At 45.8% G+C, this 144179-nt stretch overlaps 2 protein-coding genes and 1 long non-coding RNA gene across 8 annotated transcripts; 2 read left to right on the top strand and 1 right to left on the bottom strand.

Annotated features, from left to right (window-relative positions):
* The first annotated feature begins 1545 nt into the window (after positions 1 to 1545).
* On the top strand, positions 1546 to 2516 carry LOC102390404 (vesicle transport through interaction with t-SNAREs homolog 1B). The gene has a single exon (XM_044936362.2). It carries the CDS (start codon positions 1596 to 1598, stop codon positions 2292 to 2294), a length of 699 nt encoding a protein of 232 aa, XP_044792297.1. The 5' UTR covers positions 1546 to 1595; the 3' UTR covers positions 2295 to 2516.
* Positions 2517 to 28942: 26426 nt separating this feature from the next.
* On the top strand, positions 28943 to 35193 carry LOC123331649. The gene is made up of 2 exons (XR_006548404.1): positions 28943 to 29664; positions 34081 to 35193. It is a non-coding gene; the product is annotated as an uncharacterized LOC123331649 (long non-coding RNA).
* STEAP3 (STEAP3 metalloreductase) lies at positions 34942 to 87248 on the bottom strand. Of its 6 annotated transcripts, none has more exons than XM_025277365.2 (6): positions 81270 to 81372; positions 77266 to 77364; positions 56539 to 57038; positions 54402 to 54929; positions 45908 to 46072; positions 34942 to 37754 (listed from the first exon to the last, which is right to left on the bottom strand). In XM_025277365.2, the coding sequence occupies exons 3-6, from the start codon at positions 57016 to 57018 to the stop codon at positions 37473 to 37475; spliced, it is 1455 nt and encodes a 484-aa protein (XP_025133150.1). In that variant the 5' UTR covers positions 57019 to 57038; positions 77266 to 77364; positions 81270 to 81372; the 3' UTR covers positions 34942 to 37472. The 6 variants fall into 6 exon arrangements, with proteins under 6 accessions (XP_025133150.1, XP_044792278.1, XP_025133133.1 ...); XM_044936343.1 differs by having other exon boundaries at positions 77266 to 77389; positions 81270 to 81342; XM_025277348.2 differs by lacking the exons at positions 77266 to 77364; positions 81270 to 81372 and adding an exon at positions 87114 to 87248.
* Between the last annotated feature and the right edge of the window lie 56931 nt (positions 87249 to 144179).

The raw sequence follows: 144179 nt of genomic DNA, 5'->3' as shown, positions 1-144179 counted from the left end.
CAAGAATACTAAAGTGGTTTGCCATTCCCTTCTCCAGTGGACCACATTCTGTCAGACCTCTCCACCATGACCTGTCCATCTTGGGTGGCCCCACACGGCTTGGCCTAGTTTCATTGAGTTAAACAAGGCTGTGGTCCATGTGATCAGATTGGCTAGTTTTCTGTGATCATGGTTTCAGTTTGTCTGCCCTCTGATGCCCTCTCTCAGCGCCTGCCATCTTACTTGGGTTTCCCTTACCTTGGACGTGGGGTGTCTCCTCACAGCCACCACTCTTGACCTTGGACCTGGGGTATCTCCTCTCTGCCGCTTGCCTCCCCTGCACCGCATAGCCCCTGCTCACCACCCTGACTACCACACAATTGCACTCATTTCACACGCTGGCAAAGTAATGCTCAAAATTCTCCAAGCCAGGCTTCAACAATATGTGAACCGTGAACTTCCAGATGTTCAAGCTGGATTTAGAAAAGGCAGAGGAACCAGAGATCAAATTGCCAACATCCGTTGGATCCTTGATAAAGCAAAGAGTTCCAGAAAAACATCTCCTTCTGCTTTATTGACTATGCCAAAGCCTTTGATTGTGTGGATCACAACAAACTGTGGAAAATTCTTGAAGAGTTGGAAATACCAGACCACCTGACCTGCCTCCTGAGAAATCTGTATGCAGGTCAAGAAGCAACAGTTAGAACTGGACATGGAGCAACAGACTGGTTCCAAATCAGGAAAGGAGTTCGTCAAGACTGTATATTGTCACCCTGCTTATTTAACTTATATGCAGAGTACATCATGAGAAATGCTGGACTGGATGAAGCATAAGCTGGAATCAAGATTTCCAGGAAAAATATCAATAACGTCAGATATGCAGATGGTACCACACTTATGTCAGAAAGTGAAGAACTAAAGAGCGTCTTGATGAAAGTGAAAGAGGAGAGTGAAAAAGTTGGCTTAAAGCTCAACATTCAGAAAACTAAAAGATCATGGCATCTGGTCCCATCACTTTATGACAAATAGATGGGTAAACAATGGAAACAGTGACAGACTTTTTTGGGGGGCTCCAAAAATAGTGCAGATGGTGACTGCAGCCATGAAATTAAAAGGTGCTTGCTCGTTGGAAGAAAAGTGATGACCAACCTAGACAGCATATTAAAAAGCAGAGACATTACTTTGCAAACAAAGGTCCGTCTAGTCAAAGCTATGGTTTTCCAGTAGTCCGGTATGGATGTGAGAGTTGGACTATAAAGAAAGCTAAGCGATGAAGAATTGATGCTTTTGCACTGTGGTGTTGGAGAAGACTCTTGAGAGTCCCTTGGACAGCAAGGAGAGTCAACCAGTCCATCCTAAAGGAAATGAGTCCTGAATATTCACTGGAAGGACTGATGCTGAAGCTGAAGCTCCAATACTTTGGCCACGTGATGCAAAGAACTGACTCATTTGAAAAGACTCTGGGAGGACCCCGCCGCGGCCCCGGAAGCGCCTCGTCTTGGGCGACTGTGGTGGCGGTGGCCTTGATGCCTGCGGGGCTAGGCGGCTGACGGCGGAATAGGAGCGGGCCCTGGGCCCACAATCTAGGCGCCCGCTGCTCGAGAGCGGCCTGCGCCATGGCCACCTCCGCCGCCTCCTCGGAGCATTTCGAGAAACTGCACGAGATCTTCTGCGGCCTCCATGAAGACCTACGAGGGGTGCCGGAGCGGCTCCTGGGGATGGCAGGGACAGAAGAGAAGAAGAAGTTGATCAGAGATTTCGATGAAAAGCAACAGGAAGCAAATGAAACGCTGGCAGAGATGGAAGAGGAACTGCGTTATGCACCCCTGTCTTTTCGTAACCCTATGATGTCTAAGCTGCGAACCTACCGGAAGGACCTTGCCAAACTCCATCGGGAAGTGAGAAGTACACCTTTGACAGCCACTCCTGGGGCCCGAGGAGACATGAAATATGGCACATACGCTGGGGAGAACGAGCATATGAATCGGCTACAGTCTCAAAGGGCATTGCTTCTGCAAGGCACTGACAGCCTGAATCGGGCCACCCAGAGTATTGAGCGTTCTCATCGTATTGCTGCAGAGACTGACCAGATTGGCTCAGAAATCATAGAAGAGCTGGGGGAGCAACGTGACCAGTTGGAACGTACCAAGAGTAGACTGGTAAATACAAGTGAAAACTTGAGCAAAAGTCGGAAGATTCTCCGCTCAATGTCCAGAAAAGTGACAACCAACAAGCTGCTGCTTTCCATCGTCATCTTACTGGAGCTAGCCATTCTGGGAGGCCTGGTTTATTACAAATTCTTTCGCAGGCATTAAACCTCCTATAGGGAAGGGTTTGTGGACCAGAACTGTGACTCTGTGAATGAATGGCGTTAGAGGTGTGGAAAAAAACTTATTGCTGCTGTGAACTAGCAGTTCAAGAAGGCACTGTGTAGCCAGACTGTGGGTGGAGGGAGGAAGACAGAAGACCACTGAAATGTGAAGGAACAGCAATAAGACCAGTATGATATACCAAGGTAATAAATGTCGTTTATTTGACTTAAGTTTAAAAAAAAAAAAATGAAAAGACTCTGATGTTAGGAAAGAGTGAAGGTAGGAGGAGAAGGGGACGACAGAGGATGAGATGGTTGGATGGCAGCACTGACTCAATGGACATGAGCTTGAGTGAGCTCTGGATGTTGGTGATGGACAGGGAGGCCTGCATGCTGCAGTCCATGGGGTCACAAAGAATCGGACACAACTCAGCGACCGAACTGAACTGAACTGAACACAGTATACCAGATTCATATAATCTAATGTTTAAGGAGGAGCAATGTAACCTCTTGGTTACCAACCAAAATGATAGTTTAATAAAAATAGAGAACAGAATTAAATTCTCCTGCCAAATTATCAAAAGAAACACCTATTTTGGGGGGGAGAATTAAAAAATATATGTTTATTCTTACCAAGTTAAAAAAAATAATGTCCTACAGTAGTAATGCCTTATACTAGCTTCCATCTCCTCTCTCTGGTCTCAAGTCCCCAAAGCAACTACTTTAAACTCGTGATTAGTTCCTTCTGCTATTTTTCTCCATGTTTCATCTTATCTGCTCCTGTTCCTTTCCTTGATCTGCCCATTTGGGGAACAATCTATTGACTTTCTACTGTAGAAGGGAATTGACTCACCTATTCTAAATAGATGAGGATTTAACTCTCTTATGCTCCTTTCACATTTCTTTTCTTTATTTTCATGATTGTATACCATGATTATGCCTTTTCTTGGGAATTTGTAAATGCTTTCCCCCTTCACATGTATAGCGTTTCCCCATCAGAGTGGTCTAAGGCTTTTGTTAGTTTTTTCCCAACTGCTGAAGCATATCAGATAACCTCTTCTCCTTGGCTTGCTGAATCTTAAGACCTCTGTCCTGCTGTGACCAGATGGGCTGTTCCTTGGGTCTGCTGTAAAAATATTACAGGGGGCTATCATCTGGGGCTCCCTTCCTTGTTTTCCTGTCTTCTTGGTTCCTGAATGATTTATTGTTTTTTGTCTCACTTCTTGCACTGTATCACAGCTTCTATTAGGTTGGTGCAAAAGTAGCTGCAGTTTTGCATTGTTGATCTTTGCATTTTGATATTGGAATACATTCTTAAATAAATGTGATTATGTTATACATCATTTCAGTGCTCATTTTTTGCTTTATGTTTTTTGCTAATGACTTATTACTTGCTATTTATGTTTATTTTAGACTATGGAAATGATGTTAGATAAAAAGCAAATTTGAGCAGTTTTCTTATTTGAGTTCAAAATGGGTCATAAAGCATCAGAGACAACTTGCAACATCAACAACACATGTGGCCCAGGAACTGCTAACAAACATATAGTGCAGGGGTGGTTCAAGAAGTTTTGCAAAGGAGATGAGAGCCTTGAAGATGAGGAGTGTAGTGGCTGACCATTGGAAGTTGACAGTGACCAACTGAGAGGATCATCGAAGCTGATCCTCTTGCAACTACATGAAAAGTTGCCCAAGAACTTAATGTTGACCATTCTACAGTCATTTGGCATTTGAAGCAAATAGGAAAACTGAAGAGGCTTGATAAGTGGGTGCCTCATGAGGTGACTGCAATTTAAAAAAATTGTCATTTTGAAGTGTTGTCTTCTCTTGTTCTACACAACAACAACGAACCATTTATTGATTGGATTGTGACATATATGACAACCAGCGATGGTCAAATTTGTACCAAAAAAATGGGTCATGGTCACTGGTGGTCTGCTGCTAGTCTGATCCACTACAGCATTCTGAATCCCGGCAAAACCATTACATCTGAGAAGAAAGCTCAGAAAATCAATGAGATGCACTGAAAACTGCAATGCCTGCAGCCAACATTAGTCAACAGAAAGGGCCCAATTCTCCACGACAGCACCTGCCCACACAGCACACAACTGACACTCCAAAAGTTGAACAAATTGGGCTACAAAGTTTTGTCTCATCTGCCATATTCACCTAACTTCTCATCAACTGAGTACCACTTCTTCAAGCGTGTTGACAATTTTTGCAGGGAAAATGCTTCCAAAACCAGCAGAACATGGAAAACGCCTTCCAAGAGTTCGTTGAATCTTGAAGCGTGGACTCTTATGCTACAGGAATAAACAAACTTATTTCTTGTTGGCAAAATGTGTTGATAGTAAAGATTCCTATTTTGATTAATAAGCATGTGTTTAAGCCTAGTTGTAATCATTTAAAATTCAGGATCTGAAACCTCAATTACTTTTGCACCAACCCATTTTGCTTCCCCCAAATGGGCTTGCCTGGTAGCTCAGCTGGTAGCTCAGCTGGTAAAAACCTGCAATGCAGGAGACCCCAGTTTGATTCCTGGGTCAGGAAGATCCACTGGAGAAGGGATAGGCTACCCATTCCAGTCTTCTTGGGCTTCCCTGGTGGCTCAGCTGGCAAAGAATCTGCCTACAATGCAGGAGACCTGGGCTGGATCCCTGGGTTGGGAAGATCCGCTGGAGAAGGGTATGGTTACCCACTCCAGTATTCTGACCTGGAGAATTCCATGGACTGTATAGTCCATGGGGTTGCAGAGAGTCGGACATGGCTGAATAACTTTCACTTTCACTTTCTTTCAAAAATGGGCACATAGAAGGTCTGTGTTCTGAAATGTTTGAAAATGGCTGGTTTTTTTTTTTTCTTCAGACACTGGTAGGTATTAAAGTCTAGACTGAAACACTGATGCTTAGAATTCTGAAGGTGCCATCTGCTTTTAGCTTATAGGAAGCTGTTGAGAGGACTAGTGCCTTATTTTTTGTTGTTCAGTGGCTCAGTCATGTACGACTCTTTGTGACCCCATGGACTGCAGCATGCCAGGCTTCCCTGTCCTTCACCATCTCCCAGAGCTTGCTCTAACTCATGTCCTTTGAATCGGTAATGCTATCCAACCATCTTGTTCTCTGTTGTTCCCTTCTCCTACCTTCAATCTTTCCCAGCATCAGGGTCTTTTCTAATGAGTCAGCTCTTCGCCTCAAGTGGCCAAAGTATTGGAGCTTCAGCTTCAGCATCAGTCCTTCCAATGAATATTCAGGGTTGATTTCCTTTAGGATTAACTGGTTTGATCTTCCTGTTGTCCAAGGGACTCTCAAGAGTCTTCTTCAACACCACAGTGCAAAAGCATCAATTCTTCAGTGCTCAGCCTTCTTTATGGTCCAGCTCTCACATCCATACATGACTACTGGAAAAGCCATAGCTTTGACTATATAGACCTTTGTTTGCAAAGTAATGTCTCTGCTTTTTAATATGCTGTCTAGGTTTGTCATAGCTTTTCTTCCAGGGAGCAGGTGTCTTTGAATTTCATGACTGTCATCACCATCTGCAGTGATTTTGGAGCCCAAGAAAATAAAGTCTGTCACTGTTTTCATTGTTTCTCCATCTATTTGCCATGAAGTGATGGGACCCGATGCCATGATCTTCATTTTTTGAATGTTGAGGTTTTTTTTTTTTTTTTTTTTAATTATTATTGACATTGCTTTATTTTCATTGACTTTTTAAAAAAAATTATTTATTTTTAAATTGAAGGATAACTTCCTTACAGAATTTTGTTGTTTTCTGTCAAACCTCAACATGAATCAGCTATAGGTATATCTATATCTATATCTATATCTACCCCTCCCTTTTGAAATTTCCTCCCATCTCCTTCCCCATCCTACCCCCCTAGGTTGATACAGAGCCCCTGTTTGAGTTTCCTGAGTCATACAGCAAATTCTCGTTGGCTGTAATGCAAATTTCTGTGTTACGCTTTCCATACTTCTCACCCTCTCCTCCCTCTCCCCGTGTCCATAAGTCTATTCTCTATGTCTGCTTCTCCATTGCTGCCCTGTAAATAGATTCTTCAGTACCATTTTTCTACATTCTGTATATATGCGTTAGAATATGATATTTGAATACAAATGTTGAGTTTTAAGCCAGCTTTTTCACTCTCCTCTTTCACCTTCATCAAGAGGCTCTTTAGTTCCTCTTCCCTTTCTGCCATAAGGGTGGTGTCATCTGCATATCTGAGATTATTGATATTTCTCCCAGCAATCTTAATTCCAGCTTGTGATCTAAAGATGTTGCTTGTAGTTTTATTGAAATGTCTTATTCTGTTCCTTACATTGTTTCTGTTTCCTCTGGGTTCTTTTTCTCAGTTTCTTGTGTGGTAGAGGTATTTATCACAATGTCTGTCCTTTTACATTAAGCTTGAAGTTTGAAGCTTATATGCTTGAAGTTACAAACAACTTCTTCAAAGTGCTCTGTGGATGGGTGGGACCTTCTGAATGGTGCTCCAGGGCCCAGGGTCTGGAGGATAAATCTCGTCTCCTGTCTGGGAATGGCCTGAGGTTCTGAGGATGCAGAAAGGTGAATTAAGCCAGCTTCTTATCACTTTTTGAGGGCACTTTACTAGGAGCATCTTAACTCTGGCAGTTCCTACTCCTCTATAAACTTTCCATCTTCAAAAATGGGATGAACTATCTTAATCTCTTTGTCTTTATGGGCTTATACCTATCCTGTCACTTTATCCTCATTTTAGTGAAGTTTTCAGAGGAGATGATATAATGAATATGTTCAGTCTATCATGTTTAACTGGAAGTCTGCATGCATGCTTCTTTCCCTGTTTCCTTTTTAAAAATTGAAGTATAATTTACATACAGTAAAATGCAAAGACCTTAAGTGGACAGTTCCATGAGTTGTGACAAATGTACAACTTACATCCCTATCTGTATCTTTACAGACTGTGCCCATGCCCCCAGATATTTCCTTCATGCCCCTTTTCAGGTCCCTCCCCTCTTTTCCACCATTAAAAGCCACTGTTGTGATTTCTGTCAATGAATTTGGGATCCTAATTTTTGAATATTTGATGGAAGTATTTATATGGTACAAATCATCCTCCCAGCTTACCTAACTGAAGAACAGCTCTATTATTATAAGAAATTGAATTTTAAGTGAGAGCAATTCTGTTTTATTAAAAAAAAAACACACACCAAATTTTGTCCAATCTAATGTCCTTCTTCAGGAGTGAAGAGAGGTTTATTGTTACCTCGAAAAGCTTTTAAGGAAATCAGTTTCCTCCATAACCACCAGAATGTCATATCACATGTTTAGTTAAAAACTCAAGTAGTCCAAAATGATCCTTAATATCTTTGAACAGACATCATGTCCTCTTTCCATGTCTTCAAGGTCACACTCCCCAGGTTCTTCTGAACAAAAACTGAGATCCCCCTTGTTTTTAGACGGATATGTGATTAGCCGTCCTTTCAAATACCTTCTGATGTCTGTGTACTTGTGGGCACAAGGCTCTCCTGGCAGGGGTGGCGGGGAGGGTGGATCTTGACTGGCACTGTGTATATAGGGGGATCTCTGATACTGACATGATAAGGACTGGGGTGTGCTAATTGCCTGGCTTCTGCCTGGTGGTTGCTTCCTTCATATAGACCTTCCACGAATGACAAAAGTCATATTTTTAAAATGCTAAGTCGGAGTGTTTTTTCCACAACAAGAGTTAGCAACCTCTGCAGGACAAGCTAGGCCATCAGAAGAGAGACCCAGCCAGGTTCAAGAGCAGCTAGCATTTACTGAGTGCAGCTTCTAGTATTAATAGATTTATGCACTTGGTTACCCTGCTAGTAAGTGATGGAGCTAGGATTTAGAGTCTGCTCAGGACCAGCTGTCACACTGTCTTTGTATGGAAGGCAGGAGGGACTCTAAGGTTAAGAGGGAGGATCCTTAGAATCACCAGCTGCACTGCAGAATATTTGCTAATTGTAACTGGAGCAAATGATATCCTTCTTTGCCTTTCACTGCTTTCTGATACCTCCTCAAGATGAGACAGCTCAAAATTTTTGGAATTGACATCTTACAAGACTGCCTTCCCTTTCTCTTTCCACTTCCTTTGCCTTCCTTTGGGCCTTCATTATTTTTCATCTTGATCATTGAGACACCATTCTGTCTGCAGGAGACTGTCCTGCAGACTCTCATCCAGTGTGTCCATCTGTCATGCGTATTACCTGAATAATCACTTAAAAATGTAAGTCAGAAAGAGAAAAACAAATATCATATATTAATGCCTATATATGGAATGTAGAAAAATGATACTGATGAGCCTATTTTCAGGGCAGAAATAGAGATGCAGATATAAAGAACAGACTTGTAGATATGGTGGGGGTAAGGAGAGGGAAGGAGGAATTGAGAGAGTAGCACTGTCATATATACACTGCTGCTAAGTCGCATCAGTCGTGTTTGATTCTGTGCGACCCCATAGATGGCAGCCCACCAGGCTCCCCCATCCCTGGGATTCTCCAGGCAAGAACACTGGAGTGGGTTGCAATTTCCTTCTCCAATGCATGAAAGTGAAAAGTGAAAGTGAAGTCTCTCAGTCGTGTCCGACTCTTCGCGACCCCGTGGACTGCAGCCTACCAGGCTCCTCCATCCATGGGATTGTCCAGGCAAGAGTACTGGAGTGGGGTGCCATCGCCTTCTCCGATATATACACTACCATGTGTAAAATAGCTAGTGGGAAGCTGCTGTATAGCACAGGGAGCCCCGCCCCATGCTCTGTGATGACCTAGCGAGGCGGAGTGGGGGTGGGTGTGGGAGGGATGCTCAAGGGGGAGGAGATTTGCTGTTTAGTAGCTAAGTCCTGTCCAACTCTTTGCAACCCCATGGACTATAGCCCTCCAGCCTCCTCTGTCTATGGGATTTCCCAGGCAAGAATACTGGAATGGGTTGCCATGCCCTCCTCCAGGGGATCTTCCTGACTCAGGGATTGAACTCTTGTCTCCTACATCTCCTGCACTGCAGGCAGATTCTTTACTGCTGAGCCACCAGGGAAGCCCCTGAGGGAGGGGATATATGTATACATATAGCTAATTTGTCAGTAGAAACTAACACAACATGGTAAAGCAATTGTCTTCCAATTAAAAGTAATTTAAAAAATTCAAGTCTGACTATGTTCCTGTCTGCTTAAAACCAGCTGATGATGGGTTCCTGTTTCCTTCAGCATGAAGTACACATTCTAGTGTGGTGCTGGGGAGTTTTTGGTTTAATCTCGAGGCATATCTCCAACCTTTACTCTTGCTATGTGAAATGGCATGCCCCTCCTCTCGGCTACAGCCCTCCTTCGTCCCCAGCGTCTGTTTCTCTGCACATGCCATGCTGCCATGGCTTCTCTGGAATGCTCCACCCCTCCTCCACCAGACAAGCATTCACCTTGGGAGACACTGCCAAGGCCAAGGATCACCTCATCTCTGAGATCTTTTCTGACCCACCCCTCCCACCACCTCATGGCCAGTAGCCTAGATTGTGCTCTTCTTTGGGTCCTCACCAGGTCCTGGCCAGTTTTTATAGAGCTTATAACAACACACCATGGTCTTGCTTTTTTATATGTTCATCTTCCTAACAAGACAGGGCTCTCCCCAAGTTTGAGGATTGAGTCTAATTCACTGTTGGGGTTCCCTTGCCTGGCACATATCAGGACTTAATAAAGCTATAGTTCTATTTATTTATATATGAATGGATGGATTTGCTTTCCCTATTGCATCATATACTTTTCTAAAAGTTACTTGGCTTTCTGGAACTTATATTAAGAAATTTAGATACCAGCAATAATATCTGGTTAGCTCAGCCAGTGCCAAAATTGCCTGTTGAGATTATCTGTGCCTCTCAGCTAGGACCACAATTTCTGCTGTTTTTCTATGTGCTCCCCATGGACACAGTGTTGGACATGCATTACCTGTTTACATGTATCTGTTGATTTGAGTTGGGGAGGTGTTGGGGGTGGGAGACAAAAGAGAAAAAATAGGGTCCCTACTGTTGAGGACCTGACGCATAAAAGGGGAGACGGGACACATCCTGTAGGGGGAAAGCCAATTACTAATGACGTCCCTGGTGCTCCAGTGGTTTAGAATCCACCCGCCATTGCAGGGGACATGGGTTCAGTTCGTGGTCCTGGAAGATTCCACCTGCTTCGGGGCAGTTAGGCCCGTGCACCGTAGCTACTGAGTCTGCACTCTAGAGCCTAAGTTATACAATGAGAAGCCGCCGCCACGAGAAGGACATGCACCACAACTGGAGAATAGTCCCTACTTGCCGCAACTAGAGGAAGCCCGTGTCCAGTGAGGAAGACCCAGCACAGCCAAAAAAACTGTTCTAAATCCCTTATATAGGACAGTCCTTCGAAAAATAAACAAATAAATAAAAACATATTCTCTTGAAAAATAATGACCAAGACTTTCCTCCCAAGTTCCCAAAGGTGCCTGCACGTATCCCCAAAGAAGCCATTCTGAGTTGCATGACCCTGATGAAGGTCTTCCTTCACCATATGATTTGTTGCAGTAAAAATAAGGAAGGAATTTTTAAGCAGTTAAGGTCACTTTGTACCGAGACTATGGCACTCTATCATGTAAAATAAAATGTCAGTTGATAGTTATTGTGTCATTCTTTTCAAATGATTTTATGCACAGTACATGGTTTTATTATAGATGAATTGGATTTGACTGTTGGTTTTTAAGAATTTACTAAGAATATGCAAACAAATGTGTGTATCTTATTTAAAGAATCCTAATAAGGAAATTGCAACAGTACTAATGTTGAGTGAGAGCTGTGTTGGGTGTTTTGGATATGAATGCCCTTGTCTGATCTTCTCTACAATCCTGGGACAATGATTTAAAATCGCCTATTCACAGAAGGAAAAACCAAAGCTAATTAACTGGCTGGAGATCTCTACAGCCACTATCATGTACCATCTATAAATAGTTAAATCTAAATTCATTCATGTGAAAAATTCTGGGTTAAATCTTTTAGAAAATTGACAACTATAAGACTCTGTTGGCTATATTCATGTGTATTTATTTATTTATATTTTTATCCATGTATACTTTTTTAAAATTTAATTAAAATTTTTAAAAATAATTTTTATAGGTTACTTTCCATTTACAGTTATTACAAAGTGTCGGCTATATTCCCTGTGTTGTAAAGTACATTCTTTCCATGCATATGTTTTTAAGTTTCAAACATGAAAACTATTTTAGCCACTAGGCTGCAAAAGTAAATGCATAGTATACAAAACGAATGTGGGCTGCTGTATATCAGTATTTCCATATAAATATATTTTCTCAGGTAAAAGCCTGAGGAAACCTGGAGCAGTATTTTGGGGTGGAGATAATTTGACAGTATATAACTAAATCAACAGTACACAAATCCAGTGACCCACTGAGGCCTCTTTGGGGATTCTATATGATACAGTAACATGATAGTTAAGAGCAGAGGCCCTGGGGTCCACATGACTCTGGGAAATTTACTTTGAGCCCCATATTCCTCATCTGTAGCATTAGGCTAATGGTGCCTACCAAGTGAGGTGTCATTAGGATTAAATGTCAGATGTCTGTCTGGTGCTTGTTCGTGGTGTGGCATAGCAAGGGGTTGTTGTTATTCAGTTGCTCAGTCATGTACCACTCTTGTGACCCCATGGGCTGCAGCATGCCAGGCTTCCCTGTCCTTTACTATCTCCGAGAGCTTGCTCAAACTCATGTCCATTGATTCAGTGATGCCATCCACCCATTTCATCCTCTGTTGTCCCCTTCTCCTCCTGCCCTCAGTCTTTCCCAGTGTCAATTACACTGGCACTTATCACGAGCATTGCCGGTGACTGAACAACAAAGGCATTTGCCATCTGCCTCTACAGAGACTGAACCCCATGCTGCTATAGCTGTTGACCTTCAACAACCCCTGAGAGAGTTCAGAGTGGAGTGAGGCTCTCTGTGCTCCAGGGAATCTGGTGGGACAGGTCTTTAGATAGTTGGATGTTTTTAGGAACAGGTTTTATGATCCCAATCCTTGAATCTCCTCATATCTAGAGAAGCACTAAATCCTTTCATGGTGACATCAGATCCTCCTGACTTACAAAAACCTTTTGTAAATCGAGTGCTTCATGGTATTGAACTCCCCCTTCACTGAAACCTTATATATTGACTTTCCCCCACTGCTACTTTGGAACTATCTGAGATCCTGCCTCCCGGGCTCCAGTCCTCATTTTGCCCCAAATAAAACTTAACTTGAAACTCTCAATTGTACATCTTTTTTTAGTCAACACCAGCATCAGGATCTTTTACAGTGTCCGCTCTTCACATCAGGTGGCCAAAGTGTTGGAGCTTCAGCTTCAGCATTAGTCCTTCCAATGAATATTCAGGATTGATTTCCTTTAGGATTGACTGGTTTGATCTCCTTGCTGTCCAAGTTGCTCTCAAGAGTCTTCTTCAGCATCACAGTTTGACAGCATCAATTCTTCAGGGCTCTGCCTTCTTTATGATCCAACTCTCACATCTGTACAAGACTGCTAGAAAAACCATAGCTTTAACTATATGGACCTTTGTTGGTAAAGTGATGTCTATGCTTTTTAACATGCCATCTAGGTTTGTAATAGCTTTTCTTTTGATTTCATGGCTGCAAGTCACTGTCTGCAGTGATTTTGAGCCCAAGAAAATTAAATCTGCCACTGTTTCCATTGTTTTCCCATCTACTTGCCATGAAGTGATTGGACTGGATGCCATGAGCTTAGTTTTTTTAATGTTGAGTTCTAAGCCACCTTTTTTACTCTCCTCTTTCAAAGAGTACATAGCTCTTGTCATTGGCTAGAAGTGCACTCTCCTTCTCACTGGTTAATGAGGTGCTCTCCTGATTATGCAGACTGAGAGGGCATGGAGAAACAGGTTGGCTGCTGGGCGATTATGGAAGGCTTCTAGGAGCTCCAGGAGGGAGAAAAGATGTCACTTAGAAGAGAAGTGAGCTTGATGTTTGAAGCCATTTTCATATCATCGGTGAGCAGAAAGCCCAGATTCTATCAAGAAACCACCCCTGGATGTCTTAGTTGTGCTCCCAAATGTCTGTAGTCACTTCATTGTGCAAATAGGACTTGTATTCTCTACTTCCTGAGAAGTCTCCAAGATTCAGTCCTATCAGCAAAGCCCAATTTCTGATTTTTTGAATTTGATAATATGGAACCTAGAAGCGGAAAAACCCTCCAGTGTTCATCTTTAAACATTGTACATTAGATATGGGACATGGCAAAGAGAAAGGGGAGCAGGTGGGAGGGGTACAGAAAGGACAGAGGGAGGAGAAAGGCAGGACCAGGGCTAACCCAGAGCTGGATACCCAGGAATGTTGGGAGAGGGGGTTGCTGCACTGGGTTGAGTGAGCACATGACATAAACCAAAGACTGGGAGTTCAGGGTGATGCCCGCAGAGGCTGCTGAGTGCTGACCCTTGTACCTTCCACTTGCCCCTGCTGCTCTTTGGTGCCTCCAGGGGCATCCTGCCTGACACCTCAAGGGAGGTGGTCACCAGCATCTCTCTGGAATCCCCTCCTCTCCATCAAGGGGCCCGAGGAGAGATTTCCCAGGTTGGGACATGGGCCTATCAGGGCATCACTCAACTACGAGTGGCCCCTTAATTATTCAAGACACTCACCTAACGTGGCCAACTCTCCAGCCCTTCCTGTGCTCATCCACAAGAAGAGAAACTCTGAATTGGATACTCTTTCCTAGGGCCTTGGAAGAATTCTCCCAAGAGCTGGAATCATCTCCTACCTCAGTCTTGAGGTTTTAAAAGAGTGAAATGAGAGCATTTTGTGATTCTGGGCTTCATGCTTTCACTCTATTCCCCATTTCATCACACCCCTCAGTGCTATGAAATGTGGATTAGTTTTTAATCTTCCTTTCTCATTTTTGTTGTGTTGGTGTTGAGCTGATTATGCAGAACTGTGTGTTGATATCTCTTGGCATCTTCCCTCCAGGGATGGAGCTGTGCTTTCTAAACATCACCTTTAATCCTCTTATGGAAGGAGGCTGTATAAGGTGCTCACCCCATCCATCAGGACCCATTGAGACTGACAGGTTACAGGCCCTTGTAACCTGGGCCACACAGGACAGGAGGTTCAGAGGTGCCAAGATCCCAAATCTATTGCTACCCCTCTAGCCATCCATCTCAGGTGACGCTGGTGGCTAAAAGAATAAATACATGAAAATTAAGCCCACTCTGCCTGCAAAAGAGAAGAGAAGGCAAGCTGGCCATAGGCTGTCACCTGGAATCACCTACTGGGAGGTGCTGAGTCACCTCTAGATGAAGGATGGAGAGGAGGCTTGAGTGACAGACTCACTGGCAGCACCTTGTACAAGGGAGCCTCAGTTCAAAGTGAAAACAGATTCTCTGCCTTGGAGCCAACCTATCAGTGTAAAATATTTTACTCTTAATACAGGGATATTTGTGATAAGTAGATCAACACAGGAATGCCTGGTTTCATTTTTCATTTACATGTGCTCCTTGGAACACCTCTCACTTTCCTATCTTAATGGCCTTTCCAGAACTTTTCAGAGCACATCCAGCCGACTCCTAGCATGTCTGGGGATGATTTCTGGTGGTGGTGAGCTGAGAAAGTTACTCTTGTTTTACCTGCCCTGCTGCTCTTCTGCTTGAGTGGAGAAGAGGCTTCACTCTGGTGCTTACGACTTCCTTCGCCTGATTCTTTCTTGTTTGTTTTCTGTTTTTAAAGATACCAGGGCCAGTCCACTAAGCATTTTAGCAGGTAAATATCTAGCTAGACTTAGTTAACCCTCTTTTGTTTCTAAGATTTTATTTGTTTTAAGATTTTATGGAAGGTAGTACTGGTTTTCCATTTACATTAGAGGCATTTATTTAGCAAACACTCATATAGCATTTATTCTATGGAAGGCCTGTTTCAAACACTTTATAAAGAGACAGCCCTTTGTTTCTCACAACCTGATTGTAAACCTTTGTGATAAGAATTATAATCACCCTCATCATGCTTGTGTCCATGCTAAGTCACTTCAGTCATGTCTGACTCTTTGTGACCTTGTGTATCACAGCCCACCAGGCTCCTCTGCCCGTGGGATTCTCCAGGCAAGAGTACTGGGTTGCCATGCCCTCCTCCAGGGGATCTTCCCGCCCCAAGGATCAAACCCAGGTCTCTTATGTCTCCTGTATTGACGAGGAGGTTCTCTACCACTAGCACCACCTGGGAAGCCCACCCTCATCACACAGATGGGGAAACTGAGGCACAAGGGGGTTAAATCAGGTTAGGAAGTGGCAGAAGCAGTGTTGAAACCAGGGCAGCTTGACTCCAGACTGTGTTCTTAACCTCTGTGCACTGCTGCCTCTCCAGAAAGAATGCTTTAAAAATTGATATATTCAAGGGGAAAAAAAAATGAGCCGATTCAAAAAACATGATATGAAGAAAATGAGGTTCACGTACTCTTTGTAAATGGCAGAAATGGTGATGGTGAACTAAGATGAGCGTCGCTGGTAGCTCCCCTGGCCTGCAGGATGAGAAAGTGACTGGCCGACTAAGCACTCTACCTCAGACACAATGCACTGCACCTGAAGGATCCCTGGGGCTGCAGATAAAACTTCTTGCAGGTTGATTGTGTTGTAGACCTCCTGCTGCAGTAGACGATGTATTTGTAATAGTATGTACATGAATTCACAGGTACACGCATGTGCACACTGCTGCTTTCACTGCTGTTATGGACCAGGAATGGAGCTGCACAGCTTGATCAGCACCATTCCTTCTTTTCTTTCTTAATGGAAGGATAGTTGATTTACAATGTTGTGTTACAAAGGCAAAACAAAACAAACAAAAATATTAATTTCTGGCATACAGCAAAGTGATTCAGCTTTATGAGTGTGTGTTTTTGAGATTCTTTGTCGCTATAGGTTATTGTAAGATGTTGAATATAGTTCCCTGTGCTGTATTGTAGGACTTTGTTGTCCTACATACAGTGGTGTGTATATGTTAATCCCAAACTCCCATTTCATCCCTCCCCACCCTTTTCCCATTTGGTCACCATAAATTTGTTTTCTTTGTCTGTGAGTCTGTTTCTGTTTTATAAATAAGTTCATTTGAAATATTTTTTTTTAGATTCCACAAATAAGTAGAATATGATATTTGTCTTTCTCTGACTTACTTCACTTAGTATAATAATCTCTATTATTCACATTGCTGCAGATGGTAATGTTTCATTCTTTTTTATGGCTGAGTAATAGCCCCTGGAGGACAGAATGGCAACCTACTCCAGTATTCTTGCCTGGAGAATTCCATGGACAGAGGAGCCTGGTGGGCTACAGTCCATGGAGTCACAAAGAGTTGGACAAGACTGAGCGACTAACACTTTCATTTTCACAATATTCCACTGTATATATGTACCACATCTTTATTCATTCATCTTATTTTCTTTAACCTGTATTATCTCTTTAAATTTTCACAACAGCCTCTGCGGTGGGTTTCATCCTGCTGACAGGGGTGGACCTGGGCTGGGAGACCAGGCCAGGCTGCTCCTAAAACCCAGCAAGGTCTCAGCCATGGCATTACACTCTCAGTTACTTATTCTTAAGGGTGAACTCAGTCTTTCTACATTCTCTTTCAGAAAAAAAATGTTGGGTCTGACCATAACTCTTGACCATAAGTCTCAGACCTCTGCCATTTAAATAATAAATAACTTAAATCTTAGAGATTGATTACATTTGTCAGCTCTTTATTTCATCAGGTAAACACATTACTTCCCTAAGTAGTTGCAAAGTTCAACAATGCTTCTTTAACATTGTCAATACACAAATGAAAGGAGATCATAACAAAGAAACATAGGGAGGACATAAGCTTGGAATAATCTGTGTGCATGTATGTTCATGTGTGCAAACATGTGTACATGTGTATAGTATATTTTTAAGACAAATGAAAGCTTCTTCAAGGAGCCAAGTTGGTAGTATTGGGGAACCACTATCTTAAGAGTTCCTGGCTAGTGTTTCTGCTGTCTTCTGTTGGCTGGTAATTAGATAATTTTTTAAATTGAAATATTTATAATGTGTTAGTATCAGGTATACAGCAAAGTGATTTGTTATACATATGTGTATATATGTGTGTTTGTGAATGTGTGTTTATCTTTTCTTTTTCGGATCCTTTCCCATGATAGGTTATTATAAGATTATTGAATATAGTTGTACTGTACAGTAGGACCTTTTTTTTAAAATCTATTTTATATAAGTAGTGTGTATATGGCACCCCACTCCAGTGCTCTTGCCTGCTCCCGTGGACGGAGGAGCCTGGTGGGCTGCAGTTCATGGGGTTGCTGGGAGTTGGACACGACTGAATGACTTCACTTTGACTTTTCACTTTCATGCATTGGAGAAGGAAATGGCAACCCACTCCAGTGTTCTTGCCTGGAGAATCCCAGGGACGGGGGAGCCTGGTGGGCTGCCGTCTATGGGGTCGCACAGAGTCGGACACGACTGAAGCGACTTAGCAGCAGCAGCAGCAGCAGTGTGTATATATTGATCCCAAACTACCAATTTATCCCTTCCCACTCCTTTCCCCTTTGGTAACCGTAGTTTGTTTTCTCTTTTATGTATTTATTTTGGCTGCAGTGGGTCTTCTTTGCTGCACGCAGGCTTTCTCTGGCTGCAGAGTGGAGGCTACTCTCTGGTTGCACTGTGCAGGCTCCTCACTGCGGTGACGTCTCTTGTCGCAGAGCACAGACTCCAGGTGCACGGGCTTCAGTGGTTGAAGAGTGCAGGCTCAGCAGTTGCGGCCTGTGGGCTCTAGAGCATGTGGGCTTCAGTAGTTGTGGTGTGTGGGCTCACTACCAGGCTCTAGAGCATGGGCTTAGTGGCTTTCCAGCATGTGGAATCTTCCTGAACCGTGGATGGAACTCGTGTCCCCTACACAGGCAGGTGGATTCTTACCTACTGTGCCACCAGGGAACTCCAGTAAGTTTGTTTTTTGTGTCTGTGAGTGTTTCTATCTTGTAAATAAGTTCATTTGTATCATTTTTTTTAATTCCACAAAAAAGTGATATTATGATATTTGTCATTGTCTGACTTACTTCACTTAGTAGCTTAGTTGCTTCAGTCATGTCCAACTCTGTGTGACACTATGGACTGGAGCTCACCAGGCTCCTCTGTCCATGGGATTCTCCAGGCAAGAATACTAGACTGGGTTGCTGTTTCCTTCTCCAGGGGATCTTCCTGACCCAGGGATGGGACTTGTGTCTCTTATATCTCCTGCACTGGCAAGTACGTTCTTTACCACTAGCGCCACCTTGGAAGCCTATGATAATCTCTAGGTCCATCCATGTTACTGCAAATGATATTATTTCATTCTTTGTAATGGCTGAGTAATATTCCATTCTATGTATGCACCACATTTTTTAAAACCCATTTGTCTGTCAATGAACAGTTAGGTGACTTCCACGTCCTGGCTATTATAAATGTGTTGCTATGAACATTGGTGTATACGTATCTTTTCAAATTGGAGTTTTCATCTTTTCTGGATGTATTGGCTAGTTACTTTTAAAATGACCTCCTTCAAGTGATGCTAAGAAGGTATCTCCCAGTTATCCTGAAATTAATTGCTCTGATTATGGATTGTACTGGCTCTTAGTTCTGTAGATTTTTAAAAAGCTGCTTCACAATCATCAGAATCTCCAGTGACATGATAAATCCTAGAAAGTTGTGAGCTATGAGAGGTGAATAACAGTGTCTGTTTTTTCACTGCTCCATCCTAGAACTTAGCACAATACTTGGCATAGAGTGGGTGCACAGTAACCATGAGTTAAGTAACTGAATGAATGAATGAATGGTGGATGAAAGAGATAATTACATTTAAAATTTCTTATTCTTTGTGTTCAGAGCTGATAAACTCTTAATATAAACATGTTTGTAAATTATGAAACAATAATGGGAAAGTACACTATTAACCCACTACTGAGCTTAAGAAACGGAGAAGGCACTGGCGACCCACTCCAGTACTCTTGCCTGGAAAATCCCATGGACAGAGGAGCCTGGTAGGCTGCAGTCCATGGGGTCGCTAAGAGTTGGACACGACCAAGCGACTTCACTTTCACTTTCACTTTCACTTTCATGCATTGGAGAAGGAAATGGCAACCCACTCCAGTGTTCTTGCCTGGAGAATCCCAGGGACGGGAGCCTCATGGGCTGCCATCTATGGGGTTGCACAGAGTCAGACACGACTGAAGCGACTTAGCAGCAGCAGCAGAGCTTAAGAAAAAAGCTTGTGGGTACTTTTCCTATCCCATCCTTCTTGCTTCCTTCTAAATAAAAACCACCCTGAATTTTGGGTTTCTCATTTTGTTGCTTTTTAAAAGAGTAGTTTAAAAATCTCCATATGTGTATTCCATCCTAAATCTTATGTTTACCACCCTTGCTTCCTTAAGATAGTTTTAAAAATCACATATGTATGTAACCCTAATCAGAGTGTTGTTTAGTTTTTGCTTGGTTTCTGAAGTTTATAAAAAATGCTATCATATAGCTTATGGTTTTTTACTATTTTTTTTTCCGCTCCATATTATGTTTCTAAGCTTCATTGGAGCAATAGGTGGTTTATTTTCATTGCTGAATAATAAACAGGCCATCATCTGAATAGCACAATTTATTCATGAATTCACCTGTCAATGGAATTTGGGTTATTTCTAGTTTGGGGCAATTGTGAACAGTATGGCTATGAACATTCTTTAAAAAAATTGTTTTGGTTGTTAAAATAACAGTATACACATACATACATGTATATATAGCATAAAAAATGAAAAGTTCATGTATTAAAAACTGAACACCTTTAAATACCCCCGTGGCAAGACAACTTACTCTGTCCTCAAAGCCCACAATAGGCAGCATGCCCTCCTTCAGTTGGACTTTGTGCTAATCACCTCTGCAGTTTTCTTTGTTGCACTGTCATTCCTAAGCACTACAGTTTAGCTTTGCCTGTTTATCTTTTCTTTCTTAAAATGTCTTTTCTAGATCTCCTTTCATCTGTAAGCCCCCATTCCATTTCCTCTCCCTCCTCTTGCCATTTTGAATTATTAGGCATTTGTTTTCATCCGTGCATTTCTCTGGCATGCTTTTATTATCTATAGGGATGTTATTCTGCTCCTCATTTTTCTTCGAATAACTGTACAGGATTTGACTTCAATCCTTTTCTCTTACTTATGCATACATGATATTAGGTTTCCCAAACTTATAGGAAGGAGGTATAATTTAAGAGTTGTTCTACTTTTACAACCTTAGAGCATCCTCTTCTGTAGTTTTTGTTAAGTATTAAAGAACTCTGGCACCTCACTTCCTCCTTTCTCCAGATTACTTTTATCAGGCTCTTCTTCCCACTCCCTTTACTCTATTTCCCTGATCCGCTCCCTGTGGATTCTATTTCTGGCAGTTCCTCCTCAGTTGCAATTTTAAAAAATAATTAATTTTTATGTTTTTGGCCATGCAGGGTCTTCATTGCTGTGTAGGCTTTTCTCTAGTTGTGGTCAGTGGGGGCTGCTTTCTAGTTGCGGTGTTCTGGCTTCTCATTGCAGTGCTTCTCTTGTTGCAGAGCTCGGACTCAATATTATCAATTTGCAAATGTTATTGCCCATACTGTGGGTTGTTTTTTCACTTCCTGGTGATGTTGTTTGAAGTATAGAAGTTTTTAATTCCAATTCTATTTTGTCTTGTGTTTCTATGCTCTATATGTCATATGAAAGAAACCATTGCCTAATCCATGGTCATGAAGATTCATATCTGTTTTATTCCAAGAGTTTTATCATTTTAGCTCTTATGTTTAGGTCTTTGATCCATTTGTGTTAATTTTTATATGTGGTGTAAGGGAGAGGTCCAATTTCTTTCTTTAGTGGATGACTATCCAGTTGTCACACCATTTGTTGAAAAGGTATTCTTTCACCATCACTTGGCACCCTTGTTTAAAATCAATTGACCATAGGTATATGGGTTTATTTCTTGACTCTAAATTCTGTTTCATTGACCTATATGTTGATAGGTCTTTTTTCCTGTAGTCTTTTTTCCTGTAGCTTTGTAGTAAGTTTTGAAATTGGGGAGTGTAAGTCATCCAACTTTTGCTCTTTTCAAAATTGTTTTGGTTGTTCTGTGCCTTCTGAAGTTCCATATGAGTTTTAGGATCTGCTTATTAATTATTGAAAAAAAAAAAGCCCACAAAAGCCAGATGGAGATTGACTGAATCTGTAGATCAATTTGGGGAATACTGTCATCTTAACATTAAGTCTTTTAATCCATGAAGATAGGATGTCTTTCTGCTTATTTAGTGCTTATTTAATTTCTTTCAGTAATGTTTTATAGTTTTCTGTGTACTTAAGTGTACTCACACCTTTTTGTTAAGTTTATTCTTAAGTAGGTTAGTCTTTTTGGTGGTATTATTAATGGAATTATTTAATTTTTGTATTGTTTATTGCTAGGACATAGAGCACAACTGATTTTTACATATTGATCTTGTGTCCTATAACCTTGCTGGATTGGTTTATTAGTTCCAATTTTTTAGTGGATTCCTTAGGATTTCATATATATAAGATAATGTCATCTCTAAACTGCGATAGTTTCACGTCTTCCTTTCTAATCTGAATGCCTTCTAATTTCTTTTCCTGCCTAATTGCCCTGGACAGAACTCCTTACAGTGTTGGGAAGAGTGGATGTACTTGTTTTCTTCCTGATCTCAGGAGAAAATCAAGCAGTCTTTGACCACTTCATTAGCTATGGATTTTTCATAGATGCCCTCTATCAGGGTGAGGAAGTTCCCTTCTATTCTTAATCAGTTGTGTTTTTTTATTTTTAATAGGAGAATAATTGTTTTACAATATTGTGTTAGTTTCTGCCATACATCAACATGAATCAGTCATAGGTATACATGTATCTCCTCCCTCTTGAGCCTCCCTCCCACCTCCCACCCCATCCCACCCCTCTAGGTTGTCACAGAGCACCAACTTTGAGCTCCCTGCTTCATACAGCAAATTCCCACTGGCTGTCTATTTTATATATGGTAGTGTGTATATTTCAGTGTGACTTTTTCAATTCATCCCTCCTTCACCTTTCCCCACTGTGTCCACAAACTGTTCTCTATGTCTGCATCTCTATCTTCAGTTCAGTTCAGTTGCTCAGTCCTGTCCAACTCTTTGCAACCCCATGGACTGCAGCATGCAGGCCTCCCTGTCCATCACCAACTCCTGAAGCTTGCTCAAACTCATGTCCATTGAATTGATGATGACATCCAACCACCTCATCCTCTGTCGTCCCCTTCTCCTCCTACCTTCAATCTTTCCTAGCATCAGGGTCTTTTCCAATGAGTCAGTTCTTCACATCAGGTGGCCAAATGATTGGATTTTCAGCTTCAGCATCAGTCCTTCCAATGAATATTCAGGACTGATTTCCTTTAGAATGGACTGGTTGGATCTCCTTGCAGTCCAAGGGACTCTCAAGAGTCTTCTCCAACATCAATCATAGTTCAAAAGCATCAGTTCTTTGGTGCTTAGCTTTCTTTATAGTCCAGCTCTCACATCTATATATGACTACTGGAAAAACCATAGCTTTGACTAGACAGACCTTTGTTTGCAAAGTAATGTCTCTGCTTTTTAATATGCTGTCTAGGTGAACTAGTGTCTAGGTGAACTAGGTGTCTAATCTCAGTGAAGTCCGGGAGTTGGTGATGGACAGGGAGGCCTGGCGTGCTGCGATTCATGGGGTCGCAAAGAGTCGGACATGACTGAGCGATTGATCTGATCTGATCTGATCTGTCTAGGTTGGTCATACCTTTTCTTCCAAGGAACAAGTGTCTTTAATTTCATGGATGCAGTCACCATCTTGGCTGCAGCCCAAGAAAATAGTCTGTCACTGTTTCCATTGTTTTCTCATCTATTTGCCATGAAGTAATGGGACCAGGTGCCATGATCTTAGTTTTCTGAATGGTGAGTTTTAAGCCATTTTTTTTCACTCTCCTGTTTCACTTTCATCAAGAGGGTCTTTAGTTCCTCTTTGCTTTCTGCCATTAGGGTGGTATCATCTGCAAATCTGAGGTTGTTGATATTTCTCCTGGCTATCTTGATTCCAGCTTGTGATTCATCCAGACCAGTATTTCTCATGATGTACTCTGCATGTAAGTTAAATAAGCAGGGTGACAATATACAGCCTTGACGTACTTGTTTTCCCAATTTGGAACCAGTCTGTTGTTCCATGTCCAGTTCTAACTGTTGCTTCTTGACCTGCATACATGTTTCTTAGAAGACAGGTAAGGTGGTCTGATATTCCCATCTCTGTAAGAATTTTCCATAGTTTGTTGTGATCCACACAGTCAAAGGCTTTAGTGTAGTCAATGAAGCAGATGTTTTTCTGGAATTCCTTTGGTTTTCTTTGATCCAACAGATGATAGCAATTTGATTTTTGGCTCCTCTGCCTAATATGTTACACATAACTATAATATTTGATACACACATATTGGATTAGGGCCCACCCTAATAACCTCAGTTTAATTAATTACCTCAGTAAAGATACACTCTCCTAGTAAGGTTATATTTTCAGGTCCTGGGGCTTAGAAATTCAACATGTGAATTTCGGTGGGGGGTGGGGGGGACTCAGTTCAACCCATAATAGCAAGTGTACACATATTTTTTTTTAATATCTGGAAAGAGTTTGTGAAGGATTATTGTTAATTTACTTTAAACATTAGGTAGTAATGTTTTAGTGAAGCCTTCTTGTAGTGGACTATTTTTGGGTAGGAAGTAATCTAAACAATTTTGATTATTAATTCATTGCTTTACTTGTTATAGATCTCTTCAGATTTTGTTTCTTCTTGATTTGGTGTCAATAGCTTGTGACTTTCTAGGAATTTTCCCTAGAAGACTATCTAATTTGTTGGCATATAGTAGCTCATAGTATTCCCTTATAGTCTGTTTCATTTCTGTAAGGTTGGTAGTAATGTCCCTACTTCATTTGTGATTTTACTGATTTAAGGCTTCTGTTTTTTTTTTTTTTTATTAGTCTTGTTTGTCTATTTTGTTGATTTTTTAAAAGAGCCAATTTTTTGGTTTTGTTGATTCTATTGTTTTTCTATTCTCTAGTTCGTTTATTTTCACATCAGTCTTTATAATTTTCTTTCTTCTGCTTTTTTATTGGGATTTTTGTTTGCTCTTGCTTTTCTAGTTTATTCAGATTATTGATTTGAGGTCTTTAGTCTTTTTAAATATAGGTATTTACTGCTATAACTTTCCTCCAACCAGTGCTTTAGTTATATCCTAAGCTTTGGAGAAGGAAATGGCAACCCACACCAGTATTCTCTCCTGGAGAATCCCATGGACAAGGAGCCTGGCAGTCCATGGGATTGCAAGAGTCAGACATGACTTACTGACTAAACCACCATAAGCTTGGGTATTTTTCTGTTGTCATTCATCTCAAAATATTTTCTAATTTTCTTTGTTATTTCTTCTTTGATCCATTGCTATGTTGTTTAATTTCCAGATATTTTGAATTAATAAAATTTATTTTTGTTATTGATTTCTAATTTCTTTCCATTGTGAAGAACATACTTTGTATGACTTTAGTCTTTTAAAATTTATTGGAACTGGTAAATTTTATTGGAACTAATGTATAGTCTGTCCTGGGGAATATTCCATGTGTGGTTGAGAAGAAGGTGCACACTGCTGTTCTTGGAGTGTTCTATAGATATGTGTAAGTCTGATTGATTTATAGTGTTCAAATCTTGGATTTTCCTTTTGTTCTTTTTTCAGGTTTTCTACCCATCCCTGAAAATGGGCTATGGAAGGCACCAGCTATTATTTTTGAATTGTCTAGGTTCTCTCTTCAGTTTTGACAGTTTTACTTCATGTATTGGGGGGTTGTTAGGACATTTATCTTTATAACTGTTATATATTCCTCATATATTGACTTTTTTCTTAAGATTCTGACTCCATTAAATTATTTTGTCTTAAGTCTATTTGTCTTTTTTCATATGGTCATGACAGTTCTCTTTTGGTTATAGTTTGCATAGAGTATCTTTTTCTATCCTTTTACTTTCAACCTATTTGTGACCTTATATCTGAAGTGTTTCTTTTGTAGCTAACAGATAGTTGACTCATTAAAACAATCCATTTTGCCTTTTAAATGGAGTGTTTGATCTTTTTACATATAATGTAATTATTTATAAGGTAGGACTTATGTCTCCCATCTTGCCATTTGTTTTCTATAGATCTTCTCTTTTGTGCCTCAATTTCCCCATAATTTATTTTTTTTGTGTTAAATAGACATTTTGTAGTGTACCATTTTAATTCCCTTGTCATTTCTTTTACTATATATTATTTTCTTACTGGTATGGACCTAACAGAAGCAGAAGATATTAAGAAGAGATGGCAAGAATACACAGAAGAACTGTACAAAAAAGATCTTCATGACCCAGATAATCACGATGGTGTGATCACTCACCTAGAGCCAGACATCCTGGAATGTGAAGTCAAGTGGGCCTTAGAAAGCATCACTATGAACAAAGCTAGTGGAGGTGATAGAATTCCAGTTGAGCTATTCCAAATCCTGAAAGATGATGCTGTGAAAGTGCTACACTCAATATGCCAGCAAATTTGGAAAACTCAGCAGTGGCCACAGGACTGGAAAAGATCAGTTTTCATTTCAATCCCAAAGAAAGGCAATGCCAAAGAATGCTCAAACTACCGCACAATTACACTCATCTCACACGCTAGTAAAGTAATGCTCAAAATTCTCCAAGCCAGGCTTCAGCAATATGTGAACTATGAAATTCCTGATGTTCAAGCTGGTTTTAGAAAAGGCAGAGGAACCAGAGATCAAATTGCCAACATCCACTGGATCATGGAAAAAGCAAGAGAGTTCCAGAAAAACATCTATTTCTGCTTTATTGACTATGCCAAAGCCTTTGACTGTGTGAATCACAATAAACTGTGGAAAATTCTGAAAGAGATGGGAATACCAGACCACCTGACCTGCCTCTTGAGAAATTTGTATGCAGGTCAGGAAGCAACAGTTAGAACTGGACATGGAACAACAGACTGGTTCCAAATAGGAAAAGGAGTACGTCAAGGTTGTATATTGTCACCCTGTTTATTTAATTTATATGCAGAGTACATCATGAGAAACGCTGGACTGGAAGAAACACAAGCTGGAATCAAGATTGCTGGGAGAAATATCAATAACCTCAGATATGCAGATGACATCACCCTTATGGCAGAAAGTGAAGAGGAACTCAAAAGCCTCTTGATGAAGGTGAAAGTGGAGAGTGAAAAAGTTGGCTTAAAGCTCAACATTCAGAAAATGAAGATCATGGCATCCGGTCCCATCACTTCATGGGAAATAGATGGGGAAACAGTGGAAACAGTGTCAGACTTTATTTTTCTGGGCTCCAAAATCACTGCAGATGGTGACTGCAGCCATGAAATTAAAAGACACTTACTCCTTGGAAGGAAAGTTATGACCAACCTAGATAGCATATTCAAAAGCAGAGACATTACTTTGCCAACAAAGGTTCGTCTAGTCAAGGCTATGGTTTTTCCTGTGGTCAGGTTTGGATGTGAGAGTTGGACTGTGAAGAAGGCTGAGCGCCGAAGAATTGATGCTTTTGAACTGTGGTGTTGGAGAAGACTCTTGAGGGTCCCTTGGACTGCAAGGAGATCCAACCAGTCCATTGTGAAGGAGATCCGCCCTGGGATTTCTTTGGAAGGAATGATGCTAAAGCTGAAACTCCAATACTTTGGCCACTTCATGCGAAGAGTTGACTCATTGGAAAAGACTCTGATGCTGGGAGGGATTGGGGGCAGGAGGAGAAGAGGATGACAGAGGATGAGATGGCTGGATGGCATCACTGACTCGATGGACGTGAGTCTGGGTGAAATCCGGGAGTTGGTGATGGACAGGGAGGCCTGGCGTGCTGCAATTCATGGGGTCGCAAAGAGTCAGACACGACTGAGCGACTGATCTGATCTGATCTCATCTGTCTTTGAAATTATAGTTAACATATTAATTTATAACAATTAAATTTGGGTTAATACCAACTTAATTTCAGTATTATACAAAACTTTGCCCCTATATATATATATTCAATTCCATCCTCTCTCCTTTGTGTTGTTTATTGTTGTACAAATTACACAATTATACACTGTGTGCCCATCAACTCAGATTATAATTATTGTTTTATGTGTTGTCTTTTAAATCACATGGTAGAAAATTACAAATAAAAAATACATTTATATGTTTACCTCTGTCATTACCTTTATTGGTGTTCTTTACTTTTCATCTGAGTTTGAGTTACTATCTAGTGTTCTTTTAATTCAGTCCAAAAAAAAATCCCCTTAGCATATCTTGTAGGATTGGTTCACTAGTGATGAATTATCTCAGTTTTTGTTTATCTGTGAATATCTTCATTTTTCTTTCATATTTTAACACATTTATAATGGGTATTTTGAGGTCCTTTCTGTGAAATTTGATATCTGGTTGTTTCCAGAGGCAGCTTTTGTTGTTCTTTTATTCCCAAGGTGTATGGGTTACATTTTGTTGTTTCTTGCATGCCTCATAATTTTTTGTTAGAAACTGGACATTTGAGATGATATATTGTAGGACTCTGGGTACTTGTCTCCCTTCTTTCCCAACCAAGATCTGTTATTTTTGTTTGCCTGTTTTTTAGTGACTGGATTATTTTAGCAATATTTATTTTCTCCATCCTATAAAGTGTGAAGTCTCCGATGTTGCTCCTCAGGGAGTGAAACCAAGCAAGACCCTCTGGGGCTCCTGGGTATAGAAGCATTTCTGTGTCCCCATTCCTTGTTTGTAGGGAACAGACCCCAACCTCCATGACCTTCCCTGTGTCCCAAAGAGCAGATTCAAACAGTTGCTAATCAGGGAAGGGAGGAGATTCAGAGACAAAGAAAACATAGCCAAGAAACAACAGTGCAGCCTTGGGGCAGGTCCTGTTTCTACTTCTGGATGGCATCAGATCAGTACTCCTTTTCCTATTTGGAACCAGTCTGTTGTTCCATGTCCAGTTCTAACTGTTGCTTCCTGACCTGCATACAAATTTCTCAAGAGGCAGATCAGGTGGTCTGGTATTCCCATCTCTTTCAGAATTTTCCACAGTTTATTGTGATTCACACAGTCAAAGGCTTTGGCATAGTCAATAAAGCAGAAATAGATGTTTTTCTGGAACTCTCTTGCTTTTTCCATGATCCAGTGGATGTTGGCAATTTGATCTCTGGTTCCTCTGCCTTTTCTAAAACCAGCTTGAACATCAGGAATTTCATAGTTCACATATTGCTGAAGCCTGGCTTGGAGTCTGACACTGTTTCCACTGTTTCCCCATCTATTTCCCATGAAGTGATGGGACCGGATGCCATGATCTTCGTTTTCTAAATGTTGAGCTTTAAGCCAACTTTTTCACTCTCCACTTTCACCTTCATCAAGAGGCTTTTGAGTTCCTCTTCACTTTCTGCCATAAGGGTGATGTCATCTGCATATCTGAGGTTATTGATATTTCTCCCAGCAATCTTGATTCCAGCTTGTGTTTCTTCCAGTCCAGCGTTTCTCATGATGTACTCTGCATATAAATTAAATAAACAGGGTGACAATATACAACCTTGACGTACTCCTTTTCCTATTTGGAACCAGTCTGTTGTTCCATGTCCAGTTCTAACTGTTGCTTCCTGACCTGCATAGGCATAGCAATATCTTTAAGCTCTTTATAGAACTAAAGTGAAAAAGTGAAGTCGCTCAGTCGTGTCCGACTCTTTGTGACCCCATGGCCTGTAGCTTACCAGGCTTCTAGGTCCATGGGATTTTCCATGCAAGAATACTGGAGTGGGTTACCATTTCCTTCTCCAGGAGATCTTCCCAACCCAGGGATTGAATCCAGGTCTCCCCCATTGTAGGCAGACGCTTTACCGTTTGAGCCACCAGGGAAGTCCTATAGAACTAAACCCCCAACAAATGCGAGATGTCAGCAGTTCTTCATTCTAGAGAAGACCATCTGAAGTCAGATTAAAGGAACCAGAGAAGCTCATCAAGAGATTACCTGAGAGCAGATTAAAGGAGTGCAGGCTCTGCACACACCCTGATCCTTATCAGCAAGCCACTCTTGAACTATTGCTATAAAACTCCTCACCAAATCCTCCCGGGTTTTGACTGTTTTCAAGGGCAGGAGCCTGCCGTGTCTCCCTTTGCCTGGAAAAGCAATAAAGCTCTTCTTTTCTAATTCACCCCAACTCTGTCTCCAAGATTTGATTTGGCACCAGTGCACAGAGGCTGAGTTTTCTGCATCAGAAGACACAACTTGGATACTTCCACACTCACCTTGGGATGATAGTGATATTGGTAAGTGCTCTTTCTGTCCCTGACAACACTCAGTTGTTAAACCCCACTAATTGCAAGCTTATTGCTCTATTGTTTCTAATAATGCCCTAGGGCATAAATTGTCCTACAAACGAATCCAATCAAAGTGTGGCTCTTTGAAAGAATAGTTTCTGAGGTATGTTTGATATTCTGACTCTAAGATTATTCCTCCCAGCAGTCCTACTCCATGAGTCTCTCATAAACTAGCCATCCTACAGTTTAGGTTGTGTTTTCTTAAAAATCCATGCATCTCCTTCTCATCGTCTTTCACCAAAACCTTCACTGTGCTGTTAGGTTTGAAGTTTTCCATGCTCTACCGAAACTGAAATCAGTTCCTTTGGGAAGAGATTAGGAACTACCTATTTTACAGTCAGCTTCTCACCCAGCCAAAATCACTGAGCCAGAGCTCTAGAGCTGCAGGCGTGGACAATGACAAGCTTCTCTCTGAATCATACTTCTTCTCTGAGTGATCACTAGAATGTGCTGGCAGCAGCCTATAGCCCCTTTGTCTTGTCTCTCCTGGCATGAAGCCATCACATAGGATGGGGCAAGGCAGGCGGGCCCCAGTATTCTCAGCATGCCACATCTGGGGTATAACCTCTATTCTAAATGTGGGGGCTGAACATAAGAAGGGAGCCTCCACCTCTCAAAGACACTTGCTTAGAATTAGCCTTGAAGAAAAAGGTCCATTTAGTCGAAGCTATGGTTTTTCCAGTAGTCATGTATGGATGTGAGAGTTGGACCATAAAGAAGGCTGAGCGCCAAAGAATTGATGCTTTTGAACTGTGTTGTTGGAGAAGTGCCGGGAGCCGGTAAGAGACATTCCACTCGTGACAAAGGTCATGAGGAAGGAGGCTCGGCATACGCAAAGGTGGGATCAAGCCTCGGGAGTCCCCCCGGATATTCTCGAGCATCTACCCCCCAAAAAACAGAGTCTGCCTACTTTATTGCTTTGTGCTCTCACCTCTGACTTTACTGGGGGCTGTCCCCCACCACCATCTCGCTCTCTCTGTCAAAGAGTTAACTTACAGCTCCAATTAATAAAGTTCCTGGGCAATTAGGAGTGTTTAAATCCAAACCCCTCAGATGGCTCTCTAACTCGCCTGACAAGTTTACCCGGACACCTACAGCTATGCATACAATTGTTTACAGTCCCAGCCTCGAGAGGCACGGGAAGCTTAAGATATTCAAATAGCTTAGAGCCTCTCAGAGAGTTAGAAACTGTCAGAATAAAACTAGTAAAAGATTTCATTGATGAGCCAATGTTGTTGCCAAGTTTCCACATCCCCTGAATTGTATCCTTGAATATGTATTAATTAATAGTTGGTATGTAGAAAAAATAAGTAGTGGCCTTGGTGCTAGTAACTTTAGACCCTTAAGGTAATAAATTCTTCCCTTTGTAAACCCATTACACATCCGCCCTATAGGAATGCAATTTTATCTTCAGAAAATGGCGCCAAACCTTAAAATAATTACTCTTAGAGAAAATAAGTCTTTGTTGATAAGTCCTTGGCAAGAGTCATAAAATGTTAATAGGCCTTCTGGCCAGAAGATGATGTAAATCACCTAAACCATTTGTATACAATAAATTTGCAGGAAAGAAACCCTGGTTTTTGATAAGGATCAAAAACTGCTGACTTTGCATCCCCTATTATCCTCTATGTGTAACTTAGCGTATAAAAGCCCCTGTTGAAAATAAAGCTATGGGCCTTGCTCACCAACGCTTGGTCTCCCCATGTCATTCTTCCCCTCAATTTTCAGCTGAGTGTCCATCTGGAGCGCGGATATCCTCTGCGACCATTTATTTGCCTGGGCTTCTAAGACCCACTCGAGAAGGTGTCTAAGGTGGGGCACCTTCCGCTATTCGAGAGGGCACCTGCGGCCTCTGTGGTCAGAGCTAACCTGGTGTCACGGGTTATATTGATTTTCCGCGTAAATCAAGCTACTCAGCTTCTTTTCTCCACTGAATTTTCCTACTGAGCTATCCTCTTTTTATTACTCTTTATATCTCTAATTAACATTTGAATAGGTCGCCTAAGCCGTCTCTCCTTCGAATACCCTGGATCAGCCGGGGCTGGACCTCGGCAGAGAAGACTCTTGAGAGTCCCATGGACTGCAAGGAGACCCAACCAGTCCATCATAAAGGAAATCAGTCCTGGATATTCATTGGAAGGACTGATGCTGAAGCTGAAACTCCAATCATTTGGCCACCTGATTCAAAGAACTGACTCATTGGAAAAGACCTTGATTCTGGGAAAGACTGAAGCTAGGAGGATAAGGGGGTGAAAGGATGAGATGGTTGGATGGCATCATCTACTTGATGTACAAGCTTCAGGAGCTGGTGATGGACAGGGAGGCCTGGCGTGCTGCAGTCCACGGGGTTGCAAAGAGTCGGACATGACTGAGCGAATGAACTGATAGGCAGCTAGGGATAGGGTGTGAAACACTGAAGTTCTGCCTCTCCTAGGAATAGGGCCCTTCCAATGGTTGCTTGAGGAGAGGGAGCCCTATGTCCTTGGCTGCAGGAGTCTGGAGTCTTCACTGAGCTGGAAGAGGGAGGAGGGTGGTCTTTGTTCAAAGACTGCCTACTTGTGCCTTTGTTACCAAATTTAGGGTGTGTGTGTGCTTGCTAAGTCACTTCATCATTTCTGACTCTGTGTGACCCTATGGACTGTAGCCCACCAGGCTTCTCTCTCCATAGGATTCTCCAGGCAAGAATACTGGAGTGGGTTGCCATGCCCTCCTTCAGGGGATCTTCCCAACCTAGGGATCAAACCTGTGTCATCTGTGGCTCCTGCATTGCAGGCAGATTCTTTACCACTGAGCCACTGGGGAAGCCCAATTTTGGGGGGTAGGTTTTCTCAAATATATGCACTAAAGCCACCTATGCTCTAGACCTTATCTCTTCCTATACCCTCTAGAACTTTGACCTCATTCTCTCTCTTCTTGAAAGACTCCAGTTCATCTTGTTCTTTTCCAGAAACATTTAAAACATGTTCAGGTCAGAACCATGGGAAAAAATAACCAACTCTCCTTCTAATCCCCCATTTCTCCAACCCTTTCTCTCCCCTACTTCACAGCCAAATCTTAAAATAGTATCTAGAACTAGCCTCCATTTCCTTACTTCTCACTCATTCCTGGTCTTTATTTATCCCCAACATTCCATTGAAATTCTCACCCTAAAATTTCCATATTTCCAGATTCAGTGGACATTTACCGGTCTTTACCCTACTTGACTTCTCCATAGAATTCAACACTGTTTCCAACATTCAAATGAGCACACGCACATACTCTCTCTCTCTCTCTTACACTTCTTAGCCCTTATTTTAAAACGTTAGTTTTAAAGAGGGTCAACAGTGTTTAGTTGAATATCATTGTGTTTCTCTCAATACCAACTTACTGACTGTAAGATCATTACTTATAATAAATTTCTAATCATTATTAGTATATATATATATACACACACACAGGCACACACACATATATATATATATATCAGTTCAGTAGCTCAGTCGTGTCCTACTCTGCAACCCCATGGACTGCAGCATGCCAGGCTTCCCTGTCCATCACCAACTCCCAAAGCTTGCCCAAAGTCATGTCCATCAAGTTGATGATGCCATCTAACCATCTCATCCTTTCACCCCCTTCTCCTCTTGCCTTCAGTCTTTCCCAGCATCGGCGTCTTCGCATCAGGTGGCCAAAGTATTGGAGTTTCAGCTTCAGCATCAGTCCTTCCAATGAATATTCAGGACTGATTTCCTTTAGGATTGACTGGTTTGATATGTTAGTGTAAATTACTTTGGATTTGTTTCTACTTTATATTTCACTTAAGACCTTATGTTGATTTAAAGGGCTTCCCTGGTGACTCAGATGGTAAAGAATCCGCCTGCAATGCGGGAAACCTGGGTATGACCCCTGGGTTGGGAAAAAACTACATGTAGCAGTTTATATTATTTCTGAATTTCATTCATAGAAAGGAATTTTCAACATATTTGTTAGAAAAAGTTGGTGCTAGTCTGGTGAGATTGAGTTTCTGCTGTAGCAGTGCCAATTTCCTCTTTCTAAAGAGATCCAGTGCAAGTGAGCTTCTGTACTTCCCAGCGTCCCCCTTCATTACTTTTGAAACAAACTCAGCTTCTCAAGTAGCTGAATGATAATTCTCTTTAACTAATATAAGTTATTTTGGTTGCTCTTAGTGCTTATGCGACCTACCAAAATAATGGATATTTTTTCATCTACTTTATCCCTTCTTTTTAAACTTACCTCTCCCAGCCTTATGCGTGGGAGGATGCGTGCTTGCAAACCTCCAACTACAAGATTTTGTTTTTCTATTGAAAATTATTTGTAGTGAAGTTTTTTTCTGGCTGTGGTTCTTATTTTGGAAAACTCTTTTCACAGGCTCAAAATGGCAAGGCCATCTTTTGGTTATTGTTCCCAAGAAATGGCTTTCAACCACTAGATTGCTTTCCACACATGGGTTTCTTTTTTATTTCCTGGTACAAGACAATTCTGGTTGCTTCAGGAGAAACGCTTGACTGCATGACAGGTGGGTATTCTGTGAAGGGTTCCTGTTTTCTTGATGGGCCCAGAGCCTATGTGTGGGACCGCCTGGGAGCACCCTACATGGAGCACACAGAGGGCAAGACTATGGCCGGTGGGCTGTTTTCTCCCTCTACTTTTAAGAGAACAAGGGTTTGCAGCAGCATCAGCAATATCTCACCAGGGCAGCCAGGGAACCAGAGTCCAGGGGAAGCTTAATGGAGCAGACATGCACCGGCTGTGGGCTGTAGACTGTAGTGCAGCAGAGACTAAGAAAGCCATCGAAGCCCTTGTTACTCTGAGGATCAGCATCGTGTGTGGCACTTGGGAACTTATTAAGATGCACAGTCCTCATTCCTGACTCATGGATCCAAATCGAGGTGTGGACAAGATCCTGATGCAACTCCTGTGCACATTATAGTTTGAGGAGCACTGCTGCTCTAATCAGACCCCAGCACAGACACTGCTCCCTCCAGGAAGTCTTCCTGGTACTCCTTTCAATACCCCAGCACTCTGTTACCTGGATCTCCTCTGTGTCCTCACTGGCCTTGTTGCTGCAGGTCTGCATGTCCCTTCCTCAGAGGTGAGCGCTAACCCAGATCATTCTGTGCTCACCTTGCACACGACCTGATTCAGAGCATATTCTAATCAGAAGGCCCACTGGACCAGTGAACCAATGAATGGGCAGGTGATCAATGAGACAGACATAACAGCCTGAAATTCATGGAAGGCTAGGTGTTTATTTTTGCTGCTTCTCAGACAAGCTCCTCAAGGTAAAAACAAAACATACAGTTTCAATAGCATAGATTTTAAACGTTCAGCCTCATACCATGGCATTTCAGGTTTCCAGAGCACTTTGGTTCAGGCACTTTTGTACCTAGAGGCACAGAGAATTTCCCAGGCTGGAGGGGAGTGACTTATTCTCATGGGGGTGCTGTTGTCAGCTGCCTGGTGAGGTACGGAAGAGCAGCAGATGACACCAGGTCAAGGCCAAACACACAGCCTGCCCTGCCTTTCATGAGCGGGTTGTCCAGCTGGGGTGTGGTCAGGTCGTCTGCTGCCTGCGCCCTGAGGAGCGCCTGCAGCAGCAGTGGGCGGGAAGGGGACGGAGCATATGAGACTTGGCTCTGTGTCAGCATCTTTGGTGTAAGGAACATCCCAGGCCCAGGGAGGGCCGGAGAGAAAGGGCAGCTAATACTGAGTGGGGCTGACAGTCCTCGGTGAGTGCCAGCTGCCCATGTTCTCCCTGCTTCCTATCAGCAGGAATTGATGGGCATTTTTGTCAAGCAAATGCTGAAATCTCTGCTTCGCCCACCGCCTTTCCAGTGAGCTTCTCTGAGGCCAAGGCTGCCGCTCCATCAGGGCCCATCTGGGAGGCAAGCTCATGCCTCTCGGCTCTTGAGCAGCAGACAGAAACATCCACAGGAAGCAGGCAGTTTTGTCTGCACTGCTTTCCCTCCATCAGTCACTGGCCTAATGAGATATGCTTGCACTTGGCTCCTTTTTTTTTTTTTTTCCTTTTTACTCAAGGACCCTAATGCGCTCCACAGACATGAGCTCATGCAGTCTCCATGGGGAGGCAGGAGCATTCGTTCTGTGGCACTCCTGGGTCAGCTTTTGCCAGCTGACTCTCTTTATTTCATGAGATGGTTAGATAATATCACCAACTCAATGGATGTGAATCTGAACAAACTCTGGGAGATAGTGAAGGACAGGGGAGCCTGGCGAGCTGCAGTCCACAGGGTCGCAAAGAGTTGGATACGACTTTGTGATAGAACAACAGGATGCCCCCTGGCCTGGGAGACCTAAGAATATAAGCATGACCAACGTCCCCTTTCAGGGTACATCTCACTGATGTCTTCCATCAGGACCGTACCCCATTGTGTTCAGAGATGACACATCATTCCGATGCTGCCAGGGGTTGGGGGCTTAGCCGAGAACAGCTATTTCTCTCCAAAGGGGAAATAAAAAGTTTCAGTATGAATCAGTGAGGGACAGCGTACAATCCAAGGACACATGTTCTGTGGCCTCTCTTGTGCTTTGGGGCAGCAGTGTTTCCAGTTTGTAGCTTTGGTGGAAAAGACCTGCCACCTTACCCCCCACAGCTATTTTGAAACATAACCCTGCATTAGGAAGAACCTGGAGCCAGTGTAGCTTTGGGGTGTTCAGAAGGCAGGAACTCTGCCTGGCAGCAGCAGGAAATTTAAAAAATCCCCAGTGTCCTTCCACAGGACAATTCAGTGAGGACTATCCATCCTTTAGCCCTCTGGCTGGGGCCCCGAGAAAAGCAGGCCTTGTTTTCCCCTTCCCCTTGAACCAACTTTTAGAGGGTCTGCTCTTGGGGAGAAGTTCAGACTAATGATTTCCAAGGTGAGAAGGCACAGTGGTTTAAAGAACAGTCATCACCAACTTAAAGAAAGAAAAAAAAGTACACTTGTTCTCAAGACAGGGTTCATTAGTGGCTCCGGTAAGGAGGTGATTTCACACTCCCACAGGAGGATCAATTTGCAGCTGGCGGGATGATTTCTGACTTTTAGGAAAAAAAATCTCCCCAGCTCAGGGAGGATTAAGGGTAGCAGCCTCAGCCCCAGTTGTTCCCCCTTCCCACCTCCTAACCTGGCAAAGGATGAACCTTCAGGTGGCTCCCTGGGCACAGACCTGGGCTCACCCCCAGTGCCCTCAACCCCACCTGGCCTCCTGCTGCAGCCAAAGGAAGGGCGGCACCCTGCTCCCCGGTGACTGGTCAGTCCTGTGCACCTGGATTGGGCTCCAGGCAGAGCTCCTATCTGCCCTGCTACCCAAGAGCCTCAGCTCTGCAAATGCCTAGGGAAAGAAGCAAAATGGGCAGGGAACAGGGAGGCGCACACATGGATGCAATCATCAAAGTACAAGCCTCTCATTGCCTTTTCTGTGCCAAATCTGCTCAACTCTGCAGATGTCACAAGTGTGAGCTGCCCTTCTCCTAACATCTGGCACTGGCTTTGAAATCTACAGGTTGAAATCTCAGGGACTCAACTTTTGAGCTAAGTAAGTGTAATTGTAAATCCTGTTATCTATATGAAATACATGTGGACATATATATATCACACACAGGCGTGTCATTCTGAATATTACTGCACACATCCCAGGAATCCAGACCTCGGCCCACCAACTTGTGTGTAATTCTGCTGTCCTGCATGATTGAGAAGTCCTGGCAAACTCCGGGCACTGTCCTGCCTGCGTCTGGTTCCCCGGAGCTGGGTGCAGGCCCGTCACACGTGGCTTGTCTTCTGGGCCAGGGCATGGTCCACTGGCAGTGTGAACCTGACGGAGCCATCCTTCTCCCAGCCCCTCCGGATCTTGGTGAGTCTGCGGCTGACGCACGGCAGGAGAAACAGGCCTTTGGCCAGGATGATAACACAGGGCACCAGCAGGGTGAGGGTGAAGGTGGGGGGCAGGAAGAACTTGTAGCGGCTCTCCTCAAAGGCGCGGGTCCAGCCGTAGGTGAGCGTGTGCAGGGTGCTCAGTACCAGAGCCACAAAGCCCAGAGTGGACTGCGGGGGAAAAGAAGGCTGCAGTAAGGGTAAGGATGGACATAGCGATCCCACCAATGACAGAGGGGGAAGAAGCAGAGTGGCTTTAGTGGGGCTCTGGGTTCAAATCCCAGCACTATCACTCACTCTCTGCATGAGCTTATTACTACCAAAACTCTCTGAACCTCAGTTTTCCCAACAGAAAAACGGAAACAATGGTCGTATGCCAATGTGTGTAAGAATTGATTGATTCAGAAGGATTCAATAAAACAACAGTGCTTTTCCCCAAACTATTATTCATACCTCTAGTGGCTGCCAAAAGACTTAAGATGGAATTAAATTCAAAGAAGTTTAAAAACACGTTAGTAGTTTTGTGTATATATTCATGCATATAGAGTAATAAGTGTCTGCTAGCATATCAAAATCATAATTTCACAGATAATATTTGGTATAAGATAAGGCCAGGAGAAAAACAAGTGGATTTTAAGTTGATTTAAAGATAAACACAGGGACTTCCCTGGTGGTCCAGTGGTTAAGAATCTGCCTTGCAATGCAGGGGACGCTGGCTCCATCCCTCGTTGGGGAGCTGAGATCCCACATGCCATTGGGTGCTGCTGCTGCTAAGTCGCTTCAGTCGTGTCCGACTCTGTGCAACCCCATAGACGGCAGCCCACCAGGCTTCCCCGTCCCTGGGATTCTCCAGGCAAGAACACTGGAGTGGGTTGCCATTTCCTTCTCCAATGCATGAAGTGAAAAGTGAAAGTGAAGTGGTGTCCGACTCTTAGTGACCCCATGGACTGTAGCCTACCAGGCTCCTCTGCCCATGGGATTTTCCAGGCAAGAGTACTGGAAAAGAGTGGGTTACCATCGCCTTCTCCGGCTGTTGGGTGGGGTATGGCCAAAAAAAAAAAAAAAAAGAAAAGATAAAACACAATGCAAAAAGTTCCCTTGGCACCAACGGGAAGATGGCTCTCAGGGGCCTCTAGGCTAGGTGTCTTCACGCTGTATACAAAGCCCATAGCACCACAGAGATGCTACCTGTGGGTACTGGTCCCTTACTTCCTGCCCGTGCTCTGAGCTACAAACACCCCAGGTACAAACCCTACCAGGATTACTCTCCTGCCTGGAAGATTAGTGATGCTAAGGAGATCAAGACCATCACAAATCCAAATGGACATGGTCCAGGCCATCTTACAGCAGAGCATCCCACCCTTGAGCCGGGTGTGGGCTTTTGTGGGTCACTTCCAGCCACGAGCAGCTCATCATCCCAAGTGCTATATAAATATGACTTTCTATGGGGACTACAATGTGAAAATAGCCAAGAAGTGCTGATCTGTAACTCCAGCCTCTGGGAATCTTTTTGCAGGCAGGGTTTCTTGCAAACTACAAATGATGCCTTCCAGATTTACTGTTGGTGCTATCCTCAACTGACACTGTGACCCTTGGCAAGTCACTTCATTAGCCTCAGAGAAAAGGAAGTGATTAAAAAAGCTGAAGTCAGAATTGTGGGGAAAGCGCTGTATCGATGCAGCATTCTGCAGCCCCCAGACCTGGCAGGCAACAGTGCAGAGCAGAGCGCACCTAGGGTTAGGGCTTTGTAGAGGTTGGGGAGGGGGTACAGGGCACTGAGAGAGTCCTGGTGGGAGAGACCTGTGTTCACTGCATAAGGAATATGCAATGACCCATCAAGCAATGAACACACATGCATTTTCTCCAAGGAGACACTGCAAGGGTCTAATTGAAATGTGGCAGCTTGATGGTACCTGAGGGTGTTTTTTACAGGTTGGTTTTGAGCTTTCCACAGAGAAGCTGTAATTGGCCTCCTGGATTTCCTTCCGGCCCAGCTTGTCAGCATCAATCCAGGGGCTTGGCTGAGAGATGCTGTCTTGTTTTCACTCTCCTCAGACACGGCTCTAAGTGGGTCTGATTTTACTACCATACCTCATGCTTACTCCTCACTAGCATGGGTGGCGCTTTGGTTATACCCACTCCAGTGTAAACCCAAGACGGTGAACCTCAGTAACTGGTTCAGAAGAACTGCTTGTAATGCTTTTACTAAAAACAGTAATAATAAATATTTTCTAATGGCTATACATACAAGTTCATAAATAGGTTTGCAAGTATAACGTTTTAATGGCAACCCACTCCAGTTCTCTTGCCTGGAAAATCCCATGGATGGAGGAGCCTGGTAGGCTGCAGTCCATGGGGTCGCTAAGAGTCGGACATGACTGAACAACTTCACTTTCACTTTTCACTTTCATGCATTGGAGAAGGAAATGGCAACCCACTCCAGTGTTCTTGCCCGGAGAATCCCAGGGATGGGGGCGCCTTGTGGGCTGCCGTCTGTGGGGTCTCACAGAGTCAGACACAACTGAAGCAACTTAGCAGCAGCAGCAGCAAAATACTAGCTGGGCTCCCCTTGTGGCTCAGTGGTAAAGAACCCACTTGCCAATGCAGGAGATGTGGGTTCAATCCTGATTGGGGAAGATCCCACATGCCTCAGAGCAACTATGCTCGTGTACAACAGTTACTGAGCCTGTGTTCTAGAGCCCAGGAGCCGCAACTACTGACCTCAGTCCCTGGGTTGGGAAGATTCCCTTGGAGAAGGAAATGGCAATCCACTCCAGTATTCTTGCCTGGGAAAATCCCATGGACAGAGGAGCCTGGTGGGCTACAGTCCATGAGGTTGCAAAGAGTTGGACATGACTTAGTGACTGAACAAGAAAAAAAAAATACTAGCTGCCAAAAGATCCCGTCTCTATCCTTCCTTAGCCATCTCTGGTTCTTCTTGGCTTTGTGACCACTTCAAGGATCTTTTTATCACATCCTTAACAACTTTTTGGCTCAGTACAGCCTGTTGGGAAAGGCCGTGGTTGGCTCTGTGCTACCCACAGCTACTTCAGGTATCAGATGAAAATGGTTGGCCCCCAAAGGGGAGGCTTCTTGACTGTGAGTCACATGTAACCAGAGTCACTTCCAGACCTGTCCAGAATTCCAAATCTCCTAGAAACTTTTGAACCACACTAACTTTTTCTAAGTTCTGATCTATTGATAATGAAGACTCGGGTTAAAGAAGTTCCCAGCATTGAGAAAATATTTGAGATTAATATCCTGAATATATAGAGAACACTTTAAACTCAACAACAACAAAAACAAACAACCTAATTCAAAAATAGGTAAAGGACTTGAATAGAAATTTCTCCAAAGAAGATATATAAATGGTCAGTAAACACATGAAGAGATGCCCAACATCAGGAAAATGTAAATCAAAACCACTCCACATCCATTAGGAGGGCTACTATTAAAAACAAAATGAAAAAACAAAAAAAAAAAAACAAACAAAAAAAAAACAAATGAAACAAGAAAAGTGTTGGTGAGGGTGTGGAGAAATTGGAACACTTGCTGCTAGTGGGAATGGAAAGAGTGCAGCTACAATAGAAGATGGTATGGTGATTCCTCAGTGAATTAAAAAACAGTCATGTGCTTTGGCAATTCCACTTTTGGTATATAGCCCAAGTAACTGAAAGTAGGGTCTTGAAGAGTGCTAACTATAAGCCCAGAGTCCTCATCTGACCACAGAGTAATTCTCCATCAGGAATAAATCTTCAACTAGCCTTCCAACCACCCTGATATTTCCCAAACAACTTTCAAGTCCCAAACTACTGCTCTCCTTACTCAGATGAATTCACTGGGTTTTGCTGAGATGGCTGGGATGTGCCTTTTCATAGCCGGAGACTGTGTTTCTAAATATGGCTGCATAGTAACATCACATGGGGAGCTTGGGGAACATCTTAATGCCCAAGTGCCAGTCCTAGGAATTCAGATTAAATTGGTTTGGGATGGGGCTCAGACGTTGGTAGTTTTTACAAGTTCTGCAATGATGCTGTTTGCAGACAGGACTGCTGCTGCTAAGTCGCTTCAGTCATGTCCGACTCTGAGCAACCCCATAGACGGCAGCCCACCAGGCTCTGCCATCCCTGGGATTCTCCAGGCAAGAACACTGGAGTGGGTTGCCATTTCCTTCTCCAATGCATGAAAGTGAAAAGTGAAAGTGAAGTTGCTCAGTCGTGTCCGACCCTCAGCGACCCCCATGGACTGCAGCCTACCAGGCTCCTCTGTCCATGGGATTTTCCAGGCAAGAGTACTGGAGTGGGTTGCCATTGCCTTCTCTGGCAGACAGGACTAAGAATCACCAATTTGGGAGATTCTCCTCACCTGAGACTTTCTAGCTTGAGGCTGAGATGTCTTCGTGGCCCCTCTGCTCAGGCTGTTTGATGGGGGTGGACCAGTCCTTTCTGTTGCTTCGACAAAGACCCACCCAGTGTGAATGGGCTCACACTCTGCACTGTGATACCTTCCCAGATGCTGCAGCAGTGAGAACCCACCCTGGCCCAGGAACGAGTCCTGGCAGACCCAGTGAGGCCTAAGCACCTCCCTTGGTGACATGTCCTGGGGCTCCAGTGTTTTGCCCCTGGTCTCCACTGTCCCTGGCCCTGATTTGGAGAGTGATGGACTGTGCTGGGCAAACAAGACATGCCCTGGGAGACAATAAAGACCTGCTCCCATTCAGACATTCTTTTCCCTTCACCATCCAGAATCCCACGGTGACAGGCAGGAGGCCCCAGCCTCGGGCTGATAGCTCACAGAGAGGGCTGACAGCCAAAGACTGGCCAATGACAAAGGGCCTTTTGACTTTCCAATCCCAACGAGAAGCCTGGATGACTCCAGCAAGTTTGTTTCCCTAAAACTCACTCTCCTTGGGAACAATTTAAAAATCCCAGAACAGCCAAAGGGAGGCATGGTCTTGGGGCAATTAATGACCCCCACAACAAGCTAAGGCCATTTCTATTACATGTAAGCTTGTTAGTGAGAAAGAAACCACCAGTTGTTGCTGGCTCCTGCCAGTGCTCAGTTACTGTGGTGGGAAGGGGCTTTGGCCATTGCTCACAAGGCTGGGATCAAAGCAGGCCTCTGCTATCATTTCAGGCAAGTGGCTAGAGCGGGCAAGGCCACAGGAAGCTCCTCTAACTATGGGGCAGAACTGAGGTGCTAAGAGCTGAACCCTAATATCTCTTCCAGTTGAGCTGCACTGACCTGGGTATTCTGCAATCTGACAATGTTTAATTGGCTTAATTAGGAGCAGTTGGCACAGCCCCAAATAATAGCAACAAAAACACCTAGACAAACAAAACCCCAAATTAAAAACTTATTGAAAACAGCCTCAGGAACGTAAGCACAGGTCAACTTGTTGAATCAATACACTGTTTTGATGGCTTGTAGCTCAGTAAATCATTAGAGACCCAGGGGTCAGGCCAGGCCCACTGGGAACCACATTGTCTCCACAGTCAGTTTCCAGGCCCTGGTGGCCTGCTGCGGTCATTCTCGGCTGGGAAGGAAATGTGATCGGGGTACTCCTTGTTACAGAGCAGCGCTTACCTTACGGAGAAGCTCACCCCAGAGAGTATACAGCCACCATTTGGGTGTGTGTGTCATGCACTACACACGTCCTCAACACAGATTCTCCAGTTACTACAGGAGGTGGACACAGACAAGTGAGGCCACAGTCAGGATGCTCGGAGAGGCTAAGAAGCTGTCTAGTGGTGCGGGGCTGGTCAGTAGTGGTCTTGGGACTGAAACCCAGGTCTGCCGGCTCTGCCATCTCAGAGATTGTCACACACTGCATGGCCTGCACTTAAGTCACTCCAAGAGCTTATAAGACAGATTCTAGAGCCAACCCACAGGTCGGGGTAGTCCTGGGTATCTGCATTTCTCCAAGAGCTCTGCGACTTCTAACTTTTTGATGTCAGCTCACCATAAGAATTGCATTTTCTTTACCATCCAGGACACAATGATGTCTATCCACATATGTATCTATAACTACTGAGCTGATACAACTGAAAAAGAGATGTCTGTGCTTAGAACATGTAAAGTGCCCTGACATTTTGGGAGACATTCTACTCTATTTAAAAAGCTTGTTGTAGCCCCAAAATTTCATGACCCATCAATGAGTGCCCACTGCAGTTTGCAAACCCTGCCTTGGACCATTCTAAGGCCCTCAGGGGAGTCTCTTGGCCTCCCCTGAGTGCTGAGTGACTCAACTGTTCAGTCTCTTGCTGCTTCCTACTGGGCTCAGAAATGGGCAATTGGTAGCTTAGTGATCATGGAAATGTGGCCACATGCCCTGAGAATAATGGCAAATCACTTTGTATTTGTGTTTTACACATAACCTTGCACATTGAGTCTCAGCACCTCTGGAGGGAATTCACTCCACTTCACAAGAGTGTAAGTAAGGTAAGGCTTAGGGAGTGCATGATCTGCCCATGGTTCCAGAGCTGGAACAAATCTGTTCCTCCTCCATGTCAGCACTCTTGGGAGATAAAGCATTTGAGGACAGAATGTGGGCATTGGATTTCCACAAGTAAAACCCTGCCTTTCCACCCCTCTCTTGACCTTCCACCCCCCTCTTCCTGCAGCATCAGCAGGACTTTCCTATTTGTATTTCAACTCTTCAGTATGTAAAGCAGAGCAGCTGCTGAGGTCCCTGTCAGTTTTTGCTAACAAAACCAAATCCCCCGGCTTTCTCTGGCACCAGGAGCCAGGGCTTGTAATCTATGGCTGCTTAAGGAAGCAACTTTCTGGTGAGGGGAGCAAACCGCAGCCTGTTTTAATTGTGGATAAACCATGCACCCTTGCAGACTCCAGGCAGGAACTGGAAAATCCCAGATTTGTGTGTTTGACACATGAGGATTAGGGGCAGATAAATAAAATTCTTTCTTCCCCTCTTTTGCCAGCATGTAGTCAGGCCTGAGCATTCCTCCAGAGACCTTCCAAGATGAGCAGAGCCAGTGAGAGTCAGAAACGGACATAAAACACCACGACTCTGTTTCGTTCTAGGGTGTGCATGTGTCCCCAGGTAGGAATAATAAATTGGGATTATATAAGAGTACCACACCATCAGTGTCCCTGTTGGAATCTCATGCTGTGTCCTTGCTGCACAGAGAAGATATGCAACAGATGTTTGTTGGCAGTGGGGGTGGAAGTGATAGCTGTTCCCTGCCCTGATACCACGTCGATGGTAGAACCCAGTATTAGTCAGCACTCATCACTGGAGTGGGTGAGTTGGTGTGTCAGTACCGGGGGTTGACCACGTGCTCTGTATAGAGAACAGTGGGCGATGCCAGAGGAATGCAAATGTCCCTTCCCAGTTGTCCTTAAAATTAAAACATGGCTATGCCTGGCTTTAGAGGATGAAACAGCAACCCGCTCCAGCATTCTTGCCTGGGAAATCCCACGGACACAGGAGCCTGGGAGGGCTACAGTCCATGGGGTCACAAAGAGTTGGACATGACTGAGCAACTGGGCATGCACGCATGCATGCCTGGCTTGTTCATGGGTCTAGCACAATGCAGGGTGCAGAGTATGTGTTCAGTAAACACTGAGTGAATAAATGCATGAAGAACCTTTGCCACTAGTAGCAGCTTCCCAAGTGTGTTCTGTAGAGTGTAGATAGCTGTTATGTGGGTGGCGGTGGTGGGGGAGTGGGGTAGGGAGGGTGCTACGACTCAAATAAGTCGGCTGAACAAGGTTTGCTTGTGGTAGACATTAATTTGATGTGCCAAAGTGCATTGTGACTAACTCAGGGGGCAGCGGATGTTTTCCCAAATGTATTTGACCCCACATGTCCTTTTTCATAGGAGCAGTGTCCTTTGAGAAATGCTGTGGTTTATTTCCTATAAATTGGAGGCCCTCATGCTCACCTCCCATCCACTCTGCATGAATCAAGAGGTCAAAGGGAATAACAGGGCCCGGTTGAGCTGAGGGTGCTGGGTGGGCTGCTAGATTCACTCAAGGGCTCGCTGACTCCCTAGCCAGATCAGTGACACATCCAGTGACTCCACGTTATAGGATTTTGTTTCAGAAGCCCAAGAATTGCAGAAACTGAGAACGTGTAGTCCAGGGTTCAGCGTTCTGCCATCTGATTTTTTCACGTGCCTAAATCTGGCTTCCCCAGATGTTGTGAGGATGAGCTGGTCCCAGGCAGCCCCTTTCTCAGGAGACCTGGGTGAGCCTGCCAGGCTCCCAGGACACCGGAAAGAGTGGTTCTGTTGCACAGATTATGAAAGCCCAGGCAGCATGTGGATGGGAAGGTGCCTGCAGGGCCCAGGCTACCTTACCTGGACAAAGCTGAACTCCCTCCAGTTGAGTGAGTTCGCGATGGATGGCAGTGAGGTGACAGCCAGCAGGGACAGCATGCCAAGGGCCAGCACTCCCAGGGACAGGTAGATCTCCATCCGCCACACTTCCTCCTCATTCCAGAGGTGACTCTTATTGGTCAAGACCTGGTATAGAAGGAAGGAAAACCATGAACACTGGCCAAGGTCGATGCCCTGGGATTTGGGCCAGTGAGGAATTTGGGATGGGAGAAACACAGTAACAACCAACATTTCTACTTTCCACTTCATGTAATGTGTGTCTAGCTCTGTTTGAAGTGCTTTTCAAGTATCAGCTCACCTGATCCTTAGAACGACCCTGTGAGGGAGAGTTCATTACTGTCCCCGTTTTTCAGATGAGGGAAATGAGGCACAGAGGTCAAGTTACCTTGCTGTGGTCACACACACCTCAGGAGATGGCAGAGCTGAGATTAGGAACCAGGCAGCGGGCTCCGAAGACAAGGCTTCCTCCCCACGGCTTTCACAAATTTGCCTGGGGCCAGTCAACCAGAACAGCCACATGAGCCAAGAGTAAGGAGCCACAGAATTTGATAAGACACAAAGAACCTCCAAACATGACCATCTCTCAAGGTTTTTGGGTGCCCAAGTCCCCCAGAGGAGGGAGGAGCCCTCCAGCTCAGAATCCCATCAGCTAGGTGGGCTGCTGCCCTTGCTGCCCACCTCCCATCCCAGCCTGTCTCACCCGGGACCCTTGGTCCCCCAAGCTGCCCCCATCACTGGTTCATACTCCAGACACACACAGACACCAAACCCCTCAACATTTCCTAACTAGCCCCAGCTCTCATCTTCCCACCCAGCTCCTCATTTCTGTCTGAGAAATACAGCTTTGACTCAACTGTGGAGTCCCATACTGAGGTCACAGGTGTGAGGCCTTTGATGCAGAGCCCAGATCCAAGGTCACCTCTGGAACTGACTGAGCCTCATTGTAACCATTGCCAAAAACCTGCCCTGATCCTTACTGGCCAGATTCCTGACTCCAAATTAGGCAAAAATGCCCCTCCTCCCAAACCCTCCACCCTGGTACTCACCCTATTGCACCCAAACCAATCACCTAATGCCACCTTTCAAGCAGGAATTTTCTTTGTTTTGAGGCCATAAAAATTGGCTACCAACCCATGTAAAGCATCAGCTGTCCCTTGAGCTGACCAGCTGTTCTAACAGCATCCCATTGGCTCTCCCTGGTCTGTCAGGAGGTTGGCCCACGGTGCTCACAGCCCCCACATTACCTCAGCTCTTTGTTCTTAATAAACTCACTCCCATCTGAAATGCTCTGTGTCTGGAAGTTCTTTTCCAACCTGTGCTCGGAATGCCATGACATCAACCACTGCTACACAGCAGGGCCCAAGATCCACTCATCAAGCAGACCCATGAGCACTTAAGAAGCACCTACTGTGCCAACATCTGTTGGATCATCAAAAAAGCAAGAGAGTCCGAGACAAACAAAGCCAAAGCCTTTGACTGTGTGGATCACAACAAACTGGAAAATTCTTCAAGAGATGGGAATACCAGACCACCTGACTTGCCTCCTGAGAAATCTGTATGCATGTCAAGCAGCAAGAGTTAGAACGGTACATGGAACAACAGACTGGGTCCAAATCAGGAAAGGAGTACATCAAGGCTGTATATTGTCACCCTGCTTATTTAACTTATATGCAGAGTACATTATGAGAAATGCCAGGCTGGATGAAGCACAAGCTGGAATCAAGATTGCCCGGAGAAATATCAATAACCTCAGATATGCAGATGGCACCATCCTTATGGCAGAAGAAGTAAAGAGCCTCTTGATGAAAGTGAAAGAGGAGAGTGAAAAAGCTGGCTTAAAGCTCAATATTCAGAAAACTAAGATCATGGCATCTGGTCACATGACTTCATGGCAAATACATGGGGAAACAGTGGAAACAGTGTCAGACTGCTCCAAAATCACTGCAGATGGTGATTGCAGCCATGAAATTAGAAGATGCTTGCTCCTTGGAAGAAAGGCTATGGCCAACCTAGACAGCATATTAAAAAGTGGAGACATTACATTGCCAACAAATATCCATCTAGTCAAAGCTATGGTTTTTCCAGTGGTCATGTATGGATGTGAGAGTTGAACTGTGAAGAAAGCTGAGTGCCGAAGAATTGATGCTTTTGAACTGTGGTGTTGGAGAAGACTCTTGAGAGTCCCTTGGACAGCAAGGAGATCCAACCAGTCAATTTTAAAGGAAATCAGTCCTGAATATTCATTGGAAGGACTGACGCTGAAGCTGAAACTCCAATACTTTGGCACTTGATGTGAAGAACTGACTCATTTGAAAGACCCTGATGCTGGGAAAGATTGAAGGCAGGAGGAGAAGGGGACAACAGAGGATGAGATGATTGGATGGCATCACTGACTCGATGGACATGAGTTTGAGTAAGCTCCGGGAGTTGGTGATGGACAGGGAAGCCTGGTGTGCTGCAGTCCATGGGGTCACAAAGAGTCAGATATGAGTGAGCGAATGAACTGAACTGAACTGTGTGCTAGGCCCTGGGCCACAGAGAACAAAGACACCTGCCCTCACAGAGTTCCGGATCCCCCACTGAGCTCCAGGGATGCACCCATTGATGAACCACTGCAGGCCCAGAGGTGTCTACTTCCTTCCTCCCCACGGGGAGTGCTCTTGAGCCCCCCATGGGGAGTACACCTGAGCCCCCTCCAAGCAGGGCTGACAGATCCTTCTATTAAAACTGTCATTTCCCAACTAGACCAGGTAGCAGAGTTCCCGGAAGTCAAGGTGTTCTCTCAGAACACTGGGAAATGCTGGTGCTTCAATTCTACCCACAGGACAAGGAACAGCATTTCCCTTAGGAAATATGACCAGGCTTTAGCAGGCACATCTCCGCTTTGCAAAACAGAGTCAGTCAGGTTTTTGAGAAACTATTTCAGCAGAGGGAAAAAAAAAAATAACCCAAGTGCAGCTAGAAGATGTAATAATAAAAATGAATCTAGTAGGCTGAGCAAAAATGGTTGAAAAGCTTATGAGAAAAAGTTGAAAGAAACTGAGCAAATGCCATCCATTGAGTACTTTTCCTGCAGTTTGTGAAAAATGATGGACTCTGTTCTATTTCAGGGCAGGCTGGCTCTCGCTGGTGTCATTAAGCCACAAAAGGACCAGGAGTCTGGAGACCCAGGTTCTCACCCTGACCACAAGTCCTGTGAGACTCTGGGCAACTCCAGCTCTGGGCCTCTGTTTTTCCACTGACAGAGCAGGAAGAGCTCATGTCTAAAATCCTAGAATTTTGCTCCCTTACCAAACAAATGTCATCACCAGCTAGGGAAGGCGGGGCCGGATATTACCCTGAAGGGGGCTGGGAGGTCTCCCTCCTACCTGAGCCTGGTGGAGGCTTACTCACACCTTCCCATGGCTAACAACTGCCGCTTGTAAGTCATCCCCATGTTCTGAGTTGTTTGTTCTTCAGATATACTTCATTAGTCACTCCGTTCTGCCTTTTGGTAAGATTAGGCAGTTAATGTCACAAGTCAAGAGTCTGGATGATGACACACACCGCATTTGCTTGCAAAATGTCTTGTTTTTTTCCTAATATTTCCACTCAGCAGTGATGCTGGGAAGGGGTTGGGTGAGGCGGGCAAGGGAGTAATGGGTGTTGAGGAACCTGTGTGAGCATCTGGATATTAGGCCGTGGGGGTCTCATCCAACCATAGTGCTGTTCTCAGGGCTCCCAGCGACCAAGGTCACACATGGCTAACCGGGACATAGATTCATTAGCTCTCTACTCCCCTAGGGATTCTCCCATGTTCAGAGCTAATTAAGCTGTCCACCTTGACACGATGAGGACAGTGCTCATCAACAAGAGATGGAATGCTGGCATCCATGCATGACGTTTCCTTTCCCTGTAGGTCTCAGCTTAGAGGCAGAAGGGTTCAGGGACAGGAGACCCAGAAGGCTCACTATGTCCCAAGAGTGGGTGGTGGTTGGCAAGAGGGTAATGCTGACCTCCAGCCAAACCCGGAGACTATGGTAAGGCAGGAGAAGGGTCAGTCTAGGGTGCTGGTGAGAATGGCTTCGCTGTCCCAAGGCCTGGGTTCCAATGCTGGGTCTGCTGCTGTTGGGGTCAGTCATGAGATCCAGGCAGTCGATTTCCAGAGTACCAGCACCTCTCTCTGTTATTGCAAAGACTAAATGGATGATGTTTGTGAAGTGAGAAGCATGTGACTGGCACATAGTAGATGATTAATATAATAAATGGCTGGTGCTGTTGGTCTTAATGGCAGCTGGAAAGTTAGACTAGTCTTTCCCCAAGCTTTACCCAGACTTCTTGTAAGAGATTCCTGGTGTTAGCTTCATGGTGGCCAAGTTAACAGTCACTCAGTGAATATGCACTGGGACTCTGTGTTAGGAACCATGGACCTCAAGGGGTGGAAGACCCACCCAGTCGTGGAAATCTAGGCTGGGCAGACATGTAGATGAGTGATTATACAGTGATGCAAAAGAAATATCATAGAAATGTGGACCTAACACAACAGAAAACAGAGGTGGGAATGGGGAACGGGAGAGTGGCTGGAGAGGCTTAATAGAGGTTGGGTTTTGAAGGAGGAATAGGAGTTTGTCAGACTGCCAAGCTGTCCCAGGTTGGGGTATCCAAGCTAGAGGAATGAGCTCTGCCCATTCCAAGGACAGTATGGGACCTGAGTGTGATGTGTCAAAGAAGCATTGGGGAGATGAGGCTGAGGACAGAGCCCAGATGCATTGTGAAGGGTCTGTCCTTATCCTGAGTCACCAAATGCTTTTCAGCAGTGATATGGTCAGATGTGAGATCTAGATGGTTCTCTCTGACAGCTTAGACTAGATTTGGGGTGAGAGGAAGGAGAAGACAGTGTGTGCATAAAACATTTTCTTTGATATTAATTTTGATATTAAAATGTATTTCTAAGGCACCATTGAAGTAAATCAGAAAGCACTAGTAAATAAAGTATGATTTACCATAGATGTAAATCAGAAAGTACTAGTTACCATTGGTAATACTATTAATAATATCGATAAACATGGTCTCAGAGGTCTTCTCTGCAGCTGGTGTACAGCTGCGTCTCCAATTCTGTGGACTTGGGGTTAAAGGAAACCTGTGTTTCCTGTGCCTAGGCTAGCGTGCTCCCTTCCCTCCAGTTGGGCAGCCAAGGTGGGCCCTGAGAGGGCAGCCCGAGGGCACACTGGGAAAGTCACAGGTCACAAACTGCCCCCAGAGCCCTGCTGTTAGGGGCTGAATACAGGACAACCTCAGATGCCCAGTCTTGGAGCCTGAGGCCATGGTTGACCCACAGACTATCCAGTATCTAAACCTCCAGGTTCAGGCAACTCATCACTTCTTGAGTGTGCATCCTACTTCTGGGCTACTCTGCTGTTAACCGGCCTCCCTGCCCGCCCCCCCCCCCCCCCCAACATACCCACAGCAGCCCTGGCTCTGCCCTACAGAACACTGCAGAACAAGGTTTGGCCCCTTCGCTTGACTATGCTATCTGTCTCTAATCCCATCCTGTGGGAGTGATGGTTGCCTGGCAACCTCCACTGGGGCCTGCAGCCTTACAGGGCTTTGAAACCCAGGGAAAATGACCTTGCACTTGCCCCTCTGTGCCTTGGTATTTGCATCATGGCAAAACTATATTAACATAATATCAAGAAGGGCCTTGGGGACTTCCCTGGTGGCATAGTGGATAAGAATCTGCCTGTGAGACAGGAGACATGGGTTTGATCCCTGGTCCGGTAGATCCACATGCTGCAGAGCAAAGAAGCACATGTGCCATAGTTACTGAGCCCACACTCTAGAGCCTGCAAGCCACTACTGAAGCCCGTGAGCTCTAGGGCCCATGAGTGACAACTACTGAAAACGGAGTACCCTAGAGCCCGCACATCGCAACTGCTGAGCCCATGCGCCTAGAGCATGTGCTCAGCAACCAGAGAAGCCACTGCAACGAGAAGTCTGGACACGGCAACAGAATAGCCCCTGCTTGCCTCACCTAGAGAAAGCCCACACAACAATAAAGACCCAGCACAGCCAAAAATAAATAAATGATTGAATTAAAAACAAAAACAGAAAGAGTCTTTGCAGGGTGGAGAATCTGGAGAGTGGCAGTCAGAGGGTGAGCAGGGGAAGGGGCAGCCAGGGGTTTGCCTCATGCTCTGGTGGGAAGGGGGCATCACCTTCTTCCCTACCCACTGCCTGAAATGCCTGCCACCCAGATCTGCCACCTCCTGGGCAGCATACCCCGAGAGGCTATGCAGGGTCTCCTGCCCAGTGGGAGAATATCAGAAAGCATCAAACCCACTAGCACTGGGTAAGACCTCTATCTACATCAGGGCGCTGAGAACCGAGGAGGGGCTATGACTTGCTTAAGATCAAGCTTTTGTTCTCGTCAGGGATGCTAGAGGACAAGAGTCCAGGGTTCTGGCCTGCAGGCCTGCACACCACCCCATGCCAGCTAAGGGGAGGATGAGACTGTCTTATTTCATCCTGTGGCTTTAGGGCCTGGTAGAGTAGAACTCAGTGAATGAATGAGCTCTGGGATCACTTACTCAATTGGTAATTTGGACTTGTTTTCCCTGTAGAAATTACATGGGCATGAACATGGATCTGGAAGAGAATGGCTGGATCTGCATCCCACCTCAGCCCCTTACTGGCTGTGTGACTTTGGCCAAGTAACTTAAACTCTCTGTGCCTCAGTTTTATCACCTGTAAAATAAGGGTAGTACAGCATCTGCCTTATAGAGATAAGGGCTAAATGAATTCACGCTGGGTATGTAAAGCTCTTAGAATGCTACTTAGAACACAGTAAGCTCTTTTTAAAGAGTGTGTGACCATTATTTTTCCCTTTCTTTCTTGTTGCCAGCAGGTGTCTTGCTTTTTCACCTGAAGTCTGGGTTCCAACTTTCTTTTATGAAAGCCCAAGCCTACACATGCAATGATGCCAGGTGTCCATGGGTGGGGAAGGACAAGGGCATTTGAGAAGCTGCGAGCAGGGAAGCAGGAACCCAAGTGAGTAGGGGCTGAGGTCTGTGGTTCCCAGGAAGCGGCCCCACCTTGCCCCCACAGTCCTGCTCTGGGAAGTGGCCAGGCCTCTGAGGGGATGGCTGCATGGCAGATGTGCCTGAGGAGGGCACAGCCTCAGTAGGATCCCTGCTTCCCAAGCAAGAACAAAACTGCAGCTGGAACCAGGGGTAGATGAGAAGGGTCTCATTGGGTGACTTAAGTCTCCTGGAGTGTGTAGGACCCACGCACCAGGCCAGAGGCTGAGGGCTAGAGGGAGAATCAAGCAGGTTAGGGAAAATAAAGAAAAGCAGTGTTGCTTGCAGACCTGAGCTTTGGAGTCAGAATCAGGCCCTGTGAGTTTGTAAACCAGGAGGAAGCATCTAGGGGGCCTATTTCTGTAGGTACAGGTGCCAGGGGAGGTTGCCTGTGGTGCTATTTGGTTTGGGCTGAAGGCCCTGCATTCCCAGGAATCCTGATGGCAAAAGAGCACCATCTGGCTTTCCTAAATGCATAATTACTGTGCACCCCTCCCCCCAAAAAAAACATATTTCTGCAGCCTTCCCCATCTCAGATGATGGTAACTCTATCCCCCTCGGTACTCAGGCTGAGAACCTGAGCACCTCATCTATCCCAAGTCTATTACAGCAATCCTGTGTACTCAGGCTTCAAAACATGCCTTCAGTACCTTCTTGCCTCTCTGCTGCCCCCACCCCATTCCAAGCCTCCATCGCCTCTCATCAGGGTTCCTGCACAGCCTCCTAACTGGTCTCCCAGCATCTTCATCTGATCAAGTTAGAAGATCTTCTAGCTTCTCCACCTGGCAGCAGAGTGAGCCAATTAAAACCCCAGATGGATCATCAATCCTCTACACAAAACCTTTCACTGGCTTCGAGTCTAAGGCCAAAGCCCTTCCTTGGCCTTCAAGGCCTCTCTGGTGTGGCTTCAGCCTCCCAGGCCTCACCCACCACTGCCTCCCTGGGCTCCACCAAGAGGTCCTCCTTGCTATTCTTCAAAGATGCCAGGCAGCTCCTCTCCTTCCAACCTGTGCTCACATATCACCTACTTAGCAAGGCCTCCTACACCACCCTTTAAAATCGCACCCCACCCTTCTCCACAGTTATCTTTTCCTCCTTAGCGATAGGCATGTGTGCTCAGTTATATCCGACTTTTTGTGACCCCATGTATGTAGCCCGCCATGCTCCTCTGTCCATGGGATTCTCCAGGCAAGAATACTGGAGTGGGGTACCATTCCCCACTCCAGGGGATCTTTCCAACCAGGGATCAACCCACATTTCCACATCTCCTTCTCCTGCATCAGCAGGCAGAGTCTTTACAGCTGTGCCACGGGGAAGAATTGGCAGATGACAAGTGGAGCATTGTACCTATGGGACACCCAGTACCATGACTGGCAGGAGACGACTCACAAGGGCCGTACCTGCTTGACGGCCAGGTTGACCAAGTCGTAGCGGTGGGAGCGGCGCAGCGGCAAGCAGAGACTGTAGAGCGCGTGCAGGGCAGCGCAGAAGAAACTGAGCAGGCCGATCTGCTTGCGGTGCTGCAGCCAGTGGTCCAGCCAGTCGGGGAAGCGTTGGTACTTGGTGCCGCGGCGCAACTGCAGGGCAGCTGCCAGCACGCCGGGCAGGTACACCAGCGACAGCAGCACGTAGGCCACGCAGGGCAGTGTTGTGTTGACCACGAACACAGGGAGCTTGTAGAACTTGTTCTTGCCCTCCTGCACGTAGGGCTCCAGCACATCCCGGACAAAGTTGTAGGCGTAGAAGAAGATGAAGAGCCCCAGGGCCAGGAGGGCGGGCACCTTCCAGCCTGGGAAGAGGCGCAGGGGCATGGCTTCCACCTCCCGGGCTGAGGCCAGGGACCCCATGTCCACAGGGGTGAAGCCCATGGCCCTCACCATCTCCAAGACAATGCGCTTGGCTTCCGGCTGGTCACTGCAGATGGGCACCTGTGGGGAGGGAGGTGGGAGGCATCAGATGGGGTCCCTGGGTGGGGCCTCAGAGAGCCTCCTGGCCAAACTCCTCACTGAATAGCCGAGGAAACTGCCAGGTAAGGTACAGCTGGAGCAGAAAGTGGCCCTGACTCCCAGGCCAGAGGCCTTTCCTCTCTGTGGTCTCCCAGTCTCTGACCCAGCAGTACCCACTACTCAAGGATAATGGCCAACACTCATTCAACAGTGAGCATCTCACCCAACTCATAGCCATCAGCATCCACAAGCAGAACACCCATCTAGGCAGCCCCCAGGAGCCCTTGGAACAGGTGCCTTGAGGACTCTGGCCTGCCCTGAGGGTTGCTCAGCTGTTGGGCTTTGCATATGGCCAAGAACGTGCCGCTGTGGCTGCAGCTCCATCCCTCAGTCCACAAGTGTCCTCTGTGACCATGTCCTCTTGCCCCTTACAGCTCTCAGCCAACACACAAGGCAATCCACAAGCCAGCCCCTGCCTTGTAGCCCACTGCTCCCCTCTGTGAGCCCCCAGGCAGGTCCACTGGTGTCCTCTGGTCCCAAACACTCCATGTGTCTTGCTGACACTGCTGTGGTCAGCTGCTCTACCAACACTGACTCAGGACCTACTATGTGCCAGGCTTAACACATGTGATCCCTCCGCGTTGCCACAAGCCTGAAAGTAGGTACTATTGTCCACATTTTTCAGGTGAGGAAACTGAAGTTTGGGAACATCAATTCTCACCTCTGTGTCTCAGAAGGAATGCCCTTTCTGTGCCTGATGACATGAGGTAGGGCCGAGGCCAAAGCTGACCTCAAAGGCTTCCCCAGCCAGCTGCTGGTTCTGCTCCCTCCATGCTCTGCTATTCTACATTCAGCCACTGTCCATTGCCTGTCCATATATGAGAGTCCCAAGATGCAGGCTGTAAAGAGGACCCTCCAGTTAGAGGGGCTGGGTACCTTGGGCTCTCCCACAGCCTGGCATGGAGTTGGCAGAGGAGCCATCTGAGCTGGACTCATTGGAAGAGGGTCTCATACACATGTGGAGCCTGGCATCCTTCCTTCAGGAAAGTGCAGGTGGCCTCTTGACATTAAAAACCATCTTGTCTTGGTTAGAGCCCCTCTTGCCAACAACTGTATGTAGCAATGGCTGTTTCTGGAGCCTTTTTCCACTTCCAGAAAAACCTGCTATTAACTATTCTGAGAAATCTGCTCAGTTCTTGGAAGCCCTTGGAATAGATGAGATAAAGTTTGGGACTTGCCTGCTTCCTCAGGACCTGGCGCAGGTTCTTCTTTCTAAGTCCAATCCTAAAAGCAAAATCTCTCTTGTTCTAGACTCCAGATAGTAAAAAGAAAGCCATCAACATTTTCCTCCTTATTTTCTTGGAAATCAAATTACAATAGAAGAACATGGATTTCCAGTTCAAACCCCAGCTCACTAAGCTATGGGACCTGGTGTATGTAAGCTCATTAACAACTCTGCACCACACTGCCCTATGCAGTCATGTGAGATGAGCTGAGATAACGTACACGAAGAGCCTGGTTCATCAAGGGCCTTCAGTGAAACTTAGCCATTTACATTTATTATGATGACTGGCATTCCTCCAGCACTTACCTGCCTATTTCCATCCCTTGGACCAGACTGCAGGGTCCAGGCAGAGATGACATTGAAGGCCTTGACCACTGCACAGGTGGGGAAAAGGGAGGCCAGGTACTCAGCGTTGGACTCATGGTGCTGAAGGTGCTCCCGCTCTGTGGGATTGCTCACGTCCACCAAGATCTTGCCAGCCAGCTGGTCACTGAGGCCGCACAGTGTGGAGTAGTGTTCCCGGAACATAGCCACGAAGATGACCTCCGGGGAGCCCACCGCCTCCTCCTGGAGAGTCACTCGTGCTGCTGAGGGAAACAGCCCAGCCATGCGTTTGGGGTTGCGGCTCCCCACCACCACACTGAAACCGGAGCCCACCAGGCGGGTGGCCAGGGAGCGGGCAAAGTCCCCGCTGCCCAGGATGCCCACTTTGGGAACCTCACTGGGGGCCTCAGCAAGGCTGCCATCACTGTCCACCAGGTGGTGGCTGATGAGCGGCTTGTCCATCTTTCCTGATGTTCTGGTGGCTAGAAGAGAAAACAGGAAGTTGGTCAGCTTGTGGACTCCCCCGCCTACCAGCTCCCTCTCTGTCCATCAGAACTGCATGGTGGTCCAACATTCACCCAACAGGCCTTTCAGTGTTAACATGTGCCAGCATGGGGGCACAAGCTGAATAAGTCCCAGCCCCTTCCTCAGGAGCTCACAGATTCCAGAAGAGGAGAGGGAAGGACCTCTGCATTCTACTCTGTCCTTTGTCCTGAATTATTTGCTTGGTACAAATTTGTGAGAGTGAGTGCGCTGGGAAAGAAGGGTATGGAATTTCTATGATCAATGCTATGTATGTCTTTTCAAAAGCATTATGTAATAGCCAGTGTTAGTATCCGGGAGTGACCCCAACCTCAGCATCATTGGGTTTATTGGATTATCAGGAAGGGTAGACGAGGCGTTCCTGTGCTTGTTTACACTCTGCATTTTGGAATGGTATCTCTGATGCTCTTCCTTAAGTAGACAGTGAGCAGCTTAAAGATAGCAACTTCATCTTACTTGACTGTGGATCGCACCATTTACCACAAGGCCTGTCTGGTGTTCAGTGCTTACTGAATGAATGAACGAACACCACAATTCTACTCTGAGGGTAGGACTGTAGTGGGACTTGACAGTGAATGGGACCTAAGATTGGGCCCCTGAATTTGGGCTACAAATTTACAGTACACTTGGGTGGGAAAGTTATTTGTTTTAATTGTCACCAGCTTCTAGCCGTAAGTTGCTATTTTCTTTGGTATGGATGTAAGCAGCAGCACAGGAGTATTGGCCTATCTGCAGCTTTGTCACCAATAATGACCAATGTCACATCACAAGTTTAATTGTGAAAGGGCTCTCCAAATATGATTTAAACTCATCAGTAATTTAGAATTATGGTAGATAGAACACCTAAATACATAAAGCAAATATTAATATACACCAAGGGAAAATAGCAATAATAACAGTAGGGGACTTCACTATCCCACTTTCAATAATGGATGGATCAGACAAATAAGAAAAGTCAGCATGGAAACATTGAACTTGAACTATACTTTAGACCAAATGAACCCAACAACATATAGAGAACATTCTATCCAACAGCAGCACAGTAGACATTCTCCATACACGTCACAGAACATCTTCCAGGATAGAGCATATGTTAGGTCATAAAACACATCTTAAAGATTTTAAAAAGCTGAAATCACATCAAGTATTTTTCTGACCACAATGGTATGGAACTAGAAATCAGTAACAGGAGAAAAATTAGAAAATTCACAAATATGTGGAAATTAACATACTCCTGAATGACCAATAAGCTGAAGAAGAATCAAAAGAGAAATTAAAAAAGAAAATATCTGAAGCAAGCAAAAATGGAAGTATAACATACCAAAAAGTATGAAGTGAAGCAAAAGCAGCTCTAAGAGGAAAGTATAGCTTAATGCCAAAATGAAGAAAAAAGAAAGATCTCAAAACAACTTAGTTTACATCTCAAGGAACTAGAAAAAGAACAACAAAGTCCAAGTTAACAGAAGGAAGGAAATAATAAAGATCAAAGTGGAAATAATTGAAATAAAAGCTAGAAAAACAATAGAAAAAAAATCAATGAAGACCTGGTGTTCTGAAAAGATAAAATTGACAAACCTTTAGCTAATTCACTAAGAAAAAAAAAAGATTCAAATAAAATAAAAAAGAAAGACATTATAACTGACATCACAGAAATACAAAAGATTATAAGAGACTATTATGGACAATTATATGACAACAAATTGGACAACACCAAAAAAATGGATAAATTCCTAAAAACATACTATCTACCAAGACTGACTCATGATGAAATAAAAAATCTGAACAGGCCAGTAATGAATAAGGAGATTGAATCAGTGATTTAAAAAACTCTCTGACTTAGCTGACTAGATAGATGTTGAATCAAAGAAGAATATCTATAATGATAAAGAAGTTACTAAGACACTCTTCCCTTTCCTAACTACATGTCTCTGTGAGGCTGGATTTTCTTCATATATTTCAATCAAATATTGTCCCACACTGAATGCAGAAACATGAGAATCCAGCTCTTTCATATTAAGCCAGCCCTTAAAGAGATACTAAAAAATATAAAACAATGCCTCTGTTTGCATTACTTTTTGTTTTGGAAAATATCATTTTCCTGAAAATATCTCACTATTTTAAAATAAAATGGATTTATTGCGACTATTTTAAAATAAATTAATAAGCAAAAAAACAAACAAACAAAAAGACCCCAAAGCCTCTCCCAACAAAGAAAGGCCTAGGACTGGATGGCTTCACTGGTGAATTCTTCCAGAGATTTCCTGACAAGTTAATGCTAATCCTTTCCTCACTCTTCAAAAAAACTGAAGAGAAAGGAACACTTCCAAGCTCACTTTATGGTGCTATCATTACTCTGATACCAAAGCCCGATACGGACAGTACAAGAAAAGGAAATTACAGGCCAATATCCCTGATGAACATAGATGCAAAAATCCTCAATGAAACACTAAGAAATTGAATTCAGCAGCACATTAAAAGGATCCTACACCATGATCAAAGTGGGATTTATCCCTGGGATGCCAGGATGGTTCAACATAGGCAAACCTTTAAATGTGATGTACCATAATGAAAGAATGAGGGATGAAATTAATCCGATCATCTCAATAGATGCAGAAAAAACATTTAACAAAAGTGAACATTCTTTCATGATAAAAACTCTCAACAAGTTAGATACAGAATTAGGAATGTACTTCAGTATAATAAAGGCCATACATGACAAGCTCACATGTAACATCATACTCAATGGTGAGAAGCTGAAAGCTTTTCCTCTAAGTCATCAGGGACAATACAAGGATGCCCACTCCTGGCCACTTCTACTCAACATAGTAGTGGAAGTCCTAGTTAGAGCAATCAGTCAAGAAAAAGAACAAAAGAGATCCAGATTGGTAAGGAAGAAATAAAATTGTCTTTCTTTACAGTTGACATGATCTTATATATAGAAAACTCTAAAGACACAACCAAAAAACTATTAAAACTAAGAAATTAATCCAGTGAAGCTGCAGGATACAAAATCAACATGCAAAAATAAGCTGTATATATACCAACAATGAACTATCTGAAAAAGAAATTCACTAAACAGTCCCATCAGTTCAGTTCAGTTCAGTTCAGTTGCTCAGTCGTGTCCGACTCTTTGCGACCCCATAAATGGCAGCACGCCAGGCCTCCCTGTCCACCACCAACTCCCGGAGTTCACTCAAACTCATGTCCATCGAGTCGGTGATGTCATCCAGCCATTTCATCCTCTGTCGTCCCCTTCTCCTCCTGCCCCCAATCCCTCCCAGCATCAGGGTCTTTTCCAATGAGTCAACTCTTCACATGAGGTGGCCAAAGTATTGGAGTTTCAGCTTCAGCATCAGTCCTTCCAATGAACACCCAGGACTGATCTCCTTTAGGTGGGACTGGTTGGATCTCCTTGCAGTCCAAGGGACTCTCAAGAGTCTTCTCCAACACCACAGTTCAAAAGCATCAATTCTTCGGCGCTCAGCTTTCTTCACAGTCCCATAGGGTACCATTAACAAGGACTTCCCTGGTGGTCCAGTGGTTAAGAATCTGCCTCCCAATGCAGGGAGTGCTGGTTTGATCCCTGGTCAGAGAACTAAGATCCCACATGCCTTGGGGCAACAAAGCCCATTTGCCACAACAAAAGATCCCATGTGTACTGCAACTAAGACCCAATGCAGCCAAATAAAACAAATAAATAAGTATTTTTTAAAGAATAAAATACTTTGGAATAAATTTAACCAAGGAGGGGAAAGATCTATACACTTAAAACTACAGAACACTGATGAAAGAAATTGAAGAAGATGCTAATAAATTAAAAGACTTTCAGATTCATAGCAATCTATACAAAAATTCCAATGACATTTTTCAGATATAGAAAAAAAAATACTAAGATTCATACAGAACCACAAAAGATCCGAAATAACCAGAGCAATCTTGAGCAAGAAGAACAAAGCTGGAGGCATCGTACTTCCTGATTTCAAATTATATTACAAAACTTTAGTAATTAAAACAATATATTACTGACATAAAACAGACATAAACCAAAACAGAATAGCCAACCCAGAAATAAACCCATGCATATATGGTCAAGAATATGCAATAGGGAAAGGACAATCTCTTCAATAAATGGCTTTGGAAAAACTGGACATCCTTATGGAAAAGAATGAAAGTGGACCCATTTCTCATATCATATAGAAAAATCAACTCAAAATGGATTAAAGATTCACACTCAAAAAAAAAAAAAAAAAAAAAAGACCTGAAACTGTATTACTGTCCTAAAAAAAAACTTGGGAAAAAGCTCCTTGACATTGGTCTTGTCAGTGACTTCATTTAGATTTGACACCAAAAGTACAAAGATCAGAAGTAAAAACAAATTGAGTTTGACTACATCAACCTAAAAAGTTTTTGCACAGCAAAAGAAAAATCAACAGTCAACAACATGAAAAGGTAAACTATGGAATGGAAGAAAACATTTGTAAATCATATCCATTAAGGGGTTAATTTCTAAAATATTTAAGGAAATCATACTACTCAATAGTAAAAACCCAAGTAATCCAATTAAAAATGCAAAGGAATTAACAGACATTTTGCTAAGGAAGACACACAAATGGTCAACAAATATATAAAAAGATACTTAACATCACTAATCAGGAAAACGTAAATCAAAACCTCATACCTGTTAGGATGACTAGTGTCAAAAAGTCAAAAGATAGTAAGTGTTGGCACACATGTAGAGAAAAGAGAACCCTTCTGGGAGTTGGTGATGGACAGGGAGGCCTGGCGTGCTGCAATTCATGGGGTCGCAAAGAGTCAGACACGACTGAGCGACTGAACTGAACTGATGCATTGCTAGTGGGAATGTAAAATCATACAGCAATTGTGAAAAACAGCACAGTGACTCCTCAAAATATTAAAAATAGAACTACCATATGATCCAGCAAACTAATACTGAATATTTACCAAAGGAAATAAAATCACTATCTTGGAGAGATCTGTACCCCATGTTTATTGCAGCATAATTCGTAGTAGACAAGATATGGAAACAACCTCAGTGTCTGTCCGTGAATGAAGGATAATGAAAATATGGTGTATGAGTACAATGGAATATTATCCAACCTTAAAAAAAGAAGGAAATCTTGATATTTGCATCAATATAATGAACCCGGAGGACATTATGCTAAGTGGAATAAACCAAATACAGAAGACAAATACTGCATGACTCCACTTATATGTGGTTCTGAAAAACCCCAACTTAGAAGTAGACTGGTGACCAGGAGAAATGGGGAGATACTGGCCTAAGGGTAGAAACTTTCAGTTATGAGTATGTTTGGGAGATCTAATGAACACTATGTTGACTACTGTTGATAACGGCACACATTATGGGGGGGTTGTAGCAGTGAAGAAACCAATATGTGTTAAGCATCCAGAACAGTGCTCTCTCAGCACTTAAGCCGGCACTGGGTGGACGGCGGCTCTGGTGATGAAGCAGACCCTGGGTGCCAGCACTGTCCCAGCAGCAGGGACGAGGTGATGGAAGGACGCAGTGACCCTGCCAGTGCGTCTGCCCCCGAGGAAGAGGGGTGAGTGGTGACAGGGGCTTTGCAGGCGGCCTTAGATTCCCAGGCTAGCATCAGGGATTTGGGCCAAGATAACTGTACATCCCGGCCTAGGGACTCCAGCTTTCCCTGGGGTCTCCCCAGTCCCTGCGCCAGCCACCTGGAGACACCGGCGCCAGAGCAGGCTTTGTTCCTACGGGAGGGAGAGTCACCACACTGAGGCCTCCAGGTCACCTTCATGTTTGCTAATGATTTGGAGGATCCCAAGCAGGTCCCCTCATGAACAGAAGCCTCTCCTCTGGCTTTGCTCTCCCCTTCTCCTTCCCATCTCTTGAGCAATTACCATGTGCTGAACACTCTTGGGAGCATAAAGATGAATAAGAAACACTCCCCACTCTCCAGTGGTTTAGAATTGCATGTGTCTGTGTGTGTTGGGTGATGCAGGAAAAGACGGGATAGGGCTTCCAAAGGGGCAGCCAACGACAACATTATGGCACACACAGCCTCTGCTGGTCCTTGAAGAGCTCTGAGTGATCGACAGTCTCACAGTAAACATGAACCAGCCCAAAGAGAAGTCAGTGAGGTCTGGACTTGGAATCCTGTCTGTGTTTATCCCCAGACTTAGCATCACGAGGTGGGAGGAAGTGTTCAGGGCTGGCACTCAGGCTTCACTGCTCAGAACCTCATTTGTATTTGCTTCCCGTCAGGGATCTGAGGTGACGCAGCTGAAGCTGAGGGAAGCCACAGCCCCGGACTGGGGGACCTGGGGCTGGTCCCAGTTTTGCCCTGAACTGACCCTGAGACATTGGAACATCTAGGGACCTATTAAACATCCCAGACTTATTGTCCTCAGGGGCCCTGCTTTGAGCCTCAGGGTAAATGGGAACTAAACGTGAAACACCTCCAAAGTGCTTCTTGTGTCCAAAATCTGGTCCTTGGGACAGGAAAAGGCCAGCCACCTGGGCAGAGGTGCCAGGTTCTGATCATAGTCATGCCCATTGCTCACCACCCAGGTGCTTCTGCACTTTAGTCCTCTCACCTTTAAAATGGCGACACAAATTGCATCTTTCTCCAAGGACTGTTGTGAGGGTGAAATTAGTTAACAAGAGCTCAGAGCCACCTTTTCTGACTGGTGCTATGTGTACATGTACGTGTGTGTGTGTGTGTGTATCTATGTGTACTATCCTCTGAAGAGCTTCACGGGCCTTTCAGAATTCTTCGGCCCTCCCAGTGCCCAGCATGAGGCCTGCAGCTGGCATGATGCTGGCAAGGGCAGGGCATGTGGTAGGATCCTGGAGGCCCCAAAGGTCTAGCGGAGCCCCTGTTGCCTGTCCATGTGACCCAAAGGTGAGAGGGCCTAACCCAGCCTGGGCCCTGGCTCCCCTGCTGTTCTATTTACAGATCTGGGGGAGGTGGAAGGGAGGGGATCAAATTGCAGCTGGGTTGGGGCAGCTGGGGCCTGCGGCCTGCACATACACACCTTCCCACCTTCCCTTCTCAAAGTGTGGACGGAACGACATGTAGGCCTGGTTGTGCAGGAACTGGCACAAACCACAGTTCCCAGTCCCCTCTGGGTCTCTGACCTGCTTGCCACACCTCCTTCCTGGCAGGGCCACAACATGGGTTGTTTGTGGCTCGGAGCCAGGCCTGGCCCACAGGCCTGCCTGCCAGCTTCTGTCTGCTCTCAGACAGGCCTTCAGAGGTGGGCAGTCAGGGCATGGACAGCACTGCAGCCCCTTCCACATGGGTGGCACATGCCCGTCAGACCCCAGGGGCTGGAGCGGGCTGCAGCCACGAAGGCGCTGCTTTGGGGCTGGATGTGGGTGGGGGCGGGGGTGCCAGCTTGGCACCCTGCAGCTGGAGGGTCTGCAGGCCACCTGGGATGCCACCTCCTCTACCCCCAGGGGAGAGGCTAACTTAGCTAACATTTCTGGCCTCATGGACTGCAAGAGGAATATGGCACAGTTCTTGCCCTCAAGTGGCCCACAGTTGTGTTCGAGCTTTATTTTAAAATTTTAACATTAAATCTGGGGGGCTCACATTCCTGTAATTCTATGTATGTGCTGTGCTAAGTCACTTCAGTTGTGTCTGACTCTTTGTGACCCCATGGACTGTAGCCTGCCAGGCTCCTCTGTCCATGGGATTCTCCAGGCAAGAATACTGGGGTGGGTTGCCATGCCCTCCTCCAGGGGATCTTCCCGACCCAGGGATCAAACCAGAACTGCTCTATTTATTTATAAATTAAGTATATTTTAGTATGACTTGTGTACTCTAATGTTATATACAGAATAAATCATATATAAACACACATAAATGTAAAGAGATAAGGCTAAAAATTTAAAAACAAACAGAAGCTCTAAGTTTTCTTCCCACTCCCAGGGATGATCCCTGACAACCCCTGGGGAAGTTCACACCCTCCAGACACTGTGGTCCCCACGGAGTGACAGGCACAAGAGGCAACTGAACACGGTCCCCTGGGAGAGGACCCTGCCTACAGACAGGGCAGCTGGGCAGCTTCCTGCAGGAGGTGGGCCTGAGCTGAGCCTTGAAAGATGTGCAATTGAGCTCAGAAAAGCCTTCTAGAAAGATGAGCCTGTGTAAGAAAAGGCCCAGGAGCTGAAGAGCAGGGATCCACAGATAGCTCGTGGCCCTGGGGCATAGGGTGTATGTGTCCACAGCCAGCACCCAGGAGCTGGCAAATCATAAATGAAAATGCAAATTCTTACCCAGAACTTAAAAAAAAAAGACTAAAAAAGCATAGAGATGAAGATCATGGCTCTCAGAGGCTGAAACTCTAGGTTCCATCCTGACAATTTCCTCACAAGTAGACACTGGACAAGTTCCTTCAGTTTCCTCATCTGTGAAATGGTGGAAGACCGCCTGGCTTCCCTCAGTGGGCTTGGGTTAGTTGAGCCCGGTACACACCTGGACTTTGCCTGTGGTTAGGGACCTAGGGGGCTTCTCTAGGTCCTTGTCTGTTGGCGTCCCCATGCCTTGCCCCAGTCAACTTTGGGAAGGTAGAGATCACCATGCTTGTTCCATGGCCCGACTTCTAAAACCCAGCCTTGTGCCTGACACATTGCAGATGTTCCATGCATATTTGTGACTAGAGATACATGTCACAGGGGCTTCCAGCTTCAAGACTTACTCTATTTGTCCTTTGGGGGCAGAAATCCGTCCAAAATGCAGTGCCTGTTTCGAGAGAAGGCAAGCACATCCTCACCCAGAACTCAGAGATCAACCTGAGCCGCAAGAAGGGCTGTTCCTGAGTCTCGTCTTGCTTTTATAGACTGTGTTATAGGCTGACCTCCTCCCTCACTGGCAGGACATTTATCACAGCTGTCAGCCTGCTTGCCTCTTAATTAAAGCCCTCCCAGATCCTGCTAATTGGCCGTGGACAAGAAATACAGACGACGCACTATCAAGACAGTGAAGGGACAACCCACAGAACGACAGGGCAATTCTGCAAGCCATATATCCCATGAGGGGCTTGTTTCTAAGTATATAAAGCACTCTTAGAGCTCAATATTAAAAAGACAGCCTATATAAAATTGGGCAAAGGATTTGAGTAGACATTTCTCCAAAGAAGATTTACTGGTTTTCAAGAAACACACGAAAAGATACTCAACATGATCAGCCCCCATGGAAACGCAAATTATCAAGAAAACCATGAGGTATCACTTTATATCCACTCCAGTACTCTTGCCTGGAAAATCCCATGGACGGAGGAGCCTGGTAGGCTGCAGTCTATGGGGTTGCAAAGAGTCAGACACGACTGCGCAACTTCACTTTCACTTTTCACTTTCATGCATTGGAGAAGGAAATGGCAACCCACTCCAATGTTCTTGCCTGGAGAATCCCAGGGATGGGGGAGCCTGGTGGGCTGCCGTCTATGGGGTCGCACAGAGTCGGACACGACTGAAGCGACTTAGCAGCAGCAGCAGGATGGCTTAACCAAAAAAAAAAAAAAAAAAAAAGAGGGAGACAAAGATAAAAATTGTTGGTGGGGATATAGAGAAATCAAAACCCGCATCCACTGCTATTGGGGAAGTAAAGTGGTACAGCCACTGGAGAAAAGAGTCTGGAGGTTCCTCAGAAATTTAAACAGAGTTTCTATATACTCCAGCAATCCCACTTCTAGGAACACAGATACCCTAGAAAAATGAAAGCATATATACACACAAAAATGTGAGCATCAATGTTCCCAGAAGCACATTCACAACAACCCCAGAGGAAACACCCCAATGGCCGCCACTCATGAATGCATAAACAAAATGTGGTTCATGCACACAGCGGAATAACATTCATAGTGAAAAGGAATGAAGTACTAATACACACGACAACATTATGAACTTGGAGAATATTATGTTAAATGAAAGGGACTAGTCTCAAAAGGCCACATACTGTATGATTCCATTTATATGAAATGCCTAGAAACAGGCAAGTCTACAGAGACAGAAAGTAGATGAGAGGCTGCCAGGAACTAAGGATGGGGTCGGGGGGTACGGGGTTGGGGAAAAGGAAGAGTGACTGCTCACTGGTACAGGGTTTCTTTTTGGAGTGATGAAAATGTTCTAAAATTGATTGTGGTGATGGGTGTACAGCTCTGTGCATATACTAAAAAACCACTGGGTGGCTTACTTTAAATGGATGAATTATATAGTACACGAATTATAGCTCAATAAAGTTGTTACAAAAATACCTGAGACACTACACAGCCTGTTACTATGTGTAAACTAAAAGCAGACATGCTTTGGTGAGTTTAAGGACTCCTCATGAGTTAATGCATGGATTTTGTGACATCCGTGTTGGTGATTCTGCAACCTTCCCAAGTTATCTCCTACTTGTTCCCAAAATTTGAGGTTTCTAAGCCCCACGACATCTAGAAAAGTGAGGCTTATGTAATCAACACTATTAACTACTGCTGTAGGGGAGATGGTTGCTGTTGTTTAGTTGCTCAGTTGTGTCTGACTCTCTGCGTCCCTATGGGCTGTAGCTCACCAGGCTCCTCTGGCCATGGAATTTCCTAGGCAAGAATACTGAACTGAGTTGCCATTTCCTTCTCCAGGGGATCTGACCCGGGGATCGACCCCATGTCTCCTGAATTGCAGGCGATTCTTTACCACTCAGCCACCTTGGAAGCCCCAAATGCAGATAGTACCATGGGCTAAACAGTCCTCTTTGCTTCTGAATGGGCCTTGCAGCTTTTGCCCACACAGCTACTTCTCTGCATTCCACCCCATGTCAGCAGACAGCTGTTCCAGAGCCACAGTGGATGGTCTGCAAGGAAGGGCGCTGAGGCCTGAGGCTCACCTACCAGCTCCTGGGATGGGTGAGTGAATAGGGCACGTGTGTTCCAGTGAGAGGGGACAGGCAGGCATCATCAGCTCCTCATAGTGGCTGAGGGTTTATATAAGGACCTACAGCTGGAAACTAGCACACAGTTGCCAATCTGCCTGCATTAGGTCCAACACATTCATCTTTCCCCACCAAACTCATCCCTTCCTTAACTAGGCAGAAGATCGGCCCCTGAGACCCATCAGTGGTCATTGGGAGGTTGCCTAGCAGAGTGTGGTCTCGTAAAACATCTGGATTTACTCAGGATCAGTCACCTTAAGAAAATGCAAAGTGGGCCAGCAAGAACACAGGCAGTTATGGGGTTATATTTCAGCTGTACCACTTACGAGCTGGGTGGCCTTGGCAAGTCACTTTACCTCTCTGAGCCTCAGTTTCTTCATCTGTACAATGGAGTGATGTCACTTACTTTAATGAAACATAGTAAGGATTATAGGAGGTAGAAAAGTGCCACGATCTGAGCCTGTTAAAACTCATATGTGTTTCATGTTGTTCCTCTCTGCCTAGGATTTTTAAAAACCTTTGATCTGTGTAAAGCAGAAATAAATGCACCTAAATCAATAAATGGTGTTCTCTGCTGAATGGAAAATTTTACTCTAAAGTTTTCTAAAAATACGCTCTGAGGTAATGGTCTGGATATCTGCACACACTTCTCACTAAGACAATTGGAGGAAAAGTCATGCTGCTCTTTGGGGCTCAGGAAGAGGTAACAGGCGGTGGTCGAGCAGAGAGGGGTACAGCGGAGAGAGGCTGGTGGTCAGGGGCAGGGCACCAAGGGACCGGGCTTTGCTAGTCTCAGCACCAGGCTCCCTCCCAGGGATGGAGCTCAAGGCACTGGTGTTGACAGGCCACCAGCAGCCCTTACCAGCAACCCCAGCTCCTAGGTCAAACCCCACCAGCAGCCACTCTGCCTTCATGCTCTTTGAGAACAGCCCTTTTGCACTGACAGGATCTCTCTTTCCTGCCTTTGTCCTCCCCAGACTCCAAGGGCAAGAACAGTCAAATTCACTTCTGTAGTCCCAGCATTTAGCCCAGTGCCTCACATGTATTAGGTCAATCTTGAGCTACACCTGAGTCACCTGGAGGGCTTGGTAAAACATACTGCGGGGTGGGACTTCCCTGGTGGCTCCATGGTGAAGAGTCTGCCTGCCAATGTAGGAAACATGGGTTTCAACCCCCGATCCAGGAAGACCCCACATGCCGTGGAGCAACTAAGCCCATATTCTACTACAACTACTGAGCCCACGTGCTGTGATTACCGAAGCCTGAGCCCTAGAGCCTGTGCTCCTCAGTGAGAAGCCACCGCAACGAGAAGCCCATGCACCACAACTATGGAAAAGCCAGGGAAACAATGAAGACCTAGCATGGTCAAAAACAAACAAATAAATAAAACTATATATGTATTAAAAAAAAAAGAAACCATACTGCTGAGCCGGACTTCCCTGGTGGTCCAGTGGTTAAGAATCAGTCTTTCAAAGCAGAGGACGCGAGTTCAATCCCTGGTCAGGGGAACTAAGATCCCACATGCCACGGAGGAACTTGGCCCAGGAACTGCCACTACCGAGCCTGCACACCACAACTAGAGAGTCCGTGCTCTGCAACAAGTGATCCCAAGTGCCACGCAGCCAAAAACAAAAGCAAAAACCTACTGCTGGGCTGCATCCCCAGGATTTTTGATGCTACTGGTCCTAGGACCACAGGCTAAAAACACTGCAGCAGATGCTCACAAAAGGTCTGTGTGAGGGGTGAGTGAATTAATGAATTACTTGCATGTAAGAACCACTTCCGATCTGACTTCTTCCTTGAATTCTTATAGTCAGGCCTAGCCTTTAGGCCACTCCTTCATTAAGCCTTCCTGACCCCCAGGACCCCAGGTATCATTAACTCTTCTTATACTCCTTTCAGTGTTGAGGGCCAGGTGCACCCCATCCCTGCACACACTTTGGCCTCCCAAAGCTGGCTCTTTCTGGTAAAGAGAAGGCGGTCAAGGCTATAGTGGCATTGCCCACTCAGCCAATGAGGTGAACCCTCCAGGCAAACTGCTCCCATGGCCCCCTCCCCGGACTGTGTGTGGGTCACCAGGCCCACTGCAGGGGGTCACCTCTCCCACTGAGGGAGAAGAGAGTAGTGAAACCAGGAGACCACACGGATCCTGTGGACCCAGGAGCCCCCAACACATCAACTGGGGTGATCTCCCCAGAAGACTTAGTTTCCTGAAGGACCAAGAATTCAGATGGCCTGAAGTCATATCCATATCCATGTATTCTTTCACTAGGATTTGCCAGCCAGGCCTGGAGGAAATGCTCACTTGCACAGTTTATCACTACCCACTGTCAGCACAGAGGCAGGAGGGTGGTCAGTGCTGCTTGCAAGGGGGAGGGAGGAAGTCCCGGTGGTCAGCACCAAGGCCAGTGGCGCGAAGCAGGGAAGATGCTAGCAAGGGGCCCTGTGCTCACAACGCCAGGGGCACCGTTTACATTGCGATCCATGCGAACAGCGCCCTCTGGAGTTGTGCAGTGCACATCCTGTGCGGTTTTACGTAAAGGTTGGTCCTGCCAACCCTGGTCTGAATACCCACTGCGTATCTAGCAGGCGTTCTGGCTGCTGCTGCTGCTAAGTCGCTTCAGTCGTGTCCAACTCTGTGCGACCCATGGACAGCAGCCCACCAGGCTCCCCTGTCCATGGGATTCTCTAGGCAAGAATACTGGACTGGGTTGCCATTTCCTTCTCCAGGTGTTCTGGCAGGTGGCTAAAAAGACGGTTTGTCCTCTTGAGGCTCTTAGGGGAAAGGTCGGCTACACCCCATGGCCAGGAGAAAAGTGCTTGAATGAGGGCGTGCCCAGCACTGTGGGAGCCAGGGAGGAACGCTTGCCTCTGCCCAGTGAGGTCAGGGTGCTGGCATGTGGAGGCAGCCAGCTCCCTATGGACCGGTTAAGCCAGCCAGGTTGGAGGCTGTCAGGCAGCGGCAACTGAAATCTGCCGCCTCAGCGATGGGGGTTGGATGGCTTCTCGCTTTCCAGGGACACTTGGTGCTGCAACTCCTGGGGCCAGATGGGTCTTGTGGCTGGTTGCTGCCTCCACCCTTTCCCCTTGCCATGATGTACCTTTGCACATCCAGAAATGGGCCCACCTGGCCCTGGGGGCTCCCCTGCCCCCAGGGGGATAGAGGAAGGGAAAGGGCAGGTCCCCAGACTTTGGCCAAGCAGCTCAGCCTGCCTCACATGGTCAGTTTCTTGGGGTTGGGGTGCATGTTTCCTGGCTTTGCCCAGCTGATGGGCCACCTTCTCCAGGAAGCCTCTGGGGTGCCTGAAACTGACCCTCAGAGGCCTCTTCCTCTGAACTCTTAGGGACAGTGGGACTCAGCCTCCACTCTCCAATTGCTCTGTGTGGGGATGGTTGTCACACCACTCCATCCCAACCACCTGCCACAGGCCAGCTCCACACAGAACTCTGACTTTTGTTAGAAGACTCTGAGAGCTCAAAGAACTGGTCCGGGAGGTCCTGGGAGCACCTCCTGGGCCCTGAAGGACAGGGGCACCTTGTGCTCCGTGACTCAGTCTGCACTCCTGTCACATTACCATTGACCACACATACCGGTTTGCTCGTTTATCACCCTGCCAGACTAGGGGCCACTTTGGACTCATTTCTGTGTCTCCAGCATCTGGTCTGGGGCCTAGCACCATGTAGGTGCTCAATCAATGTTTGTGGTTTGGATGACTTAACTGCTAGATTCTGTGCCCGAGGGCAGAGTGTGCTTGGGAATGAGCCCTGGCTGTTCACCCCAGCACCTAGCTGGGGTCCTCCTCTACCCAGAGGGGATTAAATCACATGATGAGTTTTGAAGTCCTACTGTAGCTTGCTTATACTGTTAGAACTGGCCAGACATTTCACTGTTCGATGAACTTGGTAACACAGAAGACCAATGCCTAGCTGCACTCACTGCAAAGAAACAGAATGATGCAGTTCAGCTCGTGCAACTCTGGCCAAAGTAGGAAATCAAACACCACATCTGAGACACATTAGGGTGCAGCCTGGTAAGGACAAACCCAGGGAAGGAGGCTTCAGGGATGCTGGGCCAATGGCTCCAGGGTCCATGAATCTCTGAGCCAGGAGGTAGCAACCATTCAGAGTGATCTGCCCTCTCCATCAGGGAACAGTACCTGGGGCAGGTGAGGCACAGCTGTGGCTTCTGGCAGATGAATCCCTTGGCTTTTCCCAATCAAGACCCACCTGGCCTATGGTCTTGACTCTGGACATCCTTCCTTATACTTTTTCCTGATCAAGTCATAGACTTAATCTCTGTGCCTGAAAAGTCTTTTCCTTCCAAATGACAAAATTCCAGGTCCAGCAGAAAGGCCATTCCTCTATGAAGCCCTCACCCTACCTCCTCTTTGAGGCAGGATTAACCTCCCTCCCCTGGTCCCCTTGGCTCCCTGCAGCATGCTAACAGGATGGAACCAGCATATAATGGTAGGAACTTTCTTTGAGAGGCCCAAGGGGTGGATGGTGGTAGAGTTCCTAGCCTCCTTAAATCTCCATCGCCCTTCCCCATGTGTTAATGTTAATATTAAAATGAATACACTTTGATATGAATAATTCACATTTCCCAGTCTGGTAAAGTGAATACAGCTCCTACAAAATCTTTCCCATTTTATAAACCTGAAAGAGACAATCTAAGTACAAAGCCGGCTACTTGTTATGCAAATAGATACGGTTTTCAGGGAAGTCCCCTAGTTCCTCCTTCCCTCCACATGACTGCCCCTAAAGCCAGGGAATGTAGAAATCTGGGTTTCCCAGGGCTATGAGGTCCGCCAGCCCTTCCCTACTGAGATGCAGCTGGGAAGTCACAGCCCAGTACCCAGCAAGTGTCTGGCACATGCCACATCACCAACAACCAGGAGTCAAAGAAGCGACGATGAGGTGGGGTCTGACTCACACAGTGGACAGACTTTAACTGTGGACTTGTACACTCAGGGTATCACTGCTTCCATTTCACAGATGAGAAAGCCGACGTCAAGTCAGGACTTCCTGAAGGCCCGTAAGTGGCTCTTGCCCCAGCCCCGTCCAGTCCTGCTCATTCACATGGGTGTGCGTAATAGCCAGTCGTCTGGTCTATATGGGGCTCTGAGGTGGCTTGGCTTCCTCTCCGCTCTCCCTCTGCCCAGCTGAGCTGCCCAAACTCATACTTTCCAACCTCATTCTCAAGTTGTTTCTGCGGATCCAGGGCTGCCCTCTGTCCTAGATTCTAAACCACAGCAGCACTGCCCTCCCTCCCTGATCTCAGGTTGAGGGGTCCAGGGGGCAGGAAGGAGGTGCTACTGTGTCCCGTTGCCCCCCCCAGACCCCCACAGCTGACCTGACAGGAGACAGCATAGAAGATGCCATCTCAAGTACAGGTTTAAAAGCTGGGTCACAGACACACACATCTAATTGGTGCGTTTCTATTTTTTTTCTGCGGACATTTTCCCTTTCTGATGGACTCTAACAAACATTTTACTGTTAGATTTCTTGTAATACTGCCTGGAATCATTATTTAGATATCATTAAAAAATCATTATATTTTTAAAAGGAAGGCTGAGAAGTTCCTACAGAAGAGAATAACAGAAAGCAGGGGTGCATGCACATGCGTACACACACAACCCTGTACACACACAAAGGCACATATATGCAACTTTGGTTGGACAGAAAAGAGAGGTTTATCACCACACCGCCTGCAAAACAGAAGTGAATGAAAAATTTATAGGGCTTTTTACAAACATTTAGATTTTTGAAACATTCTAAAAAAATCCGGTTCGACTACTTACAGCAGCAGTTCTCTGATAAACCAACCCAGAAGTGGTTACTAATAAGTAAAATTTACAATTCCCAAATGGACCTGCCTTCCACAGAAATATATCATAAACATTAACTTTTTTTTTTTTTTAACACACCAGAGCCCACAAAGCCAGTGCTCACATTAACTGAAGGCACTGTGTGTGATAAATCCTTGAACCCTTTACTTTGAAAAGGTTTCTGACTTAATGTGCAGATGATAAGATTTCCCATTTTGGCAAGAACATCACCAGATGGTGCTCTTTGGTGCCAGTTCTAAAACAGGGGCTCCCCGAGATGCTGGGGTACACTCAAGCAGCCCAGGATTGGAGGGGCTGGAGAGAGGGCCCCACATGCTGCCCAGGCCATGTGGCTCTGCACCCTATAACCAGACTCACCCACGACAAGCCGATGCGAGGGTCTGACGCACGTGTCCCTTGACAGCCCCACTGTGATCTGGCCACACGTTCTCCCTGGGGTCTGCCCCTGACCTGTAAGCTGCCTGACTTTGGCTTGGAACACAGAACTCAGGCAGATGCTCAGAAGGCATGGGACCGCCAGGGGCTTGGACAGCCGGGCTGCCACCGCCTCAGCCTGCACTCTGGTTCCCGGCTGCAGGGAGTGAACGGGATAGTGACTGATGCTTGGTTTCAGAGTGCACTGAGAGCGAGTGGCTCTGGCCTGATACTTCCTGTTTAGGGAGGAAACCTCACTGGTGATAATTAGTGGCTCAGACTCAAGTCTCTTTGCTACAGGAACTGAGGCAGGACAGCCAGCAGAACCCAGGATACATAAAATGAATAAATGTCATCCAACACAGGGCAGACTGCCTCACCACAGGAGTGTGTGTGTGTGTGTGTGTGTGAGAGAGAGAGAGAGAGATGCCTTTACTTCTCAGATACAAAGCCAAACATAATGGCTGCAGAAAATGGCAATTTACCAATTGCTGCAGGGGGTAATTTATTGCAATCACTGTGGTTGTCATGGGCTTAGTGCTAAGTCTCTCTACATTCGGTGCCAACAAGTCTTCACAGTCATCTTTACTAGCTAGTTGGTGTCTCTCTCCGGTGGGGAGACAGACAGAGAGACAGACAGAAGGACGAACAGAAAGACAATACTGTTCAGAGGACATAGCCTGGACGGGGAAGGCCTGTCTGTGCAGTGACCCTGGAGGCCAGGCCGCACCAGCAGCACAGGGGGAGGCCAGAGGTGTGGAAGCTTTTGTATCATTGAAGTAAACTATGCCAAATTCAGTCTTATGACAAGTACTTTTGATTGTTTTCAAATTGTTGGAAAACTGGTGATTTTGGGAAACTAGCTCTGAGGAACCATGGGCATCTGGGCCTTTGATGACCAGAATACACACCCTGGTTTCCAGACAGGTTTACTCATTACCAGCAACAGGTCAGGGCCTGCATGGTTCTCTGCTAGGGCTCCTCTGTCTCACCCTGTGGGCAGGCACGGAGGGGCATTGTGGAATGTCTCCAGAGTCCAGCCTAGACCAGCAATGCACACACTGACTTTCCCCTGCTCAACTCATCTGCCACCCCTCCTTCCAGCCCCCGCTGCCCCCTTCTTCTGCCAGTACCGTCACCTCCACCTGAAGTCTTGACTTCCTCCTGTCCATTGACGCTCCTCTTCCCTGAAGATCTAGCCTGAGCCCTTGGGCATGCAAGGGACCTCCAGCCACCGCCCCCTCCACAGCCCCCCACCCATCTCCCTCATTCTGAATACAGAAGCAGCTGTCTTCATGGGGGATCTAGTTAGACAGATCTAGGCGTGAATTCAGGTTTGACCGTGTACCAGCTATGTGACCTTGGGCAGGCTACTTTCCTTCTCTGTTCTGTTGGTTAAGTAAGACAGTAAGCATGAAAGCTCCCAAACGTACATCTTAGAACTGTTATTTCGTACGCATGGCCTGTGTTCTGCTGTAGGCCACTGGCCACATGCAGCCCTGGACTCTTTCCCTTCCGCTGCCTAGGAGCATTTTGTATCCTCATTTGGCTTCCCAGTCAACTGTAAGTTCCCTGAGGCTCTCCACTCCTGTGAACCTACACAGCTGCTTGGAGAAGCTGCCCTGTCAGGAAACCACACTTCCTTCTGAAAGCAAACCCTCCAGGCATGAGCAGCACCCCCATGGTTCCAGCCATGATGCCCTGCCCCCTGGGGGTCTCCCCAAGCCCCTAGTTGTGTCCTGAGCTCCCCCATCTTGTGATTCCCCCTCCTTTCACATGTCACACAGAGCCATGCCAGCGCAGAATGTTCTAGAAGAGCTGTAGCAAAACTTTATTGTTGATTAGTCGCTCTGTCATGTCTAACTCTTTGTGACTCCATGGAGTGTAGCCCGCCAGGTTCCTCTGTCTATGAGATTTCCCAGGCAAGAATACTGGAGCAGGTTATCATTTCCTTCTCCAGGGGATCTTTCTGACCCAGGGGTGAAACCCCCGTCCCCTGCATTGCAGGCAGATTCTTTACCATTTGAGCCACAAAGGAAGTCCACAGCAAAATTACAAGAGGACAAAGGCCGCCAAGCCAGAACTCACAGAGCAGTCAGATCTCCAGCCTCCAGCCTTCTAATCTAGGAACATCAGGAGGGCAGGGCTTTCCCAGATCGAACCCCCTGAACTCTCATCATAACCCTTGGCCACCTGGCTCAGCACGTCTTGTTTCTTCCCTAAAAATTCCAGGCGCCACCTGATTTCCAGCCAGTGTGGAGCCATCTCTATACACAGCCACAAAGGGCCTGCTCTGACCTCCAGGAGAGGCTCAGCCCCACACCAGGTTATGGCTCATTTGCCAGACCCCCACCCCACCGTGTCTGTGCAATACTGACCCATGTACACATCTGGCTGGGCACCTGGGCTTGGCACAGACCTGTTTGATTAAAAAGGCCCATTGGGGTGACTCCACAGGCACTGTATTTGGCCAGCCTGTCTTTCACAAAATCTACCTGGAGGGCCCATCTCACAGGGCCACTTGAAGCCCCTTAACATCCTCAGCTGTCAGCCCTGAATGACTCACCTTCAGAGAGACCTTCTCCCCAACAGCAGGACATGCTGTCACCTCCCCAGGCCCACCAGTCAAATCACAGGCCTCCCCTTCCACAGCCCGACAGCCACCAGAAGCACTGGTTGCTACAGTCATGGGTCCTCCCATCACAGACAGCACACAGGCTCTGGGAAACATGCTGTCTGCACTTGAACCAAGACAGCCTACTCCCCATGGAAGACTTAGGACGCCCACTCACCAGTCCATAATCTCCTTTACATTTACCTGGACTGATTTGATAGTCTTGAGACTGCATTTTTCACAGTTTAATCTCCTAATTGGATAGTTCTAAAAGGCTTAAAAATGTGCTGTGTGCTTCGACCCCACCTGGATCTCATTAAGCAGAAGAGGAAGTGAGAAGTTACTGCCTGATTGCAGGCCAATTAGGGCTCACCTGTTGCCGGTTTTGCCAGATGACAATGGTGACTGATGAGGACAGACTGACGGGAAAGAGTTGAGCGTCAGGTAATTCTCCAGTGACAGTGTTCCATGCCTGAGGACGGGGGAAATCTTTTGCTCTGGGTTGAAGAGACAATGCAGGGGTTTATGGTTCTGCATAAATTTGCAGCCACTGATCCCGCCAGGGCAGTGGTCAATACCTCAAGCTCAGGGAGGAGCCATCTCTGGTTTTGAATCCTGGCTCCCTCCCATTAGCTGTGGAACCTGGGCCTCGGTTCTCCCACTCATATTCAGAAATAAGTGGAAGGTGTTGGTTTTCATGTGACTATAAACGACAACCTACACTCATCCTGCTAGAAGTGAGACCCAAACCAGGTCCTGAGTGCCTGACACCAAGTTAGTGCTCAGTAGATGTTGAATGAAGAAACAATTAGGCAAAATTTGGACAAGTAGTTATAGTCAGTGGTTAGGAGAACAAATCTGGTGTCAAAAGAATGGAGTCTCATGTGTTCTTGGGAAAGTCACAGGGCTGGGAGAACAGCACTGTCTATTTCACAGGACAGTTGGAAGGTTCAAGTGTGCTCACACCTATAACATGCTTGGCACGTGGGGAGCTGACTATTCACTGACGATGACGATCGCATTTCAGGTATGAAGTGGTGCTCGCTGCAAGCCAAGGCATGAAGGGCTGACATGCAGAGGCCTGGGAACGGCAGATCAGGTTGGACAGGTAGGTGGCCCCAGCCCTGGGGCACAGATAGGAGGAAGTGAGCCTTCGGTAGCCAAATGTTTGAAAACCACCTAGTGTGCCTTGTCCCCACCCCTTGCCTTCCCACCTCCAAGTTCTATAACCCAAACTAAATTGAGACCTGGGCTCAAGACCAGGTCTGCAACAGAGAAGGGGACCACGGAGGCCATGCCCTAGTGAACTGAGGGGTTCAGACAAGAGGAGCAATGAGCCTGTAAGGTTCCCAGCTGCTTTTCACTCAAACCCTGGGAGAATGGGAGGGGGTCTGATATTTATTGTACTCCTAAACCTCAGCACCATCACACAGTGCATCCTCCCCCAGCAGGCACTGTTGTTCCTGTTTTATAGGAATATCAGGTCCCAAGCCCTTAGCAAGGTCTTGAAGATGAAACAGGTTCAGAGAACGGAGGCCGTGCTTTAGGCCACATGGTAAAGGGCTGTGATGACTGCGAAGGCAGGCACCCTCCTCTGCAGTCAGCCACTCCACTGTTCAGGTCTGCAGCTACGGACTTCAGTCCTAACATTTCCCCTTTTAACTATCTGAAGCCCTGCCCAACACTCTGGTATATCCTGCAAGGGAAGGGCCCTGAGTTAAGGAAAGAAAACTTGGAGGGGAGAGGAGTTCATCTGTTTGACATCTCTAGTCCAAAGAGGGCATACCTATGGTCCCAGTGTGACCAGGCCTGGTCCTGGGGAGCTCAACAAGCTTGAGGCCATCTGTCCAACCCTCCAATGAACAAGTGGCCTGGTCCAAGCTCCCTGCAAGCTCTGAGGCCAGGGTCACCACGTGCCAACTCCAGGCCTTCTTCCCCCAGGCCTGGCTGAGGTCACTTGTCCATCATTCAAGGTCTCCTTCAGGAAAACTTTTCTATCCCAGTGATAGCCCCTGCCCCACGAAGTCCATTCACCCATCAGACATTGCTTAAGTGTTGTAGGGGAGAGTCAATTGACTCCATGTTGGATCTATTTCTTTGACTTGCTTTTCATCGCTTTTGTTATTATAATCATATGTTAGGGCCTGCCTCAGAGAACCCTGTCCCTTTGCTTGACTATTAATCTAAAGCACCCTTATTCAGCTCCTAGGAGATAATCTGAACCTGTCCACCAGTGAACGGCTGTAAGAAAGACGAGAATAGCATATCCCTTTCCCAAGGCTGGCCATTCCCAGAGATGTTTTGCAAGACTGATGGCCTTTTTTACTTCACTTCCTCATTGCCTCTATTCTGCTTTTTTGCCTTAGTTCCTCACTGCTTCTCTCTCTGGTTCTATAAAAGAACCTAGCACCCAGACCCCACAAGATGGTTTTTTGGAGATATTAGTCTGCCATCTTCTCAGTCAGCCAGCTTTCCAAATAAAGTCGTATTCCTTGCCTCAACACCTCATCTCTTGGTTAATTGGCATGTTGTGTGGAGAGCAGAGTGAACTTGTACTTGGTAACAAAAGCACCTGCTCCAAGCTGGCCCCTCTGGAGGCCACTGGGGATACAGATGACGGTAGAGATGACTTAGATATGGTCTCAGCCCTCCAGGCGCTCCTGACTAGATGCTAGGGGGGTTCACTCTGCAAAATTGGACTCGGCCTGCTGTGGGTAGGACCTTGTTGTTGTTTAGTCACTTAGTCGTATCTGACTCTTTTGCGACCCCATGGACTGTAGCCTGCCAGGCTTTTCTGTCCATGGGATTTCCCAGGCAAGAATACTAGAGTGGGTTGCCATTTCCTTCTTCAGGGGATCTTCCCAACCCAGAGATTGAACCCATGTCTCCTGCATTGGCAGGTGGATTCTTTACCACTGAGCCAACAAGGAAGACATAGGTGTCTGTATTTTTAAGAAACCATGCAGGTGACTGAGGTTCACAGCCAGGTAAAATTCTTTGGTCTTGTGGATTTTCTGGCCCCTAGCCTGGGATTCTTCAGACTGCCACAGACTCAGAGAGCATGACCTATCTCTCCCAGTAGTAGCACCCTCTCGGCTCTCAAGTCAGATAAATTTGTGTACAAATCCTACTTTTGCAACTTAGTACTCGTATGGCACCCCACTCCAGTACTCTTGCTTGGAAAATCCCATGGATGGAGGAGCCTGGTGGGCTGCAGTCCATGGGGTCCCTAGGAGTTGGACATGACTGAATGACTTCACTTTCACTTTTCACTTTCATGCATTGGGGGAGGAAATGGCAACCCACTCCAGTGTTCTTGCCTGGAGAATCCCAGGGACAGGGGAGCCTGGTGGGCTGCCGTCTGTGGGGTCTCACAGAGTCGGACACAACTGAAGCGACTTAGCAGCAGCAGTAGCAGCAGCATCCTTTTAAAACACCCATGCTACCTGAGGCTCAGTTTCCCCATCTTAAATGAGATAATAATGGTGCCTTTCCATACTGAGGATTAACTGGAATACTGTGTGCAAAGCAAGAATTCAGGTGTGCACAATAAATGTCTGCTATTAATCATCATCACTGGACTCTGGTGGACAGAAATACTTTCCTATATTTCCAGGATCCATATCTGCAGCCTGTGTCTCAGAGGCGGCCTTGGAAACCTGTGAGGCCTCTCCCCAGAGTCCTCTGCCAGGGCTCCAACAAGACCTGTCTGCATTTTCCCCGAGGACCCAGCCTCCTGATCCTCAAAGGACATAGTAACTCGTCGTACCCTCCCCTTCATCTAACCCAGAGTGAGCAAAGTTCCAACCACGCCTCTCTGGGCAGCCTGCCCCCAATTTCGGGGAAACCGGTAAGTTTGCCAGGCAAGAGCTCCGCGGGCAGAGGACACTGGTCAGCCCAGCCTCTTCCCGGTCAAGGTCGGGAGCCCCCGCCCCTGCCGCCTGCCCCGCCCGGGGCAGGCACAGGGCTGGGAGCCCTGGCGAGAAGATCCCGCCCATCGCTCCGGCGCTCCCCTGAGACCGCGGGCAGGCGCAGCGGGGAACTCGGGACCGGTGGACTCGGCGGGTCCGCGGGGTGGGGCGCGGGACGCAGCATCCCGGGGAATTAGCTAGGTCCCTTCAGTCCCAACCCCTGCGCTGCGAGCACCCTGCCCTGCCCACCTCGGGTGGCGCACGAGGTTGGGAAGGAAGGCACACAGGGAGTGGAGGACCCAGGACCCGGGTTCGTTGCCGCCGGGCACACGTGGCTGGGTCCCAGTCGCCCAGGTTTCCTGCATGCGTGGGGCGGCCCAGGCGGAGGAGGCTACGGGGCAGCCTCCGGGGCTGGGGTCCCTGACAGGGCGCAGCCCCTCGGCGACCTGGGCGAGGGGTCACTCACCTTTCAGGCCCGCCGCTGCTTCAAGCGGCGGCAGCAGAAGGTCCGCGGCGGCGGAGGCGGTGGCCCAGCCCGGAGGCTCCTCCTCTCCCGGTGCCCCGCCCGCCCGCGGGGCCGGACCTGTGGGGGAGGAGGCCGCCCGCCTGCCGGCTGCTGCTGCTTATCCGGCTTGGCCACCTCCCCCGGGACCGCAATCGGGGAGCTGCAGGGTCCTCGATCCCACCCTGCAGCACCAGCAGTGGTGGTGGGCGGCAGGGACAAACGACCCTCCCCTCCCCCGGCCTAATTCTCCTAAACTTCCGGAACTACACCTCTATGCTGCTGCTGCTGCTAAGTTGATTCAGTCGTGTCCGACTCTATGCGACCCCATAGACCGCAGCCCACCAGGCTCCCCCTTCCCTGGGATTCTCCAGGCAAGAACACCTCTATCTCCCCCATTAAAGTGGGCAACTCTTAACCAGGACAAGCAGGGCGTCTGGTAACTTCTGGGACCGGCTGGCTCCCTTCATCCGAGGGACACCTCAAATCCACATCCATTTCATAATGCCAGGTTAAGTGGCAGGCCAAGTTCACACAGGTGGGAAGATGCCAAGGTACCATTTCAACCTGGCTTCCTTCCATCCTGCAAGGGGTGCAGCAGCAGAGGCCCCCTTCTCCACTAGGCTGCATCCAGGCCTCTGTGCTTCCGTTGCTCCTCTGTTCCTGGTCTACCCTTAGGGCAGACCTCTGACCCTTCTTCAGAGTCCTCACTTCCAGGGCCTGGGAACTGGGGGAGGGCCCTTAGGAGGGCCCTAGTTTCCTCATCTAGACTTTCTAGGCTTGAAACACCACCATACCCTGAGACAGATGGCCTCCAGCCCTGGGCGCTGTCCTCCACTCCCCCATGATGGTGGCCTCCCAGCACAGCCGTGAGTCAGGTAAAAGGTGAGGGTATCTTTCAGGTACCTTTCTAGAGGTGTGCGCCGTCATCTGAAGCCCTTTCTCACCTGCAGTCTCACATCGTGTGCTGCTGACCACCATTCCTCTCCTTCCACAGGTGAGGACACAGGGGCTCTGATTGTTGTGGGGCACCAATGTCACACATCTTCTGGAGGCTGACTGGGGGTTGCCTGACCCCTGGGACTCTCTCTGGATTAGTCCTCTAGGACATATTCTGCCAGCCCTTGATAAAGAGCTTCAAAATACTCCAGGATCCCAAGCTGTTCTGGGGAGATAAGTCCTAGGGAGGGACCATCTGAACCCAGGGACCAGAAAGGCAGGGGGCTGGGCTTCAAGAATGGCCCCACAACTAGACCTCAGGGGGCACGATGAGGGGGAGAGGCAGAGCTCTGGCCAGGTGGTGGGGTGAGAGTCCTTTTCTTTGTCCTCTCACTTCACCAGCATCTTGTGCTTTCTCACTTCCACAGGTTTCCTCTTGCATAAAATACCCACCTGCCCCAGCTCTCCACTCTGCCAGACCCTGAGGCCCAGCTTCTCTCCCACTCCTGTCCCACCCTGCTCCAGGAAAACATCCTCTCTGAGCTCTGGAGGCAGTTCTCATAGGTCCTTTGTGCATTCCACACTCAGGGAACTGCACCATATCACAATGTTCCAAGTGCTGGGGACACAGTTGCCCCATGCCTGGTTCTGGCCCTAGGATGGCAGGTTGCCTCTGCAGTGACTTTGGGGAAACAGGAATGAGCATGTAGCCTTCTCTGGTGCCCCTCACATGGTGCCCTGCACACACTGCTGCTGCTGCTGCTGCTGCTAAGTCGCTTCAGTTGTGTCCAACTCTGTGCGACCCCACAGATGGCAGCCCACCAGGCTCCCCTGTCCCTGGGATTCTCCAGGCAAGAACACTGGAGTGGGTTGCCATTTCCTCCTCCAATGAATGAAGTGAAAAGTGAAAGTGAAGTCACTCAGTTGTGTCCGACTCCTATTGACCCCATGGACTACAGCCTACCAGGCTCCCCCATCCATGGGATTCTCCAGGCAGGAGTACTGGAGTGGGGCAGGTTGCCTCTGCAGTGACTTTGGGGAAACAGGAATGAGCATGTAGCCTTCTCTGGTGCCCCTCACATGGTGCCCTGCACACACTAGCTGCTCTTTAAATATCTTCTCTGTCTGATGAGGGTCTCTGAGCACCCTTCTTGTTATTCCAGAGGAGTTGGAGCACAAGGAGATGCAGCTTGGGAAATAGAGATGTGGAGAGGTCTTCCAATATTCTCAAAGGATATATCTAGCATCCTTCCAAAGAGACCTGGTAGGCCTCTGAGGGGCTCCCCATGAGTTGGAGAGAGGGAAAAGGCTGGAGCAGCAGAAATACACAGAGGAATGTCGTAGTGGAGCATGAACTTGTGCAAGAGAACAATGAGGGGCCTGAAAGGCACAGGGAGGGAGAGAGGTGAACACCCTGCTGAGGCCAAGCACCTTGGTGGACAAAGCACCATCCACGCCACTGGCCTTTGATGCTTGGCCTGTCTGTCTCACCTGATGTGGGGCCTAGTGTGGCTGAGAGCTGAATCAGTGTTTCCTGGAGCCCAACTCCCAGAAGCAGACGTGCCATCTCCTGAGCCAGGGGAAGGGTGGTGCCCTGACACTGGTCGAGCACCTCCTCTGTGCCAGACTCGTGTCCGCGGCTAGGCCAAGGGCAGAGTGGCTGGAGCCATCCTTCGGAGACATTTGTCAGATCGTGTTACTCCTTGGCTCAAAACTTGCCCCTGGCTCCCTGGTCTCTGAGAATCAAAGCAAAGCCCTTTCTATGGTGACCAGGCCCAGCAGGACCTTGTCTCCGGCTCCCTTCTCTCTGCTATCACTCAGCCCTGCCACGCTGGCCTTCTCTCTCCCTCCTTTGGATCCTTGAGCAATAACATCACCTCTGTGAGACTCACCCAGTTATCTGCATCCCTCATCTGGGTACCCTGCCCTATTTCTTTTCACTTAGCCTTTTTCTCCTTCTAGTGTGTGTTAGGCACTCAGTCGTGTCCGACTCTTTGTGACCCCACGGATCGTAGCCCGCCAGGCTCCTCTGTTCATGGGATTAATCAGGCAAGAATAATCCCATGTCATTTTCTACTCCAGGGGATCTTCCCAACCCAGGGATTGAACATGTCTCCTGCATTCGCATTTACCACTGAACCACCAGGAAAGCCCTTTTTTCTCCTTCTAACTCACTATAAGACACACCTTCTCTGTTTGCTGTTCATTAATGTTCTGCTCCCACAGAAATGTAAGCTCCTTCAGGGCAGGGAGTGTTATCTGCCTCTTTCACTTGTATTCCCAGTGCCTGGATCAGAGCCTGGCACATAGTCGGTGCCCTGTGAACAGTTGTTGAATGAATGCCTGGCCATTCTCAACCTTCGGCACCTCCCGGCATCTCCGGGAAGCTTCGCCTAGGGCTCCCCCCACATCTGGTCTCCTCCTCTGCTTGCCCCAGAGCTGGCGCTGCAGGTACACAGGAGGTGCTCAGCACATGTGCTGGTGGATATCTGCATATGGAGCCCCTGCATGTCAGTCTCCGGAGATTGCTCTTTTTCCTGCAGACAAGGCTACTCCTTTGGCTTAGAAGATGAGAGTATCCAGGAAGAGAATCTAGGTTTATCTCCTTCTTGGCCCAGAGAGAAGGACATAGTTCAGACTCAGCTTCTTGGATTGATCCAGCACTTATAAGCTCGGACAAAACACATCCATTTCACAAAATAAATACTCTAATTGACTACTAAATCAAGATGGTCACTAGAAGCCGTGTGCCAGGTGTATTCTGACAGCCTGGCTGGGAGCCAGGCCACCTGGACCTAGACGTACTCAGGCTGGGCTGCGGCCCCAGAAAACGTGTCCTGCCTTCCACTGCCCAGCCCAGGCAAGGTGAGACTCCCCAAACCAAGCCTCTGGGCACAGGGAACTGCTTCCTTCTGTGAGGGAGGGAGTGGGACGCAACTTAGGGAAGCGATTTCAAGGGAAAATGGAGGGGTTGTGTCTTCTTCCATGATGACCCTGTGGATAAAGCCTTGTTGGAACCACCTAGAGGTGAGGCAGTGGTCACAGGCATGGGGTGGGGTGGGCTGTGGGGGACAGGCACTGGAAGGAGAGGCAAGCTGCAGAAGTGTGCTCAGGGTTTAAGCTTACAGTCTCTTTCATGTCGTGGATTATTTCAAGCCAATATTGTAAGGCATTATAAGGTGTGACTAACAGGGCCCTCAACCCTCTGCCCCTGCACCCAGGGCTTGGCACTCTGGTGCAAGTCTTGCCCTCCTTCTAGTCCTCTATTGCAACATGAGCTCTCTCCAGAGGAAAAGCTCTCTGAGTTCAGTGGAATGAGAGACTGTATCCACAAGAGATTTAACTGTGGCAGCACAAGAGCATGAACAAGGTTCTAGAGGCAGGTGCTTTTAGGGGGAGGGGTGGGCACATCCAAGACTAGGGGAAGGGTGGGCAGGAACAGCCATTTTGCTAAGGGCGCTCGGACACATGGTAGGCACTTAGTCTCTGTGTGCGTCGGGAGTCATGGCTTGGGGCTGGACATCAGTGGTCAGTGGGAACCATGGCAGCACTGCATTACTTTCAGCTGGGGGAACCGCATAGGTGCACAGCTAGAGAAGTCTGGGCTTTTAGCTCCTTGCTCCAAGTATGGTGCACGTGGTACCCTGGGAGTTTTTTAGAACTGCCCACCCCAGATCTAAATCAGAAAGGCATTTTCAAAAGACTTGCTGGAGATTGCATGCATATTAAAGTTTGAGAAATGTGGGTCTACAGCACAGATGAGGAAAGGGACAACTTGCTGAACACCCAGGCCAATCTGACCATCAGAAACCTATACTGGAATGCATTCACCCTAATGGGGTGGTATTTTAATACCATTCCCTTTGCTCTCTCAAAGGCTCTTATGAGCCAAATAGCCTGATTTCATCTGCTTCTGAATTTTTAGAAATATGAAGTAAATGACCTGTTTCTCACAACGCTCAATGCCTATTATATAAAGCTCTAGGAAAAAAATATAAGACTAGTATGCATCTTCCTTTCCAGTTGCTGATCCTATTTCCCTTTTCACCATGGACTAGGTTACTGAGTATCACTAGGATACTCAGACCCATATTCATGCTTATCTTATCTTTACTAAATATATTTAATGAAAGTCACTCAGTTGTGTCTGACTCTGCAACCCTATGGACTATACAGTCCATGGAATTCTCCAGGCTAGAATACTGGAGTGGGTAGCCTATTCCTTTTCCACAGATCTTCCCGACCCAGGAATTGAAACGGGGTCTCCTGCACTGCAGGCGGATTCTTTACCAGCCGAGCTACTTTAAGTTCTACTTTATTTTTACCCCAGCCCACCATGGGCTTTAAAGTAGAACTTAAAGTAGCTCAGCTGGTGTTCTTGCTTGGAGAATCCCAGGGACGGGGGAGCCTGGTGGGCTGCTGTCTGTGGGGTCACACAGAGTCGGACACGACTGAAGTGACTAGCAGCAGCAGCATGATTTCCCAAGTCTTATTTACTATTAACCTTATTGTGAAGCTCTTCTTTATAAGCTGTTCTAAATTGCTTTTGGAAAAAGCTGATTGTTTAAGAAAAATAAATAGGTAACATCTGTTTGTTACAACGGCAAATTCATTTCTCCCTGGGCAAACATTACCCTTCCATTCCCATCCTCTGCTGGATTTTTGAGAAGGTGGAAGGATTGGGAGACAGATGAGTCTGCCCGAAGTTACTAAGAAAAGAAAGCTCGACCAGCTAGGCGGCACTGGGGCGTCAGTGGTGGGGTTCGGTGACACCCATACTATGCTCCTTCCTGCTTTCTCCCTCCCCGTCTGTGCCCAACTCACCTGATTGGGGGTGCAAGGGGCTGCCCTCCATGTCAAGGGACTTACCGCAGCCTGGAGCAGGGGCTCTGCTCACCAGCTGCCCACTCTCCATGTGCTGCTGCTTCTGCCCTGGGCCCGAGCCTGGTGGCCAGGGCTCACTCAGCTCCCTCAGCTCAGTGTGGGCGGAGTGTGGAGTCAGCCCAGACTGCTCAAGCGCAGCACTGTCAGAGCCTGTCCTGGCCTAGGTGGGGTCACTGGCCTCAGGGTTATCTGTACATGCACTGTGGTCAGTAGCTAGATAAGGCTTCCTTCCAGGCCTGGGGATGTTTTCATCCTGCCTAATTCTCTGCTTCCTGGGTATTGGCTCCAAAAGGGAGGAGGGTAAGGAAGTGACATTTTTGAAGTTCCACCACCTATTTAACTTATATGCAGAGTACATCATGTGAAATGCCGGACTGGATAAACACAAGCTGGAATCAAGATTGCCAGAAGAAATATCAATAACTTCAGATATGAAGATAACATCACCCTTATGGCAGAAAACGAAGAGGAACTAAAGAGCCTTTTGATGGTGAAAGAAGAGAGTGAAAAAGCTGGCTTAAAACTCAACATTCAAAAAACAAAGATTATGGCATCCGGTCCCATCACTTCATGGGAAATAGATGGGGAACAGTGGAACAGTGACAGACTTTATTTTCTTGGACTCCAAAATCACTGCAAATGGTGACTACAACCATGAAATTAAAAGACATTTGCTCCTTGGAAGAAAAGCTATGACAAACCTAGACAGCATGTTAAAAAGCAGAGACATTACTTTGCAAACAAATGTCTGTATAGTCAAAGCTATGGTTTTTCTAGTAGTCATGTATGGGTAAAAGATTTGGACCATAAAGAAGGCTGGGCACCAAAGAACTGATGCTGTTGAACTGTGGTGTTGGAGAAGACTCTTGAGAGTCCCTTGGACAGCAAGGAGATCAAATCAGTCAATCCTAAAGGAAATCAGTCCTGAATATTCATTGGAAGGACTGATGCTGAAGCTGAAGCTCCAATACTTTGGCCACCTGATGTGAAAAGCCGACTCATTGGAAAAGACCTTCATGCTGGGAAATACTGAAGGCAGGAGCAGAAGGGGATGATGGAGGACGAGATGATTGGATTAGCATCGAAGTAGAAATTACTAGTCAGTGTAGAACTCTGAGACCTTGGTCTTGTTTTCAGTAAACATCCACTCCATTGTTCTGAATTCCTGGATGTCTCTTTAGTCTGATAAGTTATCAGCACTCAGATCCAGGGAATGGCAGTAATTGGATTCTGTTCCATATGCTTGGGGGAAAAGCAACTGGTGATTATTAATCTTCAGTTCAGTTCAGTCGCTCAACTCTTTGTGACCCCATGGACTGCAGCATGCCAGGCTTCCCTGTCCATCACCAACTCCCAGAGTTTACTCAAACTCATGTCCATCGAGTCAGTGATGCCATCCAACCATCTTATCCTCTGTTGTCCCCTTCTCCTCCTGCCCTCAATCTTTCTCAGCATCAGGGTCTTTTCAAATGAGTCAGTTCTTTGAATCAAGTGGCCAAAGTATTGGAGTTTCAGCTTCAAGATCAGTCCTTCCAATGAATATTCAGGACTGATTTCCTTTAGGATTGACTGGTTTGATCTCCTTGCAGTCCAAGGGACTCTCAAGAGTCTTCTCCAACACCACAGTTCAAAAGCATCAATTCTTTGGCACCCAGCTTTCTTTATAGTCCAACTCTCACATCCATACATGGAAAAACCATAGCTTTGACTAGATGGACCTTTGTTTGCAAAGTAATGTCTCTGCTTTTTAAATATGCTGTCTAGGTTGGTCATACTTTTTCTTCCAAGGAGCAAGCGTCTTTCGATTTCAAGGCTGCAGTCACCATCGGCAGTGATTTTGGAGCCCCCCCGAAAAGTCTGTCACTGTTTCCACTGTTTCCCCATCTATTTGCCATGAAGTGATAGGACCAGATGCCATGAACTTAGTTTTTGGAATGTTGAGTTTAAGCCCACTTTTTCACTCTTCTCTTTCACTTTCATCAAGAGGCTCTTTAGTTCTTCTTTGCTTTCTGCCATAAGGATGGTGTCATCTTCATATCATTATTGATATTTCTCCCGGCAATCTTGATTCCAGCTTGTGCTTCATCCAGTTCAGCATTTCTCTTGATGTATTCTGCATATAAGTTAAATAAGCAGAGTGACAATATACAGTCTTGATGTACTCCCTTCCTGATTTGAAACCAGTCTGTTGTTCCATGTCCAATTCTAACTGTTGCTTCTTGACCTGCATACAGATTTCTCAGGAGGCAGGTGGTCTGGTAGCCTTTGACTGTGCAGATCACAACAAACTGTGGAAAATTCTTAAAGATCATTAATCTTAAACCCATACATCTGGTAAAATGGCCAGAGGGCATGAAAAAGGGTGGTGACTTAATCCAAGGATAAAGAGAAACCATAAAGATTTTAAGTATCTTGACTTAAATTGATTGGTTTAAATTGACTTTAAATTGATTGGTTAGAAATAATGGTTATTATAGGTTAGAATAATAATTGGTTAGTAATAATTTGAGGAAGGATATAAGAACTGTTTTAAGTCTCACCTTGGGGGTACCCTTTACCCCCTCTCAGTGTCTATGCTGATAGGTTGGTACTTTCCTCCTCTTTAATAAATCCTATTCACTTGCTACTGTGAGTGTTTGTGTGTTCGTGGATTCCATTCTTCAGCTCTGCAGACAAGAACTCAGATTCCCATCTCAGCATCTCTGACTCAATGGACGTGAGTTTGAGCAGGCTCTGGGAGATGGTGACGGACAGGGAAGCCTGGTGTGCTGCAGTCCATGAGGTCACAAAGCGTCTGACAAGGCTGAGCAACTGAACAACAGTAACAACAAGCTTGAGGCAAGGACTGTGCCACATTTAAATCACGTGCTTTAAGCCCCATCAAGACTTTGTGAGGTGAATAGAATGAGCCACATTTTCACATGAAGAAAGCATCATGCAGTGAGGAAGTAGAGCTGGGATTTGAACCAGGTCTACCTCAACCACAGGTCTTTCTGCTCCCGCTGCCTCACCAGGTGCATGGCTCCTGTGGGCAGTGGCCAGCACACTTTTGTGCTAAGGCCTGGGGTCAGCCCAGTCAGGGGCAGAGCAGGAGTAGTCCATGTAATGTGGTCAGAGGGAAGATGAATCTGGATGGGGAAACACTTGCCCTGTCCCTCCTAGGTGGAGTCCTATGAGCCGCTCTAGCCTCTCAGAGGTGAGGCTCCACCAATGAGATCTGCATAGCCTGGAAGCAGGTCTGTGAAATGTCAGGTAGGTTTTCAAGAGTCTGGTTCTTTCCAGTGTACTGCCTGGTTTCACTGATGTGCAAAAGTGGGCTGTGATCCTCAGAGTCGTGTAAACATTTGCTATTCCCTGGCAGCATGTGAGAAGCTAGGTCCCTGCAGGACAAATAAGGGAGATGGTGGCCCAAGTCCTGGTATATATTCCAAGAACCAAGGCCACAGTCAGCTAGATCCTGGGGACTCCAGCGGGGAGAGGGACCAGGGATTGGTCTTTGGAGGCATTTGCAGGACAAAGCAACATACTGACCTGGCTTCAGACTGAAGCCAGGATTCAAACTTGGTTTCCTCAGCTGCAGAATGAGAGCGTAGATCTCCTTCAGGTGATTGTAAGAATGAAGTGATAAATTGCCAGGAAAATGTCTGGCACATAGCAGGTGTTCATTAAAAGGTAGTCAATCAATTAAGAGGAAAAGAAAGAGTGAAGTGGGCAGACCACTGAAAAGAGTCATTTCCATAAAAAATGCACTTCCTAGCAGGCCTCTCTTCTCCCCCTTGGAAAAGTCTTCTTCCTTCTGTGTCCTGATCTAAACTCTCGCTGTCTCTGAGAAGCCCTCAGGGAACTAGCTTTCCTCTCAACTCATGTCAAAGACCCCCAGTGAATGCCAGTTCCCCCACTCCACCCTCCTGTCATAGTGGTCAGTGGGCACTGTGGGCCCTCTCGTCAGCTTCCAGGCTGACTGTAGAAACTTCTTGCCCAGTTCCCTGCCCCTGCGAGCTCAAGGTGTCTGAAAACTTATTGTCTGAAACTTCCCCCAATGCCTTGTGAGTCCTGTGAACAGGGCTTGCCCTGTGCATGATCTGGGGGTCCCTGAAAGATGCTGCAGCAGATGGGGTTGGGGACAAAGGGGACAGATGAAGAGAGGCCTGGTTTGCCTTTGGGTGAAAATTGAGGCTTTGTCCTGCTGGCTGTGGGGGCCCAGGAAGATTTGAAGAGGCATGAGTGTGTGTGATAATAATAGCTAAGAGTTTCTGAGGCATGCTTTATACCAGGCCCTGTTCCTGGCGTGTTAACTGTGTTAACTCATATAATCCTTGTATGGGCAGTGTCAACTACAAATGGGCACTTGCCCAGAGTATTGCCAGTGACTGAACAACAAGGGCATTTGCCTCCCGCTTCTGAGGAGATCGAAGCCTGTGCTGCTGCAGGTGTTCACCTTCAACGCTCCCCGAGGGGAGTTCAGGGTGGAGTGAGGCACCCTGTGCTCCAGGGAACCTGGTGGGACGGGTCTTTAGATAGGTAGGTATTTTAAGGAACAGATTTTATGATCCCAATCCTTGCATCTCCTCATATCCAGAAAAGCACTAAATCCCTTCATGATGACATCAGATCCTGGCAACTAGCAGAAAACCTCTTGTAAAGTAAGCATTGATGGCACTGAACTCTCCCTTCACCATAACTTTATGGATTGACCTTCCCCCACTACCTCTCTGAAGCAGCCTCTCAGATCTAGCTGACATGCTGTCTCCTGGGCTGCTGTCCTCATTTTGCCCCAAATCAAGCTTAACTCACAACTCTCAAGTTGTGCATCTTTTTCAGTCAACAGCAGGTCATTCAAGATGGCTGTTCTCATACTCTCTGTATATCCCCTCTTCAACCAGACCTTGCTTCATTCACATAACTACCTAATCCTTTTAATTCTAAGCTTAATTAGTCCCTGGTAACTGATGAGCCCACCTGACATCAATAAATACTAACCTCCTTTTCCTCTGAGTAGCAAAAACTGCTGTCATGTCTCACTCACCATCTGTCACACACAGTGGGGGGTCTCTCCAGGACCCTCTGCGTAAGATCCTCTGTCCAATAAACCACTGCTGTCCCTGTCACTGTCTCTGGGCTCTTTCTTTGATCTTGGGGTTGGGCAACTACAAGGCTTGCAGATCCACAGGATACAGCCCAACAATCTTCACAGAACATTCTCCCCATTTTCAAATAGGAGACAGGTATGGGGAGGTTACGTCACCTATTGCATTGTATTGTTAGTCTCTCAGTCGTGTCCAACTCTTTGCGACCCCAAGACTGTAGCCTACCAGGCTCCTCTGTCCATGGGACTCTCCAGGCAAGAATACTGGAGTGGGTTGCCATTTTGTTCTCCAGGGGATGTTCCTGACCCAGGGATCAAACCCGGATCTCCTGCATTGCAAGCAGATTCTTTAAACCATCTGAGCTACAGGGATGTCCCTACATCACCTACATGATGTGAAATAGCTCAGAGAGTGGTGGAGCTGGGATTGAAAGCTGATGGGTGTATTTTGGTGCCCACTCCCTACCACTTCCTTTCTGTCTCTTGGAAGCCATCGGGGGTGGATCATAAAAGGCATATGAGAGGCTGGGAGGGGATGAAGTGTACTTAGGGGACAAAATAAGTCTGGTAAATCTTGTGTGTTCAGAGCTCCTCCCTCAGGGCTAAGGGCTGCATGTTTAATCAGAGATCAAAGCAACTGCCCAAGCAGTTGTCTGGCTGGGGCTAAAAAGGGCATTCAAAAAGGTCATTTAGCCAAAATCAAATCTCTTGCTTTCCGGTATCCAGGAAGGGAAGTGACTGAGGACTTATGGCCCACCCACTGCCTTGGACACCTGGAGAGAACAAGGCTTTTGATGTGGCAAGGCTTTTGAAGTTGAAACCTGAGCCTCAGTTTTCTTATCTGTAAAATGGAGCTGATGACAGCAGGGGAGTAAACTACATGCAGATGGTGAAATTAGGCCTTGAACACACATTAATTCCCCAATCTGCCCTCACCTATATCCTTGGTTCATTGTCCTTCTCGGCCCCAATCAATCCCCTGGATTCCAGAGCCTGGAGGGATGGAAGGAGGATGCTAGGACCCTGGGTACCTGCTGTCCATTGGACCTGGCCCAGCCCTGGCTGGAAGACCTGAACTTTGTGGCTGCGAGGCCCAGTCTTCACTCAGCTGTCCCCTCACAAGCTTTCCTGACATTCCAGAAACCCTCATTCATCAAAGGTGGGAAGCAGGTTGTTGTTCAGTTGCTCAGTCGTGTCCAGATCTTTGCAGCCCCATGGACTGCAGCACACCAGGCTTCTGTGTCCTTCACCATCTCCTGGAGTTTGCTCAAACTCACATCCATTGAGTCAGTGATGCCATCCAACCATCTCATCCTCTGTCCCCTTCTCCTCCTGCCCTCAATCTTTCCCAGCATCAAGGTCTTTTCAAATGAGTCAGTTCTTCGCATCAGGTAGCCAAAGTATTGGAGTTTCAGCTTCAATATCAGTCCTTCCAATGAAGACCCAGGGCTGATCTCCTTTAGGATGGACTGGTTGGATCTCCTTGCAGTTCAAGGGACTCTCAAGAGTCTTCTCCAACCCCACAGTTCAGAAGCATCAGTTCTTCGGTGCTCAGCTTACTTTATAGTCCAACTCTCACATCCATACATGACTATTGGAAAAACCATAGCTTTGACTAGACGGACCTTTGTTGGCAGGGTAATGCCTCTGCTTTTTAATACGCTGTCTAGGTTGGTCATGGCCACCCACTCTAGTACTCTTGCCTGGAAAATCCCATGGACGGAGGAGCCTGGTAGGCTGCAGTCCACGGGGTTGCTAAGAGTCACCACGACTGAGCGACTTCACTTTCACTTTTCACTTTCATGCATTGGAGAAGGAAATGGCAACCCACTCCAGTGTTCTTGCCTGGAGAATCCCAGGGACAGAGGAGCCTAGTGGGCTGCCATCCTTGGGGTCCCACAGAGTCGGACACGACTGAAGCGACTTAGCAGCAGCAGCAGCAGGTTGGTCATAACTTTTTTCCAAGGAGCAAGTGTCTTTTAATTTCCTGGCTGCGATCACCATCTGCAGTGATTTTGGAGCCCATGAAAATAAAGTCTGTCACTGTTTCCATTGTTTCCCCATCATTTGCCCTGAAGTGATGGGACCAGAGGCCATGATCTTAGTTTTCTGAATGTTAAGTTTTAAGCCCACTTTTTCACTCTTCTCTTTCACTTTCATCAAGAAGCTCTTCAGTTCTTCTTTGCTTTCTGCCATAAGGGTGGTGTCATCTGCTTATCTGAGGTTATTGATATTTCTCCCAGTAATCTTGATTCCAGCTTGTGCTTCATCCAGTTCAGCATTTCTCATGATGTACTCTGCATATAAGTTAAATAAGCAGAGTGACAATATACAGCCTTGACGTACTCCTTTTCCTATTTGGAACCAGTCTGTTGTTCCATGTTCAGTTGTAACTGTTGCTTCTTGACCTGCATACAGATTTCTCAATAGGCAGGTCAGGTGGTCTGGTATTCCCATCGCTTTAAGAATTTAGAGGTAGAGGGCAGAAAAGCAAACTTCGAGACATGCAGAGTTAGAAGCAGTTAAAGTAAAAAAAACTAGGAATGTTCTCGCCTGCTCACTGTTCTCTTCACCTTACTTGTTCTCAGGAAAGGGAAAGAAAAAAAGTTCATTTTTTTTTTTTTTTCACTGCAATAACTACAACATGTGGATGGCTAGGGATGTGTTCATTTTCTTGCTTCAAAGAATGGATTTCTATCAGCTGGTCAAATCATGGGGAAAGAAGCTAATCTGGGGGTGGGAAAGCAGGGGGCCTTAGAATTGGGCAAGAAGTTTCCCCACTGGGCCAGAGAGTGCTGATCTGAGTGTTCAGGTAAGGAGGAGCAAGAGTTCCAGCCAGTGGGGATTGAGTTGCAACTTCCTTCTTCTCCTCTCCAGCCTTTCCCTGTTCCAGTTTCATTTCTAGGGGATCACATGGGCACAGCTGAGAACTGAGTGGAGTTGTAAGGTCAGTAAGTTGTAAGATCATGCAGTGAGTGTGAGCTGTAAAGTTTGCATGAGCCAGGAGTGCTGGGCTTAGGTTATCTTCAAACTTTGAGGGATGTTTTGCTCAGAGTCATGGTTGGGCCTAGTTGTGCTGGAGGCAATCAGCAATCCCATTCCTTCTCCAAAGCCAGTGGGGTCATCAGTGGTCCCCAGTGGAGAGAGCTGTGCCCACATGAGTGCACATGTGACCATCTCATATGGTCATTGGCAAATGTAGGGGTTAGACCAGAGGCTAGAGAAAGGGTCTCATGCAAGAGCCCTTGGTAGCAGTTTTCTGGGAAATCTGTCTTGGTTCAGTCACTAAGTTGTGTCTGACTCTTTGTGACCTCATGGACTGCAGCACGCCAGGCTTCCCTGTCTTTCACTGTCTCCTGGAGTTTGTTCAAACTCTTGTCCACTGAGTCAGTGACACCATGCAACCATCTCATCCTCTGTTGCCCCTTTCTCCTCTTGCCCTCAGTCTTTCCCAGTGTTGACTGAAAAAGATGTACAATGTGAGAGTTGTGAGTTAAGTTTTATTTGGGGCAAAATGAGGACTGCCGCCCAGGAGATAGCACCCCAGTTCTGAGAGACTGCTCCAAAGAGGTAGTGGGGGAAGGTCAATATAGAAGATTTTGGTGAAGGGGGAGTTCAATGCCATCAAGTGCTTACTTTGCAAGAGATTTTCTGCTAGTTGTGAGGATCTGATGTCATCATGAAGGGATTTAGTGCCTTTCTAGATAAGAAGAATAGGCACAATAAAGGACAGAAACAGTATGGACCTAACAGAAGCAGAATATATTAAGAAGAGGTGGCAAGAATATGCAGAAGAACTATACAAAAAAGATCTACATGACCCAGATAACCACGATGGTGTGATCACTCACCTAGAGCCAGACATCCTGAAATGCAAAGTCAAGCAGGCCTTAGGAAGCATCACTGAGAACAAAGGTAATGTAAGTGATGGAATTCCAGCTGATGGAATTTCAAATCCTAAAATATGATGCTGTGAAAGTATTGCACTCATGGAGTTTGCTCAAAGTGGCTACAGGACTAGAAAATATGGAAAACTCAGCAGTGGCCACAGGACTGGAAAAGGTCAGTTTTCATTTCAATCCCAAAGAAGGGTAATGCCAAAGAACGTTCAAACTACTGCACAGTTGCACTCATTTCACATGTTAGCAAGATCATGCTCAAAATTCTTCAAGCTAGGCTTCAATAGTACGTGAACCAAGAACTTCCAGATGTACAAGCTAGATTTAGAAAAGGCAGAGGAACCAGAGACCAAATTGCCAACATCCGTTGGATCATAGAAAAAGCAAGATAATTCCAGAAAAACATCTACTTCTGCTTTATTGACTATGCTAAAGCATTTGATTGTGTGGATAACAACAAACTGTGGAAAATTCTTCAAGAGATGGGAATACCAGACCACCTTACCTACCTCCTGAGAAATCTGTACACAGGTCAAGAAGCAACAGTTAGAACTAGACATGGAACAACAGACTGGTTCCAAATCTGGAAAAGAGTACATTGAGACTGTATATTGTCACCCTGCTTATTTAACTTACATGCAGAGTACATCATGAGAAATGCTGGAATCAAGATTGCCAGGAGAAATATCAATGACCTCAGATAAGCAGATGACACCACCTTTATGGCAGAAAGCTAAGAGGAACTAAAGAGCCTCTTGAAGGTGAAAGACGAGAGTGAAAAAGCTGGCTTAAAACTCAACATTCAAAAAATGAAGATCATGACATCTGGTCCCATCACTTTATGGCACATAGATGGGGAAATAATGGGAACAGTGACAGACTTTATTTTTGGGGGCTCCAAAATCACTGCAGATGGTGACTGCAGCCATGAAATTAAAAGATGCTTGCTCCTTGGAAGAAAAGCTATGACAAACCTAAGCAGCATATTAAAAAATAGAGGCATTACTTTGCTGACAAAAGTCTGTATAGCCAAAACTATGGTTTTTCCAGTGGTCATGTATGGATGTGACAGCTGGACCATAAAGAAGGCTGAGCGCTGAAGAATTGAGGCTTTTGAACTGTGGTGTTGGAGAAGACTCTTGAGAGTCCCTTGGACTAAAGAAGATCAAACCACTCAATCCTAAAGGAAATCAGTCCTGAATATTCATTGGAAGGACTGATGCTGAAGCTGAAGCGCCAATACTTTAGCCACCTGATGCAAAGAGCTGACTCATTGGAAAAAAACCCTGATGCTGTGAAAGATTGAAGGCAGGAGGAGAAGGGGACGATAGAGTATGAGATGGTTGGATGGCATCACTGACTCCATGGACATGAGTTTGAGCAAGCTCTGGGAGATGGTGAAGGACAGGTAAGCCTGGTGTGCTGCAGTCCATGGGGTTGCAAAGAGTTGGACACAATTGAGCTGCTGAACAATGAAAAGGATTGGGATCATAAAATCTGTTTCTGAAAATGTCTAGCTATCTAAAGACCTGTCCTACCAGGTTCCCTGGAGCACAGGGGGCCTCACTCCACCCTGAATTCCCTGAGTGAGTGTTGAAGGTCAACAGCTGCAGTAGCACAGGGTTCAATCTCCACAGAGGCAGATGGCAAATGCCCTTGTTGTTCAGTTGTTGGAAGTACTCTGGGAAAGTGCCAATTTGTAGTTGACACCAGCACCAGGGTGTTTTCCAATCAGTTGGCTCTTCTCATCAGGTGACCAAAGTATCGGAGCTTCAACTTCAACATCAGTCCTTCCAGTGAATATCCAGGGTTGATTTTCTTTAGGATTGACTGGTTTGATCTCCTTGCTGTCCAAGGGACTCTCAAGAGTCTTCTAGAGCACCACAATTCAAAAGTATCAGTTCTTTGGCACTTAGTCTTCTTTATTTCTGGGAAATACTCAGAAATAATGGGGGGCGGTGGCAGGTGTACTTTGAGATGGGCTAACATTCTGGGTAGATGGTGGTAGGAACTCGTATTACAAAGACTTTAGCCTAAAAAGCAAGGGCACTTTCTTTTGGGATCATAGGCTGATGGGCTCAGAGACCCATATATCCCACCCTGGTCTCTGGCCTGCGAACTAGTCAAGTATGGGGTGGAAGAATGCCCTAAGGCTGGTATGGTGCTGACAAGGAATGGGCAGGACTGGCAGGGGCTGGGGAATCCAGGCAGAACTGATGGCAAGTGTGGGGTCCCTGGGCCCAGCATCCAGTCTCCTTTTACTGCCAACCTCAGAGCACTGAGATTTCCTCCCAAGCAGCGTTTACTTCAGAATTTGACTGGGGCTTCCCTGCTGGCTTAGTGGTAAAGAATCTGCCTGCCAATGCAGGAGACACGAGTTTGATCCCTGATCCTCAAAGATCCCACATGCCACGGGACAGTTAAGCCCCTGCACCACAACTACTCAGCCTACACTCGAGAGCCGGTGCTCCAAAACAGTGAGAAACCCATGCACACTAGCTAGAGAGTGGCCCCTTCTTGAAGCAACTAGAGAAAAGCCCACGCATCAGTGAAGCAATTAAAAAGAGAATTTGACTGGTTCCCTAACTATGACACAACTTTTCACTTCTCCAGGCTTTTCATGCAGTGAAAAGTGAAAGTGTTAGTCTCTAAGTTGTATCTGCCTCTTTGCAGCCCCATGGACTGTTGCCCGCCATGCTCCTCTGTCGATGGGATTCTCCAGGCAAGAATACTGGAGTGGGTTGCCATTTCCTTCTCCAGGGCATCTTCCCAACCCAGGGATCGATCCCCAGTCTCCTGCATTGCAGGCAAATTCTTTACCATCTGAGCCACCAGAGAAACCCCATTTCATGTAGGGACCAGGTACAATTACTGGTAAAATAACATGCCAAACCCCAAAGCAGAGGCTCAAGTTCTTGGCAGAGGGCAAACCGCAGTGAATGGCAGTGTGGCGAGCTGGGCTGCAGGGGCAGCGCGGGCTTCTTGCCCAATCAGGGCAGAGGTGGGGGTGCCTGAGCACTTAGGCAGGGTTGGAGGCCCAGTCCATTTCCTAGACCATTAGCAAGGTGAGTGACTGTTGAAAAATTAACCACAGGCAGGGGTAATGCATTTTGAAGAGGAAAAATCTCCTCAGAGGCTCACATGCAGGACCTCGGCCTGAGAGGCTGGCCGCTGTGGGCGGAGCTTTTGGAAAAGAAAAGAGTGGAAAGATACGGAGTTTGCCTCCATAGCAGCCTTCCTCAGTAGTGTGATTGAGGGAGTGACCCCAAGGGCTGGGGCTTCTCTTTCATGGCCCCCACTGAGCCTCAGATCTGGAAAGACTTCCTTGACCTCTTTCAAGGCTCTGCTCTCTCACCTCGAGAGTGTCCCCCCTCCGCCCTGTGGCACATGCTCTGAAGCAGGCCCACCTTCTCCAGTCAGCCCCCAAATGTGTTTCCTTGAGGCAGAAGTCCAGTTGGTTGTAAACACTCCTGGGCAGAGAGCTCACCTGAGCTGGGGCAGAGCACCTGATGCTCCCTCTGCTTGGCATGGGGTCCCCTTGCCTACCAGCTGGCTCCCCTGTGCATGTGCCAGCTGCCCCACTTCCATTATTTCTAATGTCTTCAGCACCCTTCCAAGATGGTCCTTACCATCTGCCCATTTCTCAGACGAGGACACAGATCCCCCAGCAGTGAGAGCTGAGAAAGCCATGTGGCAGGCAGTGCTTCAACCAGGCCAGCTCAGTGCAGCATGGATCTTGAATGTGTCTTCAACACCCTCCCCTTGCTGAGGGAGGTAGCACCTGAACCAAAGGTTTCTGCCAGGCTCGCATTCAACTGAAAAATGTCCATACCACTTGCAATGTAATAGATATGATCCTTGGCTCCAGAAGATCCCCTGGAAAAGGAAATGGCAACCCACTCCAGTATTCTTGCTTAGATAATCCCTTGGACGGTGGAGCCTGGCGGGCTACTGTCCGTGGTGCCACAAGGGTCGTACACGACTTAGTGATTAACCCACCACCACATCATATTTGAAAGCTTTTGATGGATGGTTGGTTTGTCAAATGGGTATAAAGCCAGGGCTTTCAGGCTTTTTCTTGGAGTCATACAATCTGGCCCAATACATACCTACTTATATATAGCTTATAAATCCATACCTGAAACAAAAGTGTGAGGAGACAAAACATATCCTCACCACATGTGGTAAGATCTGATATTTAAACTTTTATTCTCTTCCACTTCATTAAAGAAAAAGCTTGTTGACCTAATCCTCTAATTAAGATGTACACCGGAATTTGCCAACACTGGCTGGTGGCCACGTACAGCTGGTCAGGAAGCGGGGCCGCCAGTGTGCTGTGGTCGCTGTGGCCTTTGGGGGTCTGTACACTGGGGCCTGTGTGAGAAACAGATGGGAGACTGTCCGGCCACAAGCGTCTCAAGCCTGTACCCCAGGGAGTGCCTGGGGTCTGAGGCATCCACCCTGCATCTCAGAGGGACCCAGATTCCCTAACCTAGCTGGGTGCCTTTGAACTTAGTCACTCTCTCTGCTCTCAGCTTCTTATCAGAGCACTGAAATGGTGGTAGCTGATAATGCCCACGGGCTGTTCTAGCTTGACCATTCTGGGATGGCTCCAACTTGAACTTGACTTTCTGTACAATCCTGCCCACTGAGGGGCCAGCCACCAGAGGCTGAGTGGGGCTGGGAGCACTGCAGGAGCAGGAAGTGGGACTGGGCAGGGGTGGCAAGCAGCAAGACTTGAGCCTTCTGTTATTGCTCTGGGCACTCAGGATGCATCGCAGGTGGGGAGCCACGGACCTGTCATTCCCCTCTTTAGTGGGTGCCTCCATACCTCCTAGCATTTGGAATGCAAGAATGTAGTCATAATTCCACACCCAGACACCCTAGCCAAGCTTCATACCAGCTCGCCCTGTTTTGAGTTCTTCACCACTTAGTGGGCAGCTTCATCTCTTTTGTGTTGGGTGTTTCTTTAATATGAAGAATTATATTATTCTTAAACACAGGCTACAGTCTGAGGGCCCTGGGCCAGGAGGAAGGCAGAATTCATCTCAGAGAGGGAAAGAGAAAGAGGTCTGCCCCTTTGGGACTCCACCTTGGCCATGAAAGTCAAACTCCTGTTTAATCCTCCATCTCATACCAAGGAGCACAGGCATCAGACTAATGGGAGATACATTTTCCTTTTCCTTTTTTTTTTTAAGTATTTTTATTTATATGGCTGCACTGGCCCTGGGTCTTTGTTGCTGCGTGCTGGCTTTCTCCAGCTGTGGTGAGCAGGGGTTACTCCTTGCTGTGGCTTCTCTTGTTGCGGAGCACGGGCTCAGTAGTTGTGAAGCATGGGCTTAGTTGCCTTGCAGCACGTGGAATCTTCCTGATTAGGGATTGAACCCATATCCCCTGCATTGGCAGGCAGATTTTTAACCACTGCACCACCAGGGAAGTCCAGATTTTCTTGTATTTTAAATAACAGGAATTTTGCATTTCAGGCTACTTGCTGCTTGGGAGAGAGGGTGAGGAGCCAGAGCTCAAAGTCAGGCAAAAGGAAGATCTGAAGAGAAAAGGGTTCCTGAAACAGGGTGGAATCTAGGAGCTTCTTGTTAGGAAGTGCGCTGTGGCACATCCACTGGGAGTTTTCCAGCCCCACGTCAGCTATGTGCCCCGGGTTCTCAGCCTTTCGTGAGCGACTGTCTTGAACACCTGCTTGTGGTTAGCACGCTCTGGGGCCTGCGGGAAGGGGAGCAGGCTGAGTCCATGTCAGGCACCTAGGACGTGGAACTGGAGCTGTGTTTGCTTCACTGTTGGCTGGGAGCAGACCATTGTGTGGACTGGCTAGGAAAACATGAGCCCCTGCACATTCAAGAAGCTTGGATTCCAGAACTTTTGGGTGGCCCACCATTGGGTTTCAAGGCCATCTCTCTAGCCAGCTCTGCAGAATGGTCATGCCTTTTGCCAACTCCCTCTTGTCCTTTGTTGAATGTGTGTTAACTTCTGTCTACATTATTTTCCTTTAGGATAGGAAATCAGTAAGGAAAAACCAACATCCCCTAAAAGAAGCACTTACTGTCCTATTTCGCTCTAGTGTCCTTTCATCTTAAGAGACAAGTAATGAGACGTCACACTCACACGGCCCTTACAGTGCCAGGCTCTGTCCTATATGTGGTCTGACATACATGATTTCATTGTCTTATGGTCAGCCCATGAGGTGGGCTCTGTGACTATCACCCCCATTTTATAGATGAGGGAACTGAGGCACTCAGAGCTCCCATAGGCATAACGTCTCTCCTGTGAATAGCTCTCAAACTGCAGTATGTTTCTTGAATGATTTCTGATTAACCCAGTGGTTCTCATCTATGCCAATTATACCCACCCCCCACCGGCTCCACCACCCCAGCAGGGGACACGACAACATCTGGAGAGATTTTTGGGCAGAGCCTCAGGCCAGTGTGCATGTGCTGTATTTGCAGGGAGAGCTCAGGGAGCTGAGTGCGGGGCTGGGGGAGTGAAATGGAGAGAGGGGAGCCAAATCAAGGGTACATTGCTTGACATGATGTCCATCCTGCTAGAAGCTTCTGGGGAGTTTATGTGATTCTGCAGACCCTCCAGCCTTATGGCCATGGAGGACTGCTCCAAGGCTCCTTAGCGGTCCTGCGCTTCTGAGCTGGGAGCAGACTAGGCCCTGCTGTAGTCAGAGGGGAGGTGAAGGGAGTATGAGATGGGGCACTAGAGCAAGGGACAGACCCAGTGGGCCAGTGCTGAGACCCCCACCACACTATCAACAGACATTGACACATACCCGGTGAGGATTGTGGAGAGGGCGATGGCACCCCACTCCAGTACTCTTGCCTGGAACATCCCATGGACAGAGGAGCCTGGTAGGCTGCAGTCCATGGGGTCGCAAAGAGTCAGACATGACTGAGTGACTTCACTTGCACTTTTCACTTTCATGCATTGGAGGAGGAAATGGCAACCCACTCTAGTACTCCTGCCTGGAACATCCCATGGACGGAGGAGCCTGGTAGGCTGCAGTCCATGGAGTCGCAAAGAGTCAGACACGACTGAGAGACTTCACTTGCATTTTTCACTTTCATGCATTGAAGAAGGAAATGGCAACCCACTCCAGTGTTCTTGCCTGGAGAACCCCAGGGACAGGGGAGCCTGGTGGGCTGCTGTCTATGGGGTTGCACAGAGTCGGACACGACTGAAGCGACTTAGCAACAGCAGCAGCAGTGAGGATTGGCAAAACCCCTGCCTTCAGGCCATTGTTGTCTGGCTGGGGAAAAAAGACAGGATTCTTCCAAACAGTTGGTGAGGCCAGGACCTTACATAACCCAGCTGCACACCCACTGAGCAACAGATGACAATGTCAGAGCTAGAAGAAGCTTCAAGGAGTCTCTTGTTAATTCCAGTCCAACCTTCTCACTTAGAGAAAATTGAGGTTCATGTATTCATTTGTTCAACAACTATGCCCATTTTATTATAGTAAAATGAGAGAGAAGTTACTTGTCTTCAGAAGGCAGCTGATGTTTTGGGTGATTCACCAGGAAGTCCTAGAGGACTGGCTGGGGTAGGGGGTGGGCAGGGTGGACTTGGAGCACCTCTGCTGACTTACCACACCACTTGGAGGGTGATTCCCAGTTATTCTGGACACATCAAGGAAGACCTGGCCTTTGCTGGGGACTTGGCTGTCCTCCCTCAACGTTAATGGATATTGATCTACAAATAAACTCTAGAGTACAAGAGATGAGGACTCTTTAAAGAACAAGCATCAGTTCATGTAGAATTTGGAGTCCTACAGAAATATGGACACTGCGTCCATACTTTTGGTTCTGTTTAACCTTGAGTGGTTTGTCTTTCCTCTCTCTGAGCCTAAATTTCCCCAAGTTTTTAACCCAGCTAGAGTCTTCCAGAAAGGCAAGCTTTGTTGAATGCATGAACCAACCCACATAACAGTCAAATTTAGAAAGATGGTAACGATGACCCTATATGCGAGACAGCAAAAGAGACGCAGATGTAAAGAACAGACTTCTGGACTCTGTGGGAGAAGGCGAGGGTGGGATGATTTGAGAGAATAGCATTGAAACATGTATATTATCATATGTGAAATAGATCGCCAGTCCAGGCTCGATGCATGAGACAGGGTGCTCAGGGCTGGTGCACTGGGATGACCCTGAGGGATGGGATGGGGAGGGAGGTGGGAGGGGGGTTCAGGATGGGGAACACATGTATACCCATGGCTGATTCATGTCGATGTATGGCAAAAACCACTACAATATTGTAAAGTAATTAGCCTCCAATTAAAATAAATAAATTAATTTAAAAAAATACAAACAAACAAACAAGAAAGGGCCTTGGAGATAATCTTACCTTGTTTAAAGATGGGGAAATTGAGTCCCAGGGAGAGAAAGCAGGAATTGCCCTCCAAATACCTACAAGCAAGTGAAGGAGGCAGATGTGTAACTAATAAATACAAGGTGACAAGTATTAGAGCAGGGATGTGTGCCAGGAACAAAAGCATAATGAGATGGGTGATGAAATCTGTCCAGGCTTCTGTGGATGGTGGGGAGTGGGCTGGAAAAAGCCTTAAATTCCCCCAGATACCACAGAAGTGTCTGTTAGTATCATATTCTTTAATTTTCAATTTTTTAGAATTTATTTTTAATTGGAGGTTAATTGCTTTACAGTGTTGTATTGGTTTCTGCTGCACAATAACATGAATCAGCCATAAGCATACCTCTATTCCCTTCTTCTCAAATCTTCCTCCCACATCTACCCCCCCAATTCCACCCCTCTAGATCATCATAGAGCACCAGGCTGAGCTCCCTGTGTTATACAGCAACTTCTCAGTAGCAGCCTCATATTCTTTCTTCCCTCCCTCTCTGCTTCTGTCCCTCCTTCCCCTTCTGTGACCATGAGGGTTCTGGGTTGCCCACAATAGACCTGTGCTCTGACTGTCTGGAGCAAGATATGGGTCCTTACAGAATCGAGGGAGGCACCAGGGAAATGAGCTGGAACCACAGGCCACCAGGAAGACAGCTGAGGCCATGTGACAGGACTCTGTGGCCATCAGCATGGACACCAGATACCACTACTGGCCCTGTTGCTTCTGCTGCACCCAAGCCATCTGACCAGCCCTGCTTCCAAGTGTCACTCACTCTAGGCTAAATCCCTGATAGGAGATCCCTTCATCTGAACTTTGGGCATCATCTAGCTATTGGCTGCCCAGGCTAAAGGGAACAAGTCAGGGCCTTCCAGCTCTCCTGGAGGAGGCACGGCTAATCTTCTCCAAGACTCACACAGCGGCCCTTCCCTGAAACATGGGGAAGTGGTCCAGATACTGGGTCCCTCCTACTCTATGTTCTGTCCTCTCCTGGCCTCCCTGCACTCACCCTACGTAGGATGTGGTCCAAGCTGCAAGCAGCTCATGGCCCATGAGAAGGCAGCTTGAGACTGAGTCCTCCCAAAACCCCAGGCTGGGCCCAGGGCTGATCTCTTGCATTCCAGGAATATCTGAGAGGTGAGTCTGGCCCAGTAGTGCCCTGCATCTGCAGACAGCATCTTAGGGAGCATTCCGACATCTGTGTTCTGACGCATCCTACAGATGTCAGGACCAAAGAGAACTTGATCAGAAGAGGACACTTCTGCAAAGTGGTGAGTGCTCACTTCACCTCCAGACTCTGAAGTGAGCGGTTGAGGATCCCAAGGCCACAAGAGGACCTGAATTAGCGCAGTCTTCTCCCTCTCCTCTCCTTCCACAAGCTGCTCTCAAGAAGTGACAACACGAGGCATCACCTCACTCCTGTCTATGCTAGATAAGCCTGTCACACACAAAAGATGATGCATGTGGATCTGCACCTTGTTTTTTCTTCCTTAGCAGTGTATCTTGGTGATACACTGGCCCTCCATGTCAGGGCACCTAGAAGTCTCGTCCTTTGTGATAGCTGCAGAATATACGCCTTATTTATTTACCTAGTCCCCTCTGGAAGGAGAGTTTGATGGTTTCCATGCTTTGCTCTTACAGTTTTTTTTTTTTTTTTTTGGTGTATGTGACTGTATTTGGGCTTCCCAGGTGGCTCCATGTTAAAGAGTCCGTCTGCCAATGCAGGAGACCCAGATTCGATCCCTGGGTCAGGAAGATCCCCTGGAGTAGGAAATGGCAACCCATTCTAGTATTCTTGTCTGAAAAATTCCAGGGACAGAGGAACCTGGCGGTCTATAGTCCATGGGATTGCAAAGAGTTGGAGATGACTGAGTGACTGAGCAAGCACTCATGCACTGTATTTGGAGGAGAAATTCCTAGGAGTAGAATGCCTGGATTTACTAGTATGCACATTAAAAATGTTATCAGATATTGCCAAACTGCGCTTGAGGAGAAGCTGTATCAATGTGCACTCCCAAGGGCAATGTATGAAAATGGGTTCTGGTTCCATACCTCAGGGTATCTGGAATGTGGGGAGGTAGGAGAGGTGATGTGTTTGCTCATCAGAAACCACCAAGATAGCAATGCCTGGTACTTGGCTGGGAAGATATTTTCATAGTTCTCTGGGTGTGTTATAAATGTTCATTTTCTGAATGCAAAGTATTTTGTCAGGGTTTTTCCCTTTTGATGGCAGAATTGGTCTCAAGGGCCTCCCTCGGCCCTCGGGGTGGTGGCTTTCAGGGTAAAGGAGAGACAGCAGAACTTCCCTCTGGCCGTGCACTCCCCTGCATTTCAAACTGACTGGCCCCGTGGCAAGTTCATTGCTCAGCCAGCAGGAAATGGCAGCTGCCCAAATACATCACTCTGGAGCAAGCGTTCCTTCACTTGCTCACTAGCCTGCATCTGTCAGTCCTTCTGTCCATCCAGCTATTCCCTCCATCTATCCCTCTCTTCTTTCATAAAACATTTATGAGTACCTTCTCTAAATTAGGCACTGGTATATGTGCTCGGAGAGCTACAGGGTGATGAGAATTGATGTAGAAATGCAAACAACCAACAATACTGTGATGCGGAGGAAGGCTGGTTACAGCAGATCCACTTATTACAGAGCTGCCCTGTGCTGGGCCCCTGTGTGCGGGATGCAGAAACGCCGGAAGGAACCATCCTCCTTCCCCTAAGGAGATTAGGGTCTCCCTGGGAGGAAGGGTAGCTACTATTTCCTAGTATCAGGGAAATGCCCTCTACATGTAGGAGCACTGAGGAAGGGATTTGTTCTTGCTGGGGGTGAAAGAATGCCACATTATTTTATTTGCTTTGCATGCTAAGTCACTTTAGTCGTGTCTGACTCTTTGCGGTCCTATAGATTGCAGCCTGCCAGGCTCTTCAGTCCATGGGATTCTCTAGACAAGTGGTGCTGGGAACTCTGGTCAACCACTTGTAAAAGAATGAAACTAGAACACTTTCTAACACCATACACAAAAATAAACTCAAAATGGATTAAAGATCTCAACGTAAGACCAGAAACTATAAAACTCCTAGAGGAGAACATAGGCAAAACACTCTCTGACATACATCACAGCAGGATCCTCTATGACCCACCTCCCAGAATATTGGAAATAAAAGCAAAAATAAACAAATGGGACCTAATTAACCTTAAAAGCTTCTGCACATCAAAGGAAACTATTAGCAAGGTGAAAAGACAGCCTTCAGAATGGGAGAAGATAATAGCAAATGAAGCAACTGACAAACAACTAATCTCAAAAATATACAAGCAACTCCTACAGCTCAATTCCAGAAAAATAAATGACCCAATCAAAAAATGGGCCAAAGAACTAAACAGACATTTCTCCAAAGAAGACATACAGATGGCTAACAAACACATGAAAAGATGCTCAACATCACTCATTATCAGAGAAATACAAATCAAAACCACTATGAGGTACCATTTCACACCAGTCAGAATGGCTGCGATCCAAAAGTCTACAAGTAATAAATGCTGGAGAGGGTGTGGAGAAAAGGGAACCCTCTTCCACTGTTGGTGGGAATGCAAACTAGTACAGCCACTATGGAGAACAGTGTGGAGATTCCTTAAGAAACTGGAAATAGAACTGCCTTATGATCCAGCAATCCCACTGCTGGGCACACACACTGAGGAAACCAGAAGGGAAAGAGACACGTGTACCCCAATGTTCATCACAGCATTGTTTATAATAGCCAGGACATGGAAGCAACCTAGATGTCCATCAGCAGATGAATGGCTAAGAAAGCTGTGGTACATATACACAATGGAGTATTACTCAGCCATTAAAAAGAATACATTTGAATCAGTTCTAATGAGGTGGATAAAACTGGAGCCTATTATACAGAGTGAAGTAAGCCAGAAAGAAAAACACCAATACAGTATACTAATGCATATATATGGAATTTAGAAAGATGGTAACAATAACCCTGTGTACGAGACAGCAAAAGAGACACTGATGTATAGAATAGTCTTATGGAGTCTGTGGGAGAGGGAGAGGGTGGGAAGATTTGGGAGAATGGCATTGAAACATGTAAAATATCATGTATGAAACGAGTTGCCAGTCCAGGTTCGATGCACGATACTGGATGCTTGGGGCTGGTGCACTGGGACGACCCAGAGGGATGGAATGGGGAGGGAGGAGGGAGGAGGGTTCAGGATGGGGAACACATGTATACCTGTGGTGGATTCATTTTGATATTTGGCAAAACTAATACAGTTATGTAAAGTTTAAAAATAAAATAAAATTAAAAAAAAAAAAAAGAACACTGGAGTTGGTTGCCATGCCCACCTCCAGGGGATCTTCCTGGTCTAGGGATCGAACCAGCATCTCATTAAGTCTCCTGCATTGACAGGAGGGTTCTTGACCACTAGCGCCACCTGGGAAGCCAGTTAAACTGGCTGCAAGCCCCCATTTGTCAGGATAGAGGAGAAATCCATAGCTGCCATGTTCTGGGCTGGCCACCCCCAGGGTGAGCGTTCAGGGGTCAGCACTCTGGTCTTCTGCATCACTGGTTCCTCTAAGTTCCCATCCCAGCAGGAGTGATTCCTCTGCCTCCCTATGGGCTAAAGCTGGAGGTCTTTACTAAGGTGGGAAGCCTCAGGATGTAAGGTCAGCCTCCCTAGGGACCTCCCCTACAAGATCTGTTATCTGTGGGGGAGGCGTTCAGATGAAAGCGTGGGTTTCTGCCATCTCAGAGACTGCACTTCCAGAGTTTCTAAATTTCAATTCCTAGGTCTTGGGGAAAATGAAATCTTCCCTTCTCCCTGGATTCCAATCTTGCTGAACTTAAGTGTCCCTTCCTTCCAGCGAAATCAGTTCGATCAACTTGATGAGCACGGACAATGAAAACAAGAGCCTTCTGGGCATCATCTCCCTGGGTGCCTGGGCAGCTTCTGATCTCCGCTGGCTGAGTAACACACTACAGGGAATCAGAGGCCTGGTCCCTGTTCTGTGTGGGGAGGTGAACATCCCTACTGCAGTGTAGAGGATATGGCTCTGAGCCCCTCAGATGTGTTTATCTGTGCCTGTGCACCCATCCCCCAGGGTACAAGGGCAGGTCGTCTAAGGCTCTGCCCCTGTGACTCTGAAGCCTTCAGGCTTTTAAGCCACACTGCCTGCACACACGCACAGATGGCTGAGTGCAAGACTAGTGCTGGTCCGTGAAAGCCTAGCTACCCTACCTCAAGTGGTGTAATTGACATTGAGCTGAGTCTAGAATTTTGCCCAAAGCACAGTCTTCTTCCATTTTTTTCTGTTCTGCTCCTCCTACTCCCTTACTGGTTTCTCCTGGGAGCACTCTCTTAGCCAGTCTCATGAACTCCCATCTCAGGGCCTGCTTCTGAGGAATGGACCCATGACAACCAGTGGGGACAAAACACAGATATGGACTGTTCCTGGTGCTCCCCTTGGGAGTGCAGTGAATGTGTTCTTTCAGAGCAGAGGTTCACAGCAGAAGGGATTCTTGAACCTACCCAGTCTCACTTGGTTCAGTTGGGTAGACCAGTTGACCAGCACAGGCCAAGGAGAGGTGGCTTCCCAGGGTGCAGGTGAGAACAGCATAATGTTCGGCTGCAGACTACAAGCTCAGGCCCCAGTGCAGCTCAGCTGCCCTGGACGAATAACCCTAACCACCTTGGTTTCTAGCCCCTTTGCCCAGTGTGAGCAAAGCCAGAGTCCAGAATAAGAGAAATGAAATCCCACTTAAACCAGAAAGCCAGAGAGCTGGATGGAGTCTCCTAGGTGACCTTGTCTTGTATGGCAAAGGGGCTACAAACAAAGGTGTGTGGCCCTGGGGCAGCTTACTGTCTGCAGGGCAGGTGCAGGACCTGATGTTCCTGAGTGCTCAGTCGCTCAGGTTGCTACTTCCTCCTCCAGGGGGTCTTCCTGACCCAGAGATTGAACCAATGTTTCTTATGTCTCCTGCACTGGCAGGCAGATTCTTTACCACTAGTGCCATCTGGGAAACCCCTGATGTTCCTAAAGGAATGAAAAAAGCTTGATAGAATGAGTGGAGATTGAGCTTTGAAGGATGAAGGGAGGTCACTAGTGAGAAAGGGCAGGTGTTTGAGGCAGAGGGAACCCCTTCTTACTTACTGCGTGACCTTGCCCAAATTGTTTGTCCTCTCTGAGACTGGCTTTCCTTTTGTGTACGATGAGGGCAGCAACAGTACTTAATTTCTAGGGTGCTGTAAAGGTGAACTAAGCAGGTGAAGAGCTTAGCACAGGGCCTGACCCATAGCAAATGCAGAGATAACATGAGCTATTATTGCCATGTTTATATGAGGAAGAGCTGACGGAACTGAAGATGTTTGGATGGTCTACTCAACAAAGACCTGTATGTGCATACCAAGACCCAGACCACATAGGATCTCCTACTGTCCTCTTATTTCTTCTTCCTGCAAAATAGAATTGGCCATCCCCTCTTTAGGCATCCCTGTGTGTGCCCTGGAGTGGATGGTGTGCTGTGTTACCCAGACCCCCGTTCTAGGCAGAGGCACTTGCTTCTCCAGCTGCCTGGAGTAAGTATTGGTTGCAATGGCAGGATCACTGCAGTCCTTTCTGACAATTGCCTTCAGCTGGAGCCAAACGCCCTGCCTAAGGCCCACACCCTTGCTGGGAGTGGCCCACACTCTAGGACTTGGGAGCAGGGTAAAGGTCAATCTTCTTGCCTCATTTGAGACAGCTCTGAAGGGCCATCAGCTCAGCGTTCCTCATAGAATTATTTGAGGACTCCATTGTGACTGCAGCTCAGTATAAGTCTGCCCTGTGTCCAGTCTTGCTTCCGTCATTCCCTCACAGGTGTCAACCTTCTTCATGCAAACCTAAGACACACCCTGTGCATTTTCTCTATGTCTGTTTCCTCCAATAAAACTGGGGCCATGTGTTCTCCACACCAGGGTCCCCAGCACGTAGCACAGAACAATGATGTATTAAGATTAGTGCAGGTGCTGACAGAGTCCAGAGCAGAAAATGCCCAATTAAGATGGGTGGCTTCCAGGCAGGGGTGGCGTCTGAGCCAAGTCCAGTACTAGCCCTTTGTGAGCCAACTCGACTGGCCAGCAAAGCACAGAGGTCTTGGCTCAGATGAGGGGTTCCAGGACCCATCCCCAGGCTGCAGGTTCCTGAAGAGGATGGTGATTACAAGCTCCCAATGGCCTCCAGGTGACACCTAAGCCTCAGGATGAAGGCTGAGAATTCACAGGGAGGGAAGTGTGAACAACCACTTCCATCAGTGCAGAGTATGGCAAGAGGGATGGAAGCCAAGCTGACCCTGGACTCTCCAGCCCGTGTGGGCCGGAAGAGGGGGGCCCAGGTATCTCCAGCCCCACTGGTTGCAAAGACAGTGTGGGAAGGAAAGGTGAAGCGTTGCAAACACACATCTAGAGCTGCCAAGAAGTTTGGGGAGAGCTGTTCAAAAAGGGTGAACAGACAAGGGGTAGAAATAAGAGTTGGAACTTGAAGCCAACTAGTAAAAGTAGAAGGGGAAGAGAAGGAGGCTAAAGATCTGACCTGCGGTGGAGGAAGGGATGGGGTCCTGATGGTCAAGAGGGGAGGGTCAAGGGGAAGAGACACAGAGGAGAGGCAAAGAGATCTCAGCAGTCAGAGGGGTCAATTGTTACTTGGATATCAGGGAGGCTGAGGCCAAGGGAAGCCACGGGCTGGTTTGGGGAGACCCCTGGTGGCCTATGAGAGGCTGGTCAGGGCACTGACTGAGAGCACAGGTTTTAGAATCAGAGCTGGCTTCAGGCTGTAGTTCCTTTACTTTCTGCCTGTGTGACCTTGAGCAAATCACTTAATCTCTCTGGTTTCTATGTCTAGATCTGTAAAATGTGGTTGTTACAAAGACTAAGGGACACAATAATTAGAAAAGCACTTGGCACAGTGCTTCACCGTGGATAGTTTCAGTCACTAACAACTTCTGTGGAAGGTGAGGGCAGAGAGGAGAATATACTTGAGAGGGGGCCAGGGTGAGAAAGGCTTTGTAAGGCTGGGGGTGGGGTGTGCTGCTGTGTGGATGGGGCCAGGAATGAACAGAGCTGAAGTTTCCAATGTGGGCAAGGGTAGCTGATCCTGGAGGTGTGGCAGGTGCACAGAGGCAGAGATGGGGGATGGTGGAAGCATCCTTAGTCCCTCCAGGCTCGGAGGAGGCAGGGCCCTCACTGACAGTGACACAAAGCCATTTCCCCTTATCGTGGGTCTACTTATGGCCATAAAATATGGGATGACACTAGATTTGGCCATCAAGTAAATGGTATAAAGAAATAATTGGAAAATGGATCTGGAAGGAGTGGAATTTTTCCCTGGGCTACTGCTGTCTGTGCCCCGCTCTCTGAGTAATCTGCAGAGCCAGGCAAGTAAGTATGTCAGGCTAGGTGTGATGAGAAACTTTACCTTAAAAAGAGCCTGAAATTACCCACGACGGTGGAAGAGCCTTTGTCTCCTGAACAGAAGGAGGAAGAAATGCCTTGAGTGTTCTCTGGGGGTGGGGGGGAGGGAAGGGTGTTAAATGTTAAAGGGGCACCATGGTGTCTTCCCTGGGTGGGCAAGACTCACGGTCCCACCTGGGGAGGGGTCCATGTGCTGGGATGGGGTTACACTAGGCTTGGCGGAGAAAGTGGCTGCATAGGAGAAACACATGCTTTTGCCTGCAAGTCAATTCATCCATCTCCTGGCCCTTGCAATTCAGGTCCTTACACCTGACTTTTGGCACACTCTGCAGACCAGAGCTCTTGCTTGGACTTTTGGGGGGAAGAAAAGTGGGGTTACTGGTATCTAGGACAGCCCTGGGAGGAAGAACTAGTTTTCCAGTGGATAGAGTGTGAAGAGAACAGAGGGGAACCCTCCTTTTGCATACCCCCAAATCTTTTACAAAGAACCCACAGTATTATATGGAAACGCCACCCTGATGTGCCTCTCTGTGGCTTCAGACCTGGTCATCCCTCATGCCGTCACCCCCGGGTGCCTGTGGCCCTGAATCCCACTCACCCCTTCCATGGTCCATTGTCCAAGGCACTTAAGTATTGCAGAACCATGCTTCCTCCTTCTGCTGTGCCTTCTGGGCAGGATGCACTGTTTTAGGTAACTGTTTTATCTTCCTGCCTCCAAAAACAAGTCAGGAGCAGCCCCACGAGAAGCTTCCCAACTCCAGTCAAGCACACAGGACAGGACCCCAGTTTTCCCATCTTTGGACGAGAAGAGAATCTCCCACAGGCTGGTGGACTTCCATAGCATCAGCCTCACTTCTGACACTTGTTCATATAGAGATTCCTGGGCCTTGCCCCAGAACCCCTGAATCAGAATTGTATTTGGAAACCCGGATACTTGACTTGGGGTTTTCCAGGTGGTGCTAGGGGTAAAGAACCTGCCTGCAAAGGCAGGAGACGTAAGAGACTCAGGTTTGATCCCTCGGTTGGGAAGATCCCTGGAGGAAGGCATGACAACTCACTCCAGTATCCTTGCCAGGAGAATCCCATGGACAGAGGAGGCTGGCGGGCTACAGTACATGGGGTCACAAAGAGTCAGACATGACTGAAGCGACTTGGCACACACGCATACTTGACTTGAAGGAAGAAGTCTCTACTTGGCATGTTGTATCCCCAGCTAAAGGCAGATTGCCTTACAAGAAATGGTCAAATGCCAGAAAGTTAGAAAACACTTCTCAGCTTTACAAAAAATGGAAAGTATGAAAATTCTCCAAATAAGATATACAATAATTTGTTATTGTTAAACAGTGACAGCGTAACAATTAATTTACTAGAAGATAAAAGTGGAATGAGCAAATCAGTAATGAAGAAAGGGCGTATTTCTACAAAATCCATTTTTATTCATCTCCATTTGATGTCCATCAAAATGAATCATTGACCACGTAGCAAATAAATAAAACTGTGATCACTTGTGCACATGCATTAGTGGCTTTGTGTGCAATAAAGGAAATGGAAGGAGAGAGAAAACTGGAGTAGAGTCATCAGGATGTGGTAGGCCCCTCCTGCCTGCTGCTGGGACACACAACTCTGTGTCCACCCTCCCTCGACAACTGCGTGAGCTGTGTCTGGCATCACCCTTTGAGTTTGCATCTGTGCTCATGAAAGGTTTTACTGAGTAATGCATGCCTCTTCTTTGAAAACCTCATGGTAGAAGCATCCTACCCTTCCCTTGTCACATTAATGTGAAAGTTGTTCTCAGTCCTGACCCCATCCTTTGGTTTCTCAGGGCACATGGCCAGTGCAGGGACCTTCTCAACTGCCCTTCCAAAAGAGGTACCCATTTTTCACCAGGGAGCATGTGGAAAGCACCAGCAGGGGCTTGTTTGTCTGATGTGTTCTCCAAATGATTGTCAGACACATCAAGTGGGAGAAGCCACGGATGAGATGTCTAAGATGTGTGGCAGGGTTTCAGCCCCCATCGCCTTGCTGGTTGGAGCCCTCATGGGTCCTCCATGGGTTCCTTGTCCATCCGCATCCCTCTCCCCAGTGTTCCTTTGAGGGTCGCTCCATCACATTATCCCTAACCATCACTCTAACCCCTGTTCCAAATCCCACTATAGCCCTGACCTAGTTAGTTCCTGCCCCACTGCAGTCAGGTTTCATATCCCCCCTTTTTCCCCCCACTTTTTTAAATTAGAGGAAAATTCATACTTCATTGGTATATGGACATTGACAAAAACATGTATTCATGTAATCATCCCATACACAAGATACAGGATGGTTCTAATTCCCCTCAGGATGACCTCATGCTGGCCCTTTGTAGTCATTTCCTTCCCTAGTCTCTAGCCCTTGAAAATTACTGATTTGTTCCTATAATTTGGTCTTTCCAGAATGTCATAAATGTCCACAATATTTTCCAAACTGTCATAGCATCCTACATGTGCACTCCTTTGAATCTGGCTTCTTTCACTCAGCATAATGCGTTGAATTTCATCATGTTGTTGAATCTATCGGTTGTTCATTTCTCTTTATTGCTGAGTAGTAGTTCATTGTGTGAATGGAACACGATGTGCTCATTCATTCATCAGTTGAAAGAAGTGTTGGGTTGTTTCCAGTTTTGGGTGATTATAAATAAAGTCATTTTAAACACTTGTTTGCAAGTTTTTGTGTGAACATACGTTCCATTTCATATGTTACCTAGGAGTTGGATTGCTGTGTCATGTGATAAATTTTGTGTTTAATTTTATAAGAAACTGCCAATTGCTTTTCCAAAGTGGCTATACCATTTTGTATGTATGTATACATAAGCAACATATGAGTTTGTACGTATGTATAGCAAGGAGAATTGGTGCTTTTGAACTGTGGTGTTGGAGAAGACTCTTGAGAGTCCCTTGGACTGCAAGGAGATGCAACCAGTCCATTCTGAAGGAGATCAGCCTTGGGATTTCTTTGGAAGGAATGATACTAAAGCTGAAACTCCAGCACTTTGGCCACCTCATGAGAAGAGTTGACTCTTTGGAAAAGACTCTGATGCTGGGAGGGACTGGGGGCAGGAGGAGAAGGGGACGACAGAGGTTGAGATGGCTGGATGGCATCACTGACTCGATGGACGTGAGTCTGAGTGAACTCCGGGAGTTTGTGATGGACAGGGAGGCCTGGCTTGCTGCGATTCATGGGGTCGCAAAGAGTCGGACACGACTGAGCGACTGAATTGAACTGAACTGATAGCAAGGAGATCAAACCAGTCAATCCTAAAGGAAATCAACTCTGAATATCCTTTGGAAGGACTGATGCTGAAGCTGAAGCTCCAGTACTTTGGCCACCTGATTCCAACTCATTGGAAAAGACCCTGATGCTGGGAAAGATTGAGGGCAGGAGAAGAAGGGGGTGACACAGGATGAGATAGTTGGATGGCATCATTGACTCAATAAATATGAGTTTGAGCAAACTCTGGGAGATGGTGAAGAACACAGAAGCCTGGCATGCTGCAGGCCATGGGGTTGCAAAGAGTCAGACATGACTTAGCGACTGAACAGTGTATACATATACAGATATGTTTTTATTTGTATATACACACACAAAAAGCAATGAGAGAATCATTCGTTTGCATGTGTGTGTGTGTATACACAAGTATGTATGTATAGAATACATTTATTTGTATTTGTATGTTTATATTCACAAGCAATGTGTCAGAGCTCCAATTCCTCCTCAGCAGCTGTATTTTTTTTTTTTTAAAGTCATTCTGTTAGGGCAGAATCATCTTTATTGTGGTCTTGATTTGCATTTCCCTGAGGCTTCCCAGATGGCACTAGTGGTAAAAACCTGCCAGCCAATGTAGGAAACATAAGAGATCCCTGGGTTTGATCCCTGGGTTGGGAAGATCCCATGAATGAGGGCATGGCAACCCACTCCAGTATTCTTGCTTGGAGAATCCCATGGATAGAAGAGCCTGGTGGGATACGGTCCATAGGGTCACAAAGAGTTGGATATGACTGAGTGACTAAGCATGCAAGGATTAATGATGTTAAGCACATTTTTATATGCTTATTTGCCATCCATGTATTTTATTTGACGAAGTGTCCAAATCTTTTGCCTATTTAAAATTGGGGGACTTCCCTGGTGGTTCAGTGGTTAAGAATCCACCTTCTAATGCAGGGGATACAAGTTTGATTCCTGGTTGGGGAACTAAGATCCCGCATGCCACAGGACAACCAAACCTCAGCGATATAACTACTGAGCCCACACACTCTGGAACCTGTGAGCCACATTTAGAGAGGAGCCCACAAGCTGCAACAAAAGACCCCACATGCCACAGTGGAGCCCTGACACAGCCAAAAATAAATCAATGAATGAAGAAATAAGTACATACAATAAATAAATAAAATTGAATTGCTTTGAGTTTTGAGTTCTTTCTATATCTGAAACAAATTATTTTATGAAATGTGTTTTGCAAATATTTTCTCATATTCTGGATTTGGTTTTTTATTCTCTGAGCAGTGTCTTTCACTGAGAAGAAGTTCTTAATTTTTAATAAAGTCTGATATATCAATTGTTTTTGGTGAATCATGGTTTGATTGTCATGTTAAGAAATCTTTGCTAACCCAGGATCATGAATATTTCTCTAGTGCTTTCTTCTATTAATAGAAATTTTGCAGTTTTAGGTATATTTAGGCCTCTGTTCCATTTTCCTTGAGATTTTCTATGTAGACAATCATGTCATCTGCCAATAAGAATTTAAGTTCTATTTCACTTTTCCAATCTCTGTGCCTGTTTCTTTATTTCACCTATCGCAGTGGCTAGGAACTCCAAATGGTATTAAATAAGAGCAGTGAAAGTGGACATCTTTTCCTTGTTCTTGATCTCAGAGGAAAGCCTCCTGTTTTTCATTATTAAGCAAGATGTTTACTTTTTTTCTAGATGCCCTTGATCAGGTTAAGGATGTCCCTTCCTGTTCTTAGTTTGCTGAGAGTTTTCTCTTTATTATGAATGGATATGGAAATTTGCTACATGCCTGTCCTACATCTATTTTGATGATCATATATGGTTTCTGTTTTAGTCTCTTGATTTTGTTAATTACTTTGATTTATTTTTGAAAGCTGAGAAAATCTTGTATTCCTGGGATAAATCTTAAGTGATTATGATATGGTATCCTTTCAATATCATGTTTAATTCAACTTGTTAATATTTCATGGAGGATTTTTGCATCTATGCTCATTTTTTCATTCCTGATTTTGGAAATTTCTGTCTTATTCTCTTGGTCAGTTTGGCTAGAAATTTAATATTACTGATCCTCTTGAAACAGTTTTTGGTTTAATCAATTCTATTATTTTGAATTCGTTGTTTCAGTGAAACAGTTTGATTGTTTTTAATTTTATGTGTATTTTTTTTTCCCTCTATTGGCTATGAGTTTAATTTGCTTTAATTTTTGCAGTTTCTTAAGGTGGAAGCTTAGAGTATTGATTTGAGACCTCATTTTTTTTCTAATATAATCATTTAATGCTATACATTCACCAGAAGCATTACTTTAGCTGCATCTCATAACTTTTGATTTATTATGTTTTCATGCAATCAAAAATATTTTCAAATTTGCCTATTGATATCATGTGAAAGTGAAGTTGCTCAGTCGTGTCAGACTCTTTGCGACCCCATGGACACCAGGCTCCTCTGTCCGTGGGATTTTATAGGCAAGAGTACGGAGTGGGTTGCCATTCCTTCTCCAGGGATCCTTCCGGACCCAGGGATCGCACCCAGGTCTCCCACATTGTAGACAGATGCTTTACCGTGTGAGCCACCAGGGAAGTTGATGTCATGTATGACCTATGAATTGCTTTAGAAATGCATAGTTTATTTTCCAAATATTTGGAAATTTCCCAGATATTTTTATGTTATTGATTTCTAATTTAATTTTATTAGTTGGCTCAGAGAAGATACTTTGTATAATCTCAGTTCTTTAAAAAAGCTTCCCTCCCTTCCCAAACTGTCTAGATTATGTTTTATTGTGGTAGGTGGTCCATGTGCAAACAAAAACAGTTCTGCTGTTGTTGGGTCAATTAAACCAAGCTTGTTAATAGTGCTATTCGGGTCTTCTATGTCCTACAGTTCAGTAGCTCAGTCGTGTCTGACTCTTTGCGACCCCGTGGACTGCAGCACGCCAGGCCTCCCTGTCCTTCACCAACTCCCAGAGCTCACTCAAACTCATGCCCATTGAATCGGTGTTGGCATCTAACCATCTCGTCCTTTGTCATCCCCTTCTCCTCCTGCCTTCAATCTTTCCCAGCATCAGGGTCTTTACCAGTGAGTCAGTTCTTCTCATCAGGTGGCCAAATTACGTCCTTACAAATTAGCTGCCCATCTTTTCTAATAATTAATGTGAGAGCAGTGTGAAGTCTCCAAGTGTAATTGTGCATTTCTCTGTTCAGTCCAACCAATTTTCCTTGCATGTATGTAGGTACATACATATTTGAGGTTTAATTGATCTTTTTATTATTATGTTATGGTTTATGCATAATATTCCTTGTTCTGAAGACTACTTTGATATTAATGTAATCATTTTGGTTTTCTTTTGATTGCCATATCATTTTCTATCCTTTTACTTTCAACATACTTATGAAGACTACTTTGATATTAATGTAATCATTCTGGTTTTCTTTTGATTGCCATATCATTTTTTATCCTTTTACTTTCAACATACCTAAAGTATTTTTTTTTTTCTTGAGAACAGTATATGGTCAGGTCTTTGAAAAAATTCTATCTGATAATCTCTGCTATTTAACTGGGATTTATATCATTCATATTTAGTATCACCATTGATAAAGGTTAGATTTAGTTCTACAAATTGATAACTGACACAACATCCCATCATTAAGTGTCTGTGGATCTTAACTCACAAGCTTTGCTTTTATATGACTTGATTATTATTTTACTCTACTTCAGCCCTTCTGACCCTTTCAGCCCAATTCCTCATACACAACTGAGTAGCTGTTTCTAGAACTTCACACAGAGTTACAGCAATTTTTGTACTTGTATATTCAGTGTACTAATAATTTGCAAGTGTGCTCAGTCATGTCTGACTCTTTATGACCCCATGGACTATAGCCCACTAGGCTCTTCTGTCTATGGAATTCTCCAGGCAAGACTACTGGAGTGGGTTGCCATCTCCTACTCTGTTTTTTTTCCTGCATGTTTTTGATTATGTGAATATTTTTTAGTATTTGATTTTTTCTGAGACAGAATCTCCTGTTTTTATTTTATTTTTAAACATTTATTTAATTTTAATGGGAGGATAATTGCTTTACAATATTGTGTTGGTTTCTGCCATACATCAATATGAATCAGCCATACATATGTCCTCTCCCTCTTAAACCTCCTTAGTATTTGATTTTATCATATTGACTTTTTATCTCTGTTGTTTTTTTTTTTTTTTCCCCTTTTTGGTGATTGCTCTAGAGGATATAAAGTATATAACTGTGTCAGTTTCCTGGGGCTTCTGTAACAAATAACCACAATCTGGGTAGCTTTAAGGACAGAGATTTATTTTCCCACAGTTCTGGAGGCTTGAAGTCCGAGATCAAGGTGTGGGCAGGGCCACGCACCCTGTGAAAGCAGCACGGAAGGGTCTGTTGCAGCCTCTCACTTAGCTTGGTAGTTTCTCTGCTTGAGGTGGCACAACTCTAACCTTTACATGGCATTCTCCTTGTGTCTCTATCTTTGTGTCCACATTTCTTCTTTTTTTCTAAATTCACAGTCATCTTAGATTAGGGCCCACCCTAATGACCTCATTTTAACTTGATTACTTCTATAAAGAGCTTATCTCTTAATAAGGTCACATCTGAGGATTTCAACATACAAATTTTGGGGGACACATTTCAACCCATAGCAATAAATAACCTTTTGTAGTCTTCTGCTACTGCTACTGCTAAGTCGCTTCAGTCGTGTCCAACTCTGTGCGACCCCCTAGATTGCAGTCCACCAGGCTCTGCCATCCCCGGGATTCTCCAGGCAAGAACACTGGAGTGGGTTGCCATTTCCTTCTCCAATGCATGAACGTGAAAAGGGAAAGTGAAGTCGCTCAATCGTGTTAGACTCCTAGCGACCCCATGGACTGCAGCCTACCAGGCTCCTCCATCCATGGGATTCTCCAGGCAAGAGTACTGGAGTGGGTTGTCATTGCCTTCTCCATTTTGTAGTCTATTTAGAGTTAAATATTTTACCACTTCAAATAAAAGATAAAGTAACTATACAAGTCCTTTACCCTCCACCATTGTATAGTTATTGTGTGTATTACATGTCTTACATGAAAACTGCTCCAGAAACCATTATAATTTTTGCATTGAGCACTCATGTATATTTTAAAGAACTTCAGTTCAGTTCAGTCACTCAGTCGTGTCTGACTCTTTGCGACCCCATGAATTGCAGCATGCCAAGCCTCCCTGTCCATCACCAACTCCTGGAGTTCACTCAAACTCATGTCCATCGAGTCAGTGATGCCACCCAACCATCTCATCCTCTGTCGTCCCCTTCTCCTCCTGCCCCCAATCCCTCCCAGCATCAGAGTCTTTTTCAATGAGTCAACTCTTTGAATGAGGTGGCCAAAGTACTGGAGTTTCAGCCTCAGCATCAGTCCTTCCAATGAACACCCAGGACTGATCTCCTTTAGAATGGACTGGTTGGATCTCCTTGCAGTCCAAGGGACTCTCAAGAGTCTTCTCCAACACCACAGTTTAAAAGCATCAATTCTTGGGCGTTCAGCTTTCTTCACAGTCCAATTCTCACATCCATACATGACCACTGGAAAAACCATAGCCTTGACTAGATGGACGTTTGTTGACAAAGTAATGTCTCTGCTTTTGAATATGCTATCTAGGCTGGTCATAGCTTTCCTTCCAAGGAGTAAGCATCTTTTAATTTCATGGCTGCAATCACCGTCTGCAGTGATTTTGGAGCCCTCCAAAATAAAGTCTGACACTGTTTCCACTATTTCCCTATCTATTTCCCATGAAGTGATGGGACCAGATGCCATGATCTTAGTTTTCTGAATATTGAGCTTTAAGCCAACTTTTTCACTCTCCTCTTTCACTTTCATCAAGAGGCTTTTGAGTTCCTCTTCACTTTCTGCCATAAGGGTGGTGTCATCTGCATATCTGAGGTTATTGATATTTTTCCCAGAAATCTTGATTCCAGCTTGTGCTTCTTCCAGCCCAGCGTTTCTCATGATGTACTCTGCATATAAGTTAAATAAGCCGGGTGACAATATACAGCCTGGACGTACTCCTTTCCCGATTTGGAACCAGTCTGTTGTTCCATGTCCAGTTCTAACTGTTGCTTCCTGAACTGCATACAGGTTTCTCAAGAGGCAGGTCAGGTGGTCTGGTATTTCCATCTCTTTCAGAATTTTCTACAGTTTATTGTGATCCACATAGTCAAAGGCTTTGGCATAGTCAATAAAGCAGAAATAGATGTTTTTCTGGAACTCTCTTGCTTTTTCGACAATCCAGCAGATATTGGCAATCTGATCTCTGGTTCCTCTACCTTTTCTAAAACCAGCTTGAACATCTGGAAGTTCATAGTTCACATATTGCTGAAGTCTGGCTTGGAGAATTTTGAGCATTACTTTACCAGCATGTGAGATGCATGCAATTATGTGGTAGTTTGAGCATTCTTTGGCATTGCCTTTCTTTGGGATTGGAATGAAAACTGACCTTTTCCATTCTTGTGGCCACTGCTGAGTTTTCCAAATTTGTTGACATACTGAGTGAAGCACTTTCACAGCATCATCTTTTCAGGATTTGAAAGAGCTCAACTGGAATTCCATCACCTCCACTAGCTTTGTTCCTAGTGATGCTTCCTAAGGCCCACTTGACTTCACATTCAGGATGTCTGACTCTAGGTGAGTGATCACACCATTGGGATTATCTGGGTCATGAAGATCTTTTTTGTACAGTTCTTATGTGTATTCTTGCCACCTCTTCTTAAGAGGGGGAAAATACTTTATACAGATATTTATGTTTGTTTTGCTCTTCCTTCATTCTTGAAGTCCCCAGTTTCTCTTTGGCATAGTTTCCCTTCAGCCCCAATAATTTCCTTCATAGCAGGGCTGCTGGGGATACATTCTCTTAGTTTTCCACCATCTGAGAATATTTTTATTTTGCCTTCATCTTAAGGATCGTTTCACCGAATATAGAATTCTGAGTTGGAAGGTCTTTGCACTTCACAGAAGCTGTCTTACCATCCTTTGACCTCTGTGATCATTCAAATGTTCTCCTATAAGTAATGTGTCATTTTTCTCTGACTGCTTTTAAGATTTTTTGTTTAATCTTTGTCAGTAGTTTCAGTTTGATGTGTACGGCTGGTTTTCTTTGAGTTCCTCCAGTTTATGTGCTTCTTTTCGTTTATGCCTTTTCCCAATTTGAGACATTTTGACCATTATTTCTTTAAATTTGTGGTGCACTGCTATGTTTTCCCTGTTTTTCTAGGATTTCAATGACACAAACATTAGATCTTCAATATTGTCCCACAGGTTCCTAAGGTTCTGTTTATCTTTTCAATCATTTTCCCCCCATTTCAGTTCTTCAGTTAGTATAACTTTTACTGGCTTATTTTCAAGTTCATTAACTTCTTCCTTTGTCACTTCCATCTTGCTTATTGAAATTTGTCCAATGAGTGTTTTATGCCTGATATCATATTTCAATTTTTTTACAGTCTCTATTTCTCTGATGAGCATTTTTTCCATTAATTTAAGTGAGTTTACCACTCAGTGTTGTTATTACACTTGCTTTAAAGTCTCTGTCTGATAATTACAATATGTGCATCATCTGTTGATGGTTTAGTTGCTAACCCGTTTAGTTGCTGACTCTTTTGCAGCCCCCGGAGAGGGCAATGGCACCCCACTCCAGTACTTTTGCCTGGAAAATCCCATGGACGGAGGAGCCTGGTAGGCTGCAGTTCATGGGTTCGCTAGAGTCGGACACGACTGAGCGACTTCTCTTTCACTTTTCACTTTCATGCATTGGAGAAGGAAATGGCAACCCACTCCAGTGTTCTTGCCTGGAGAATCCCAGGGACGGGAAGCCTGGTGGGCTGCCGTCTATGGGGTCGCACAGAGTCGGACACGACTGAAGCGACTTAGCTGTAGCAGCAGCAGGACTGTAGCCCCCCCGGGGTCCTCTGTCTGTGGGATCTCCCAGGCAAGGATACTGGAGTGGGTTGCCATTTTCTCCTCCAGGGCATCTTCCTGACCCTGACCCTGACCCAGGGATTGAACCTGTGTCTCTTACTTCTCCTGCATTGGCAGGCAGGTTCTTTACCATCTGAGCCAGGGAAGTCCATCATCTATCACCTCACTCCAGCTAGGGCACCATAGAGCTCACCTCATTATCCTCACCATTCCCAATTCCAGATGTTTTTAGCCTTTAAAAAAAGTTTTAGCAGCTCAAGACCCAGCCCGAGTCAGAGAGGCCCGATTAACAGCTTCCCACAGAGCAGACTCAAAACACTAGAACTTATAGTGCCACTGAGAGTCATCATCTGGTAAATCTCACTGTCCAGGAAGGCTTTGTTCTTGTTCTGAAGTTCCTGTTTCAACGTCTCCATATTTGGGCCTTTTTCAAGGTCTGAGAGAGTCTCACCAAGATGGCCACTGGCTGCGTTGAAAACTGTTCCGTCTGGAATTGGGGCATATGAGTGAATTCTCCTGGCAGACCTGGACTGGAAGACCTCAGGCAGCCATACCCAGTCCAGCCCTTGCCTCTCACCCCTTTGCTTTCTGAGAGCCCAGCCTCCTGAGTTCAAGTCCCATTTCAGCCAATCTCCAGCTTGTCCTCAACCTTCTCGCTGGCAGCTTCTGTTTGTCTCAGAAGTTTAGCAGCCATCTCTCCAGGAGAACAAAGAGCAATCAGGAAGGCTGCTGCCTCATTTTTTTTTAACTTTTTATTTTGTATTGGAGTGTAGTTGATTGACAAAGCTGTGACAGTTTCAGGTGGACAACAAAGAAACTGGGTCATACATATACTTGAATCCCTTCTCCCCCACTCTCCTCTCCCATCCAGGCTGCCACATAACATTGAGCAGAGCTCCCTGTGCTATACAGTTGGTCCTTGTTGTTTATCCATTTAAATAGAGCAGTGTGTACAAGTCCATCCCAAACTCGCTAACTATCCCTTCCCCCAACCCACCTCATTCCCCCCTCCACCTCCCACTCCACCCCGGCCTCACATTTTAACTTGCAGAGAGACTAGTCCCCACCACAAATCCTTTCTCTCTGAAACCAGGAGATCTTGCTCTCTGCCTTCTCTGGAACTCTGTCCTGGCTTGCTTAGACTGTATCTCAGCAGCCGAGGAGACTGAACCTTCCTTCCTCTGTGCCTCTGAGAGCCCAGCAGAGAGGAAGGGGGCTGGTAAGGAGCCCAGTGAGAGAGGGAACTAGGTCTGGTGGGCTTGGCTCCGGGAAATCTGTTCACCCCCATCTTCAGTGGTAACTTCACTCTTGTGAGCAGAGAGCCCTATGCTGGCACATCCATGAGGAAAGCTGAGTGAGTCATGTGGACATGTCCACAATGCCCTGACTCTTTAAGGACCCCAGGACCCTCAACTTTAGGCTCCTGTTTATCCTGTTTCCAAGGATAAGGCAGGAAGGTAGCAGTGGGCTTCTTCCTTGAACTGCTTTTGTGAAACTTGAGATATTTGTCAGAGATTTTTGGGGGACTCAGAACAATGGTTTGTGGTGAGCTCTGTGGTGAGCCCACCCACCTGGGACCCTCTCCCTCCTGGCAGTCCTCTCCCAATCTTTTTACCACCCATCTGCTGCTTACTTCCCATGCCATTTCAGTCCCATAGTCACATGACAGCTTCAGGGCCAGGCGCTTGGTGCAGAGCGCTGTCAGTCTTGGTCCCTGCCCTCAGGGAGCACACATCCTGATTCACTTCAGTGATGGCCCTCAGGTGGTTCTGAGCTTCCAGCTTTCTGTCGGGAGCAGTGGTTCTCAGAGTGTGCTCCCATGACCAGCCGCACATGGATACCTGTCAGACCTAGGAATAAGGAGGTCAGGGGGTGGAGCCCAGCAAGCTGTGTTTTAACAAGCCCTTCATGTGAACCACCACTGCTCAAGGACTGAAGAGGAAATGGGAAGACAGAACTAGGAGAGGGTGGGGGCTGGGGCAGAGGCATCAGAACAGCGTGTCAGCTGGAAGGGCTCCATCTCATAGTGCCATCCTGTGGTCTCTGCACAGTGGAGGTACGCTCAATGCAGGTTCCCTCTGGGGCCTTGTTCCCCTGCCTATAGCCTGAGTCTAGGGACAAATCAGGGCTTCAATACTCCATATACTTGCTACCTCTAAGTCCCAGATCTGTTCTGAATGGCCTGTCAGTTAGGAGAGACCTAAATCTCCTGGTCCAAACATCCAGAGAAGGAAAGGCAGTTAATCCTGGGCTCACCGCAATTCAGTTTAGTTGCATTGCTGTTGCTGTTGCTTAGTCGCTTCAGTCGTGTCCGATTCTGTGCGACCCCATATAGAGGATTCTAATTTATCTTATCTCGAACTCAACCCCTTAAGTGAGGACAGCCTGGAGCCTCTGGATCCAAGTCCTTTTGCATAATCATGGTGTTGAGAATCTAGGCAAGGAGAATGAATGGGAGTGGGGATGGATGGTGAGAAGGAAGACAGGGAAGGAAATAGGTGGGAACAGCTTATAATCACTTGGTCAGCCCCCACTGGGACCATCTCTGTGTGGATAGTCCAGCCTAGAGGCTCAGAGAGCAGGTTAAGGTAAAATCAGATGGAACCTGGAGTCCAAAGCCTGCTGGGGAGTCTCAGTGGCTTAGGCCATTTCTGGATGCTGTCTTGGAGAAATCTGGGCAGACTGAAAGACCCACCTTTGTGGACTTTGTGCGACTGGGAGAATCATCAGATCTGAGCATAGAGAACTGAAGGGCAGATTTCACTGAATAGGAATGTATGTGTGTGAGGAGGAGGGGGTTGGGGGACAGAGTCAGGGAGAGAAAATCCTGGGTCCTGGAGTCCCAGAGTTCCTCTGCTGGAAGTTGAGCAGCTTGCTGAAGAAATCAAGCAACAAGAAGTTGGCCTTCTTGTCTTGTCCTGCATCTGTGACACCCTTTGTCCACCAGGAGCATTGCCACCTACACAGACAGCAGGGAACTCTGATTCAAATACAGCCAATCAGGGGTTCTGATCATCATTACATAGCTGTGTTATTTCCCAGAATTGACACTTTATCGGACAACAATAAAGAACTTGAACTCTGATTAATTTGGGGAACTTATAATGGACATGGTCTCCATTTACATGGTAGCAACCTAGATGTCCATCAGCAGATGAATGGGTAAGAAAGCTGTGGTACATATACACAATGGAGTATTACTCAGCTATTAAAAAGAATACATTTGAATCAGTTCTAATGAGGTGAATGAAACTGGAGCCTATTATACAGAGTGAAGTAAGCCAGAAAGAAAAACACCAATACAGTATACTAACGCATATATATGGAATTTAGAAAGATGGTAACAATAACCCTGTGTACGAGACAGCAAAAGAGACACTGATGTATAGAACAGTCTTACGGAATCTGTGGGAGACGGAGAGGGTGGGAAGATTTGGGAGAATGGCATTGAAACATGTAAAATATCATGTATGAAACGAGTTGCCAGTCCAGGTTCGATGCACAATACTGGATGCTTGGGGCTGGTGCACTGGGATGACCCAGAGGGATGGTATGGGGAGGGAGGAGGGAGGAGGGTTCAGGATGGGGAACACATGTATACCTGTGGCAGATTCATTTTGATATTTGGCAAAACTAATACAATTAGGTAAAGTTTAAAAATAAAATTAAATTAAAAAAAAAAAAAAAAAAAAAAAAGAAAGATTGAAGATAAAACTTGTGGACATTCCCTCACTGGGGTCTCGGAGCTGTAAGTACTGGGAACTATTATAATAAGGGAGGAGTCAGGGATGACTCCAAGATGCCTGGTCTGGAAGAATTGCGTCCTGAGAGGCTGGTATAGGGCACAAGCAGGACTGGGGGAATGCTGAGTTTAGCTTTAGACACGGAAAAGTAGAGATGAAGGAGGAATCTTCAGAAGGAAGCCTACAGGAAGCAATTGGGAAAGACTTTTATCTTCTAATATCTTGTTTACGGCCATACTGCCCTCAATGGGTCTGATCTTACCTAAAATCAGAGTGACAACATTTGCAAGATAATATCAGTCCTGGAAATAGATATTACTGGAGTCATTGAAAGCAGGTGGCAACCTTAAAAACAGGTGAACTCCCCAGAGCAGTTTTGGAAGCCTTCGAGGAATTGGTGGTGGGTGGGTGGGAATGCCAAAGTTGAAAATGAAAGAGCTGTTTGCTTTCTCAGTCCAGGCCTCCATCCCAATTCACCTAGTGGTAGCAACCTGTGTGCCAAGAAGATGAATATGAAAACATTTGGAGAGTGTTATAAGTTGAATTGTATTTCCTCAAAAGATACATTAAATCTGTAAACCCTGGTATGTGTTAATGTGACCTTATTTAAAAATAGGGTTTTCTGTAGTTCAGATGAGGTCATTAGAATGGGTCCTAATCCAATATAGGGCTTACCTAGTGGCTAAGAGTCAGACACGACTGAGCAACTTCATTTCACTTTTCACTTTCATGCATTGGAGAAGGAAATGGCAACCCACTCCAGTGTTCTTGCCTGGAGAATCCCAGGGACGGGGGAGCCTGGTGGGCTGCCGTCTACGGGATCGCACAGAGTTGGACACGACTGAAGCGACTTAACAGCAGCAGCAGTGACTCAGTGGTGAGGAATCTGCCGCCAATGCAGGAGACATAGGTCCCATCCCTGGGTCAGGAAGATCCCCTGGAGAAGGGAATGGCCACTCACGCCAATATTCTTGGCTTGGAAATCCCATGGACAGAGGAACCTGGCAAACTAGAGTCCATGGGGTCACAAAGAGTCGGACACAACCAAGCGACTAAACAACAACAATCCAACATAACTGGTGTCCTTATAATAAGGGAGAAATTTGGACACAGATGCACAGGGAGAATGCCATGTAATAGTGGAGGCAGAGATTGGAGTGATGGGGCTGAAAGTCAGTAATGCCAAGGATTGATGGCCACAACCAGAAACTAGGAAGAAACAAACAAGGATTTTGCCAACATTTTGATTTTTGACCTCTACCCTCCAGAACTGTAAGATAATAAGTTTCTGTTCATTTAAACCATCCAGTTTGTGGTACTTTGTTATGATAGCCCTAGGAAACTAATAGAGGGATGACTTCCTTTTTCTGAAAAGTGTTCTAGTCTGCCCATGCAGAGTGAAATAACAATGGCTAACATTTATTGATCACTTACAATTATACTAGGCACTGTTCTGAGCATTTCATGTGATTAACTCAATCCTAGAATGAGACTATTCTTTTTTTAATTTTAAAAAGTACTCTGTTTTGGTTGCACTGGGTCTTCGATGCTGTGAGTGGGCTTCCTCTACCTGCAGCAAGCAGGGGCCTCTCCTCATTGTGGTGCACGGGCTTCTGATTGCAATGGCTTCTCTTGTTGCAGAGCATGGGCTGTAGGGTGTGTGGGCTTCAGTAGTTGCTGCACTCAGGCTCAGTAGTCATGGTACATGGGCCCTAAAGTGCAGACTCAGTTATGGAGCATGTATTTAGTTGCTCTGAGGCATGTGGAATCTTCCCAGTCCAGGGATCGACTGTGTCCTCTGTGCTGGCAGATGGATTCTTAACCACTGGATCACCAGGGAAGTCCAAGGTTCTTCTTATTATCCCCATTTTACAGATGTTAAATGTGAAGGTAAGTGGCTTGCATGAGGTCCCCCAGCTAGTACTTGGCAGAGGTGGAGTTTGAACTTAGTTCTCTGTGATTCCAAACCCCTTGCTGCCTTTAGGTCAAACTGGCTTTCCACTAGTGCTAGCCTGCTTTTAATCCTTGCACATTATACTTGACCCTGTACCAGCTTAGTCCTAGTCTGGGGACACCCTTGAGCAAGCAGGATAGTAAAAACCAGAGGAAAGATATGACAAGATAGAAGTAAGGAGAAGATGAAGGAGGAAAAAGAGGGGAAAAAGGAGAGGTGGAAATAGAACCTCTCACCCAGCTTCCTCAGAATCAGGAAAAGAAACATCGAGGAGAGACTGACACAGGAAAATAAAACGTCAAGGCGGTGTGGTGGAACATGCCAGTGAATCCTGAAGCAGGGGCAGGGAGAAGAGCTGAGCAGAGAACAGCCAGCTCAGCAGAGGCTCAGAAAGAAGACAGACCTTAGGTGATGCAGAGAAGGACAAGAACTGCCCCCAAACCCTCATTCTCTCTAGAGAGTTTGAAATCTATCCTAGTCTTCAAAGGCAGTGAGCCCTCTTCTTTACAAAGTCTGATAAACATTCACCGATTTAGTCCATAAACACCTGTGGTGGTTGTTCCTGAGACCTGGCTCATGAAGTAAGAACAAAGCTCACACTGGTCCTCTCAGGCTTCTCTATAGTAGAAGTCTCCAAGAGGTAGGCTGTGTCTGTGACAGCTCCCTAAATGCCATTACTTCCTTCCTCTATAGTTTGAGGCAATGGTCCCAGTGTTTTTCAGAATAAATTTCTGCTTCTCTGTCTACTCTTTTTTTCTTTTTTTTTTGGGTCTACTCTTAAAAAAAAAAATTTATGCATATATTTGGATGTGCTGGGTCTTAGTTGCGGCATGTGGGATCTAGTTCCCTGACCAGGGATCAAACCTAGGCCCCCTGCACTGGGAGCTTGGAGTCTTTGTCACTGGGCCACCAGGGGAGTCCCTCAGTCTACTCTTGATAGAGGAGCCCTGTTGGCACTAGGAACTCTAATGACCAAGTTGAAAGCACTACTTCTCCACTGCCTTGACCACCATTGATTGCCATCAGGATAATAACATCCTCAATCACTACTAATGAATGTTGTTTAAATAATGCAATAAGACAGAATAAAGGAATACAGGTATAAAGAAATGGAAAGAAAAGACAAAGTATTATGATCTAGAGGTGATTTTATCATCTTCAAAGAATTCACAACAAATACAAGAAAAGTTTAAGATTAAAACAATGACTAGATATAAAACCAACATAGAGAAACCAATAGCATTTCTATACACAACCTATAATCAACTAATAAGACAATAGGAAAAAACACAATCAAAACTATAGTTAAAAAAAAAGCAAACAGCAAAAACCCAAAAACTATAATGTATCTTGGAGTTACATTGTCATTTTCCTTGGAAGAAAAGCTATGACAAACTTAGGCAGCATATTAAAAAGCAGAGACATTACTTTGCAAACAAAGGCCCATCTAATCAAAGCTATGGTTTTTCCAGAAGTCATGTATGGATGTGAGAGTTGAACCATAAAGAAATCTGAGAAAGAAGAATGGAACTGGAGGAATCAACCTACCTGACTTCAGGCTCTACTACAAAGCCACAGTTATCAAGACAGTATGGTACTGGCACAAAGACAGAAATATAGATCAATGGAACAAAATAGAAAGCCCAGAGATAAATCCATGCACATATGGACACCTTATCTTTGACAAAGGAGGCAAGAATATACAATGGATTAAAGACAATCTCTTTAACAAGTGGTGCTGGGAACTCTGGTCAACCACTTGTAAAAGAATGAAACTAGAACACTTTCTAACACCATACACAAAAATAAACTCAAAATGGATTAAAGATCTCAACGTAAGACCAGAAACTATAAAACTCCTAGAGGAGAACATAGGCAAAACACTCTCTGACATACATCACAGCAGGATCCTCTATGACCCATCTCCCAGAATATTGGAAATAAAAGCAAAAATAAACAAATGGGACCTAATTAACCTTAAAAGCTTCTGCACATCAAAGGAAACTATTAGCAAGGTGAAAAGACAGCCTTCAGAATGGGAGAAGATAATAGCAAATGAAGCAACTGACAAACAACTAATCTCGAGAATATACAAGCAACTCCTACAGCTCAACTCCAGAAAAATAAATGACCCAATCAAAAAATGGGCCAAAGAACTAAATAGACATTTCTCCAAAGAAGACATACAGATGGCTCACAAACACATGAAAAGATGCTCAACATCACTCATTATCAGAGAAATGCAAATCAAAACCACTATGAGGTACCATTTCACACCAGTCAGAATGGCTGTGATCCAAAAGTCTACAAGTAATAAATGCTGGAGAGGGTGTGGAGAAAAGGGAACCCTCTTCCACTGTTGGTGGGAATGCAAACTAATACAGCCACTATGGAGAACAGTGTGGAGATTCCTTAAAAAACTGGAAATAGAAGTGCCTTATGATCCAGCAACCCCACTGCTGGGCATACACACTGAGGAAACCAGAAGGGAAAGAGACACGTGTACCCCAATGTTCATCACAGCACTGTTTATAATAGCCAGGACATGGAAGCAACCTAGATGTCCATCAGCAGATGAATGGCTAAGAAAGCTGTGGTACATATACACAATGGAGTATTACTCAGCCATTAAAAAGAATACATTTGAATCAGTTCTAATGAGGTGGATGAAACTGGAGCCTATTATACAGAGTGAAGTAAGCCAGAAAGAAAAACACCAATACAGTGTACTAACGCACATATATGGAATTTAGAAAGATGGTAACAATAACCCTGTGTACGAGACAGCAAAAGAGACACTGATGTATAGAACAGTCTTATGGAGTCTGTGGGAGAGGGAGAGGGTGGGAAGATTTGGGAGAATGGCATTGAAACATGTAAAATATCATGTATGAAACGAGTTGCCAGTCCAGGTTCGATGCACGATACTGGATGCTTGGGGCTGGTGCACTGGGACGACCCAGAGGGATGGTATGGGGAGGGAGGACGGAGGAGGGTTCAGGATGGGGAACACATGTATACCTGTGGTGGATTCATTTTGATATTTGGCAAGACTAATACAATTATGTAAAGTTTAAAAAAAAAAAAAAAGAAATCTGAGTGCCGAAGAACTGATACTTTTGAACTGTGGTGTTGGAGAAGACTCTTGAGAGTCCCTTGGACTGCAAGGAGATCAAACCAGTCAATCCTAAAGGAAATCAGTCCTGAATATTCATTGGAAGGACTGACGCTGAAGCTCCAATCCTTTGGCCACCTGATTCGAAGAGCTGACTCATTTGAAAAGACCCTGATGCTGGGAAAGATTGAAGGCAGGAGGAGAAGGGGATGACAGAGGATGAGACCGTTGGATGGCATTACTGACTCGATGGACATGAATTTGAGTAGGCTCTGGGAGTTGGTGATGGACAGGGAAGCCTGGCGTGCTGCTGTCCATGGGGTCACAAAGAGTCAGACACAACTGAGTGATTGAACTGAACTGAACTGATCTTGGAATTAACCTAGCCAAAAATGTGTAACAATTTTATGTAAAAATTTTTTGAAGTTTATTGAAGAAATTGAAAGAAGATTCAATGATTTAGAAGTTTCAATATTGTAAAAAATCATTATTCTGAAATTAATCTATAAATTTAATATGATCCTAAATAATACTGCCAACAAAATTTTTAACACCACTTGGCAAATTGACATTAAAATTAATCTAAAAGGTTGAGTGGGCAAAAACTAGTAAGATAATTCTGAAAAATAAGAATAATGAGGAAAAGTGAATGTATCAGATAAGAAGTCCTGTTACACCCTTTCCTTCTCCTGCTATGTCATGTGCCTGGAGCTCTGTGTCAACCTAGAGAGGTGTGATGGGGTGGGAAGGGGTGGGAGGTGGGATGGGGGTTCAAGAGGAAAGGGACATTGTATTCCTATGGCTGATTCATGTTGATGTATGGCAGAAACCCATACATTGTAAAACAATCATCCTCCAATTAAAAATAGTAAATAAAAAGAACTGTTACAAAGTTATTTAACCCTAATAGTATAATATTGAGCAGCTTTAGGCAAATGGATAAATGGAATAGGATAGAGAAGCTACGTATACATGAGAATTTGTTATATGTTAGAGCTTGGCATCATAAATCAATGAGGTAAAGACAGGCTCTTAATAAATTATATTGGGATAACTGAATAGCCACATGGAAAAAAATTAAATTAGATTTTAACCTATACTGTAAACAAATGAAACATTCCAAGCACATTAAAAACTTAATTGTTAAATAATAATATTTAAAAATATTATAAATGGTAAAATGGGATATGGGAGTCAAAAAGTACAAATTTCCAGTTATAAAATAAGCAAGTCCTGGGGATATAATATACAGTATGACAATACATAATAATACTGTGCTGCATATTTGATAGTTGCTAAAGAGTGTAGATTTTTTTTAAGGGAGGGGATATATGCATACATAGAGTTGGACTGTGAAGAAAGCTGAGCGCTGAAGAATTGATGCTTTTGAACTGTGGTATTGGAGAAGACTCTTGAGAGTCCCTTGGACTGCAAGGAGATCCAACCAGTCCATTCTAAAGGAGATCAGTCCTGGGTGTTCTTTGGAAGGAATGATGCTAAAGCTGAAACTCCAGTACTTTGGTCACCTCATGCGAAGAGTTGACTCATTGGAAAAGACTCTGGTGCTGGGAGGGATTGGGGGCAGGAGGAGAAGGGGACGACAGAGGATGAGATGGCTGGATGGCATCACTGACTCGATGGAAGTGAGTCTGAGTGAACTCCCGGAGTTGGTGATGTACAGGGAGGCCTGGCGTGCTGCGATTCATGGGGTCGCAAAGAGTCGGACAAGACTGAGCGACTAAACTGAACTGAACTGATAGCTGGTTCATTTTGTTGTACAGCAGAAACTAACACAATATTGTAGACAACTATACTCCAATGAAAAAAAAATAGAGTAAATCTCAAGAGTTTTCATCACAATAAAAAAAATTCTGTAACTATATACGGTGACAGATGTTAACTAGAATTATTATAATCATTTGGAAATATATACAAATACTGGATCATTATATCATACACCTGAAACTAACATAATGTTATATGTCAATGATACTTCAATAAAAAGCATTAGAAAATAATACAGGAAAACACTTTTATGGTTTAGGGATAGGAAAGACTTTTAAACAAAACTCAAACTTGAAGAAAAGATTTACAGGAATAAACTGGTAAATTTGAAATTATAACAAACAACTTTGACATGTCAAAAGAAAACACAAAGCTAAAAGATAAGTAATAAAATGAAAAAGAATATTGGCAACAGATATAATAAAGACTTAACATAGAAAATATATGAAGGACTGACTACCACAAACTAAGAAGAAAAAGAGCACCATTTGATAGAAAAATGAGCATTGGATACAAACAAGCAATCATAAAATAGAAGGTACAAATGGCCAGTAATTACATTAAGAGGACCAACCTCACTGGTAATCAGGGAAATGCAAATAAAAATGATGGTGAGAAAAATTTTCAGCCATTGTATCAGTTAAAATTGAAGTTGGACAGTATAAAGTGTTGATGAGAGCAGGTGTAAAGAAATGGGTTCTTTGTGCACTGATATAGGAAACATATCTGATAGGATGCTTCACTGGTGGCTCAGATGGTAAAGAACCCACCTGCAGTATGGAAAACTGGGTTCAATCCCTGGGTTGAGAAGATCCCCTGGAGAAGGGTATGGCAACCCACTCCAGTGTTCTTGCCTGGAGAATCCCCATGAAAAGAGGAGCCTGGCAGGCTACAGTCCATGGGGTTGCAAAGAGTCGGACACGACTGAAGTACCTTAGCAGCAGCAGCAGCAGCAGCCAAAAGCTTTTATGTGGGTTATGTGTGCTGTGTTGTGCTAAGTCACTTCAGTCATGCCCAACTCTTTGCGACCCTATGGACTGTAACCCTCCAGGCTCCTCTGTCCATAGGGTTCTCCCGGCAAGAATACTGGAGTGGGTGGCTGTGCCCTCCTCCAGGAGATCTTCCTGACCCAGGGATTGAACTCGTGTCTCTCTTGTCTCTTGCATTGGCAGGCAATTTTTTTTACCACTAGTACCCCCTGGGAAGCTCTTATATGGGTTATATCTACTAATATTTACAGCACTGGAAATGATAAGGCTGAGAAAGTTTTAAAATACTTATCAATTGATAAAAATAAGCCCATTTGATGTTAATATAGTATTTATAATAATATAAGCAACATTTAAATGAAAAATGGATGTATTTTCCAAAGCAAAAAAAAAATGTAGTGAGAAGAGTGGTATTGCTTTATATTACATTTTTTTCCCCAAATCTCTTCAAATTCTGGCTTACTAGAAGACAGCTGGATTCTTATACCTGCTTCTGCATTCAGACTATTGCACTTTCATATATAATATAGTTTCTTGAAAACTCCACTGTAGACTTGTGAGAAAGTAAGAGTGGAAAAAGGCAAATAAATTCTTAGTGTGATTATGAAAGAGTTTGACCTTAGGGACCTCCAGAAATGGTCTCAGGAACTTTGTCCCCAGACCACATTTTGAGAACCAGTCAAGTAGATCAATATAGACTTATTTTTAACAGTATTTTTAATTTAGTGTTTTAGCTTGGTTTCCACCAAACAGCTGAAGCAAATGATTACATTTAGGTACTTTACTGTGGGAAGTGATTTCTGGGATTAGGAGTTGGGGGACTGAGAAGAATAAATGGGGAAGCAGGAAAGCCAATACGGGGGTGTGTTATTTAGTTGATGATTTCTGTTGGCAACTGAGGCTCGGGTGAATTGGGGACCCCCTGAGAAACCAAGTTGGATATACTATAAAATCATTGGGTGCCGGAGGTCTGAAAGTATGGATTATCGATCCATTGGCTCCCATCTCCTGTTGGTCAAGGATTGCCCAAGGGAGGGTTAACCAGTGCACCAGAACACCCGGGGCTGAAGCCATGTGAGGTGCAGCTGAGGCGAAGTTGTCAGGCTACACCTGGGAGCTCCTGGTTGCCACAGCAACTATTACACAGAAGGCTGGCCAAGACAATGCGAGATGAGGCCTCAAAAACTCAAACATATTCAACACATTGTATGGGAAAACCAGGTTGCAGAATAATACATACAGCAAGATAACATTTATGGAAATAATAAAACCACCAAAACAATAGTATATATTTTCTGGGCATAAAATAAATTCTTTTAAATGGATTTATATAAATATGTGTGTATGTGCATATGTATATAAGCATGTGTTATGTATATACATACAAGATTACTACTAAAAAAGTATTGGATTTTTATATACCTACTTCAGAGGAAAGAGATCTAGACTGGAGATGGGGTTGTCTCAGAGTTTTTTTCTGTAATTTTCTAACCTTTCTTTATCTCCCAAGCCTTAAAAACAGAGGATTAAAAAGAAATTTGCTGAAGTTAATGGACAGAATGTGTTTGTTTTCCCCCTCTCTTCCTGTGGGACAAGGAAGCAAAGGGAGCAAGCCAAGCCAAGCCAAGGGGCTCTGAGAGAATAACTTGTGGAGTCTGGGGTGTGTACAAGGAGAGAATGGTATATGTCCCTTTTAGCTGAATGATCATCCCCACAGAGAACCAGGGTGACTGACCAATGAGAAATTTGAGGGAAGGCATGGCAAGGGTGGAAAAGGCAATGGCACCCCACTCCAGTACTCTTGCCTGGAAAATCCCATGGACGGAGGAGTCTGGTGGGCTGCAGTCCGTGGGGTCGCTAAGAGTCAGACACAACTGAGCGACTTCACTTTCACTTTTCACTGTCATGCATGGGAGAAGGAAATGGCAACCCACTCCAGTATTCTTGCATGGAGAATCCCATGGACAGGGGAACCTGGTGGGCTGCCATCTATGGGGTCGCACAGAGACGGACACGACTGAAGTGACTTACCTTACCTTATGGCAAGGGTGCCTGAGAGTTGGGGATGAAACCTGAGTAGACTCTTGCTTCCTTTGTGGAGAATTCTTAAGGTGGAGATCTGCCTTGGAGCAGCTGTGATGGTGAGCAGGGAGGGCCAGTGCTAGGAAGCTGTACTTTCACTCTTGGGCAAGGCAAAGATTTGCTGTTTCTCAGGAGCTAAATGGAGCTGCCAGAAGCTGGGCTAAGCTGCCCTCAAAAAAGCCCACTTGTGAATATGGCCTGCTGGGGGAAGGGGTTCCCCAGGAAAAGGCTGTGATCAGTCAACAAGCACATCGTTCATGTTGATGAACTTCTTATGGAGGACAAACATCACCTGGGTGTTTTGAGGAGGTGATTCTTCCAAACCCACTTGGAAAGTGACAGTGTTAGTCACGCAGTCATGTCTGACTCTTTGTGATCCCCATGGACTATAGCACCAGGCTCCTTTGTCCATGGAATTCTCCAGGCAAGAATATTAGAGTGGCTAGCCTTTTTCTTCTCCAAGGGATCTTTCTGACCCAGGGATCGAACCTGGGTCTCCTGCATTGCAGGCAGATTCTTTACCATCTGAGCCACCAGGGTAGTCCAATTGATTTGGGGGACAAATCACCCACCACCACTCCTCTAAGCCTGGCCCCTCTTTCTCACCTCCTTCTTCCTGACCTTGAACCTGGAAGTCAGGCTCCGGAAGGGAGGGAGGGAGTTAGAGAAGATGTGAGAGAGCAGGCCTATCCCTCCTTCTGCACCACAGGGGTGGTTTGAGCTGGGGGAGGGAAGAAGCTGACACCAGACTGAGTCCTGAAGCAGACAAGGCTGCACTTTCATTCTTAAAAATACTACTCCAGTTCTGGAAGCTCAGCGTGACAGAAAAGCTGTGGGTCTCGGAAGAGTGCGCTGACAGGGCAGAGCTGAAAATATAGCACTGGGAGAAAAAACAGAGCTGTTTTTCTCTGTGCCCATTGAGTTCTGCCCATTCAGTAAATCAGATATTCTTATTTGCACTTATTTGAAAAAAGTACATATATATGGTCAATGCTGAAGCAACTATGTCCAAATGTTACCTGTGATTAGCAGACTGCAAATTACCTGTCAACCTCTGTGTTTCCTGTTGTTTAGTTGCTAAGTTGTGTCCCACTCTTTTGCAAACCCATGGACTGTAGCCACAAGGCTCCTCTGTCCATAGCATTTCTCAGGCAAGAATACTGGAGTGGGTTGCCATTTCCTTCTCCAGGAAGTCTTCTGGGCCCAAGGATTGAACCTCTTTACCACTGAGACACCAGGGAACCCCTGGTGCTTCTGTGTTTCTTACAGAACCCAATTTTGCTCTAGTATCACCCAGCTCTGATTACATGGACCAGGAGAGCTGGTTGGTCTGAGCCAAGAAGGCAATATCATTCTCTAAGTGTGTTCTGGAAATTAGTGGGGAATTTTATGTTGGGGAAGAGGGCCCTGCTGTAGGTATTGAATGAGAGGGGTCTAGGAATGCCAAATGTCTTACTGGGTATGGGACAGTCCTTGAGAGAAGGGCCCCGTATTCCATGTGATGTTTTGATGTCCCATGAGACATTACTGCACAATTGCACTCATCTCACACGCAAGTAAAGTAATGCTCAAAATTCTCCAAGCCAGGCTTTAGCAATATGTGAACCGTGAACTTCCAGATGTTCAAGCTGGTTTTGGAAAGGGCAGAGGAACCAGAGATCAAATTGCCAACATCTGCTGGATCATGGAAAAAGCAAGAGAGTTCCAGAAAAACATCTATTTCTGCTTTATTGACTATGCCAAAGCCTTTGACTATGTGGATCACAATAAATTGTGGAAGATTCTGAAAGAGATGGAAATACCAGACCACCTGACCTGCCTCTTGAGAAACCTGTATGCAGATCAGGAAGCAACAGTTAGAACTGGACATGGAACAACAGACTGGTTCCAAATAGGAAAAGGAGTATGTCAAGGCTGTTTATTGTCACCCTGCTTATTTAAGTTATATGCAGAGTACATCATGAGAAACGCTGGGCTGGAAGAAGCACAAGCTGGAATCAAGATTGCTGGGAGAAATATCAATAACCTCAGATATGCAGATGACACCACCCTTATGGCAGAAAGTGAAGAGGAACTCAAAAGCCTCTTGATGAAAGTGAAAGAGGAGAGTGAAAAAGTTGGCTTAAAGCTCAATATTCAGAAAACTAAGATCATGGCATCTGGTCCCATCACTTCATGGCAAATAGATGGGGAAACAGTGGGAACAGTGTCAGACTATTTTTCTGGGCTCCAAAATCACTGCTGATGATGATTGCAGCCATGAAATTAAAAGACGCTTACTCCTTGGAAGGAAATTTATGACCAACCTAGATAACACATTGAAAAGCAGAGACATTACTTTGCCAACAAAGATCCGTCTAGTCAAAGCTATGGTTTTTCCAGTGGTCATGTATGGATGTGAGAGTTGGACTGTGAAGAAAGCTGAGCACAGAAGAATTGATGCTTTTGAAGTGTAGTGTTGGAGAGTACTCTTGAGAGTCCCTTGGACTGCAAGGAGGTTCAACCAGTCCATCCTAAAGGAGATCAGTCCTGGGTGTTCATTGGAAGGACTGATGCTGAAGCTGAAACTCCAATACTTTGGCCACCTCATGAGAAGAGTTGACTCATTAGAAAAGACCCTGATGCTGGGAGGGATTGGGGGCAGGAGGAGAAGGGGATGACTGAGGATGAGATGGCTGGATGGCATCACCGACTCGATGGACATGAGTTTGAGTGAACTCCGGGAGTTGGTGATGGACAGGGAGACCTTGTGTGCTACGATTCATGGGGTTGCAAAGAGTTGGACACGACTGAGCAACTGAAATGAACTGAACTGAACTGAGACAATGATGGGAGAAGGCAATGGCAACCCACTCTAGTACTCTTGCCTGGAAAATCCCATGGATGGAGAAGCCTGGTAGGCTGCAGTCCATGGGGTCATGAAGAGTTGGACATGACTGAGAGACTTCACTTTCACTTTTCACTTTCCTTCATTGAAGAAGGAAATGACAACCCACTCCAGTGTTCTTGTCTGGAGAATCCCAGGAACGGAGGAGCCTGGTGGGCTGCCATCTATGGGGTCGCACAGAGTCGGACACGACTGAAGTGATTTAGCAGCAGCAGCAGAGACATTGATGCAGGTGAAAAGCCCATTTCTAAGACTGAAACTTCATCCATTTGACATAAACATACTCTAGATATCTCTTTGCACGTTTTTTAAATTAATTTTTGTTGGAGTATAGTTCCTTTACAATGTTATGTTAGTTTCTGCTGTATAGCAAAGTGAATCAGTGATACGTATACACGTACCCCCTCTTTTTGGATTTCCTTCCCATTTAGGTCACCACAGAGCACTGAGTAGAATTCCCTGTGCTATACAGTAGGTTCTCATTAGTTATCTATTTTATACATAGAAATGTGTATACGTCAATCCCAATCTCCCATTTCATCCCCCCTCCCTGGTTTGTGCATCTTTTTAACATAGCCTGACTTTCCTAGGAATGTAACTATTGTATAAATCAAGGAATGACTGCATTGTAGTTTGTTGAAAGGTTATCAAGAGTTGTTCACCATGCTAGAAAATGGTGCTGGAAATGGCAGTGGCCTTGTGCTAGTTGAGTCATCTCCTGCATCTGTCTGCAGCCTTGGCATTTCCATGTGTAGCTGCCAGCATCTCACTGCTTTATCACAACCTACTTGATAAAACTGCTGCCTGTGTCTTTGCTTAGTAAGAGACATATTCAGTTCAGTTCAGTTCAGTTGCTCAGTCGTGTCCTACTCTTTGTGACCCCATGAATTGCAGCACGCCAGGCCTCCCTGCCCATCACCAACTCCCGGAGTTCACTCAGACTCACGTCCATTGAGTCAGTGATGCCACCCAGCCATCTCATCCTCTGTTGTCCCCTTCTCCTCCTGCCCCCAATCCCTCCCAGCATCAGGGTCTTTTTCAGTGAGTCAACTCTTCGCATGAGGTGGCCAAAATACTGGAGTTTCAGCTTGAGCATCATTCCTTCCAAAGAAATCCCAGGGCTGATTTAATTTGTTGTAAATTATTAATGTCTTCTTTACAAGTAACATTTTGAATCTCTTTAAAAATACATATTTAGGGGGAGTTCCCTGGTGGCCTAGTGGTTAGGTTTCTGGGCTTTCACTGCTGTCCTGGGTTCAATCCTTGGTTAGAGACTTGAGATCCTACAAGTAGGGTGGTGCAGCAAAATATATCTATATATTACATATATAATATATATACACACATATAGGTACATATAAAAATTGTTATCTACAACTTTTGTTTCTGGACTGAAGAACATTTGTTAAAGGATGATTGTTTTCACAAGGGCTAGTTGAGTCTAAGATGTTTTGCTTATTTATTTTTGGCTGTGCTGGGTCTTCACTGCTACTTGGACTTTAGTTGCGGTGAGTGGGTGCTACTCTCCAGTTGCAGTGAGCAGACTTCTCATTGCCGTGGCTTCTCTAGCTGCAGAGCACAGGCTCTAGGGTGCACAGGCTTCAGTAGTTGTGGCATGTGGGTTCAGTAGCTTCAGCTCCTGGACTCTAGAGCACAGGCTTAGCAGTTGTGGCACATGAGCTTAGTCGCTCCGAGGTATGTGGGATCTTCCCAGACCAGGGATCGAGCCTGTGTCTCCTGCATTGGTAGGCGGATTCTTTTTCACTGAGCCACGAGGGAAGCCCAAGTCTAAGATGTTTGAGGTGGTCCCTTTTCCTTACTAGTGACATGGAACACTTTGTTAACATGGGCCCCCAGAGCTTTGGCCAAAAGCTATACAAGTTGAAGGAAAGGCCTTCAGTCAAAGAGTGGAGAGAAGCTGATGAAGAAATCATATGTAAAGAAGTTGATGGAGGACACTAACAAGCTGGTCAGCAGTACATTTGATGAAATGAACTTCTTGGTCAACAGTACATTTGATCAAATGAGACATCTTATGAATATCCTTTGATCCAAGTGATTTCCTGTTGTACAGGCCTCAAACCCTTGATGCTCTGAGTTTTGTATGACCACTAGGACTCTGGGTGAAGGAGCTTAGATAGTTTCACATGAAGAATTTGTATCAAATATATACAAAAGGTATTCAGTATATCAAAAACCAAGCCAAATTAGTGGCTAGTTTGGGTGTGGACATGTGACGTAATTTGGCCAGTGAGATATATGGGTACATCTGCTGAGGGACTTTAACGAAAGGAAGAGATAGCATCTATTCTACCTTGGGGAATTGTTTTCTTTTATCATATGCCTGGCTCTTAAGAACAGAAAGTCTGAGAACTAAGTCTACACACTTAGTAGAGTAGGATAGAAAGGACCTGGTCTTTGGTAATATAGTTGTGCCATTAAGTAGCCAAGTCGAGGGCCACCTCTCATTTGCATTTAAATTCCCAGTAAATCTGCTGATATGATGTGAGACTATGACTAAGTCATTGCCATTTCTTTAGTTGATAATATTTGCCTTCTCAGACAAAATAGAACAAACTAAACCAAAATCTCCTTTGAAGGAAAAAAGTAATAATACACATGACAGAAAAACCAAACACTACAAAATGTTTATAATGAAAAGTCAGTCCTTTTTTACCTGTCTCCCTGCTCCTCGCACCAGCCTGTTCACCACTTTCCTAGAGGCAATGAATGTCACCATTTCTTGTGCATTCTTCTAGAAATATTCTATGCATATACAAATATATATGCTCATACACCCACTTCCTTTTCAAATGCATCATCATATGTTGTAAATTCTTCCCTTTTCCCTTTTCCCCCTGCTATGTGATTATAGAATTAGGACAGCAATTATCTTTGATATTTCCTTACTTGAAGGCTAATTAGAGAAGTCATCTTCTTGGCATAGTAAAGTGGAAAACTTTGTAAATAATTTTTTTCAACCCATTTGACTTTTATTTTCTTAGGCTGTCATTTTACTTTCAAAATTTCAGGGTGTAATGCTCTTTATAGAAATAAAGTTCAGGGGCTTCCCTGGTGGCTCAGTGGTAAAGAATCTGCCTGTCAATGCAGGAGACATGGGTTCAATCCCTGATGCAGGAAGATCCCACATGCTGCTGGGCAACTAAGCCTGTGTACTACAACTACTGAGCCAGTGCTCTAGATCCCAGGAGCCAAAACCACTGAGCCCATGCACCACATCTACTGAAGCCCACACACCCTAGAGCCTGTGCTCTGCAGCAAGAGACGCCTCCACAATGAGAAGCTCACATACTGCAACTAGAGAGTAGCCCCAGTTTGCTGCAACTAGAGAAAAAGCGTGCATAGAAACAAAGAGCCAGCACAGCCAAAGAAAGAAAGAAAGTTCAGATATTTTAAGAAAATGAAGTTTCTTGGAAGAGGGGAAATTGCCAACGCTGTTGCTGGGAGGGCAAGGCAAC

This window comes from Bubalus bubalis, chromosome 2, assembly GCF_019923935.1.
Source record: "Bubalus bubalis isolate 160015118507 breed Murrah chromosome 2, NDDB_SH_1, whole genome shotgun sequence".
Classification (NCBI taxonomy): domain Eukaryota; kingdom Metazoa; phylum Chordata; class Mammalia; order Artiodactyla; family Bovidae; genus Bubalus; species Bubalus bubalis.
The sequence above is the reverse complement of the archived record's forward strand: the minus strand, read 5'-3'. Positions and strand labels throughout refer to the sequence as shown.

Coding starts and splice junctions, on each gene's coding strand:
- LOC102390404 (XM_044936362.2), top strand. CDS start 1,596: ATGGCCACCTCCGCCGCCTCCTCGGAGCATTTCGAGAAACTGCACGAG.
- STEAP3 (XM_006057160.3), bottom strand. CDS start 87,159: ATGGAGAGTGGGCAGCTGGTGAGCAGAGCCCCTGCTCCAGGCTGCGGT. Junction 54,930..56,538: donor CAAGGGATGGAAATAGGCAG/GTAAGTGCTGGA, acceptor CCCTCCCCACAG/GTGCCCATCTGCAGTGACCA. Junction 37,755..45,907: donor GGGAGTTCAGCTTTGTCCAG/GTAAGGTAGCCT, acceptor TTTCCCCCGCAG/TCCACTCTGGGCTTTGTGGC.